The sequence below is a fragment of the Aythya ferina genome, assembly GCF_964211825.1.
Source record: "Aythya ferina genome assembly, chromosome: 11".
Classification (NCBI taxonomy): Eukaryota; Metazoa; Chordata; class Aves; order Anseriformes; family Anatidae; genus Aythya; species Aythya ferina.
The window spans coordinates 18539240-18656516 of NC_140307.1; the positions used below are offsets into that span (position 1 = coordinate 18539240).

Sequence of the window (117277 nt, forward strand, 5' to 3'; positions counted from 1 at the left end):
CTATTTGTGTTTTCCTTTCTGTTTCTTGTTAATTAGTTTGTTGTGGTGCTTGGATTCTTCACATAGGATCTTATCAAATGATTTCCTTTGTATGAGATTCTGCTTTTTGGGTGCAGTTTATTTTAACATCTCCTTTTTTAATGAACCATTTCTTTAAAGGAATCAACATGCAGTTCTTAGGATGTGAACTGAGAGGAGCTCATGTCTTTATCTGCAGTTAGACCACCACTAACAACAACAAAACCATACCTCTGGTGCCACAGAAGCACCTTATTGAAATGTCTGTACATTTAAAGGGCAACCAATACCTACTATCTTCCATTCTTATCAATGAGAATTAAGCATTTAACTAGCTGCTGCGTTGCTCTATGTCATCACAAAATCAGCATGAGAAGCAAGCACAAGCTTTGGTACTCTTATACTAAGTCATTTTGCTTTGAAGTAGAGACTTAATTGCTTTTTCTGTGTGAAACATATATCATTAGCACACTAATCAGAATACAAACAGCTCACAAAGGGGATAATGAGGGAGAACTTCTATGTAATACTTGTTTTACATCCACGTGACTCTGTAGAAAAATGTTTTGTTTTGCTGAGCTGTCCTTAATTTGAGGTTTCTTGCTTAATGAGACTTCAAACAAATTCTGCATTGTAGGTTTCAGGTTTTCGTCCCAGAGAGAGGCTTGGGATTTCGGGGGGAGGGGGGAAGCAAAGTGCCTTGGAAAACCTGAACAAACATTAAGTGAGCATGCCTCTTGAGGAAAGACAGATAAGGCAGCCTTCCTAAATGTGATAGTGTAAAACTTTCAGCTGAAATATACCACAGACTAAAACGTGCATCACAATTTGTGTTTCTTAAGCCCTTTTGAGTGGAAGTTTAACGGAAAATGTTTCTGTAATTGTCTGATAGCTTTTCTGATATTTTCTACAAGTTGAAATATTTCTTACTCAGATTTTTTTTTTTTTCAAGGGCTGCAAAGTATGACCTTTTAGAGGCTGCAAATACGCATGTCTTACTATGCACTGCTGCTTGGGAGTAAGTAAAATGCTAAAGGTTTAAATCAAATTGCCCTGAGGACTGGTTACTGACCTTTTGAATGCAAAGCTGTCAAAACCTTCAACTAGACATCAGCTAGAGAAGAACACTTAAGGCAGATCAATGCAAATAGAAAACAATGTGGTTCTGACTTTTGGTAATTCCTAGTTAGTAAGAAACAGCTACTGTGCTATAAGAGCTGTTGGAAACAAACCTGCATTGCCTAGGAGTTGCTGGGAGTAACAAGTAACAGGGTTGTTTGTTTGTTTGTTTTCAGGGAAAGCCTTCTATAAGCTGCTTAAGAAATTAAAAGTTTTCATTAATTGCCAAATCCTGATATAGTTATCTGAGCAGGATGCTGCACTGACTTCAAAGGGATTTTTGTCTACTTAAGGAATGCAGGGTCAGGCCCTTAACTAGTGATAACTTTCTTCAGTGGGTTGTCAGATATGACAAACTATGCCACTTTAATAGAGGTTACCCTCTCCATGCCATGCCATCCCTTTGTCCTGAAAGCCTGCTTTTTTCCCTTGCTCAGGTAATTGAGTTTCTGGGTGGTTGCTATATAGAAAAGCTTGGAAGTGCCTGAAGCTGCAGTTTCTGTGAATGTATTTTCTTCATGCTGAATAGCTATCGCACATTATTTTCTGGTTATGACATACAATAAATGAAGTTGCGGAAAGTGTTTGATGGATTTATGACTCTTCCCCCCATTCTATGAATTGCTGCCCAACAATTAGTCATCCATCCTTAATAATTTCATTCCTAATTATTTTTCATTTACTATTGCTTGCTAAAATGCAAATTTTTAAATAAATGCCTTACTTTCTCTGTCAGCTTATAGAAATGGACCAAAAAAGAGGGGATGAGGAAACTGTTCATTTGTATGTAGACTCTCAGTCCAATAATTGTGGGCATCCTCCTGTGTTAACAGTATTAAGCAATCATATATATCCTATGCTGAAGATTCACAGACTAATTATTTTACAGGTTAGTAAAAAAAAATAATTCACTATGCTTAATCAGAATCTTACAACTGCTTTTCTGTTAGTGTAATTCAAAGTTAACTATTAAAAAATAAGAGGTGCTGCTTCATCCAAGACAAAAATAATATAGTTGAGCTCAGTTAACATGGAGCTAAAAATTATGCCTTTTTTTCCCAAAGTAATTAATTTTTACTGTTCTCCATGGTGAGAATTCAAAGTTTGTCAAGACTGTGAACACTTCTAAAACCTAATTTTCACTTGAAAAAAATGTAGACATTTATATAAGTGAAATAAAATGAAATTACTTAAGTACATGAAAATTTTCAGAATTAGGAAAGCAAATATGTCAGTTACATTTTGTTTAATATTGAAAAAAGTCTAGTTATGTAATTGATTCGTAAGGTGCAAACAGGCTGGCTCAGCTGGTCTCTCACTGTATGAAGAAACTAATCCTAGTCGTGTTCTATCTAACATGATGACTGAATAGCTGAATCTGTTCACTGGGGGCTGCAGACTGGGCTGCAGCTCAGCAGGGGCGGGAAGAGATGGGGACGGGGAGCTGAGCCACAGGGTGTGACTCAGGGCATCCCACACTGGTGGTGCTAACAGGGATGGGGCTGTAGCTCGCTCAGGGCACCTCAGAAAGAGCATTTGTCCCTTTCCGTCTCTCCTGAAATCGGCAGGAATTTCAATACTCAGGAAGATTCGGATGGCTCTCTGCTTGGTGAGGGTTTTCTCATCTGGTTAGTCTACAGCATGATGGTTTAGCAGCTGCAACAGCATGCTGACATTGAGTGGGATGCTAAGTTTTCCAGGCCATAACTTGCACTGGCCTGCTGCTCAGCTGAGCACATCAGGCCAATTTCGCTCACTTGCCTGGCAGAAAACCATTCCACACACAGTTTTCCTACTTACTTAGGTAGGATGAACATTTGGATGTGCGTAAGGTGTGTATTTTGTACATGCGTTATTTGCCTGATGCAACAAGTTCTGCCATGTGCTAACATTTGGCCACTGTGATCTTCCAGAGATACCAGAACATGAATAACAGCAAAACGTTATTTACTATTTAGGAAACATAATCCCAGGGTAATTATTAGATCCTGGATAGCAGCACGGCTGAAACTACCAGCAGCCTTAACTGCTGGCTGTTCTCCTGGTCTCCGTGCTCTGCAGGCACGTGTGTGTGCCACATGCTAAACTGAACCAGGGACTTAATGCCAGCAAAAAATGCTTGTAGTTTCCCCCCAGTGTTATTTCCATCAGGTTCAGTTGACTGATCCGATTCCTTGCTTGGCCACACAAGCCCTTGTGCCACCCCGGTGCAGGCACAGCATGTTGCAAGGCGCTGAACTGCATCAGATGAACCAAGGTTGCCTGTGGCTGTGCTTGCAGGAGAGCCGCACGGCAGTGCTCCTGCCTCTGATCTCCTCCTGCTGCCCCACAGGGCACCGCGATCCAGCCGTGCCTCCTGCCTTTGGCTCTTCCAGAGCCTCCAGAAAATGAGAAGTCCCCATGGGATCCCAAGTGATTCCAGCAGCCTCGCTGAGATAAAATCCCAGTGACTGTGGGTGATGGGGGTGGTAATTTCAGCATCAAAAGAACCACCCCCTGTGCTGCCCAGCTTTTGGCTCCCCTCAGCTCACCCCCCTCCCCTTGGCTCACTCCTTGCACCTGGGTGTTGCCTTTAGCGGTTCGGCCCGAATTCTTGGTGAAGGCGTGCTGCTGTAAGTCACAGCTTCATGCGGCCCTTCAAACATCTTCGTATCCATCCCCAGAGCCACGTCATGCATGGGGGCACTTGCAGGATGAGCCTGTGTGCGTGTGAGGGGGAGGAGGTGCTGGGAACATGCCTTGAAGGCTTCAAATCTGTTTATCTTCACACTCCTGAGAGGCGATCGCTCTCCCGTGACAGGGCAGCGCGCTGGAGGGAGCTGTGCTGGCAGCGAGGAGATAAACCTACGGGGCACAGGCTGCTTTGGCCAAGTGGCCTCTCCCTGACCAGCAATTCCTTATGTCTCTGTGAGATGAAATGGGACAGGAGCAGCAGGAAGCCTCCTCCAATCCTTCTTTTTAATAGTTCCTCAGGATAAATAGTAGATAAGAGGAAAGGCAGCATTGTTAGTAAGCTGAGAACGCTAAGACAAAGAAAAGAGCTGTGGTCTTTCACAGCAAAAATAAATAGGTATCTGTAGTGGGGTATATTCAGCAATATGTCCAACTGCTAGTTGGCCTCTGACTTGCTTTGTTTTTCATTTATTTTATTTCCAGTAATTGTTTCCTGATTGCAAACATATAGAGGAAAAAAGACAGAAATGATTTGCGTGTTTCCTGTTCTAACAGCAGAATGAAGGTAACTTACACAGGGATGAAAAGAGACCATATTTCATGCCTGTTGCTAAACAAATAGCTGCAGAACAGTGGGTTGTCATGATAAACAAGAAAGACACTGACAAAAAGCTGCCTCTCTCTAGAAGGTTTGAGAGATTCCTTTGTAGATTCAAACAGAAAGTGGTAACCTAGGAGATAATTTCTTTCTGTTCATTTCTTCTCAATCTGAGACTTATTTTATCAATCTGGTGTATTAATGTTTTGATTTATAGATTTTATCAGAGTACAGTTCTGCATTTTCAGGATTTTTACTTTTGTTTTGAGAGAGAAGCCTGTATTGTGCTATTTATTTATTTATTTATTTTAAATATTACGAATGCAGCATATGGGGCAGTTTTCTTCCACCTGCTGGCTGTTCCTCTTCCTCCTTGCAATTCCCACATATGCATAAAACCTTAATGAAGTTATTCCATGTGTTTTGGTGCACAGACACCATAGCTGCTGTTCTGTGCTATTGCTGTACCTTCACCTGTATGGTGCAAACTTTGGTGATTTTCCATTCATTTTATGCTATGATAAGCCAGGTCAGGGAGATAAACCAGGAGGAAAGAAGTCCTATCAGGGGGTGGAAAAAAAAAAAAAAAAGATTTTTCTGGAAGGTTTGGTGTTTGGAGGAGCTGGAGGACCTTACTGCAGGCAGTGGAGCATTGGCTCTGGCACAAGTGCTGGGAAGAGAGAGCTTGGGGTTGCAGCGCACCCAAACCCTACGCTGTTAGAGCTCTGTGCTGAGCGTAAGAGAGGAGTACATCTGGGATCAGGTATGCTCTCAGGTGTGCGCCTTTTCTTTATGCAGCTGTGGCTGTGTGGTTTGTTAAAAGCGCCAAGAGGAGGTCCTCTTTCTCCTGGCAAAGCTCACAGCAGAGCCCATCTTCACCCTGGTGTGGCCAGGACAGGGGTGAATTTCTGGAGGCTGCCTCCAGGGCACAGCGAAACAACGTGGCAGAGGCACACCCACTGATTCAGGCCAGCAGATTGGGATCATGGAGGGTGTCTGGAAGGAGAAAAAAAAAAAAAAAAAGAAAACACGCTAGTGTGGCAAATAATTGTATTTCTTCCACTTTGGTGTTTGTTGGTTTATAACCGTATGAGATCTGTGTTAAAATCCCTTTGTCGAGGAGGTGTGCTTTTCCTGTACAGGAAGGCTCCCTGGAGAGAAAGTTCATTAGCATCCCAAGGACTCAGCCCAAGGTGTGTTTGCCCATCTGCTCAGGGAAGGAGTGAATCTCCTTTGAGAAGGCAACCAAGATGGTAACTGTACACGGGTTCAAAATGAAGCAAGAAACCACTAAGTGACCAAATGTGCTGAAGGTAAACATTTGTATAGTGGATCTTAATGGAGTTAGCTTAACATATTGTAAATCTGTGAATACAGTGGTAATTGGATCAGGAGTTTGGCATGAGCAGCAAGGAAGTGGCTACACATGCCTCTAGTGACACCAGATCAAAAACACTCGGAACAAGAACTAAAGAAGAAAGGGGCTTCCCTGAGCAGAAGGGTTAATGATGCTGCACCAGGAGTGCAGACGCAGCCTGTTAGCTGGATTTTCAGGGATCTGCTGGCTAAAGGCAGAGCTGAACCGGTGCAAATCACCGTAATTCCCCTGCAGTTAATAAGGCTCTGCCAATTACCACTGCTCTCAGCCTGCCCTGAAAAACGATTGCAGCTCCAATACAGCAGCAGCTGTGCTAAAGTGCTCGTGCTGGCTGTCCCCTGCCCTGGGTGCTTGTAGCTACACTTTCCCTTGTACCAGACAGACCCCAGCAGCTCCTGTGGGGACCTGCTGGCAGAGCCAGAGGCTGAGCTAGGAGCTGGCGCTGGGGAAGGGTTGGCTGAGCGGGGCTGGGAGCAATGGGAGCACCAGGAGTGCAGTTTGGATGATTATATACTGGCTCAGAAATAGGTGTGGGCCACGGGGCCGCACTACTGACTCTTACAGATACTATTCTCCACCCAGAGGAGCTCTTCCCTGTCTTTTTCTTTCCTGTAAACAGGGGACTGTCTCCCATGGAGCAAATCTACTTCCCCAGGTGTCTCAGAGCTTCTTGGGTCAGGCAGATGTGGTACTGCAGGTACCCAGCTCAGGCAGTTTGTGTCCAGGCCAATCATATTCTGTCACGGCCTTTCCCAGACAGCCAGGATGAGACAGCTACCACGATGCTATTCCTTCGTCTCTGGTTTCTGAGAAGGAAAAGGTAAACTGAGCTGAAATGCCGAGTACAAAACTGTCCACAGAACAACTGAACTATTTCTGGTTCAAAATGAAAGAAATGTAAGTGGTTTTAAAATAATAATAATAATAAAAATATATATATATATTAAACTGGAAGAAAACCACATTCTCCATCTGTGGCCTGGACCTGGGGCCCGTCGTGGCTACAGAGATCTTATAAATATGGAGTTCACCAAGGGGAAATGCAGTTGCAGGTGAATTTTCAATTTTTCCTTTTCCTGAGGCTGCCATTTGCCATCCCACTGAAGAGTCCTGCCTGTTAGTTTCTGTTCCAGAACTGTTGCCATCACTTCAGGCAAAGTGCATAAACATCATGGTCATGAGACTTCATTCACCTTTGGAAAGTCCCTCTTTCTTCTTGCTGGATCATGATGTGGCCAAAATTTTGGATTTTAGCAACCACACACACAGAAGAGAAGTAGAATCAAGACCTGAGCTAGATTGGTTAATGTCAATCTGATTTTTTAAATTGTTGTTTTCAGGAAACATAAGCTGTGCTTGTTAGGGCTCGAGCTGAGAGCGAAATGCATCATGAGGTCAATCAGGTAATTCACAGACAGCAACCTGGACAGCGTGCTGGCTTTCCAGCTGCTGGTAGCACTTTAAAAGCGGTCTTGCTCAGGTCTTAAGGCATTGAAGTGGTGACTGCTGAAGTCACCACTTCACAAGTCACAAGTTATGCACACATTTCAAAGAAATAATCTCCTTTGCAGACCCCAAAATCTAAGAGAAAGCACAGAAAAGGGTTTACATGGTCTGAAAAGAACCACAAAACTGGGAAGTTTACATAGCTTCCCACATATGCCAAAAGTACAGATTGAGGCAAGTGAAAAAATCTGTGTTGGTGGGAGAAAAATTGCTGCCCTGGAGCAAAGTAGGCATAGATTTGTTTATATTGGCTGGCAATATCTTGGACCCATCCTGAACTGTCGTGGTTTTCTCATGATAATGCTTCTGTGAGACTGTTAGCCAAGTAGATAATTGTGTTTATTGGCTCCGTGCTCACTAACACGGTGCATTTGACAGAGCTCTAGCTGGCAGTGCCGTTAAGCTGTGGCTCAATGGCTTTATCAGCTAGTGGCGAAGTATGAATTTACATATGTTATCACAAGTCTGCCCTATCTCTGATCCCATTAATTACTGGAACACGTGTTAAAATAATGACATCCAACAAATTAAGGAGGGAGAGTTTGTGCTGATCTAGTCACAGCACTGCTTTATTCTAAGGAATTTATTTGTTTTGCTCTACAGAAATATGAAAAAGGAACTACTGGTGTTGTAGATGCCTGGACGCAGGCACAAGGAGTGCTCCAAAGGGACGCGCTTTTCTTTGCTAAGCCATTTAAGACTAACATCGTATTTGATCTCAGGAGTCCAGACCTCCTGCTGGCACAGCATAGTGCAGGGAGATGGTAAAGCAGCTTCACTGCCACAGCTGAGTACAGCAGCCAGCACAGACACAGTTAATGGAAACCAGCCCACACGTGGGACTACGGCTTGGTCTAAGCTCCCCTTCTGAAGGCATATTTGCCGTGTTGCCCACTAGGACCCATGCCTGCCTCAAAAAGGGCTGGTGAATGGGGAGTGGGACAGTGTCCTGTGCTGGGTAGCACTGCAGCACAGCCGCCCACCCGCAGGAAGCAGCGCCCTGCCTGAGGCTGTGCGGAACAAGGGGCTGGGGGGAAGTAACCACATCTAACAAGGGACAGTTTCATCCTACCCAGCGACTAACCAGAGCACATGATGCAGAAATGTTACCGGATAACTCAGAGTTGTGTTAATTTTGCTGTGTTAGTGATGCATGTTAGGTAGGTTAAAGGGGAAAATGTCGGTGCAAAGTGAGCAAAAACATCCCTTTGTAGTGTCAGAAAAAATATTATTTTGCCTCAAACTATGATGCTAAACACCCATGGCACTCCCTTTCTGTGTATTTCCTTCAAATCAGCATCCACTGGGGAGTTCCTGTATCCTGTCTGGAAAAGAAGCCTGTGGTAAGATCTCTGCAACGTGCACAGTGCTGGAGCAGCGCATTTGCCACAGAGTTCTAGGTGGTTTCAGGAGTCACTTGTGAAATGCTGCTCTGGGCAAGCGGAAACTCTGAGTTTTTTAAATAGGATTGCACTGGAGGACTTCAGTGGGTCCTTACCCTACCAAGGTAATCACAGTGTGGGCCTACAAAAAGCACCTCCAGGATTCTGAAACAAAAGTACTGCCAGGAGCGGTGTCCCTTCTCTACCTCACTGCTGTTGGCCATCTGGGAGGTCGCACCCAGCCCGTGTGTGAGCAGTGTCACAGGGACGCCCCAGACACAGGCAAGAAGTCTTCCAAGGGGCCCTGACTCCCACTGCATGGGGGGGCTTTGCTCTGTCACTAGTGAAGGATGTGGAGGGGAAACCCCTGGAAGCAATACGTCAAATCAGAACAGATCAGAAACGTATCTCAGATTACATCTGCAGTAATGGGAAATCCATATGGAAAATCAAGCTAACTGATAAATATTTGTTAGATACTCGTTGAAAATGCCTGCACTGTTTTTGTCACAACATGAAAGTGTGGGTTTCCTGGTCTTATTTAATGGGTGGGAATTGCAGTGCTGACTGAAGGTACATATTTGATCAGATTTGCCTTGGTAAGATGCTGTGGTGAAATGTTTGGCATCTCTCCAAATAGCTTTAACAAGTGGACATGTTTTGTCCAAGCCTTGGAATGCATTTTGAATTGCTGTTTGTTTTGGAAATGTCACTGTATGAAGGTCTCAAAACCATTGATTTTTATCTATTTGTTTACCTTTATGCAACTTTAAATGCCTTAAATATAACCATAATATCGACTTTTCAAATTAAGTAAGGAGAATTGCAGAAATATTAAATACAACTTTCTCATTTTATTAGCATTATTTGGAAGCATTCTGTTTAACACCCAAGTAGTTTTCCACAATTCCTTGGTACGCCTGTTCTGTGAGGTCCAATGCATTCCTGGAGCATCATGCTGTGTGTAACGGTCATTAACCACTGAGGAAAAAAACCAAATCTTTAGATGTGTCCCACACAGTTCAAAGATAATACCTAATTTAGGACATAGCTAGAAGGGGAAATTGCAGATAGAAGTGTATTGATATTTTGTTGTTGGCACTGTCTCCGTGCAGCCAGTGAGAGGGTGACCATGGGACTTTACACCAGACACTTCAGGTGTATTCCCCGTTGGTGTGTTTGTCTTCTAGATGTGCTGGGATCATCTAGCAAATCTTGAATTCTGGTCACTCTGAGCAGCCAGAGTTTAGTAGGAGAGAGTACAGTACTGGGACGAGCTGCAGATGGAGGGTGTGAGTTTGCCACAGGCAAGAATGAACTTTATGAATAAATTCATAAGCAATTTTCTTTGGGTTATTTTTGAGTTCTAATAAATGATACTTTTTTCATAATTCACACTCTTATCTTTAGTGACTGGATAAAGTAAAACAGTGAGGAAATTTCAAGAATACCGTGCTAAGGGGAGCCTGTTGCTGTACGTACCCCTATTCGGACACCAAAATGGTGGATGTTCGGTTCTGCTCTGCAAAGTGATGGTGAAACTGTGTGGATATCTCTTGGGTAACTGTGATTTGCATGCAAAGCTAATCTTTCCTAATTACCTTCCCCGAAAACTTACGCTAAGATCATAGCAATCTGGAATCTTTTGCTCATGTATTTCTGACAAGTGAGAAAGGTGATGTAGGTCAAACTATGGCTTACGTTGCATTTTTATGGCTTTGATTTTCTCCTGAAGGCTTTTAGAGGAGTCAGTAACTGAGGCTGTAGCCAGTCCTGGTGATGATGCAGCAGAAGGGACTGAGGTTAGCTGCTGGCTCCTGGTTCTGTGAACTTTGCAGCGCCGGCAGGAACAAAAAGCAGTAAAAACTTGCCTGTCCCTGAAGTCAGCAGCTATCACAATGAATGCAAACAGGGGGCAAATCTGCTGAGTAAGAAGATGCCTTCCCTAGGTCGTAACTTTAGCGCTCTGAACAGACAAAAAAAGAGCTTAGAAACCACGTTTCCACACTGGCTGCCAGGGTGGTGTAAAATCAGGGTGAAGCTGAAAGCTTAAGTTCTAACAGCAGCTTTTGCTTTGATGCCATCTCCCAAACACATCGCGTGCAGGATGCTGGTACCCTGATTCTCCAGCCCCGTGGTTGCAGTTTCGGCTCCCTTTTGGCGAGCTCCCCCGCTCGTGCCCCTGCTGGCACCCAGCGCTGGGGCTGTGGGCGCCGGGCGGGCATCGCCGGGGGCTCCCGGGGCTGCCCCGCGGCACCTGCGGCGGGCACCGCACGCCTGGCGCAGAGCTGCGGGCGGACCCCCGGCCCCGTTTCCAGGTGCTCCGCTGCCCACCGCCCCTCTCTGGGCGCCGACAGGAGCGAGCTCGGGACCCTCGCCCCGCTCCCCCGACGGCGGGCCCGGCCCCAGCGGCCGAGGCGGCGCCCTCGGGGCACGGACCCGGCCGGGGGGCGGCCGCCCTCGGGTCCCGGCGGGGCAGCTCCGGGGGTCGGCCCGGATGGCGCCGGGCGCCCCTCGCGTGCGGGGCCGGCTCCGGCTCCGGCTCCGGCTCCTGCCCCCGCCCGGCCCGGGGGCATTGTCCGCCGCGGCCCGCCCCGTCCAGCCGCGGCCCTCCCCCGGCCGGCCCCGGCCCTGCCCCTCGCCCCTCGCCTCCCCGAAGGCCAATGGAGACGGGATGCGGAGGGTAGGGCCGGGACGGGCTCGCCGGGGCCGCTCCTTGTCCGCCCCCTGTCTCCTCCCCTCGCCCGCTGACCGGGCTCTCTGGCGGCGGCCGGCGGGGCACGCAAGCCGCGTCCCGCTAAATGGCGCCGCTCCGCCGCCCGCCGCTGCTGCGGGCGCTGCTCCGGGCGCTGCTGCTGCCGCTGCCAGGTGAGTGCGGGCCGGGCCGGGCCGGGTCCGTGCCGCCGCCGCACGTGGCTGCACCGAGCCGGCACCGGCGGCCGCGCGGCTCCGCGCTTTGTTCGCCCCGCGACGGGGCGGGCGGGCAGCGGGGGGGTGCGGGCAGCCCCGCCGGCAGGGGGCGGGAGCGGGCCGCTGGGCACCGGCCCCTGGGCGCCGTTAACCGGCCCTTGGGTGCCGTTAACCGGCCCGGCGCCCCCGAGGGCTGGGCGCTGTGAGGGGCGCTGTGAGGGGCGCCCGGGCAGCGGGGACAGGACGGGAGGAGCGGGGGGGTAAAGGGTAGGCTCCGCTCGCCGGAGTGAGGGGTTTCCTTAACGCTTTCTTGTAAAATTAGCCCTTTACGACGCCCCAGCTCCTGTGACAGGCTTGTAAAATTAGCGAGCGGCTCGGGAGCCCGGCGGGTGCTGGCGAAGCTCCGCCGGCGGACAGGAGTTGGCACCTGCGTGGGGGCACGGCGGGGACCCCAGCACCCCGCTGCCTGCAGCACCCCGCTGCCGAGCCGGGGCTGTGCTGGAGGCACCCGTTCCCACACACATCCCACACCGGGATGCGTCTGGAAGCCGGGAGGCAAGAGGCTGAGCAGCCTGGACCCCGACGACTTTACTCGGCTGGAAGGCAGTGGTGCAGCTTTCCCGGAGCGGGCCGGGGTGCAGCTGGAAGGGCTGGGAGGTCTCGGAGCCTTTAATAGCAGTAACGGGTCTGCCTCGTGTGTGTGGGATTGCTCACAAGTGCTCTGGGTAACAAGCACGGCCATACTTACAGTCAAAATCTTTTTCTCTCCCTTAGGAGTGTGGTGCTTTAGTGAACTGTTTTTTGTGAAGGAGCCTCAAGATGTTACGGTCTCAAGGAAGGATCCGGTGGTTTTAGACTGCCAGGCCCGTGGTGAAGCTCCTATAACTATTACGTGGCTGAAAAATGGAGTCAAAGTATCTGAAAATGAAAGGATCTACACTTTATCCAATGGCTCTTTATACATCAGTGAGGTGGAAGGAAAGAAAGGAGAGCTGTCAGATGAAGGATTTTACCAGTGCTTAGCTCTGAACAAGCATGGAGCCATTCTCAGTCAAAAAAGTCACCTTACTCTAGCAAGTAAGTTCCAGCTCTTGTTTGTTAACCTGCTCCCAAGTCTGTGGCAACAGCTCCTGACCAGCACAAAACAACCTATTGTTCTGATGTTTGTGCGCATGAAAAGACAAATCACAAAAGCAAATAGCGAGGCAATTCTGCAAAACACTTGTTTCTTTTTGTATGTGTAAACATTATGAACAAATCTTGTCATGCCTCCGTTCAAGTCTGTGATGTGGCCGGAGTGGCAGAGCCACCTGTGAGCCCTCGTGATCGGTGGTGCCGTATGTGGTTCGCTCACCAGAGCAAGCTGTGCTGGTAGAGTGGTTGCAGATGATGCAGAGCCATGCTGCTACCAACCTTCTGGGTCTCATTTCAAAAGTCCTGTTCTTGAAACTTTGCAAGGGTTATCTACAAATCTTTTTTTTTTTTTTTTTTTCTTGTTCAATAGCCTGGTGTTGTGATGAGTAGTGTTGGGGATATCTTGGGGCAGAGTACAATAATAATAGAGATGGCTGTCTTTGGGAGAGGAGAGGGGAAAGGTTTTCAGGGCCATCATGAAGATTAAATCAGAGAATCATTTAGGTTAGAAAAGACCTCTAAGATCATCTGGTCCAACCTTTAGCCTAGTACTGCCAAGCCCACCATTAAACCATGTCCCTAAATTACCAAGTCCTTGCTGTTCTGCTGTCTACCCTCAGCCAGGCGGATGGGTACTGTCCCTTTTGGAACTGCTTCAGGGTTCTGGAACCTGCCATAAGGACCTGTTACCTCATGCCACTGCTTTAGGGTTCTGGAACCTGCCATAAGGACCTGTTACACAGTGCCACTGGGGGAGTCACACTTGTAGGGCACTCCAGGCCCTGCTGCTGCCTGAGCGGTGAGGGAAATTGTTGCGTGTAAGTGCCTTTATAGCTTTAATGGTCTGACCCCAAGCGTGTGTTGCCCTTGGTTTTCCTAGCATCTTTAAATGTATTGAGCAAGAGATGTGCGTTGGGAACTGAATGCCATGCCTTCTTCCAGGACAGTGCAGAGTTTTGCCAGTAGGCTGGGGTCATTTCAAAGAGAGTATAACACAGAGTACACAGTTTGTGTAGTCCTCTCATGTTCCCTCTCTAATAGGACTTAACTGATGAACTTAATCTAATAGGAAAAGGCTCCCTTTGACCTCTTCAACCCTGTTCTTCGTGGCAAGTTGCAGTAAACTGTGGCACTGATACCTCTGTGGAAACTAGGCTTTGGCTGTGAATTGCAAGTTTTATCAAATTGAATCTGAAATTAATTAGTTTATTCAGTTAGTACATTAACAGGCATTAAAAAAGTCTGAATGTTAAACTTTTTTTTTTTTTTTCTTTCCCCCCCCGCGTGCTTCTGAACTGAATATAAAAGCTGTCCATAACGTATCTCAGGAAGGTGTGAAATACCTTGTTCAGTGATCTGGAGCTTCAGCAGTTGAAGACCAGCCTGGTGGAAGCAGGTGGCTCCAGGAAAGTTACGAGTTTTCACATGCTGCAAGAGGCTGTGAACTCTCAGTTTCTGAAAACTGGCTATTTATTACTTTGTATCATGGCATCTTACTCACTTTAAGGATTAGAGCCTTGGTAGTTCTTGGATACTTTTGACTAAATGATGAAAAATGAAGTATTAATATTGTTGACATTTACATTCACAACGTTAGGTTTCAGAGTGTCAGCACCATTAATAAACAAACTGAAGAAAGCCTTTCTTAAGAGGATAGGAATCTCATTTGTTATAAACATAAAGCAAAGCAGTAGATGATGGATTCTGGGTATAGGACTGAGGGAAAAATTAGGGCAATATTAAATATGAGACATTGCAGGATGAGCTCTGTGTTCCTCATGTGAGAGAACTTCTGGAATGGTATGGAGCACTGTAGTAGTAGAGCATAGTAATACATTGGTATGATCTTGTTGTGTTTTTTTTTCTTCAGACAGGATTGAACTGCCGTAAATGTTTGTTTCTCACATACACGTCATTTCACCAGAAAGATGGTTTCACTTTGGTTTGTTTTTAAATAATGAAATCTTACCACCAGGGAAGACACACAAGCAAATAGATTGTGTGTTGTGAATGATACTCTTGTTTTGCAGCCTTTTTACCTTTTTTTTTTTTTTTCTCCTTCCCGTAAGACTATGACAAAAGGTTTCTTTTTCTTCTTTGAATGCTTAAAAAGGTTTCTTATGGCTGTTGGAGAAAACTAGAAGAGATAGCGGATCTGTAATGGTCACAGTAGGTGATGTTGACTTAGAGATTAAGTGGTTAACTAGTGACCAGACGTGAAATTATTCCATGCAGCAGTTTATTCCTTTTTGTCGTATTCCAATCTGCTGAGTTTCAGAATGTCATATCTTTACTGTAAAGCTACAAAAAAGGCAATATTTGGTGTCATTACCACTTGTATCACTGACGTCCAGAAAACACATGCAAAATTGCTTTTCTATCTCATTTTCCAGTGGCTCTACTGGCTGTCATGACTTGCAGAGGTTTAAAGGAAATGAAATTTGAAGTTGTGGGGTTTTTTTTAGGCTTGTAAGTTTTGTTTAGAATCAGTTGTGGTTGCTGCAAAAGCAAATTACCTTGTGGTCAGGCTACAGAAAGAACTATACATATTAAACAGGTGGAGAATAGGCATTAAATGGGCATTCTTTCTTGGGAGGAAAAAAGCAAATGCTCTCTTAGGTCTCTGGTAGCAGCAGGGTGCAAGGATGTTCTTTTACTCTGCCCGATCAGAGATTTTGCTGGTAAGCTTATCTTTTGCTTCAGAATTGTAATGTTTAGTGTTGCATTTGGAAACCAAAAACTTTAATCTGTCCAAGAGTTTAAGATTTGAACACACAAGGAGATCAGGTCTTGGTTTCTAAAGTTAGGAACTGGAAGCTGAAGGTTGCACTCTTGGCAAGAATTCCATTATTCATGTGCAAATTAAGAATTCACAGGGTTAAAAGGTTAGAAACTGGCCAGGATGAGGTTTACCCTTGTGATAAAGAGCAGATGACCCTCATTCATTGGCCAAAGCTTTCATGTAGCTCCTCTGCAAAGTTAGTGATTGCCATGAATTGTTCTTGAGGAATGCAGAAATTCAAATGTGAGCAGGCCTTTCCTTAAGTGTCACTATGGAGCCTTATCTCCCGAGCACATCAGAGTAGGTCTGCAGGGACAGGGTTCCTCCCCAGAGGCCCCAAGGCTTTGCTTTCCTGTTGTTCATCCATGCACAAAAGAATTTGACTAATTTAGGGCTTTTTTTTTTTTTTTTTTTTTTTTGTAAGATCCCCCCACTTTTTTAAAGGAAGCTGTGGAGCTGAGGTATTGCTTAGGTAAAACTAAATATTCGTATCGGTACATGCTTATAGTTGCATCCAAAGCTGGCTAGTTGATGTAGGGGGGAGAGAGGGAGGTTCCTGTGCGGGTCTTTGTGAGGCACCATGTAGGGGTAAAATGCTAATAGTGAAGAGTAAACGACTTACACAAAATTCCCCTTATTGCTGCCACTGCTACTAGGAGAGATCTCTCTAAACAGAATATAAAAGTCATGTACAACGTGGAGGAAGTCCAAGCACTTCTGGTACAATTTGAATAATCAGCTAAAAATAAATAAAGTGAGATTTTTGTATTTCTGCAATTTAAATGGTGAATAAAAGTTTAACCACAGTTGACTAAGACTCTGTCCATAAATACAGCTAGACTTGCAGTAAGGTAATGCTAAGAAAAAACGGAGAAAGGGCAATCCTGTTCTGAAGTTAGTAACACAGGCTTTGAGTAGTGATTGGATAGGATGCTCACTGTTTATTTCCTTTTCACAAAAAGTGGAAATTGAAGTCTTAAATGGATGGAAGGGATATATACAGCTGGTAGAAGTATCCCTAGAGAACCCTTTCTCCTCTTGTAACTTGGCTGAATGTCTTACGTGCGAATTACAAGAAACATTAAGCCCATTCTTCGTGAACAGGTTTCTGCATTACACCAGAATGAAAGGTTATTCGAGCAGAGGATTTCTTGGAACATGCTCCTTAAGGAAGCTGTTCGCTTTCGTTACAGTTTGAGAACTGCTGGGCCTAGTCCATGTGGCAGGGAACTGGTAATGTTTTTGTTTTTATATCCTACATCTTTTGCTCTACTTTCAAATATTTGATTACTTAAGAGTGCATCCAGCTGTGCATTATCCTCTGCTATGGCAATCACGCTTTCTTAGTACTAAACCATGCTTGTTCCAGCTGCTTGTTCCCACTTTTGCATTGTGCCCTACTTCCTGTGGGCACAGCTACACGTGTGGCTAACTGAACAGGGAACTGATCAGGGTTAAAATAATAGAATTAAAACAAAAGATGTTTTTTAACCCAAATGAGTTCCCTGATGAGTTTTGTTATGGAGCCCCTTGCACTGATTGTACTGGTGTAACTGAGAGGAGTGTTGTGAAGGTGAAAATCTTGGTGGAGAAATGCTACCAAAGCTTAGATTGCCACAAAAATAAATGTTCTTCAAGTGTGGCCTTTTTGGAATGTGTACAGATGCAGAAACGTTGCCCTTCTGCTATTACTTTTTTAAAAATTAATTTTAGTGCCTTGCCTTAAATGAGGAGGTCAATAGCTGTGGTCTAATGCTTTTCTTTCAGTGTGGAATCTGTCATCTCAGGTATCCTCCAAATGTTTATAGATCTCAAAGGTATGTTTAATTATGTTAAATAGTGATGAAGGGAGAAACAAGTTCTGAGATGGGGGTGGGGAGCAGAAGGGCAGAAGTGTTTTCTGACTGAGATGGAATGAAGTGGCAAATGGCTGCTGTAGACAATAGTCTTGTATTAAAAGAGATAGCAAGGTCTTAATGCTGTAGGACTAGTGTGGTTACAGACAATTTGAGGAAGCGCTTGTTTTAGGTTTTTACAAGTGCTGCCTTATTGCTATTGCTTTGATTTGAGTGCCCTGGGAAGAGAACTGCTTCCTAAGCTGAGTGAATGTGGCTGATCTGCAGTGTATTTCCATTCCAGTATTTAAGGCAGGAGGAAGATTTTTAATGTTTAGTTTTTCTTTGTTTAATGTTTTAGTTTTTTTTTTTCTTTTTTTTTTTTTTTGTCCCATCAATAGGCCCAGCTGTTCAATTGGGAATGCTAGCTGATAACAGTGAAGAAGAGCTGTAGTATTTTTGTACTTTAATTCAGATACACTGAAGAAATAAAAAAAAAAAAAAAAAAAAAAAAGAGAGAGAGAAATTTATCCTTCTTAACTCTTTCTTTTTTAGAAATTTCTTCAAGAACTCCCCCAGACATTTTTTGACCTGGGCTTCTGCAACATATTTACAGAAGAAATTGTCAAGACATAACAAATTGTTACCTTTTTTTTTTTTTTTTTTTTTTTTTTTTATTCTTTTGCACTAGGGCATTCCTTCTTCTTTCAGCAGAAACTGGTCTGCACGTGTAACAGGTCTTCCACAGGCTAAGGAAGGGGCTTTTACATACTTTCCAGGACAAGTATAAGAAACTCTACTTAGCACCTATGAACAGTGTTTGCGTTACCATGTCAGTAGAGAAGAGAGCTTTTCACAGGTTTCCTCAACGTCTCAGTTTCACATTTGTCAAGCATAATGTCAACCTGAGGCATTTTATGTGCTTGCTGTTCTTCCAAAATAGTGAGGCCAAAGTTATGATGGTTTTTACTGTTTTTTATCACCTTATCTTTATAACATATAAAGTTTTTACCAGCTTCTTTTTTTTAAAGGGAAGCTCAGTCTGACTGGCAGTGGGTTCTGTAGCTAATAAAACCCTCACCTGTGTGAGAAATGTCAAAGGGAAACGTGGTGCCGTGCTGCAAGTTGTTCAGAGCCACGACTAGAGGTGTTCTTACCTGATGCAAATTCTCCATGTGAAGCACGTACTAAACTGTTGAGATTTCTCTTCTTGCAGGGCAGCAAAGGATGCTGTTCTGTTCTTGCAGTGTGGTGCTTCCCCCCACCCCTGCCTTTCTTCTCCCTCCCTCTCTGCATTTCTTGGTGTAGACATTGTTGAAAGGGCATTCAGTAAGGCCCCCTTTTGTCAGCCAGCTCTGATTATCCTAAAGAAAAGGATCTCACTCTGAGCAGTTGTTTGCCTGGAGACTTGTTGTCACGTCTTCACAATTTAACAGCTGTGGCTATTGATGGTGTGCAGGACAACTTAAGACATGACAAAAGAGAGTCTTGGAGGAAGAATTTCTAAGTTACTAAGAACTTTCCTACAGATTTGTCCATCGATTGACATATTTGTGTTTCATTTTTGGGTGTTTTGCTCAACGTTTTGTATTTTTCTACATCTCATATCCAAAACTGTGTACATAATCTTTTGTTTAGTTTTTCTTTTTTTTTTTTTTTGTCCCATCAATAGGCCCAGCTGTTAAATTGGGATTGATTACTTCCAGTCTTTATAACTAGTAATCACCACCTAAGTGAAAAAGTAATCAACAACGTCAAACCTTCCCATTTTGTTGAGCAAGTGTGCGTTGTATGGTCAACATTAGTTACCAGGGTCAACCTCTACATTGCTTTTAAGCAGCAGAATTTTAAGCAACATCTACATTTTTAAGTTGATTGTCTTGGCAATTGAGTTAGAGGAGAAAAAATCAAACTAGAAGGTCTGTGCTGGGCACTAAGAAATCCATTGTGGGTAGTGTTCAAAGACCTGCATCTGTATTGAAAACATTTTTTTGTTTGTATGGATAAAATTGCTACTGGATGGAGATAAGCATCAGACATGGGAAGGAGATGGGTATGAAACCAATAGAGTGCGGAGGATTTAACTGTGACTTAAGTGATGAAATCATAACCTTCTCTTCTGTGTTGCTTTTTCTGTATGTAAAGATTTGGAGGGAGATGGCCTTCTTTATATTTTAGAGGAAAATGTAAATAAGTAGTACTAGACAGATTTTCTTTGCTGCCTTTTTTTTTTTTTTTTTTTTTTATCTTGATGCTTCCTAAATTTCAGCAGTTATTTATTTATTTACTTATTTTAATGAAATAGGATTTTATCTTCTCGAGGGAGGAAAAGTTTTGTTCTGTTGTTAACAATGTGAACATTCATGAAGGCAAAAAAAAAACAACAAACCAAAGTGGCATCTGGATAATACAATTATCATCTCAAGGCCCTGCTTCTCAATTGCCTGTCTCTGTTGGGCTTCTGGAAGGAGGTTTCTGACACATCAGTGCATCTGTAACGCAGGGGAATAGCATCTAGGTATCAGTCCCCCCTACTCCCAGGTGCACGTAGGTCTGCCATATGCTTGTGAAGTTCACTTAGTTTCTTCTCCTTATCAACCCCCCCAGAATGACAATGTACAGTCTTTGTGTTTTAGAGGGTAGAAATTTCAGGGTGTCTGAGTCTTTCTGTGCCACTGTTATACTACCAGCTCTTAACATCCTGCTAGAGTCAGGGGATGCCCGAGTTTGGCTGATAGGAAAAATCAGTACGTTTTTCAGTAGTTGTTGAGGAAGTGATGTTCTCTTCTAGCTTGGATGTTTCACTGTAGCAACTGCGATAGCAACTTGTGAGGATCTTCTTGTTCACTACGTGTCAGAGCAGTAGAATGCAACATGAGAAATGAAATACTGAAAACCAACATGTTATAAAAGATGCTGACAAGTTTTATAGCTAAAGCTGTTACTAGAATTTAATCATTACTTTGAGGCAAAAGTTGCAAAGTACCAGGATACTACTTCACCATCTCTGGAAGGGCTGCTAGGAATGAGTGTCTTAAGTACTGGGGGGGGAGAAAGTTGGCCAGGAGTGGAGTTTAGTCTTTTGTAGACTTGGTTCTTGGGTTTACATGTGTATAAACTAATTTATTCTGACTAATGTAACAATATACATATATTCCCATAAGTTATTTGAAAATGATCTTAAAAAGTTGTTTCTGCACATAGAAAATGCTTTGAGGAAAGACAAGACTTCTGGAATATGAAACAAGTGGAATGAGTGATGCACTGATAGAGATGTCCTAGCAAAATTGAAAACGGACAAGAATGTTCATTACAGAAATAGAAAATGAGTAGGAACCTCATTAAGTGGAGTTTCTGGCAGTCATGGGCATGGAGGCTGGTGAGGCTCACAGAATGCGTGATGCACTCGGTCCCAGCCCCACTCCTTTTGGAAACCTGTCCTTGACTATCTAAAAACTCATGAGCGTGTACAGGAAACAACCAGGTCATGTAATTTGACCTTGTATAGCATAAATGAAGGAATTGCTTCTATACACAATGAAAAAGAAAACAAACAAACAAAACCCCCCCACACAAAGCCAAACCAACCAAACAGAACACTGGAAAATTGAAAATCCAAAGACCAGGTGGTAGAGACGAAGGTACTCTTTTTTGAAAAAAAAGTGCAAAAAATGATTAGTAATCTGCAAGTGTGGAAACCCTGTGTTTAGATACCTCAGGAGACGCTGAGGTATGGCCATTTTTAAGGGATGTTGCTGCAGAAGACAATACAGGTGAGCCATCTGCTCAGTCAGATCAGTAGTAAAAAAACAAAACCAAAAGAACTCAGCAGTCATTTCCATAGAAAGCATAGAAAGTAATGATCATCACTTTTCCTCTCAAGACCTTACAGTTCTACTTTGACTTCTATTTTATCATTTTTTTTCAGTAGTAGAATACTACTGAGCAAATTATGTCTCCAGCCTTTGCCAAGTGACTACCATTAGAGCCCCTGTGAAGTTCTCTTGGACAGCAAGAAATAAGATTTCCATTGTTTGTGAATTATGAATGAATTCTGTTGTGAAAAGCACAAATCTAACTGGAGGAGAGGGTCTTGATATACCTTCTCATCTGTAAAATCTTCAGAAGAAAACTTTCTACCTAGAATCAATATAATGGGCCTGGTGGTAGGATGGGTTTTGTCTCAAAACCCTGCAATTCATCAAATCAGTATTTAGACGGGGAATGTCTTTGCCAAGCCTGTGCTTAAGTAGATGTTACCTAGTCCACTAGTCTCAGAACATGCTAAAATTGTGATTTTGAATTTGAAAATAGCAATGTTTTCCTTTATCCTAGAAGTATGTGTAATGGAAATTAGCTGTTGTTCCATTCTGAAGTTATTTGAATGTGAGAGTCAGTTTTGAAAGAAATTATCACCAAGTCGACCAGTGGGAAGGGACTCACAAAAGTTACTACAGGCATTAAACATGTCTTCTGGTGTTCTTTTAATACATAGCTAGGGGCAGTTAAACTAAGTCTTTGCAGCTTGTGATTTGTATCTTGGATCCACTGATGCCTGCATGTTAGAAGCTGGAGGAGATTTTGTGAACAGCAGCAACTCTTTAACTTCAGACTGATTTTTTTGTTTGTTTGTTTAAGCATCTTTAGATATGATTACTGTTCATATTGATTGATTACATTGTCTGTTCTCATTTCATTAGGTCAGAATTTCTTGTGCAAAACCCACCTGTCCTTATGGTATCATAAATTAATAGAATTATAGAAGAAAAAATGCTGGATTCTTAATTGATCTGTAATTTTATGACATGTGTAACAGTTAATCTGGAGAGACCCTGGTAGATATCTACGGCTTACTTCTCAAGTCTTACATTACACTAAATATCTTTCTGAATTTTCTAGGTGAGGGTTTTGAGTTATTTATATAGATACATGTATAACTCCCATTTGAGCCATGTCAGGTTAAAGAGAAAAAAACACAAGAGAATAGGACTGGAAAAAGAATCTGTTCTTTTGTATCCCCTCAACCTCTGCAGTATTAATTTCTCACGTGAAGTAGCGATGATCAGTCGCCTTTTCTTACACCAACATCACCAAGGCCATCTATCCGCCTGTCACAGACTGGCTTGTTGTTTTTTTAAGCTGTATTGTGATGCACTCACTTCTGCACACCTTAACATAACTTGGACAGGAGAAGCATTGAATACAAAAGCTTTTCATTTGTTTGTTGATTGTTCTAATATTCACATTTTTCTCTGCATTTGTGTCCAGTGTTCCCACCCTTTTCTAATTCTCATGTGTCATAGGCAGTTTTTGCTGCATGTATTTTTTTTTTTTTTTTTTTTTTAATATGCTATGTTTTTGCTTTGGACTTGCAAAACTGCTTCTGCTAATCCCCTCCTCCTCCTTATTCCTGTCTGGTGGCTGGAAGGAGGTACTGTTTTCCAATGGAGCTTATTTTCACAGCTGTGGCAAAGGAGGGAAGTGTCATAAGATACTTAAAGGTCAATTTTGACCCCAAATTTAGATGAGGTAAAAATGATTGGACAGAAGCGTAATATCTTGTCTCAAGTGGTCTGGCTGTCATTTCAAAATCAGATAATAAGTATGATTAAGAAAAAGCTGTTTTGATAGCCTTTACAATAGACAATAACAAGGGGACAGTGTTACCTGGTATTGGTTTTTGTTCCACGTTTTGTTACAACTGGAAGTTATCAAATAAGCCATCATGTTTTCAAGGAAACTTTAAAATGAGACTCAACGTCTTTGAACACGCAGAAGAGTTCTAAATAATTTCTTGCTTTCTCTTGCTAGTACAATCTTGAACATATTAATAATTGTTTGGGTAATTTATCAGCAGATTAACTAGTGTAAATTGTTAAATTACCATGTCACTGTCTACACTGAGATTCTAGTAAACCTCTAATAACTCTAACATGTGCCTCAGGCAGAGCTGTGCATTATGTATGCTCTTTGTAACCAGAATTCATTGACTTTATGAAGCCATTGACAGACATTTATCATTTTGTTCATTAAACTTGTCTGTGACATCCGGCAAATTGATGTTAACTGGAAATATTCTCCAGGAGTTCTGGCACGACTCTGTCATTTTGCCTGAGGAAAGAGAAACTTTGCATGTGGTGTGTCCCAAATTACAAGGGTGAAACTTCCTTCCCCTTCACCGTCCCCCAAAAGTGTAAATGAGCACATGACAATCTTTTTTTTTTCCCATCTTCCTTTTAGTGCTCCTTTATGCAAACAGCCCTGTGACCCACAGTTTACAAGCAGATTTATCATTGATCTTCTGTAGAGGTTGAAACTGGATACTGCTTTTATTAGTTCAGCCAGTCCGTGCCATGAGGGCAGCTCAATTTTATCACGACTGAGCTGTATACAGCATATGTGGCGTAATACAAATCTGCAGTGCTCTGTGCACTGTGGCTCATGCAACCAGTACATCTAAGTCTGTAGTCTGGTGAATCACTCTATGTGTTCTCAAAATTAATGTTTTGTTTATTTAAGAAGTGGATATGGTGCAAGGATTTTTGTTTGTTTTTCATTTTTGAAACATGATTTTTGTTGTTCCTTCCAGCTGGTAAACTTTTTTTTCTCCTTGTTTTAAGGCTGTGAACCTTATTTCTAGCAATAATTATTTTCTAGTATTTGGGGTTCTTGGCTATGATAAACACTAGAAGAGGTAAGCATTGATACGGTGTGCAGTGCATGGAATTTTTGGTAATACTGATTGGAGTTTGTGACATTCCCAGCACATGGCATTTAGTACTTGTTTTTAATGGTCATCACCTTCACATGATATTGCTTATTGCTGATTCACATAAAACATATGGTAGATGACCAAATGCTTTGTTGAAAAGCTTCACAATATATGTTGTAGGGTAGTGATTCATTTGGTCTTTTGAAATTACAGTGTTTGGAATGATATCTTATTCGTTCTGCTCTTGAGCACCTGGTGTGAAAAATATGTGCTTTTAACACCTGCCTGTGTTTGATTCCTGTGGATAGCTATCTCCAGCAATGGTAGAGGTTGTTAATAGGATATCTGCCCACCTGCTAGTGTTCCTGTTGTGCTACCTGGATCCAGTTGTATCTGGGATCTTTCAGAGCAGGAATGAATGTGCTAACAATTTGTGGCATATCAGACTAAAATGCTTATTAATGGGTTAAAGACAAGGTTCAGATTGTAAAACCATCCAAAAATTGAACATCCCAAAATCTGTTAGGTAAGATGTTCATCTTTTGAGAGAAAGAGTAGAGCAGTTGGCTCTTTAAAATATATTGTGTCCCACTACATAATAGTTCACTGGATTAAATGAATTTATTGATTTCTGCTTCTTTACTGACACACATTTATGAGCAGTTTCTTTGGCACCATAGCCACATGTCAAAGGTCATAACTTTCCTTCACTGTGGAAGAATAAAAGCTTTCAGATGGTGAATCCCTGAAATCCACACAGTGCTTTATATGTTCATCCATAGCACCTGCATAGAATGATTGTGATTTCATGACTTTATGTAAAATAAATAATAAAAATATGCACGCTAAAAAAATCTATCCTTATGTATCATAAATGAACTGCAGGAAACTATTTCTCTGCACACAAGGCAAGATACCTAATTTGCTAATAGGTATCATTATAAGATACATGGTATTATACTAGGCTTTGTTTAAGGTCATAGGTTATATTGAGAATATTTCGTTTTAAGAATATGATAAGCATTTCTCATGAAGAATTTCATTGGACTTCCGTTTAGAAACAGTGCTTCTTTACTTTTAGAGCTGAGTCAAAGACATATTATACTTTCTGCACCGGAGGTGATACTGGAGGTAGATCCTACCGAGAGAATAAAATGCATTCAAAACCTATGTTCTGTGTTAAGAAAAGCATTTGTAATGTTGATGTTTACTTTAATGTCCTTCATTAGTGGTAGCCTATGGGATTTTAGGTGGATACTGGATATGAAATTCCACTGACAACGTGATCATGAAGCTATTAAAAAAGAAACTGCAATGGAATATAAAGAAGTTCAATCTATCCAAAACAGAAGAATCAATCATGCTTTAAACAAAAGGTGGCTGATACTAGTTTTGAAATTTTGGAAGTGTAGGGATTAGGATGCAGTAAATGCCATGTCTCTTGTTCAGTCTGTGGTGCTCATCTGATTGGTAACATGGCAGAAAAAACACCTTTTTTGGGGATATGTAAATTATTGAACTAATGTAGTTAGCTGTGATGATTTGAACTGGTGTCCTCTGGGATCCTACAAGTACTAGACCTGGCTTGGATATAAGCAAGAAGGAGTAGCTGGGATATGGGACTATCTGGGAAGGGTTGTCTCAACTTTTTGGAGCTATCAACTGGTAGAATAGCTCAGACCATCTCAAGAAACAACTGAGTAAGTCTGAGCTGCAGACTGTTTCTTGTAACTTCGTTCTGATTTGGAGTCATTGAAACGTCTGTGCTAGGTAAGGTGGAAGTTTTGGAATGTTAGCAGGGGTTGGCCCTGTATCTTTTTTTTTTTTTTTTTTCTTTCCCCTTTGGCTTTAATCCCAATAACAGGACTATTTCTGAAGGAATAGCAGAGCCTAGAGTTATGTCAATGGGAAAAACATCATTTTCTGAGAAGACAAATATCCTTCCTATCAAGTATCCCAAAACAGAGAATTGGCTGCTGAGCTTTATTTTTACATAGTACAGATGAAACCTGTGTTGTTTTTTTTTGTTTGTTTGTTTTTCAGTCAGGAATCTTGCTAAAAATACCAGCAGTCACCTTTCCTGGTCTGTTGATCTGTGCAAATGATGGTCTTATTCTGAGCAGACTGGTGGCACTGTCTGCCAGTAAACTTACCAAACAGTAATATCCCAGTAATATTGCAGTAATAATAGTAATAATAATATATAGCGCTATTGCAGGACTGCGGTTACTAAGTTTCTGACATGTTAACCTTTTGAATAGAAATTTGTCATGTCAATATCCATCTCTTTGTTATTAAATATCTGTGTCTTTTTAATAATTATTACTACTATTTCTTTTTATACAGTAGACTTCTGCAGGACTGCTTATCCCATTCACTCACAAATCTCAAGTAAAACTGCTTTTTCTGTATTTTTTTTTTCCACTAGGAAAGCATGGGAATGTCTACTTAGGGAGCAGAGACATAGGATTTGTTGGGAAGTGGTCTGGGAGTAGCTTTTTCAGTTGCTATTAAGATGTTTCCAAAGTTGGTTGTCCTGCAAATTGTGAGGAAAAATCCTGAGTTTGCACGCATTCAGCACGGCCTTACTCGCCTAGAGACACCGAGGGTGTTGTTGGTGCTGAGCATGTTGTTTGGGAAGGCCAAGCTGGGCCTGCCTTCCAAGCAGCTGCAGGCAGCTGTGGACTTGCCTTTTTCTCCTGCTCTGAATTGCTGAGGAGCTGAAGTGTGATCTAACACTGCCTGGAGAAACCAGCTGGCATCGAAAGCTGAAGTCAGCGAAAACAATGGCCTAATTACCTGGGGAGGAAGTTTGGGAGAGCAAGTGGGCGAGGTGGAGGTGTGAGTGGCCTCATGTGTCTAGAGGTCAGGAAGGGGAAGAGAAACGCGTTGGTGGGAAGTGACCAGAACTGGGGAAAGGTCTGCGGAGGGAGGCCTGGGGTTGGCTCCATGTGGAGATCACCATGGGTACAGGGTGGGACTGGGAGAGCACTGGGGGGCTACCAAAGCCTGGCTCCAGAGAAATGGCAGAGAGGAGTGTGCCTGTCGAAGCAACTTGCAGTGAGGACCTGGGAGTCCCGGACTTTTCGCAGGCACTTCAGGAAGGCAAAGAATAACCTCACAGTGAGGGGACCTGCGAAGGATGGAAATTGCATCACTGCTTCAACCAGGAGCTTCTGTGTTCTGTGCCACAACCAGGTTGGCCCTACCGGTCACAGAAAGCCTGTCATGATGTGCTGCTTTTTTCCTCTGTGCTTGATGTGAGGCTCTGTGTTTCGGTCTCTTGGAGCCGCAACAAGTTGGAGCTGTGCTTGCAGCACATGGGGTGCTGTGAAGGATCACTGTCATATCTTGGACTCCTAAAGTTAGTGATGTTTTGGGCCACCATCCGACTGTTTGTACCCAGCGGTAAAATTAAAATAATAATAGAACCTCGCCTTGAGGTGTTGTGTAAGTAAACGCGTTTCCATTTGTGAAGAACTGTAGTTCAGAGCCCTGCAGAAAAGGCCATAGGGAATTTAATAACTCTGTCTTCGCGGCAGGGCTTAGTAGAGTGCAATAAATAAGGAATGAGGCCACACACTGCACAGAGAGGGGAAAACAAAATATTGAATAGTTGCTCATTACATGAACACTATTCATTTGGTGCCATGAATAGTAGGGGAAGTGTGATTGTGCAAAGTTGGATTGTTTGCTAAGGCACGTATATAAACAAAAAATGGACTTCCATGAGCAACTTCTTCATCAGTTTCCTGACTTCTGAGCACTTGAGTTTGCAAATTTTCATCGTGTGTGTATACACACATGTGAGAGGCAGATAAACTGAATGCTACATTAGTTGGAAAGCTTGGTGGTTAGCTTCATTTGTCTAACGTGTATGTAATGCAGCAACAAAAGAAATAAATATACCTGAAAATACAAGTTTTATGTAGTCAGGGTGTCAGGAAAAGCCTTGTGATGGCAGAGTACCTGCCTCCTGCTACAGTTCTGAGACAAGTTAAATATCAGAACTGTCTGATCCAACCAAGGCATGGACTGGTGTGTCAGCGTGTACGTGTATTTAACAATAGCTTTAATTTTAGTTTAAAATATTTTGGTGAACAGTGGGTTGTTATTGCCCTGCTTTACTGACCAGTGAAGATCTGGTAGAAGTCTGTAGCAGGACTTGTAAACCTGCTGGTAGTATTGTTTATCACAAAGTAAGCTGACTTAGGAAGCCTTATAACACAGAACTAACAAACCCCACATTTGATTTATACTTTTGACTACAGTTTAAGCTTGTGTGTAGACAGGACTTGTATGAGCACTGAGCTGTATAATTCTCTAGTGTTTGTCAGGGCAACTTTTATTCTCTCTGTGATCTGATTCGGAGGGGAAATAGTGTTTTTTTGTGTGTGTTTGCTTTGCTTGGTTGGTTGGTTTTCCTCCCCTGGTGTATGGGAGACAAGCTTTTTTTGTGGTGAGTGGTTTTAGGTCGGTGCCAGAGAGAACTGTGAACTGCAGTGCTGCGAAGAAATTAGCACCTGTGGGTCGCACCTCCTCCTCTATCTGGTCTGTCCATTACTTTTTAAATTTTTTCTCCCTCAAATATTTATGCGATGCTCCGGCTTATAGCCTAGAGCACCATGTACTTGCTAGGCTGTAGATCTTATCTGGAGGCACAGGGTGCCTTTCTGAAAATGTAGCTCACAGTGTTCATGACTTTCATGACTAGAGAGCAGCCCATCCTTTTATTTCCCCCCCCCTCTCTTCCCAACACATTTATGCAAAGTATCTCAAAAGCAGTGAAGTAATCAGCACTTTGCACTTTTGGTGCACCTGGATCCTGTTGGGGATCTGGCTCTTTGTGTGCCTTACCTTCTTTCTCTAAGGATGTTTTTCACAGGCATGTTCAGTAGCTGGAATTATGAGGAAATGTTAAGCATTGTTTTTGCTTACTTTAATTGTTCCTTACCCTATTATTTAGTTGTTGCCGTGTTTGCCATTTTCTTGCTTTTACCTAGATAATAGTTGCCCGGCCTTTCACAAACTTGTGAAGAGGAAAGATGGTGACCACCTGAAACAATAATATCTGCAGCAGAATAGCCTGAGAACTTTAAATAACCGAAGGGGACCGTTTCCAAGGCAGCTAAGTGACCTTTGGATCCCAGAAGCGGGCTATTCATAGAGGCAAAGCCTTTGTCCTGCTTTGACCAGTGGTCAGTGAACTCTGGCAGGCCCCTCGGCTCACCATCTTGGCCCTAGACTAGCAGCTGGTGATTGATTCATTTAACTGTCCAGATTCACATTCTTCTGTCAAGGACTTGTCAAGGAAGAAAAAGGTTCTGTGGAGGGCTATTCATTTTGCTAAAAGGAAAGGGATGCATTATATGATTGAGTGGATTACTTTTGGGTCAGAAGAGTTCCTGCTTCGCTCTGTTTTAATTCGGCCTTCAATCAAAGAGAGATTTAGTTTATCAGCACAGTGTGATGCTCATGAAGAGGGACAGATCATTTCAATTCCATCAGTGTGATAGGGCTTTTTTTTTTTCCTCTTCCTTCCTGTGATTTCTTCCTTTCCTCTCAGGTTTTTTGCCAACAAGTAAATAGATTTTTGTGATCAGTTGATGTAACAGGGTCGAGAATAGTAATTTTTATCAACCTTTTACCTAGTTTTAATGTGTAAAATATATGAATATTGTATTTCTAACCCTTCCAATACCTCTCATATAGGTGGTGTTAAGCAATCCAGAAAAGACTAAAGCACGTAAAAGAAGATTAGTGAGTTACCTCCGTTTTAGATACAGAGAAAACTGAGAAGAGGACAAGTTGTACGGGATCTAATTAATAGATTGCTTACCTACAGACACCTCAGGCAGCTGTAAAGATAGTAGAAGATAGTATCTTCTATCTAGTACACATTTTCACCTGAAAAACAAAAGTTTGTTGTACAAACTCAGCATTCTCCAAATGGACAAGAGGGCCACCTCTCCATTTGTCTGATTCTGTTTTTAGAATCCCCGTTGTTAAACAGAGGGAGGTGTTTCGTGCTTTACAAAATTTGAGTCATGTTTTCAGTTTTGTAGTTAATGCACCCAGAAACTAACTTTTGATTTGCACTATGAAAGTATTTTGCCAGGCCCTTCTGTCCATCTTCCCTTCATCTGGGCCAGGTTTCCTTAGCGTTAAGATTTTTCTTTTCTTTTCTTTTCCTGCTGATCCTCTACATAACGTACTGAGGAAAGAGTGTTGTTGCTTAGCTCCTTCCACTGGAAATAGCAGGCATTTAAGAGCAGATCTCGCTAGTTAACCTTCTGCATCTGTTTGAATGAGCACGATGAGCTGCAGCAGATGAAATATGACCTTCAAGTTTCTTTCCCCACTCGTATAAACTATGTATTGTTTTGATTTGGCTTATTGAACGCATTATGAGGGATTTCTGATTGGCTTCAGGCCAAGGTGTTAAACTTCTGCTGATGGAAGAACAAATGCATAATGCACAAGAAAATACAGTGGGACTTCCCCTGTTTACTCTTTTCTCTTCCTCTTTTTGAGGGAAATGGGAGAATTTTGTATTTGTTGAGATAAATGAGTGGCTTACGCTATCTTAAGAGCACAAGAGATGAAGGAACTCTGAGCTAATCTAACCGTGCTTAGCTATTCTCTGTTACACTGCTCTATAGATGTGGCAGAAATCTGGGCTAAGTACAACATCTGTTGAGTAGGCCTCCTTTGCCACTTGCAGATATTATTTCATGGGGGCTTGGCGATACTCTTTTCATGTCTACACTTGCATTTCCCGAGGATCAGTCCCGTTTCTTGGAGCTTGGTTGTTTCAGGCTGGAGTATGATGTTTGGGATGGGGGTACCAGCTTCTCCGTGCTCCAGGTAACATAACCTTGGTGCCTGGGGTAGCTGTGACTCATGGCCCTGAACTGAAGGTAAATAATGAGCCTTTGAAAATCACGGGGATAGAAAATGGCTTGTCAGTGTGTATTAGAGCACATAAGAAATCTAATAAGCAGAGGTATTACCTACTTAGTAGGACATCACTCTTGGCTTGTGCTGGGACCGAGCAAACTGGAAATCCAGCTCTTGCCTCCCACCCCAGAAGTCAACAGCTGTAGCAAGCAGCATAAAATAAGGGGTCACCTTATGAGGTGACTTCCTCTAAAGACATTTTTTTGTTTATTCTGCTTGCTTTTGATATGAGGGCTTTTATGGTAAATCCAGAATAAATTTGCAGATTATTTTCCAGACAGATAAGGGAGTGAAATAAATATACTTAGGGGGAAATACAGGCATTTCCATGGCATTGAAGGCAGTGTGATTTTCATCTGGAAGCTGTACCTCTGATTTGTTACAAGGTCCTGCCCTTCCCCACCTCCAGAAATACTGCAGATAAGCATTTAACTAGAGGAATTAAATAGTTTTCAGCAAACACACAGTACTGAAAATGCTTTTTGTTACTTTTTTGTTGATGTGTGAAGTTTTTTTTCCTGTTTTTCCCTCTGCTGCTCTCAGAGCCGTTCTGAATTTTGCTGTTAGTTACTGTGCTGCACAGAAAGGCTGTTCCTGGGGAGGTCTCTGGGCTGTGTAATGCGGTAGGGGGGCATTTGGTGACAGGAATGAGCTGAAGGCGTTTGGTCCTTGAGAGCGGAGGCATCTCTCCTTCCCTTTCCCCGCGGGAATGCAGCAATGTTGACATTTGGAGAGGGGGCTGAAGGGCTTGAATTCTCAGCATCTCTCCCCAGCGTTTTGCAGTGAAATTTTATGTTTTATTCTAGAACGCTGCTTCTGAACCACTATAAGCGAGACATGCAGAGTGCTCATAACTCTCAGGGGTTGCGTTTCTGACAGCCTGAAGACTTGCAGCACCGCCATATCAGCTTACACTCATTCATATGTGGACGGTGTCAGTTTGCCACTGTAAGAAATGGAACCTCTTCCTCCGCCTCTCCCCAGATGTGAGGGAAGGCGCAGTGGTGGGCGGCAGCAGAGGAATGTGTGGGGCCCCGCTCCTGTCCTGGGATGCGCTCTGCAGTGCTGCCCGTGATTGATGAGCGGGGCAGGGTGAGGGGAAGAGTGGGTATTGCTTTCTACTTAGAGTCTTGTTTTATTTTAGCCAGGAATAGCATTTATTTATTTTTAAAGGTGTGTGACTGATAAATAGAGGTCTTACCCTCCTGCTGGCATCTGCGGTGGCATTCATTGATCAGAACAGGGCAGCTTTAGAACTTGCAGTGTCAGAGGCTTTTGTTGCATAGTGCTGAAATTGGCTTCTCTGTGTTTCACTGAGTAATTATCACATTTTCATTGATCTTTTTGGGGTCTGTTCTTTGAGGAACTTTTGAATCCTAGCAGTCAATCTTTAATTTTCTACTTCTATTCTTCTACCTGTTTTCTTTTTTTGCTGCCAAATGAGGATGGCTGTGAAGGGACATGTCTTTTGTTGCACAATCCTGCTTGTGTTCTGATCCTTCATGTTGTAAAGTGCAAAACTGTGCTGGATGTTCTCCGTGCAACAGTTGGGTTATTAAGCAGAACTAATTCTTCACAGAATGGCAACAACTCCAAAGAAAGGCATCTGTAGGATTAAGCACAGATACTGGAAGGCAATCACTTGGCAAACTGCTGAAGGAAAGCAGTCCTTGCAAGGGAGAAAGTGGTATGTTCTTTCTCCTGAATGCATGCAGCCACACAAGTTGAACGGCTTTGAAGCTGGTTAATGTGGCTTACTGTGTGCCTTTTCTGTACTATTTCCTGCGTTTCTTGTCTGAAGAAAAGCAGAGGGGAATTCCTTGATAAGTGCGTTAGCATTTATTGTGCACTTCTGTGGCCACACACTATTGCCTGGATGATAGATAAATCTGAGAAGGGAAAACCCCAGCTGGGAAGCCTTCGGAAGTGAAAAGATCAAGTCTCATGCTTGTTTACATGATTCAGTAGGGTGTATTAGTTGTACTGTCAATAAACTATTGACTATACAGAACCACCTATTTCTAAACCTCAATCTTTTGTTTCTTTGAAAACAATGCTAGTGCTATAACTCCTGTGGTGATTTGCACGTCTGGCTTCATTCGGAAGGGCAGTAGTGCATATGTATCCTCTGCCATGTATTAAGCGATAGAGGTGGGGTAATGCACTATGTGTAGCCATGTGAATGGCTTATATATAGTTATATATATAGCTTATATATAGTTGTGAGAGCTGGAAAGTGCTGTTGTTGCAACATCATTAACTGCTTTGACAAGGTAAAATAGAAAGACTTGTGCGAATCGTTCCTAGACCACCTTCCTTCAGGTTGGGAGTCTTGATGTTTATTGGTGTGTTGCAGTTCTCCTGGAGCACCATCTCAGCCTGGCTCTAAGAGCACCCGATGGGCAGGATAACCAACTGGAATCTGAGGTGCTCATGAGTTAGTAGGGTGTCAGGTAGGATCCACCTGTTATTTTCTGTAGCATGTTGGTGCTGCCTAGGATCCTGTTTATTGTCACAGTTATGTTAATATGTCATGAATAAAAAGCTCTCTCTGTTCGAATGGTCTGTAGAAGGAGGAAATAGTCTAATAGTCATCCTGTCAGGTTGTACTTTTCTGTTTCTGCCTTTAAAAGAGAGCTTTTAGAAGGATAATTGTCCATTTCTGAGGGGCCAAATTTCTTCACCTGGTTTGATGTTCTTCTTAATATACAACAGACATTAATTATGAGCTCCTAAGTTGAGGCTTTCCAAAATTTATGGTGAGTGTATGCCACCTATGCAGCAAAAGGAAATAGTATATTTCAAAAAGTCGCATATATCCTGAATTCAGATGATTGCTTCCATTCTTGGAAAAATGAATTGTTATCTTAGAGATTCCTGGTCCATTGTGATGCTTATTATAGTAATTGTGAATCCACAGGTTTTCTGTTTGTTTGTTTGTAAAAGGAGAACTTAAACAGCCAGCCACATGTTTAAATGTTGAAAGCCTGGTGTTCCATTTGATGATCTGTTCTGTGCCCAGGAAACAAATATTTAGAAGACTGAATGCTTCTGAGAATAAATGGCAGCAGCAGGGCTTGCTTCTGCCTTCAGACATCCATGTAAGAGTGGGTTGCAATTTCAAAACTTCCTCACCAAAGGGTTCCAGAACCAAATGCATCTTTTTTTTTTTTTTTTTTTTTCTCTTGCTTTTTTTCTCTGGAGCAGCCAAAGATGATGCTGTTTTTGAGGCCGTCTCCAGACCTTCACTTCTATAGAGCTCTTACAGAAGGTTTGTTTTTAATGAGGGAAAACAAACAAACTTGAAACATCAGGAAATTGAAGGAAAAGACTGTTCTCACTTCTTTGTAGGAGGTTAAAAAAAATTTCTTTTCCTTATCTGGTCAAGTTTTTTTCTCCTTTCCTGTCAACTATCTTCTGCATGCATCCATTTGGGTCCTCCTCTTCTCTTGACTTTCTGCAGTGGGATATATCTGCAAACCTGCCCTTAACACAGTTTCCATTCTGTATGTGGAGAAGTCAGCATACTTTGCTATTTTCTGAGGGTACTGTAGGAAAGAAAGAATAAATCATGAATGCATTTCCCTAAAAACCTGTTCCAGAATAGTCCACTTGACTTCAACGCTGTCAGGAAGAGATGATATTACATGTGAAAATTGACGTAATTTGCTTCATTTTGAGAAGCTGATGGTTAAAACTGTGTTGCTGTGTGTGTGGCCAGAAACAGCTTTACAGAATCAGCCCCAGTCCGAGCGGTTGGAGAGCTTAGTTACATTCAGTGGGCATATTCAGACTTGGTTATTCCTGTACAGAGATTTTTAAAGTGATCATTTGTCAGCCACTGAGTTAGGAGCTTTAAAGAAAGGAGCAGGGAGACATGAAAGTGTTAGGGGAAACAAATGAGATCGCAGCTGACATCTCCAAGGGAACTTTTGTTCAAGAGTGCTTAGGCTGTTGACCTCTTTGCTTCTCCATTTCATTGCTTTTAGATTATAGTATTCCTTAGTACCAGAGAAATAGCGGCTAGTTTGTGACTCTGCAAATGCTACCTTTTTTTTTTGGGGGGGTGGAGGGTGACAGGGTTTCCATGGACATTGCTGTGCAAAGGTTTTAATGCACAGAGAAACCAGTTTGCTTCGTGTTTTAAAAAATGTGTTCTTTATATATGAAGTCCATCATTTATTTATTTATTTATTTATTTATTTATTCCCCTCTTACCAGAGGTTGGGGAATAATTCCTAGTGATCTACATCTTAGTTTGGAAATCAGTGTGTAAAATTACACTACTTAGGTACCTGCTAGCAAGTTAGCAAGAGTAAGAGGGAGGAAAGGAAAAACTAAAGCATAACATTGTTTCTATCCTTTTCTGTTCCTTTCTTTATTGCACCTCCCTCCCTTTGTTTAGTTTTGGTGGTAGAGCTAAGTGTATGGTGGCCTAGAAATAAATATTTTTACAATAAGGTGATCATAAGTTTTAGAGGAGCAGACAGTTTCCTAGATGTAATTGACTGGTGGTTTGTTGGCGGTGAAACTGCAGTAAGCTGTGCAGTGGAGCTCACCCATTAGCTTAGGAATTAGGACTTGAAGAAGATTTGACCAGAGCATGAATTGATGATAGCAGAAAGGCAGATGGCCCAAATCCTCACTCATTACCTCATCAGGGGTCTCCTTGGTATTTATCAGTGAAAGCTGTCTCTAATTATCCCTACATGTAGGACAGATTTTGGTCTCTTCAAAACTCAAAATGTGATTTTGAAAGGATCTCACAGACTAATTCATCTGAAAGATTTGCTTCTTGCCTACAACCTGCCAGTATTACTCTAGGAGTTGAAACGTGAGGAGTAAGTGGTGTGAAGGATCAGTTTTGTCTACAGAAAATGTCAGATTTCGTGACCAAACATGGCTCGTTCATTCTCTGTGCTTGGGTCTTTCACACTTTTTCTAATCTTGTTTTTCCAGTATCTGGCTTTTTTTTTTTAGTTGTCTATGCTTGTGTTTTCTGATGAAGATGTGGCATACTTAATGTTCATTTGAAAAAAAAAAGTTAAAAAGATGACTAAAACCAGAACAACCCCCTTTGCTCTCCCTCTGATCCTAATGGAGTAATATGTTCCATAGGTCTGGATTAATACATACGTCACTTAGAGAATTGATCAGAGGTACAGTATGTTCACAATAAAAGGTCTCTTACTTCTAAGACAAGGCCCTGACTTAAAGCCCATTGAAATGGTGTTGCTGTGGGGAGGAATATTTGTCAGCAGTCTTAAACATCCCCTCTTTCTGGATTTGTTAACATATCTTGCATGGATGCTAATACACTATGCCAGTAGCTCCAAAATTTGTCATCCCATTTTGATGAGATCTATTCTTTGACTTACAAAAAAAAAAAAAAAAAAAAAAAAAAAAAAGGTAGGAAGGGAAGAGGAACTCAAGTTGTAGTAAGCTAGTGGCTCCAAAGAAACCAAATGCAACTCTGGATACTTTTGCAAAGCCCCAGAATAATAGTGATCACTGTAGAATATGACTGTATTTTGTACAAGCTGTAATTCCAATCCTCCTCCTTTAAAATGCCTGCTAGGAGATTCAAAATGTCGAATTTCAAAGAAAAAACTTTGGGATAAGCAGATTAATAGGTGTTCCATACAATTACTCATAGTGTCAAATCAATGCAGCAGTTTGTATTATTTAACCTCCCTATTAATTGTACTGCTCTAAGGTAATTGCTTGAGACTGGATTCTTTTTCCAATACATTTCTGAACTGTCTCCTTCAAAACTGCTGCTATGGTGTTCATACTATTGTAATCGTAAGAATTTTTTAATATCAGTAAAGTCAAAAGGGACCATTTTCTTTTCTTCTGTTTTAATTTTAGGAAGAGAAAATTGGTGTATTAGCTTTACCCTGGAAATATGTTTAACTTGAGAAATATCTGAGAAAATACACAGTGTAATCTGTTTAACAAATAGTGTAGTGATAGGCTAAATGTTATCCTGCTTGCTGATATTTCCAGTATACACAGCAGCCTGTAGAGTTTTTGTTCTGCATGTTCCTCAACAATGAAGACAGAACTTATTAAAAAAGGGAACATTATTTGCACTTCTGTGACCACTTTTCATTTCAGTTTGGACTAGAGGAAACATGACTTGTTATCCATGATTCTAGTTTTGTCTCGAGTTCATATTTTTCATGCTAAAGTGTTTACCTTAGGAAGAAGACAAGTTACAGAACTAAGAGTGAGTTCTTAGTGACTGGATTGATAGAATAAAGGAGAGAGAGAAATTAAAGGTGAAGTATGAAAGTGAAAAACAGAACAGAAGGGTAAAGGGAACTCTTTACAGGGTACTCTTTACAGGGATGAGCACATTTCCAGGCAATTCAAGGGAATACTGCTTTAAAGTCATGTCTAACTGTTTGCTGTTAGTATGTCATTAAAATCCAGGGATTAACAGAAGCAGTCTCTTTGTTTCACATTAAAAAGGAATTGGTTTAATTTGGGATTAAAGGGTGCAAAGAGCCGTTCTAGCAAAACTATTCCCAAGGTATCAGTAAGGTAAAGTGGGATGGTTTGAAGACTGTGGCTTCTCTGACTGTCCCAGTCATACTATATATCTGTATGGATATTAAAGTTGTTTTAAACCCATTCAATAATCTCTTATAATATATGTTATCTTTGGAAGTGAAATGATGTGGAAAAGCTTGTATGAAATGCTTGGAAAGGCAATTAGATTTATAAGACAATTGGATTTCTAAGGCCATACTGCCTTTCTCGTACTGGATCTGTGTATGACTTACATTAGGCCAAGTGTATTCAAATTTGTGGATGCTGTTTGGAGGGACTGAACCTGTAAACAAGGCTTTCTTGGGTATCAGATCAGGATAATGTACAAAGCCTCTGCTCTTCTACAAGTCTGCAGGGGTGTGCAGTGTGTGCAAACAGATGGAACAGGGTTGGTCATTATTCCTCCTCCCTTTTGTACTCCAGGTGTTGCTAAATATGTAAGCGAGAAAAACATCTCTAGAGCTCTATAGTATGAGTACAGTGTGATGATTGATTAATGTATTTGAGGAGAGGCACATGATGAGTTTATGGACACTACGTGTGTTTTCGACTGAACAACTTCAAATCTTGAATTCTTACTTAAAATGTAAATAAGCAGGTTGATGTTGGCTTCTAAAAGCCAGTAAGGCTATTCTCCTCTTTCCCATGTAATTGAGCAGCTGTTGAGACATCAAAGAGGCTACCTTCTGTAGCTATTGATTATCTTGTCACATTTTTCTCTGAAATACTTTGACTTGCTTGGCTTGAAAAGAACGTAGATGTGGAAGGATGCTAACAGAGCTGTTCCAATACATTAGCTGTTGAATAGCAAGAGTGTACAAGTTTTTGTCCAACTGCAGGCAGTCCAAGTTATGCTGAACCTGTGGCACACCTCAGCTGTCTCTTACACCTTAGGGAACCTCTGGCTGACACTTGGGTTCTACAGAAGGGTTCTTCAGACACTGACTCTTTCTTACATACCCTTTTGTTTATGTACTAGCTTCATTATCTTATCTCCACAGGTTTTATGGCCTATTGATGTAAAATGTGCTACACTGATAATGCTCTGAAGAGCAAAGAAGAGTGAAAGAGAAGGTGGGAGGAGGTAGAGGGATGGAAAATTTCAAGAGCCTCTTCATACTAGTCTGCTCCGAGTAGTCTTTTTGCCTGGGGAAAACAGCAACATGCTATTAGATTCCAGAGTTTTCTGAGAGAAAAAAAAAAAAAGTGCTTTGGGAAAGGGTGTTTACTGTGAGACCCTTTGGGAAAGGGCATTTAGTGCGAGGGTACAGTACGAGCAGTGTCACTGTCCCCTGGGTGGGTGGGTAGCAGCCCAGCCACCCCTTTTGGTAATTGTTGTATTGCCTCCCTTGCCTGCCTGCACCTCATGAATATCTTTTCCTTTATCAAACTCATCTGAACTTCCTCCACTACAGCTAAAGCCTATTTCTTCTTTTTCTGTTTTTAGTGATTAATGAGAGTCATCGTTCCCTGTCCTCTCTAATACCTCCTTTATATACTTGTAAGGCAGCTGTTTCTCTCTTTGGTTTCCTTTCCCAGGACTAATGAGGTCCTAGCTCTTTTAATCATTCCTTGTGGGTCAGGTTCCATTTTGTCATGAAATCTAACATTTTTATGCATTATAATTGTAGATCAAACAAGACTTGATCAAAATTTTAAGGGTGGATGTAAGAAATCACCGTGCTTGTGGTAGCCCATACAGAATGCTTTTCACATACAGTTACTTATAACTGTACCCACAGTGCTCCATTTGTGTGAAATTCACCTCTGAACTGTACCCACTTACAGTTTATATGCACACACACACTTAACTGTATATACCTAACTACTTCATTTAATTTCCACTGACATCTCCTGGATAATTTGGCAAAGACCCACCCATCAGATCACTTGGTGATAGCCCCAGCTTTGTGTACTCAAACTGCTGCATCAGAAATGGGGAGGACATCTGCATGTGTGTAGGTTTGCCACAGCTGGATCTGTCAGTGTTCATGTGTTATTCCTGATCCAGACTAGAGTGGCCACCTGAGTGACATATCATTTGGAAATATGTGTCCATATAGCCAGCTAACAGGAATGGCAAAACTTTCGTAATCAGTTGTAAGCCTCACTCCTGCAAGGATGGAGGAATCACACTACACTCAAGGCGAATACGTGCAAGTTGGCTACAGTACTAAAATCTAATACACTATGTATTTGTTGCATTTTTTTATCAACTGTTTCAGGGAGAGAGTACAACAAAAATTAGATCAAGAGGAGAAAAACACATTAAATTTATCACATGCTATCCTGAAACACATTGCTCAGGAAATAGACGTAGCTTTTTCTTAACATACAAGCTTATTTTTCCCAAGTGAAACCTCTTCACCTCTTCACCTGAGAATTAAAAAAGAAAAAAAAAAAAAAAGGTTTCATTTGCAGGTTAGGGCTATTGTTTAATTCTCAATACTATTAACACGTAAGTTCTAGAAATGGCATGATGCCATTAGGCACTTTTGTTTCCACCTGAGTAGCTCATCTATCTGAGTGGCCATTATCTCTTGAGAAACACACAAGTGTTTGATTTGAAGAGTTTCACAATATTTGCTGCAGTCTGGTTAGGTGAAACCCAATTCTCTGCTGCTGTTTCAGTTCAGGGGTTTTGTCTTCCATTCTTTCAATTTCTTTATTATACAATTACACTTCAGTCTTGGGCTAGTATCAACTGGTATGTGTGAGAAAATCAGCAAGATTTAGAAGTAATAAATACGTAGGTTGTTGGAATTTCTTTTGCCTTTCAAGAAGGCTCATTCAGAAAAAAACTTAGGGACATAAAGATCACGAGGCAGCCTTGACCTGCCCACAGCATCTGGTTTTAGTACACAGGTAGAAAGTGCAGGATGTAAGGGACCATCCAAAGTCATCTGGATTTGAGTTTGCATGAGCAATCTGCCTTCACTTAATTCCATGATTTCCTTCACTTAGGAGTGAAGGAAATGATTATTATCATTTGGTTACCATTGGTTGGTTGGTGGAGTCCCTTGGGAGGCGGTTCTGAAGGGCAGAGGGGTCCAGGAAGGCTGGGCGCTCTTCAAGAGGGAAGTCTTAATGGCGCAGGAACGGTCTGTTCCCACGTGCCCAAAGACGAGCTGGCGGGGAAGAAGACCGGCCTGGCTCAACAGAGAATTGTGGCTTGATCTTAGGAGGAAAAAGAGGGTTTATAAGCTTTGGAAAAGTGGGCAGGCCACTAAGGAGGACTTTAAAGAAGTAGCGAGGCTGTGCAGGGACAAAATTAGGAAGGCCAAAGCTCATCTGGAGCTCAATCTGGCTACTGCCGTTAAAGATAACAAAAAACGTTTCTATAAATACATCAACACAAGAAGGAGGACTAAGGAGAATCTCCATCCTTTACTGGATGCGGGGGGAAACTTAGTTACAAGAGATGAGGAAAAGGCGGAGGTGCTCAATGCCTTCTTTGCCTCAGTCTTTAGCGGCAATACCGGATGTTCTCTGGATACCCAGTACCCTGAGCTGGTGGAAGGGGATGGGGAGCAGGATGTGGCCCTCATTATCCATGAAGAACTGGTTGGTGACCTACTACGGCACTTAGATGTGCACAAGTCGATGGGGCCAGATGGGATCCACCCAAGGGTACTGAGGGAACTGGCAGAGGAGCTGGCCAAGCCACTGTCCATCATTTATCAACAGTCCTGGCTATCGGGGGAGGTCCCAATCGACTGGCGGCTAGCAAACGTGACGCCCATCTATAAGAAGGGCCGGAGGGCAGACCCAGGAAACTACAGGCCTGTCAGTTTGACCTCAGTGCCAGGAAAGCTCATGGAGCAGATCCTCCTGAGAGTCATCATGCAGCACTTGCAGGGCAAGCAGGCGATCAGGCCCAGTCAGCATGGCTTTATGAAAGGCAGGTCATGCCTGACGAACCTGATCTCCTTCTATGACAGAGTGACGCGCTGGGTGGATGAGGGAAAGGCTGTGGATGTGGTCTACCTTGACTTCAGCAAGGCTTTTGACACCGTCTCCCACAGCATTCTCCTCAAGAAACTGGCTGCTCTTGGCTTGGACTGGTGCACGCTTCGTTGGGTTAGAAACTGGCTGGATAGCCGGGCCCAAAGAGTCGTGGTGAATGGAGCCAAGTCCAGTTGGAGGCCAGTCACTAGTGGCGTCCCCCAGGGCTCGGTGCTGGGGCCGGTCCTCTTTAATATCTTCATCGATGATCTGGACGAGGGCATCGAGTGCACCCTCAGTAAGTTCGCAGATGACACCAAGTTAGGTGCGTGTGTCGATCTGCTTGAGGGTAGGAAAGCTCTGCAGGAGGATCTGGATAGGCTGGACCGATGGGCTGAGGTCAACTGCATGAAGTTTAACAAGGCCAAGTGCCGGGTCCTGCACCTGGGGCGCAATAACCCCAAGCAGAGCTACAGGCTGGGAGAGGAATGGTTGGAAAGCTGCCAGGCAGAGAAGGACCTGGGAGTGATGGTGGACAGTCGGCTGAATATGAGCCAGCAGTGTGCTCAGGTGGCCAAGAAGGCCAACGGCATCCTGGCTTGTATTAGGAACAGCGTGACCAGCAGGGCTAGGGAGGTGATCGTCCCCCTGTACTCAGCTCTGGTGAGGCCGCACCTCGAGTACTGTGTTCAGTTTTGGGCCCCTCGCTACAAGAAGGACATCGAGGTGCTTGAGCGGGTGCAGAGAAGGGCGACGAAGCTGGTGAGGGGCCTGGAGAACAAGTCCTACGAGGAGCGGCTGAGGGAGCTGGGCTTGTTCAGCCTGGAGAAGAGGAGGCTCAGGGGTGACCTTATTGCTCTTTACAGATACCTTAAAGGAGGCTGTAGAGAGGTGGGGGTTGGCCTGTTCTCCCACGTGCGTGGTGACAGGACGAGGGGGAATGGGCTTAAGTTGAGCCAGGGGAGTTTTAGGTTAGATGTTAGAAAGAACTTCTTTACAGAAAGGGTTGTGAGGCATTGGAACAGGCTGCCCAGGGAAGTGGTGGAGTCACCATCCCTGGAAGTCTTCAAAAGACGCTTAGATGTACAGCTTAGGGATATGGTTTAGTGGAGGGCTGTTAGCGTTAGGTTGGAGGTTGGACTCGATGACCTTGAGGTCTCTTCCAACCTAGAAAATTCTGTGATTCTGTGATTCTGTGATTATTGTTAAAAATAATAAAGGACTGCTGTATTTTAGCACAACAAAAAAAAAAAAAAAGAGGGGTGAGCATTTCATTAAGTCTTTGACTTTATTGGAACATAACTGTTAAATCTATCTAAACCTGAATTTAAGTACAGTTTTCTTCTGTGTGTGCAGGATAGTTTTCAATACATGTATGTCATGGAAGACAGAAGCAGTGTTTCTGTAATATTTAATCACCGTGTGTTGAAAAGTCATCATTTGTCATTTGAGCCTGAGGATATTTGCCTCAGTGGTGAATGCGGGAACTCATACCTGAATTGAACTCTGATTCCCTTCTGTGTGGATAACTATATTGGCCAGAACTGGGTGTTTTATGCCATCACAAATATTTGTACTCAAAAGTAACTATACAAACATCTGCTCCCTTTACATAAATTGCAATAATTTTAAAAATTAAATATAGTTTATAGTAATTGAGTTTATAATAATTGTTTTCTTCCTCTGTGTGCAGCATTTGGTACCCTGCAAGTTAAAAAAAAAAAGGTGGGAGCACCAGCTTCTTGGAGTAACATTAATTGTTTTGTGTTTTTTTTCGGCTATAAACCTGGGAACAAAATGATTAAATAGACTGGAGAAGAGGGGGAAACCTCAAATAAAAAGGCACTTACATTTATTATGTTTTGCAGGGTTGTTTTCAGGAACAACGCAAGTCTCTTGAGACTTTGTTTCTTATCCATTTTATAGAGCTCTGGCCTCTTAACAGCACTGCTTTAATGACTTGTTCTTGGGGTTCTGAGTTGGTATCAGCGTTTGCCATGAAAACAAGTCTGTTACAAAGAGGTCAGGTTTCATGAGACAGCAATAGACTTGTAAAAACAGATTTTACTGGCACAAATAAAGTCAGAGTTAAGAAGAAACCACAGCTTTGCGTAAGGAAACAAGATACAGAAGAAGCAAGTATTGAGCTAAACTGATAAACAATTTATAAATTGAGAATGATTGGGAGATGAACAAAAGTGTTTTTTTTTTTTTTTTTTTTTTGTTTCTTAAATGACATTTAGTGATGTTAATGAGTTTTTTTCTGAAGATTTTGTGCCGTTCTCTGCAATTCTGACTTTTGCTGTCATTAAAGATTAAATTTTGGAGGCAATACCTCTGTCCTGCTCAGGTGGAAAAATGTTCTTTAGATATTAGCCTAAAATTTTTTATTGTATTTTCTAAATAACATAGTTGAGTCTGTTCTTACTTGCTATTGTAACATTGTTTTGTTCTTGTATTATTAATTTTCTTGAATTTTGTGGAGTTCTTGAGAAGCTCTCTTCTGTCTTTAATCTTTAGCTGTAATGTACAGGGTGCATTGGAATAAATAATTATATATGTTTATGTGTATATAATATATATTGTAGTATTTATTATATAGGGCACACACACACACACATATATAAATAAAAACCATATATTAGATTTGTATTCTCACACTGTCTTTTTAAATAATCTCAGTGCTATAAGGAAATCTTTGGTGTGATTTTATAGTTCCTCTAGAGACAAAACTTTTAGAAGTCTGTACAAGCTTTGCTTTGCTGAGACCTCTCTGCCTTGTCAGAACAGTCCTTTCTTACCTCACGGGCTGTGTGGTACGTCTGCACTGCACTGCACAGTGGCTCCAAGACTGCTGTTATGTTGATTTGTGCTGTTCTTATTATACCTTTATTACATTCCGAGAGATTTTATTTTGAAAGTTAAGCAGACTTGCTCAGCTTGCTTCATCATGCTTTCAATAAATAGGTAATGGATGCAAAGAACTATGCTACAGGGATTAGAATGGATGAGGAAGGGAGGAAGTAAGACGAGTTTGGATGCTTTTGTTTTGCTCTTCTGTAGTGGAAAGCTACAGTAGCGTTGGACAGCATCAAATTCAGCAGAAAGCAAATCCCCCAAGTTCAGAGTCACAGAAGCAATCTGGTATACATGCAGTTTGCCTTGCACTGAATCTCAGCTCTGTGAAATTGAACTTTGGTCTGTAGAAAAGAACTCTTATGTTTTGTATTCATTCTGATGATTTCTTAGCAACCAAAAGAAAATATCTACTTAGGGAGAAAACTGCTCCAATGTTTCCTCTCCCTGTCCCATCTCCACCCCCATCCACCTGTAAGGCTTCTCTTGCAGCTTTTAATGTATGTTGTGGTATGTTGTGGCTATTTTGATTGTTTGTTTGTTTTTTAATTAAGTGGTTAATTAGGACTTAACTGTGAGGTTTATGAATCTCTTACTGCTCAAAAGTGAAAGGAATAACTGAATGCACAACATAGGGAACTGGGTTAAATTCTGCTGGTGAGTGAGTCTGGTTCTCTCTGTGGTGAAGGTGGGTAAGTAGCCAGCTGTGCTGGGGCTGTGGGGACCTGCTGCCAAAAGCCACAGCCAAGCATGGAGCTGATCTTAAGCACAGATACCAGAGCATCTCTGCATGTGTCCTGGTTCTCAATCACATTTAAGGTGCCAGGCCTGGATTCCAATGGCCGTGGTGGCAAGTGCTTTCAGGTGATTTTGCTGGAAAGGATGGTTTGGTAGTCTTGTTAGCCAGCTTTTTTGGGAGGGCTGCTCACAACACTGCAACACTTGGATTCGGCTGGTATCATTAGGACTGTTCATTCCCATAGTGCTGATGGAACTACCAAAATGCAGTGGGAAAAAAGAAAAGATTTATTCTGACCAGGGGTATGAAATAGCTATCCTAGTAATAGGAATCTTTGACTTACATGGTTAAGTCAGTGTTAGGAGTTAGTTTGTGCATGGAGGGGAAAGCAATCAAGTGATGGCACGTTTCCTTCACACTCCAAAATGTAATTTATTGATGCTATGCAGGAGTATTAAATTGTGGGGTAGTGCTGGTGGGAGGAAGCATTCATTAAGATGCTTGGTGTGCATCAGTGCTGGACATGCACCATATACAGCAGGGCATTATTGGGAACACCTTACAGCTAATATGATATAAACCAAATTCAATTAATAAACAACATAGAGGAATTCTTTCAACACAAAACTTGAAAGTTAAGAGATGGGTAACTTACTAATATTGTCTGCTACATTGTGTTGTTTTAGAATTTACGCAAGAGTAGAAGTTTACTCTAAATCTGATTTTAGAAACAAATTAGTATCATGGAGTTTTTACAGAGATTGTGCCCTGTGCAATTACAGAGAATGTGAATGCATGTGGAATTATTCATGTTGTGAGTTATCCAAAATGAGTTGCCGCTGAATAGATGCTCTTTGTGTTAATTATGTAGTGAGCAGCAGTAAATAGAGCAATTAATTAGAGGCTTTTATATTCCTTTCCCTTCAGCTTTTATTTCCTGATCAATTTCTTAGGTGCCTGTTAGATGGCAGGTATTTATTGATCTGACATTTCAGCTGGCTCAATTTTGCTCCTTTTTGGAGCAAAAAGGAGTTGGCTCAATTTTAATAACATTTAATAAATTTTAATAACATTTTAATATATAAATTTAATTTTTTTTTTTTTTGTAAAATTGAGTTGGTTCAGTTTTACTCCTGAAGTCGTAAGTGCTTGAAATTTTATAGGGAATGTGTGTTCACTTGGACCTTTGGGATGAAAGTGTTGGTTAAAATTTTGAGATTGTTGTAGGGTTTTTCTGTTTTTTTTTTCTTTTTTTTTTTTTCTTCAATCAAGCCAACTTGTCCAACTCTGCAAATGCTTTTACTGAAGTGAGTGTTATTAAATGACTGAAGTATGACTGGGATTCAAGTGTTGTTCCAGAAATTTTCTATTGCAGTCAGATTTTTTTTTTGATGAAGTGTAGTGGGACCCAAGGTTCTTGTATCAATGTGAATTGCAATAGTTTAATAACAGGTATGCTTTCTAGTTGCACACCAGTCAACTTGTTCACCTCATTCTATTTGAGAGATTCATGGTAATTTTGGTTGATATATATATATTTTTAAACCAAATTAAGTTAAAATAAAATTATTTTTAATATACCTGCAACCAATGAAAACAGGTGTTGAGAAAAGTTTATAAGGTAATTAGACCAGTCTTTCTTTCCATGTAGAAAAGAGGACTATTTGAAGTATTTTGGAGTATTCTTTCAAGTTGACCTATGATCTGGAGTTTGGTTTAGCCAATGTTTTTTCCCCACTTGACTCCTTCAACTCATATCTCCTTTTATTTTTAGCCATTTCTGCATTTGAAGTCCAGCCACTTTCAGCTGAGGTTCAGGAAGGTGGAGTAGCTCGATTTGTCTGTAAAATAACAGCAAACCCTCCTGCCGTTGTGACATGGGAAGTGAATCGAACAACTTTACCTGTAGCCATGGACAGGTAAGTAAACTTACACGTTTTAGAATGTCATTTATTCTCTGGGATAATTTTGGGCCTACTACAAGAATAAAATCTGAATACTTGCAATGACAGTACATTAAAAAGGTTCCATCTATGTAGTATGTTCACTACTAATGAGACAGTAATAGTTGTGTGGTTAGAGTCAAGAGCACAGGCCAGTCACTTGCTGTTGTGTGTGCAATAAACATAGAATGAGAGAATGTCCATTGACCTGTGAATTGTTACTCACAAATTTTACATGCAAGTCATTCTTAGGAATGGGAATTGCTGTGGGATACAGAAAAAGAGGACTTTTTCTGTGGGGATAGTTTGAATTAGTGGGATTGTTTTCACAGGTGCAATGTAGAAGAATTGATGCTGAACCTGTGGATGTTTTTTTCTTTCCCTTTTTGTTTTTTTAAGACCCTATGAAGAACGATGTATGTAGAAAACTGAGTTAAAACACTTCATACTAGGGAAATTCTGCTCAGGGAGACTTGTATTTTGAGTTCATTAACTTGAAGCTTATAGCCCGTTCTGTGCTGGGTATTCTCCCTGGCCAGACCACGATCATTGAACCTACTCCCATCCTTCTTGGCATGTAACTTTTGTTGAACATGTTTAAGACACCTAGCATGCAAAGGAAGGTGAAAAGAGAAACATAAAAGTTGAAAGCATAGGTGGGTTTATTGGAAATTTTATGTTTATTAGGCTACAGTAGCAGAAATTGCTGCCAAATAAACCCACCAACTTGAATAATATGGACATGGTAGCTGGCTAAAGAAGGCTGGGATGATTACTTTTGAGGATGAGAAAGATCTTCTGGCTAAAACAGATTCTTCTGCTCTCATGCTGGTGTTAGTCAGGGAATCGCGCCTGTAGTTGAGGAATGGAGAGAGGTGAGTCATGTATAGAGAATGTTTTTTAGTCTCCAGCCTGCTGTTCCAGGTCAGTGTAGCAATGGCTATTTATAAACCAAATACTCCTTTCACTGGTGGAACATTTATCTACATTTCTTTTTTGTTTCTTTGACAGAATAACCGCTCTACCTACAGGAGTTCTTCAAATCTATGGTGTTGAACAGAAGGATGCGGGGAACTACCGATGTGTTGCCACAACAATAGGCAGTAGACGTAAGAGCACTGAGGCAACACTGAGTGTTATTCCAGGTACTCAGCATGTGAGATTTTTCCACAATATTTTAGTTGTCCTAGTACTGTAGCAAAAACACTTAATTGCATTGAAGGGCTGTAACTGCCCTCTGAACCACTCTGCAAAATCATAATTTTACTTATATCTTGTGGCCAAAATATTGTTCGATATATATATATATATATTTTACAGTTACTGAAATATGTATTTGATGTATATTTAACTTTAAGCATCCTTTAAAAATATATATAACTCAGCTTTTGTTTAATTGCCCTCGTTTTCTTTGTTCTTTTTATTTATTATTTTTATTTTTCTCCAAAGCTTCAGATTTGAAGCCTTTTCACAAGCCAGCTATTATAGCTGGTCCTCAAAACATTACGGCATCTCTTCATCAAACTGTCATACTGGAGTGCGTAGCCACAGGGAATCCAAAGCCAATCATCTCATGGAGCCGGTTAGGTAGGTCTTAAAATTACAGCATACAACATTCAGCCTGTGGAGAGGAAGTGAAACTGGAAAGAAAGGATTTCAGCAATTATGTTACTGTTCTGAGGCTTCATGTAGTAAGCAATGATTTGTAGGTTAGGGTAGGATAAGTGAAACGCTTTGTCACGTACTTCCATACTGCTGTAGAGAACCCCTGAGGTTTCCTGAGGCTTGCCTGCTTCTGTTATCAGTCCTGAGTTGCCCCCAGTACATTATGGACAAGGTGCCGGGTGGGGCAGTGACCTCCAGGAACCTGTGAATCGGAATAGAATCACTGGTAAATTAGGGCAGATTGGAGAGACTGCATCCTAGAAAACAATCCTGTAAATGTTTCTCCCCCTGTTCTCCTTAGAAGCGGCATGTGAATGGGATTTGGACTTAGTATTAATGGGCTGTTCAGACCCTGGATTGCCTTAGAGCCCAAGTAATCTGACTGGAAGAGGAAAAGAAGAGAGGGAATGCAATAGGAGTAAGAATGTTCATCACTGGAACCTCTTTTTGCTATGCAAATTGCGTGTTTTCACGTCTCCTTTATACATACCTAAATGGGAAAGTCAAGACTATAAGTTTTCCTACCTTCTGTTTCTAGAAGTGGGAGAAATAACTGTGTTTCCTGGTTGATTCAGCAGCTCTTGTGGACAAACAAGTTTTATTTAAAAAAAAAAAAAAAAGTGTGACAGTTAGCTTAAGGACTTTTTCCTTAGAAAAATAAAATATATGGTTATCAAATATGTTTATTTTATCCCCAGCATAATTCAGATGGAGGTGGATAATCCCCATAAGTAGTGATGAACTGAATCTTAGTGCAAGACAGATGAGGAGTGTAACTGGGAAAATGGCATTAGCTTTTAGCTGTGATGGAGAATATTAGATATATCAGCTTACTAAGTGGAGTAACCTAACTGTCTGAATGGTCAGATAACTAAGAGTTAAGTGCAAAGCCAATACAAAATGGCAATCTCTGAAAACTCATCTGTGATTTTCCTTTGCATTTTTTGACCTTTAAACTCAAATCCATGCCATTACTATTTAGGCAACGTTATTCAGATGGGTTATTTGAGCAACTTCCTAACCATACTTCTCCCACTGTCTCAAATAGACCATAAGTCCATTGATGTCTTCAATACTCGTGTCCTTGGAAATGGGAACCTCATGATCTCTGACGTGAAGGTGCAGCATGCAGGCGTGTATGTCTGTCGAGCCACTATTCCTGGCACACGAAACTTCACAGTAGCAATGGCAACTCTCACTGTGCTGGGTGAGCCTGCTTTGACTTCTGCTTTGTTTCAACATCATGCTTCTGGCTCGAGCAGTGCTTTGCAGGGGGTTGGATTTAGGGAGGTTGCCAAGGTGAAACGGATCACAGATCTGTGGCTGCATTCTTTTGTCTCTTGACTCACGTGAGATGCGCCAGGCACTCAACATTTGAGTTAGAAACTAATAGTTCATTTGCACTTAGAGAGGCAGGTGCAGTGTTTCGTCTGGGAAGGCTGACTTCCAAAACAAAATCTAGTGACAAAGTAAAAATTTGTAATACACCTATGTGAGTCATTAGCAGTTTGTTGTAGACTGGAGTTTGATTTATTGTTTGTATTTATAAATGCAAAATCAAAAATGTGTAGCAGTGTTGCTTTTTTGTGGAGGGAGTATGTGTTTTTAAACATGATTTTTTCACACAAAATGAGCTTTCTGCATGGGTATATTTATGCTTGAGTGGTCTGAGGAGAGGGGCTTGTGTGTGGGAAAGTTCTTTCTTAGTCTGACTGTCCTGGCATTTATGTGGGCTTGATTGTTTTGCTTGTTACTTACCTGTAGCTCCACCTTCATTTGTGGAATGGCCAGAAAGTTTAACAAGGCCTAGAGCTGGTACTGCTCGTTTTGCCTGTCAGGCAGAAGGAATTCCTGCCCCCAAAATTTCATGGCTGAAAAATGGAAGGAGGATACACTCCAATGGCAGAATAAAAATGTACAACAGGTAAGATATCCATTGCTGCATGAGAAGTGTGTATGAGAGATGTGCCTGTGAAGAATACAGTTCTTATGGAAGGATGAGATTCCAGTAACAAAATATAGCCAAACAAGATATAACTCATGTAAACAAAATTAAGTGTAACATTATGGACACTGCACAGGCAGAAGGAATGCATGTTAGCCAATACCTAAAATCCTCAATGAAGATTTTGTGTTCTCTACATTACCAGGGAGGAAACTGAAGTGGTTTCACAATGGAGTTACTCTAGATTTACAGTAGTGTAGTACAGACCAGAATCTTGCAAGTTGTTTGAGGCCTGTTTCACTCCTGTATAGCGAATAGCTCATATTAAAGAGTTGGTTAAGAAATAACAACCCTAAGGTTATGCTATTTGCAGGGAGCAAGAGATTTACAGGCTTATTTTCACTGTGCCTGGCTTTGCAGGCCTAAACACGAATACTGACATGGCAGGTTTTGAGTAACACTATAGGTTGCTAAATTTCACAACAGCACGTTAATTTCTAACTGAAAAGTTTGTGAAGTACAAATCAGCTAAACTCATGAAATAGAGGAAACGTAACTGTTGTTGCATTCCATAGATCTACATTTATTCAAGATGTAAGCTTTTTTTTTTTTTCTTGTTTTCCTTTTTTTCTTCCTTTTGGATTCAGTAAATTGGTGATTAATCAGATCATTCCTGAAGATGATGCCATTTATCAGTGCATGGCTGAGAACAGTCAGGGATCAGTGCTCTCCAGGGCCAGACTTACTGTAGTTATGTCAGAAGACAGACCCAGCGCACCTTACAATGTCCATGCTGAAACGATGTCAAGCTCAGCAATCCTGCTAGCGTGGGAGAGGCCACTGTATAATTCAGACAAAGTGATTGCATACTCTGTGCATTACATGAAAGCGGAAGGTAAGCACTTTAATTTAATGTGTTTCCGTATACTGTTATATACTTACATGTAGTAAGAACTTGAATGTCTGTCCAAGAGGTGTCGAATTTGAATGGCTCATGACCAGGGCTTCATCAGAGCATAACAGCATAAAAATCCATATTGTAACCAACAGAAGTGCATGGGCAAAAATGCTTTAGCCAAATCATCTCGTTTGTGGGACTGATTGGCCTTCCAACTCACCTTTGTTTCATCATTCCAGTGAACAGATTTTGAAGTCAGCAATGGGCTTTAAAAGTTGGGACCTCCCTACTAATGTCTAGGTTTCCCTCAATTTGTCCTCAGGGGGAAATTCTGCCTAGCTCTCTTCCATGTGTTTGCTTGGCTAGGAAGGACAGAACATATACCAGAGTCCTGGAGGCTTACATAGTTGAAATTTTCACTAGATTCAGCTCTTCTGTCTATATCCCCCAGTTCTTGTGACTTTACAGATTTCCATGTGTTTTGGAGGAGAATAATTGACATGTTATTGGCTTTAGCTATTATCTCTTAGAATATTGACTTAGTGAGAAAATTTGCTCTCCTTTCACCCCTTGCTCTCCTACAGTGAGAAATATACAAACTTTCAAAATATGTGGAAATAGCTGTGAACTGTTTACTGTAGCCTCTTAAATATTATATAAATTCCTATGTAACAGGGAATGGATAATTACAAGAAAAATGAATAACTAGACATTTTTAATCACTTATTGTTATGCGATTCCTTTAAGTTAAGGAAATCTTTAGGGTGATAGAAAACAGGCATTGTTCTTAAGTAAGAGAAGTGACTGCCGAAGGACCTGAAATTTTGTTTGGTGTGTGGCTTAAACTAAGCTGTAATGCAGCTCTGTTTTCTAGGAGGACTGATTTCTTTTTTCATTTCTATTCAGTAACTAGTTTATTCAAGGACAGGACTGCAGATGCTCAGCTCTGTGTGGAATACCAGTCTGCCATCTGCTAAGCAGAGGACAGGAAGGACAGCTTAATTACTCTAATACTGATGCAGGAATAGCTGCCTTTGCTTTTGCAAGTGGGATTTTTCAGGACACAAGAGAATTTTGTCTGAAGGAAGGAAGGAAAGAGTTTTAAAAGATAATGAGGACAAGGGGTGCGGGAAATTACCCCCTACACTTTCAGTCACTGAGGTATTGTGCTCACAACCCCCACTCAAAGCTAATATGAATAAAGTCACACTAGATAAGCTATCTGGGTAATTGTATGTCCGGTGCCAGTGTAGAGAGCAGAGACTGGGTAACTTCAAAGAAAACTGGGAAATTGTCCTTAGGGAAGCTTGTATTTGTGCAGGAAATACTCCTTCACAGTAGTGAAAAATCTAAAACTTGTATTCTGCAGAATTGTTCTGCAGTTGCTGCGTCCTGCGTATACAAAGGTTGTGTCTTGTGAAATAAAAACAAAACCAAACCCACCAAATGCTGTATTATTTAAACTTGCTTTCTCAAATACTCATTTTGTTAATCTTTCCAGACAGCCTTGTGAAGTTTATTTCACGTAAGGCTGTTGTGTATCCTTTCACATTAAAAACTCCCCAGTGGGGAGTGGGAGGGGCTACGTTATGCAGAATAATTTCAGTGCTGGGAGTCAAAATGTGGGTGATTTGTGTGCCTTTTTAATTGGTACCAGAAGTTCTGCATCAGGGCATTAAAACATTTTTGGCTTGTTTTGTATTGTAGAAAATATATTTGTGTTCAAAGGCTAGTGGACAGCACTCCTGTAAAAATAGTTACTTTCTAAGAGGTAGTCTCAACCTTTCAGAGGATGTTGCCCACGTCAGAGGCATTATTAAAAATCTAGGAAGCATGCCTTTGCGAGGAAGTATCGCATCAGTTAGTTCTGTAATCTATTTTAGGGCAACTATATTTGAAGAAATGTAAATTAAAGGATAATCTTTTGATTCAGTGAGATGACATTCACACAATACCTGGGCTCAGAGTTGCTAAAATTCACTGACATTGCCGTGTCTGGCTTACTTTGTAAGAATTCTGGGTACTTTGTGTAAGTGGTTTGGATCAAGGTATTGCTGTCGTCATTTTCTTCAGCCTGTCTTCCCTCAGTCCACCCTCACAATTTCAGACCCTAATTAATATTAAAAAGAACCTCAGATGTCTCCAACTTAACTGGAGCATATCTGACTTGCTTAAAGCTTCTTATGTGTGTAACTTTTTTCTTTATGTATTGCTCTGTGGTTTATTTAGGAACCGTATTTGTCAGTGTGAGTGGGTAAGGTTTTATTACAAAAAATAACAAAATGCTGGCTAAGTCTCCTACTGATGCTTATGATTCCATAAGTCTGAAACATAAAGGAAACCTGGACAATACAGTAATCATATGCAGTTCCTGAGAATTTTCTGTAGAGTTCACAATGTGGTAGGTGCTTTGAATACAAAAGATAGCATCACTCATCGTTTAATTTCACAACTTGAGCATTCTGCTGCTTCCCTATAAAAAGACGTTCAGGTCCTCTTCCTTATTTAAATTAAAAAAAAAAAAAAAGGTGTTAATGAAGTTAGTTGAATAAACTAACAGGTGGTGTGGCGTTTTTTGGTTTGTCGTGTTTTTTGCTTTTTTGTTTTTTCTTTTTTTGTTTCTTTTAAGCAGAATATTTTGCATTCAAATCGGGGTCATAGTAGCAAGAAGAATAAGGGTCTGATGAGCGTGCATGTTGGAGTGTGTTAATTCCTTGTTAGGGATTCAGAAAAGGCACAAAGGGAACACTGATTGTGGTGGAAGGCAAGCCTTGTTCTCTATTATGGCTGTTTCATTAGGGCCTCTGCATGAGGCCTAGCAATCCATTCAATGAGAGAACAAGTCCTTTTAATTTGAGCTCAAGGATCTTGTTTGGCAGGTCAGAAATCGTGCCTTGCAATTCGTAATTAACAAGCCATTAACTAGTCTGTTGTGAGATGCTCGTAATCTTGTCTAATTAAAATGCTATCAAGTTAATTCATAAATGTGGGAAAACTTAATGGTGGAATTTGCCTTTCGTTTTGTTTATAAATTCAGTTGTGAAGAGGAGGAGCTGGCTCTTACAGCGTTTTGATTAAGTTGACGTGCATTTGGTGAATTGTTCGTTAGCACAGCAGCCTTCACCACACGTATTCCACTTTATAGCCTTCGTCTATAGGAATAAAGCCCCACAAAGACAAGACTGCTGCTTGCATTGCTATGCATATTTTAATGGGAATTGCTGAGATTTTTTTTTCCTGTCTCTTTTTTTCTCTCCTTTTTTTAACGACTCATTAAAGAGAAAAACACTTTTGAAGTTCATTCTAGGCTATTCCTATTGGCCTTTTTCCAAATAAAAGAAAAAAAAATGTCAATCAAATGTACTAGAATTTTCAGGGCTAAAATAAGATCCTTTCACTGAATAATTTCTTTCTGTTTGTTTGGTTTTGTTTGGGGGGGGTGGGGCGGGGTTTTTTGTTATTTTTTTTGTTTGTTTTGTTTTGATGGAGTGAAGGCTTTGCATTCCTCCCAATCTGCTATAGTCAAAGCTCTGTAAATAGGTTTTGAAAAAACCTCCCTGACTCTAAACAAATAGATTTGGAAGTTTGCTATGAACGATAAGGCTATTAGAGCTCGTGTGTTGTGTTACTGTACATTGGGCACAGTTTGTTGTGACTGATTCTAAAAAGGGGTTTAGAGTTGCATTCAGTGTCCCTTATTCATGAAAATCCTGAAACACCATAATCTACACCACAGCAAGGCACAGTTACTCCTGTGCATAAAAGAACTCTACTTAGTAGGTTGAAAAAATAGACGTAGGCTGGGGAAGATCATGAAATAACTTGGTAAAATCTCAAATCCAAGTACCGTGATGTTTAGAGATTGTCAGAAATTTTTGTTTCTTTAACCCTTGTTTTATGGCAGGTTTAAACAATGAAGAGTACCAAGTGGTCATTGGAAATGATACAACCCATTACATTATTGATGATTTGGATCCAGCAAGCAACTATACCTTCTATATTGTGGCATATATGCCTCTGGGAGCCAGTCAGATGTCAGATCATGTGACTCAGCACACCCTCGAAGATGGTAAGACAAATACCACTCATTTTAAGCGAGCATTTTTATTTGCACTGAATAGAAATGTGCAATCAAGTGCTAACATCCCCTGAGGATCCAGTGACATCAGTGAGACTTCTGGATACATGCAGTCTTAGACTGAGCTAGCTAATGAAAGGAATGAGAATAAGGTAACATTCTGACAGAAGAGCATTATATATTACGTAGTGTCTTTTTTTACACTGAAAGATGTTTCATTAAATCAAGTAAGTAATTGTTCTAGATCTTTGAGAACTTCCTCAGTGCTGAGAATGTGTTGGAAGCCTAGGATTTTGAACTGCACACCCAGTGTGTCTTCTGGAAATTTTGAAGGAAAATTTGGAATAACAATTTGACATACCAAAAAAAATGATAAGGTGGTAGTTTTTGATGTGTGTGGGGGGGTGGTGTCTGTGCTTGTTAGTGGAATCTGAGTTTCATAAAAAACATACTGAGTTATTTCTGCGCAGTGGTCTAACTATCCAGAACATCATGTCAACAACAAATTGTTTACTACATCCCATTGGAACTGATTAACAAATTCTGCCGGTGTTAAGCTTTGGCAGTGCCCACATTGCCCATTCCAGTTATCTGCCTGTCGCTGTGCCAGGAGTTACTATACTACCCTTACACCATGGTTGGTGGAAGGGAATATGCACAGAGTCTTCAGCACTGCAGGGGATTGTCTAGATTCCTAGTTTAAGCTTCTCCATCTAACCTTGACAGTCAGTTTGGCAAAGCAGTAAGGTGCCAATTGCCATCAATTCCTGTTGGCAGCATAAGAGATGAAAATGTTGAGGGCTTTACAGAAAGGACTATACTGTATGAAGTCGACACTGTATACTAAGTCTATGCTGTATGCAGGTGAGAAGTACGAGCAGTGTCAAGCTATTCTTAAAATAAACAAGACTCTACAAAACTTTTTAGATTATTTACTCTTTTTATTACAAGTACCTCATCATAGGTTAAGGTGTTGGATGAGAATTTTACATCTTTTTCCTGCGCTCAATAGCTTTTGTCCTTTACTTTTATAGTTCCCTTGAGAGCTCCTGAAATTAGTTTGACGAGCCGGAGTCCTACAGATATTCTCATCTCTTGGTTGCCCATTCCTGCAAAATACAGGAGAGGTCAGGTGGTCCTGTACCGTCTGTCTTTCCGCCTCAGCACAGAGAGCAAAATCCAAGTTTTGGAGCTTCCAGGGTCTACAGATGAATATCTCCTAGAAGGCCTGAGACCTGACAGTGTCTACTTGGTTCGTATCACTGCTGCAACAAGGATTGGCTGGGGAGAGGCATCTTTGTGGACTTCCCACCGGACTCCAAAAGCTACAAGTGTGAAAGGTAATTGTTATGTTACTGGCACCTTGGAGGTGGGGTCAGTTGCAGGCTTCATCTGAGGGCTACACATTTTTCTGACACGTAGCACAAGAATGTGAAATAGGTTTTCCCATTACATGTTCTTATTCTAATGATCTAGAAAATAGTGCTCTATGTATGATTTTGTGCGTAGTCTGCACAAACTTCTGACTCCTAGAATAATAAATTAAACACAGTTAATAGTTTTAGGATCAAATATTGGTGAGGAGCTAATCTGTTTTGTGCTTTACATGCGACAGTAGGAAGAAAAGCTGTTATTTTTGTGTTGATCTTTGATTCTTGTTGCATGATGGTATTAACATATTTGACACAGTGGCAGGAAACTTTAAATCAAATGTTTTAGCTTGTAGCCTTGTTTCCAATGATAACACAGTTTTCTCCTGTTCTACATGAGTTTAATAAAAAATAAAAAATGAAAATCAAAAAGCATAGTTCTTCAGCGTCAAACCCTTTTCTTCATTTTGGACATTACACAGTGGAGAGGCTGAATTCAAAAATGTCTTTTTCCTGATTTATCATAAATTATGCTTTTAGATTAGCTATAGGGAATCAAACATCCTAATAAAGAAGAATGAACTAGAAAGAAAATCTTGAGTGAACTTAGGAGTGAGGGACGACCACATTTTTGCATAGATTTTTTTTCTCAAATACCATATTAATAATGATAAGTATATTTCTCTAAAACCAGCACCAAAGTCGCCTGAGCTGCGCTTGGAGCCAATGAACTGTACAACCATTACAGTACAGTGGCAGCAGGACTCTGAGGACACTGCAGCTATCCAAGGGTACAAGCTGTATTATAAGGAGGAGGGCCAACAGGAAAACGGACCAATTCTCTTGGATGCCAGTGATCTGGAGTATACTGTCAGTGGTTTAGGTGAGTGTATAAAATACTCCTTAACTGTTCTGGAAGACAACAAAACCAAGGGATGTCCTAGGGATCTTAAATGTTCAGACATGTAAGGCAACAGTGTTAGGTATGGCCGTGTATTTTCCCAGCAGTAAGGTTTGCAAGCTTGGGTTATGCTGCTGGTGGAATAATCCTATCCCTAAATATATGCTGCACAGTGCTTGGATATCGAGGTCTTGTAAATCTTGTATAAGTTGGAAGAAAAAATACCAAAGATTTTTGTCTGGTGTTCCTAGCCTATGTCTCTGTTATTTGTAGCCTTTTTCACACCTACACTGCTCTACAGGCACTGTTTGTCATTGCAGAATTGCTGTAGGACGCACTACTGTACATCCTTGAAAATTTTACTGGGATACTGCAGTAAAAATGAACTACAATTATCTTAAAATATTAATGGGATAGTAACATGCATGGTGTGGTAGTTAGTAGTCCCTCTGAATGTTACTTCTTTTATATATATTTTTAAGTGGTACTAGTAAATATTTGCAGGACTGAACACAAAGATTAGAGTACAGAGCTTTCTGAGTCCCACTGGAGTCTTTCCATCGATCATCAGGCTCTGTTTCCTTCTGTAGCTCTTGCCAAGTGTATCAGTACAGATGTCTTGATACCACCCTTAGTTAGAAGGTGCTTCTGTTTGTATATAAAAAAAAAAAGAGACTTTTTAAAATAAAATATATGATCTATAATATAATCAGGAAATGTATTATAGGACTTGACACTTAGTATTTGAAATGTGTTGAGATAGTTTATTAGGGGTAGTGTGGAGAATTAATCTTTACTAAATTATCAGAATTGACCTGCAGTCTTAACTAGGTCAAATGGCCTCTTGACCATGCTTAGATAATTCTCATCTGCTGCATACAGTCGAGATACTATTTTAGGGGAGAGCATTCTGGTCTGTTAACTGGACAACTGACCATCTGTGACCATTCCTAGCCAGAGCATCTGTCAGCAGCTGACTGTTTAACCGAGCTGTGAGACAAAAGAGCAGTGGGTTGGAAGGATGTGGTGTCTGTGTCCTAGGACATAAATGCATTTTTTGGTCTTCTTGTTATGCAGTTACTAAACAATAATTTCACACAGGCAAACTCATTAACTGTGTGGCACCCTTCCCCCCCCCCCAAAAAAAAAAAAAAAAAAAAGTGAATTTTATCAGTATACTAATTTTCCTCAGATTACAATATAGTTTTAAAGAATTCTGTATGTTTTTATTGGGTTTCCCTTCTAAGCACATAGAGGAGAAAACAAAAGCAAAGTGAGTTTGGGAAACAATGACATTCGCATTGGTGATTGGTAGCATTGATGATGTAACTACTGTAAATGACTTTCAAATGGTTACAGGACTCCTGATGGAAACATAAGGATGATAAATCAGAATCAGCAATGTCACTGAAACCTATTTTACACTGCCTGAACATAAAATACGTCAATAAGAATATTATGCCACATTTTAATCTCTTGTTGGTTCCTACCGTATGTTTTTGAAAAGTGATCACTTAACTCCAATGTTATGTCTCCCCAGTTATTTCTGTGTATTTTTTAACTGGGTTATTTAGCATGATAGTCACCATGTAAATAGAATTAAATGATCTGATCAGTGTCAGGGCTGCCTTTCTCAAAATAAGTATTCACAGTTTCACGTATACATTTGTTTGTGTTAAAGGTCTTGGCATTTATTTTTCAATAGCAGGCCATTTCCCAGACAAGTGTAAAATTCCATTATCACTTGAATTTGCCACAGGAGCAGACTCCTGAGTGCATACCATGCATTTTTGCCTCTATTTTTAATTCTTCCTTTGCTTCTTCCTGCTCTAGAAAGTTCTGACTCTTTACTTAGCAGCAAGTCTTTCGTTACGAGACTTGATGAATCTGCTGTTACAGGTTCTGTTTTGATAATGTTTCAGAATGTGTGTTCAGAAGTTGAAGTGAATTTGGTTGGTGGAAGGGTTTGTTTGGGAAACTTCTTTCCGTGGCTTCAAAAGTCAAAGGGAGTGTCCAGAGAAGGTCATTTCCCACTTTTCAATGTCTTCAGATCAATTTTTCTTAAGGAATTTTAAGCATGTGCATATATATCCCTGCCTCAGGATCACCAGTAATCACTGTTGCACTAGATATTTATTTGCCTGCCACAGCTCACTGCACAGCCAAATATATGTCCATTAGGAGGGTAGAGCCTATACAAGACGAGCAGTGGCTCTGAAGAACCCATTTTAGGCTTATTTGGTTTATTGGAGCCAGGAACTCTTTATAACTATGTGGCACGACTGATGGGAACCTCCTTCTGCAACCTGCATCTAGAGAGATGAAAATCATGCAGCTTCTTGCTTATCAGACTCAAGAAAATGTGATCCATGATGATGCTGCAACACAAGAACACAGTTCTTAAAGCTGCCTGGAATTAATTATAATTAAAGAAAAATAATAGTTCTTATGCTAGTAGCAGCAATAGTTTTACTAATTAAATGGATGCCTCTGGTGATGGGGGAATGCAACGTGTTCTTGTGCCATTAGTGCCTTTTACACTTGGAGTGAGGGAGGGAAGGAAGAATTCACTCTGCAAATTCATTCTTCTTTAGTTGCTCACTGAGAGCTCTACCACCTTGTGTGATGTAGTTACAGTGAGGGTTTCAGAAAGTTGCTCTTAGGTGACAAAGCCAACGCAGGGTCTCACTGAATGCATGCAGACCAGGAGGCAAGCAGGTTGTGGCAGAAATGTGTACACCTGAGGTGCTCTCTTGTTTCTGTTGCATACAAGATATCACGCAAAATAACCGTTTTCAGACAGAAACACCTTAGGGGATGGAAAAACTGGTCTGTTAGCTTTGAAAACGCCTTGAGCATGGGAGCACACATACCTGGGCCTTGCCCTGGCGCAGGGCCGTCCCCGGGAGAGCCTGTGGAGCGGAGCATCCATGCTGGGCACCGCAGCCCCCCAGGAGCTCCCCGGGCGGGGGCACTTGCAGGCTGCAGGGGCTGGCCAGGGCTTGCCAGGTGATTGGAGGACCATGAAATGGAGCCCAGCTGTTTCTTTTATATATATGTGTGGGTATGTTTTATATATACACATATACACACACACACACACACATACATATGTGTACGTATAAATATAATAATAATAATTGTTTGGTGGTTTCTGTGAGGCTTGGAGAGCCTGCAAGTCTTCTGTCTGCGAAAGCTGCTTCTATGCTGACCAGGGTTACCTGAAGGTGTGTGGCATGAGGGATGTCACAATCCCTTGCTGCTTCTCCTGGTACTCCAGTTTTACATAATCTACTGGCGTCCTCCTACTCAGTCCAGTTCCTCTGGAAAAATACTTATGTAGTGACAGACTCATTTATGCAATATACTCCGTGTTATCAAAAAGTTGAGTAGTGATCAGCAGAACTTCCTTGCTTCCCTGAAACTCCTCTTTGTCCTACCCTTTTCTAGTTACAGAGAGGAGAGATGAGGAAAAGTGTATTTCACCCCTCACTTGGACAAAATATCTAAGTGCTTTTGTGAAGAATTTGTCAAAGTCTGTATGATGCAAAGACATGTTTTGTGACCCTGCATAACACTCTGCTCTAAACACAGGGGGCTTGTGCAGAAGAATTAACAAGTTCCCTACTACATTTACCATTCCCCCAGAGATTTGGCCTTCAGTTGTTTAATTTCCCCTGGATCTATTTATATTGCTTTATAACCATGATTGTAGCTAAGTTTTAATCAAGAGCAGCAAAAACAAGGTCAATCTACAATCTATAGAAATGGAATAAAGATATAAAAGAAGAGTCAGCACAAAGAATTACTCCAACTGAACTGTCAGATGCATGTCACCCAAGTGCCTTTTGAAGTAATTTCACAGAAGTGCTTATGAAGTTTCATAAAGCAGTTGATATAATGGTCTGATATGACATAGTGCTTTGATTTTTTTTCTCTCCCAAACATATTGCGGGTGTATGCATGAGGAAGTGTACATCTTAAAATCTTTAGCTTTAATGCCATCTTTCTCATTAAGAGCTGCAAATGTTGTAATATGGAGAAGGAATATTCTAAGAGCATTGTCTATTTTTTCATTTCAGATCATGACTATTGGTGTGTCAAGATAGCTATTTCTGGTAGCTAGGGCTGTGTAATTTCAGTTTGATCCCAGGTTTTGTTTGTGTCAAAACGTAGCCTTGCATATTTGTATCTGAAAATTTTGGGATATCCAAAATTGCATATGTGGGAATTGATATTACTGTATGGTTATAAGTTACTGTGAAAATTTAGCTTGGGATTCACATACAAATTTCAAGCAACCAAGCATTTGAATGGTTTACTGAAATGATGTGGAAAAAACCTACAACTTCAGCATTTTTTTTTTAATTCAGTTAATTATGCTCAAATTCAAATTGATAAAGTATTTTCTAGTATTGCAGGTCTTTATTTTTGCTTGAGATACTCTATGTCAAGTCAGACATTCACATTGCACAAGTTGCAGCAGTCTTTTAAAATAAATAAAAATCAGAAATGATGTCAGTTCTTAATAAAGAACAACTAAAAGCTCGTTTTTTGTTTTGCTTACAATAGCAGACGAGAGTCCTGTGTGCTGTGTATGCTGTAGCCATTATACCTACATGGTTGCGTAGTGAAAAGTGTCTAATAGCTCAGTAGGTGACCAGGACAAATATTATCATTTATTACCACTGTTTACAGCTGGGTCAGTCCAGTGTTTACTCACACTGATTACATCCTTAAACTAAACCTCTTATCTGTCAATTCTCCTGATTGTGTGTAACAGGCTTGCTACTACAACTTATCAGCTAAAACATGAGGGATTTGCTGAGCAAGGGGAGGAGGAATTGGTTGAACTGCATAGTAATAAACCCCCAAAGTAGGTTGGGTGTGCTTAAAGCAGCCTTTTCCTTGGCTGTGGCCTCTTACTCTTTTGCAGACGTGGCAGTTTGTGTATTTGTATTTAACAGTCCCAAACTCTTGGGCTAGTCCTGGTATGATATGTTTCTACTACACGTCAATAAACAAGAGGCACATTCCTTGCTTCATAGTCATGAAAGGCAGACCTGTCACCACTTTAAATGAGCCTGCCTTCCAAAGGCAGACATGGCATATCTGCATATCATTTTTTCCTTGTTTCTTTTTTCTGGATTTAGAAGGGGCAGGGGAGAAACCCTTATGATTAAAAGACGCAAAGATGGGCGGGGGGCTTTGCTACACTGGAAGCCGTTTTCACCTGTAAAGTATCAGAGCCAGTGCTGCTTTGATTAGCTTTTGTACCTTTTATGTACAGAGCTATATTGCGTTTACGGGCTGTAAGTGTAAATAGTGATTATTTATTTATTTATTTATTTTTCCTGTTCTGTGGTTGGTATTTACAAACTGGTGCATTATGTTTTGTTTCAAATGTCAGTCAGTGCTAGCAGTTTCTCTAGCTAGATTTGTAGCAGGGAGTTCCTTTTGATTCAGGTTTATTCTTGGATGTGTGAAAACTAGGCTGGGTGCCAGGGGCAGGCAAGGAGTGAAACCTTTGTCTTGTGCAGCATTTTTGACTAAGTAATTGTTGGTCTGTGCGCAGCGTGGTGTGTGCCAGGACAAGGCGGTTTGGGAGCAGCAGGAGGCTGCTTTAGAGCAAATTCACTGAGATGAGGTGCCCAGACAAACAGATTCACAGACTGACCCGCTTCCTTAAATTCCTGCCTCTCTTATGGAAGAAAAATAAACTGCTCTGTTCAGATGAAAAATCGATTCACTCGGGTTATAAATTGAATTTTTACCAAGCAAAACTGAAGCTCGCTTTTACTGTATGTCCCTTTGTTGGAGCTTATTGGCATGGCATCCATTACAACAACTGTGTGTCTGGCTCCACTTTATTTAAGCACTCCTAGAGATGACGGAGTGGGAATCCTGGATAAATATCAGCTTGTTTTTGAGCAGATTTGCTCAAGAGAGGCCAGTTAACTATCAGCTGCTAATGCTGCATACTTATTGTGCAGTTCAAGTGCCACATCTATAAAAATGTAGTGCCTGCCTTCCTGTGCAGTTCTGTGGTTATATTCCTCTTGCACTGCGCTCTGTCACGTTTGTCTCATAATTACATACTTTCAGCTTAATTTTTGTTCTCAGAAAAAGAGATTACTTCTGACACTACAACCTTTATTAAATAAATTTGATTTATTGGCTCTTTTTTTTTTTTAGATTACTTCATAAGAACATCTGCCTGCGTTGTTTTTGAAAATAAATGTTATTTCCACACAGTTGATTTGTAATGGAAAGCTTTCATTAATGTTTAGTGTATTTGACAATATGAAATTACACCACCAAGTCTCTCAATAGTTTACTGATTTAGACAGCAGTCAAACTTAATGGGTGCTGAAATACTGAAATCTGTAAAATCTACATTAGCAGCATAACTGTTTAGGTGTCGATTAAAGTGTTACATACGACAAAACAGGGCAAACACTCATTAAGAGAAATCTCTGGGCTTCTGTGAGTTAAATGTAGTCATGAAATAGTTTTAAAACTGATGGAGAATTATTTGTCTACATGGTAAGATTGATTTGGGGTCAGAAAGATGTACTCTTGCTCTCTTAGATGGTTAAGATCTTTCAGAAACTGGTAGATTCTGCGTTGGAAGGATTTCCTAGCATTTTTTTAATGTAACCTTCTCAAATGTGCTCCCTGAACTACTCTGTTTGAATCCATTTATCTGGGAAAATAGTCCTGACATCCTCATTTGAACATGCCTTGACTTTTGCAGTGATTCATTTTTAATTTCCTAAGTTAGTCGCACTTTAAAGGGGAGGGACAGGGTGAGGGAAGAAATAGCCAAGTGAAGATTGAAGAGTGAATGTACTGTACTTCAAAAAACAAAAGAGAGTGTTAAGACCAGTTAAGCCTGGCTCTCTAAAGAGATAGTGGGAGCTGTCAGGGTGAAGGAAGTTTCATTATTGCATGGGACGATGCCTTGCAACAATTTTATAGATTAAAAACATCAAGGCTTTACTAAGACAACATCAGAGATTATCTTCCATGGGCCCGCTCCAGTAGCTTGGAAGGTTATTGGCTGTATTTTGGGAAGACTCTCCCTTTATCAGCTGTCCCTGACACTGAGTTGGGTGCAGTTGTTTTCACTCGGGACATCAGACTAATTATTTTGCACATCACACTAATTGTGTTGCAACTCTAAGAACTGGAATCAAGGGGGCTGGGCAAAGCACTGAAAATTGGAGGGGATGTGATTTGCAATCAGGCAAGAGAATGTGCCAGCTTCTAGTACAGCAACTGTATGTCTTCTTCAAAGTATTTCAAAGGAAAGTTTTCTGTGGTGGTAAAGGAAAATGCTTGCAGGAAATGCTCTCTGCTGCTCTGTGCTCTTGGGCTAGAAATTCCACCATTTAAAGCTAACCCTGTGTGGGAATTCAGTTGGGAAATTGTGTCACGTTGATTGAGTAACAGTTAGGATGTATGCAAATAGTGTTTCATTGTTCATTTGCTGGAGCTGAAGGTTAAAATTTGCTTGATGAAAAGGACACGCTGATCACTATTTGAAGTAATTTACAATTTTCTTGATGTAAAGAAAAACTCCCAAATTTGCTTTTGAAATGTTTTAACTATTACAACCAATATGTAATAACATATTTTTAATAGATATATTTTTAAATGTTACCAATAAATAAAGAGTAATTTATTGGAATTGGAAAATACAGTTTTAAAGGAAAAGAGCAAGCAGGTAAAATGGCAGGCATGATCTGATAATTGCTTATGTTTCTTAAAAAAACAAACAAACAAACCACCACCAACAAAAAACCCACCCAACTATGTCCATTATGTTATACAACCTATCTTTTTAGATCTAAACGGAACTTTAAATACGGTAGTTTTTCTTTTTCTTAAGTGGGAGGATTTGTCTCTGGGAGACAGCATTATTTAATTTGCTATTTATTGGACTTCATTAGTAAAATACTTAAGTCCTGGATTGCAAAGAAACTGCTCCTTGGAGAAGGCTTAGAGAAAACTCCTGTTATAGGAAATTAAATCAACATTGTCCATTAATCATACTGCATGTCAACCCCCAGACCTTGCTTGATTGTTCTTGGTGAATGTGAGGAACCATTAGATGTGTGAGGTCCTTAAAGGTCTGAGTAAGTCAAAGGGGAAGAGTTTAAAAAAATGCCACCATTAGCACATGAAAGAGACTTCAGAGTGGACAGAAGAAAACATTTGCTGTACAGGGCTAGTTACATTTCTTAATTTTTTTTTCCTCTGTTTTTTTTTTTTTTTTTTGATTATTATTATTGTTATTTTATTCCTTTGTTTAGCAAAAATTCAGATGTTGTGCTTGAAATGTTAACTTTATTTTCTCCTGATTTTTTTTTTCTTTAACTTCTTTTTGGGATTATGTCACTGCTTTTGATAAAGTTGTATGGGAAAGTTAACAGTGGGGTTTCTTTATGAAATCTGTGTTAGTGATAAATAAGTGCACTTCTAAAGCTGAGCTAATGTGCTTTCTGGTAACTTTCCTGCCCAGAGTAACACCTTGGTTAGAGTGTATTTGCCATGGCATTACTGCTAATAGAAGCGTTTTTCTATTTTGGGAAATGATGCAGTTGTGGAAAAGCCAATGTTTTTTCAGGCTGTCTGGAGTCACGCTTTTGTGGCAAATGAAGAGCGGGTATGTGGGAAGTGGGGGGAAAAAAGCAATCTTGTGTTGGAAGATGAAGCTTTTGCTCTGAAGCTTTTCTTCCAGACCTCTTCTCCTACATAAAAAAAAAAAAAGTTTAGTAGAAATAAGTTTTGCATTAGAAAGCATATTTCAGCATTTATACCCGCTTCCACATTATTATTGCCATTCTTGTAGCTGAATGTTGTACCTTGACTCAAGCTGGTTATAATTACAAAATCAAGACATTTGCTACTGCACGTTTTTGTAGAAGCTATGACAGGGGAATATTTTTTTCATCCAGTTTGGTAGATCAATTGAAGACTTGGATTTTCTGTCTGTTCCGTGCAACCACTTATGCATGTAGTGGGTCTTTGTGCAACTGCCATATTATATATTCAGACAAGGGAGCAGACGTAAAATATTGTTTAGAAATACATCTCAAAAATGTGGTCTGCACACCAGATACCAGAGCTTTCTAGAAAGGCGGTGGAATTGGAAATGCTGAGGAGCAGCGGGGCCGATGGTAGGAGGATGTGTAAGGGGGAAGAGAGGCAGATAGGTGAGTGTCGTGCTTTGACTCATGCCTGTTTGCCCATCAGTTCCCACCTTATCCTTCCCATGTTTAAGACATGGGAAGAAGTGTGCTCGCACCCTGTTGCCTGGCTCTGTATCTATGTGTCTATATTTGCAAGTTTGTGTACAAGATGCTAGGGGGAAAATGGGATATCTACTGGCTGCCTGACCTGGCTCCGTGTCTTGGTCTAGCCCAGCACTTGTTCATCAAAAATACACGTCCTACTGTATCGGTCTTTTCGTATTACTTTTCATTTTCATGGTACTTGCTAATGTTGGCCTAACCTAGGCTTTGCCTTCCTTCGTGTCTTCTAGTCTTCACCTTGCTGCTCATGCCCTGCCTTTATCTAACTTTTCTCCCATCAGCCCTAGCACCTTAGTAGCAACAACCACATGCTTTGGAAAACCCATAGCTGTAGTGCTCCCTGTCAGTTATTTGTGCTGAAACACAAGGAAGAGAAAGGCTGTTTTGGTGGAGTTGGAGAAGGTACTGATGCTTTAAACTGAATGTGGCACGATATTCCTCAAAGCAGTGCCAGAACTGACCCGTACGTTTCCAGATTGCTGGCTTTGCATTCAGTCTATTGTATAACAGCTCCCCCTTGAGGGAAATGTCTTTTACTAATAAATCCATGACATAGCTGTTCCATCCATCAGGGTTTTGTGTGGATGGGTTTGGGGTTCACGCTTTCTCCGAACTGTATAAAATGAAGGAGATTCCCAGGGACCACGCTGCATCCCACCTAGCTGGCCACAGCTGGCAGTACCAAGGGGGTTCTGCCTGCTATGCCGCCTGGGCAGTCACTTCGTTCTCTGAGCTCATCAGAACGCAGTTTGGAGCCCGACAAAGTAGCAAAAACTCTTTTGGAAGAAAATACCCCGTGTTCCTCATGTACCTGTCTGTGCTGCCACCCTCTGCTTGCACTAACATTTGCGTGGTTGCACAAGGACAGGAAGGGAAGTTGTCCCGCGTGAAAACTTGGCAAGGGGAGGTTGTGGCAGGAGTGAGTGCCCGAAGGGTGAGGGGAAGCAGGCTGGCTCCTTTCAGCAGCATCGTTGGCTAATGTTGCTTTAAAATGCTCATCAAACTGCAGGCTCAATTTAGCTTTTATAAAACTGAATTAATGATGGGAAAACCTTTTAATTGTGCAAAGGAGGATAGCTAGCTAAGAGTTAAGTAGCTTTGTGTTTATTTTACTGAAGTAATCAATCAGCCAGACTGCTTTCTATTTTCCAAGTATTGTATAAACCTCATATGCAGAGGAATTACGTCAAGATTGTTTTGTTCTCCCCTTTTCAATCAAGAAAGCAATATAGCTTGGATTTAAATTTTGAACGGGTTAAGAAAGATAACAAAAGTAACCTTGTTTATGAGCAGTCTCCCAGTCTTTCATTTACTACTTTTCAGCTTGTTAATGCAGTGTTTGACATGTATTCAATACTTGTTCCTCACAAAACTAACTAATTAAAAAATATAGCAGGTATGGTGAAAGATTTAAATTACAGCTGGTTTGTGGTCAAACATTTTGACAATTACTTTGCTTCCAATGAGAAGTGATTTTGTTTGGAAAAAAAATCAAGAAAGAAAAACATTTTTAAGGCCAAATTCCTGTATATATAATTACAGAAAATACCTAAAATGTATAAAAGCATCCTTGGAAAAAGGGACACAATCTGTGGAAATTCTGTTCCAGGTCCTGTGAGGATGCAATTTACTTTTCCATGTTGTTATTGCTATTCTGAGCATCCTTTAAAGTACAGTAACACTTACCTATAGTAAGTAGTATTTACATTCAAACATTTTATAATCCATTTCCAAGTGGGAAAAATACATGTACTTTTTTTTTCCTTCACAAAACATCACAATGTATAAAGAAATAGTAGGGCTATGTTTTCAGCCAGAAGAGCAAAAAAAAAATTTCAGAAGTTGTAGGAAGCCTGAAAATTTTCAGGCTACTCTTCTTGTTCAAACATTTCTTTGCACAGACAGCAAACAACATTTTGTAGGAGGGTAGTAGTACTCAGAACACAGTTCAGAAAATTACTCTTTACTAAAGCATTTGAGCTTTTGAGAATATTAGGGTGAAATTCACAATATGCATGAGCAGGTAGACCCTTTCTTTCTACACCACCTGCAAGGGCAGTCTGTGGTGCTCTCAGGAAGACTGATCCAGAGGTTTGGTCTTAATTAAGTAGTCTTCAAATAAACCGTTAACATCTATTTAACTAAAAGCAGCATTAACCGGCACAACTGCTGCCACTAATATAGATTTAGTAATCCTGCTGGTGAATTATCTTACAAGTACGGAGTCCTGGCCTGGGAAGACATGAAAACAAGATGAGGATTTGTACCAAATTTATGCTCACTGAAATCATACAGGAAGCAATAGAAATGTGTAGTGTATTGGGCTTCATTGCCTGGAGATGAGCTGTCACTTACTGTATTCTTTTAATAAACTTTTCTGCAAATTCCCACTGCAAAACTGCTGATGAATAGCTCATGCCGTTGTGCCAATGAATATAACAGCAGTGCATGTTAGAGCCAAGGACATCGTAGGGTCTTGGATACTTCTCTGATCATTACAAATGGAAATTTTCTTTAGGGCATGTTTTACAAGTCCAGGATGTCGCTGTATGAAAATGTGAAAGCTAAAAATAACCCCGCTGTGCCAAACCACTAGGGAGGTTGTTCAGCATAATCTAAATGTAATTAAAATGAATACCCTTGTTAAATGTCAAAGGCGTGCAACCAGTGAGACTAGAAAATGAGGCAGCTAAGAAGATAGCGAGGGGAAAGTAACAGACACGTTCATATGTGGAGAGAGATACCACAATGCATCTCGTGGCCGAGGAAGCAGAGACATGTGTCCTCCTTACTTAAGGTGAAATTACCTGCTGAGCTAAGGCACGTGAGGAGGACTCTTTACAAGTGCTATTAGCTGTCTTCCTGAAGGCAGCCTGATGCCAGCCTTTTTTTTCTTTAGCCATTCTTAATACATCTGGATATAACTTCAGCAAAGTAAATAAGAGAGCTGCTATATTAGAACCAATAAATGCATATCAGACTCTTAGTCTAGGACAAATGCATCCGTTTAGCAAATTTGCTCTAAAACTTGTTAGTCTTCAAGGTTAACTTGCCCTTCCACTTTGTATATAGCAAATGTTCAGTTCTCAAATAACTGTGCATGCCACATATCCTGTGCACAAGAAGTGGAGATGAGCTCTTCTCTGTCTTCATACTGCATCACCGTATTGGTGTGTGACAAATGCAGGGGATTGCTCTGAGAGCGGGAGCATGTGTGGCCCTCAACGCCTGCAAAAGCACAACTTCCCACTGAAGGTTGGACTCCAATTACGTATATGTGTAGCTGGTAGGGGCTGTGTAGCTAATATTTGCCGTAATAAAATGGTTTCACTTTTACATACTTTATGCTTAATCATTGCTTGTTTTCCTTTTAGGACTGACTTGCTTTCCATATAGCAATTTGCAACTGTTTTAGTGTAGTTCCTCCTTGCCCTGGTAAGGAAGAGCTCCAGGCTGATGGTTATTTGCCCTACCTGAAAATTCTGCATGCTGTAGTCATGCTTCCACAGCACAACTCCTAAAGCTTGAGATCCAAGATGAGTCACCAGAACACAGATGTTTTTGCAATGAAACTGTGCACCTCCTAGAAAGTCGCTGTGGTGCAAGTAATGATAGATAGTGTTTTCATTTTGCTGCTCAGAAGGGTCAAAATGGCATGGGGAGTCCATGACAGATCAGTAGAAAATGTTGGTTCTGTAAGAAAATTTATTTCATGGCTTCAGGGGAAAGTGTGGGTGCTGTGAATAGATTTCCTTTGTCATTGTGTAAAAATGTGTCGTTTGTAAGGTGATGCTGGATGTCAGGCAGTCAGTGCGTACATATTATAGTGCTTGGTATCTAAACAGTTGTTAAGCCAAACTTGCCAGACTGCTCACTGCACTGTGCTTAGATGCATTTTCAGGAAGCATTCCTCTTGGTGTGAAGGTCAGACACGCTGTCCACGCTTCCTTTCCTGCTGCAACACAGAAAGGCCAGTCTTCGCGGGGGGAGACCATCTTTTCAGTCTCTGTCTTATGGAAAAAAACTATTTGTAGCCCACCCCTTTCTTCAGGGTGCTTGTATCAGGATTATAATTATTATTAAATCAGCCTCTCTTGCGTCTGTCTCCAATTAACTGTTCTCTCTCGTGTACAGGTCTTACATACAGCTGTACGTAAGGGTCCTGTTGTATGGGGTAGCACGTCCTATTTGCAGCAGTGTACGAATTCTCGGTGAACATATCTGGGTTAGTAACTGGGCATATTGGAGGCTCTGCTGGCTCTTTCGGACGCTCCTTCCCTCCCCCTCTCCTTCCCTTTCTTCTTCCAGCGATGGCCTCTCTACATAATTCCATTAAAGTGATTGTGCTCCGAGGGGTGGACTGAGGGGCAGTGCTCTCATCTTTCAAAGCAGGACCAATGAGCTATGTGCTTTCCACTGGGCAGTAACAAAAGAAAAGGTCTCTTAGAAGAAAAGACGAGCACAAAAGATCAAAATTAGGTGTTTGTCCAGGCCTCTGGTATTGCTTTCAAGTTAGCTTTTGAGGGCTCACTTTGAAAATGGTGAGCCAGGCTAGTTAACATAAGGATGTCTGCTAGTTTTAGAGTGTGTTGTTAGAATAATATTGGAAGAGAGCTTTTTGCTGGTGTAATTTAACAGTTCCCTAAAGCATGAGAGAAGCCCAGAGACTGATCAAAACCTGTGCAGGCACAGCAGTAATGTGACACGGCCCGTACAAAAATGGAGCCAATTTGAAGTCCTTAAGATTTGCTTAATTTCTTTTAAAAAGATTAGGGACATTTAAATCTTTCTGTCACTTCTGTGGTCTCTAAAAGGCCCAAATGCTGGATGTTGGGAATTTATCCTCTGGCCCTCCCCTCACTTCTTTGTATAACGCTGCCATTGCTGACTGTGGGCAGTAGGAGAGGTGATGTTTTTACTGCAAGGGGGTGTGAGGTGTTATTTGTCCTGGGGCCCTCGAAGGGGATAGCGCGGAGCTACAAAAGGGATACAGACCCTTTTCACATTTAGACAAATAAGCGAGAGCCATCCAAAGCCGTGGAAAGCCAGACCGTTTAGCTGAATCAATTCATATATGTCATATGTTCTGGTTTCTACCAAAATAAACCTTCACAATGTTGTAAAAAGAACAAATTGCTTAGTTTCCTCTTCAGTTATTTGGTTTGCAAAGGAAAACATCAGTATCACAGACAGGCTTTGTTTTAACTGTTTAAAGTTACCTTTAAGTTGAAGAACAAGCCATATAGATGTAAAATGTTGGCGATTTGTAACTTTTCAGAAACTACTTCAATCTGCTATTAAAAAGTTATTATTTAAAATGTGTGATCAAATTAAATTCCAACTCCTTTAAAGAAAAAAGGCATTAAATATCATTATCTGAAACTTGTAAGAATGCTTGGAAATTACATATCCAGAGCCTGGACGAGATTTTAAAAGCCATAATATAACAGGATTGCTAAATTTGTTTATTTGCTTAATCATATGTACCTGAGCCATGTAAAAAGGCATTTTTTGAGGGGGAAAAAAAATAATTAAATCCAGTCCTGAAAATCTGAGAGGGAATACCTGTTTTTCTTGAGGGGAAAAGACCTGAATTTGTGTCATCCTTCTACTTCCCAGCTTTATGTTACTGTTTGGCTTGATGTGCCTTTCTCTGGCCCTTTTGTCTAGTATATTTGAAATGTATTTGCTTATTTTCTTAATAAGTTTCTGCTGTATTTACATTACTTTGCTTCAAAAGTACATTTTTAAGGATAGTATTTCTCAGTGCTCTTCCTTTCCCACCCTTCCCCCTTAATAATTCCCCTGGACCTCTGTTGCTTGGAGCAGACTTCGGCTAGCCCCAGATTCGATGTCAAAGGCCATGACCCGATGTCAGAGCAGCCCATGCTGCTGGCCTCTTCTTTGAATAATTATCTGGAGTTTATTGTGTTGAAGGGATGGGCTTGGGGGCAGTGCAGTCACCCTGGAAAGCCAGACCAATGAGCTATCCAGCCGGACCACTACCCAACAATGGACCTGTGGGTTACACAAAAAATCCAGTGGCACAAAAGATTAAATTAAAAATGGACATTTGGCCGCAGAAGTTTTGTCCTTAGGACAACCGTTTTGTCAGCCTTCTTGGTACAGTACTGTTTTGATCATTTAAATTGAAAGGAAAAAGGTAGTATTTACAATTTGTACCTATGATGGACTGAAAGAGAAATACTTTGTTTATCTCCTTCCCACCTGTCAGAACCACCAGGTTAAATGCGGCTGAAAAAGTTGTTTCTATCCACTGTGCTCAACTCAGGACATGAAGACGCTCAACTCTTGTTTCCTAGAAATTCTGTTCAGTCCTAATTCTTTTAGAAACCAGAACAAAGCCCCAAATACTTTTATTTCTGTCAATATTTTGCTTTTAAAGTGCTGAGAGTGGGGATGTTCAAAACAAGTATGAAAGTATGCTCAGTATCCAGACTTAACGAGTCAACAGTAAAGGGTAGTAAAATGTCCATTTTCTTTGGGCTTCCTTATCTTTTCCTCTCCCCAGAAAGGACTTAAAAAGTCTGAAATCCAGGTTGAGGATTGCTGTCTCTTCTTATCAGGACAAATGAAAGGCTGCTAGAGGTGGACTCACTGTTCTGGAGGGTTGAAAAGGGGGTGGAGGTGGGGGGGGTTCTTTCATGGTCTGACCTCGGATTCTTTCTTAATTTTATCTAGCCCTGACCTGTTGGCTCTGCTCTGCCTCCTTTCAAGGCCTTCAGAGCTTCACAAACATGCAGCAGCTGAAGGAAACAATGACGGGGCTTTTAGGGGTTGCAATATTACACTCTCTTGTAACCTTGACTAAGTAGCCTGTAAACAGATGCTTTCTATGAAGCCTTTACCAGAAAGCCAAAATTTTGGCTGTTTGTACACACCAGACACGTTTTGGGTAACTGTTCATTCAGCTGAAGCTTATATGGAATCCAAACTTGTAGTTCTAAATCAAAGGTGTTACAGAGCTGTATTTGCTGATACAATATGGTGATGGAACCTGCTGGTACATGTTTTATGGCTATCTTTAATGCCGTAGATTTACTTGGAATACAAGAATTGTGCGAAGACAAAGGATCAAAATCTCAGTGGGATAAACATTGTTTGGTCTTCTGCAGAAACTGATTTGAAGATAGTGTTAAAATGTAATCAGGACATATGCATTTCTGTTTTGTTTTGGTTTTTTGAGGAGGGAGGATGGAATTATATATTGATTAAGATTTTTGATTGGTGTCCTTCAAGCTGAGAGAGTTTTAATTATGTAACAGAACGTCTCAAGAATGGATTTTTTGTTCCATCTTGAATATGGAAGTGACTTTGTTCTTAGTAACTTTTAGTAAAAGTTCAGTCTGTGCAATCTTGATAATTTAAGAATGAGATAGTTGCATTAAAAAGTACTTCACCAGCTGCTAAGCGATTAGAAGCACATTTTTTTTTCTTCTTTTAGATGTTTAATTGCTAATACAGGCATTTCATCTTTGATGCCTCTAGTTTTTCCAGCTGCGTTCATTGGAGGTGCATGAGGACACCATCTGGCAGTAATGAGGTATAACTCTACCAGATGGAACCAAAACACATCGGTGGGAGAGAGATGTTCCTTCCTCTCTGCATGTCACCTTTGTCATTAGGGAAATGTCTTCCAAACAGAGAACCTTTTTTTCCCTTTCCTCCAAATAATGATAGCTGCTATAGCAGTCAACCCAGAAAACCTCGATTTTCAGTGGATATATTTCAGAGGCCATTAAGGGTCATCAGGAGCATCATTTATTTTGTTGTGGAACAATCCCAGCTTGTTTTATGTTTGTGTGTGTGTGTATTTGTCTAAGCTCTTCATTTCTTCTAAAATACTAAGTTTGAGACACTGACTTAATGGAATTCCATGGAATTAATACACCCACCCACACTAAAACTTTGCCTGCCACTGTCTATTTACTAGACCATTTATATTTTTCCAAGCTTTGGAAACTAGTCTCTGTGCATTTAAAACCTGCCTAACTAAGAAATATACATGTATATAACTTGAACTTTTTACAATTTTAAGTTTTGGAGATAAACTGAGAAAAAATGCATGAGGACTTCTGAATGCTGCTTATCTGCACAATAAAAGAAATGGGAGAATTGCACAGAAGCAAAGCTGATGGCAATAGTAACTGAGCTGATGCAATAAAATATAGCAGTTCCAAAGAACAGCCGTTCTCTACATCTGTTGCTGTTGAGCAATAGAACTGGTAAGAAATTAAGTGTCAGTTCTTCATGATGTTTTTGCAGTTTCTGTCAGTATCTTGCATCCAGATAAATAAGCGGATCTGATTCTCCCTCCATCCTGAGAAATGAAATGATTTGTCATAAAATCAGGATTGGAACATCTGAGTTCACTATAGCTTTTCTTGCTGAATCTGTTTTTACAGCACTAGCCTCAGTAACTGCTCTGAGCTTTCTATCTGCCAAGAAGCTAAACATAATCTCTAAAATTACACCTTAATGATGCAGTAAGACAATAAAATAGAGAAGTGTTCTCATTTGAACTCTTACCAAGCTTTGGCCACTGAAATGTTAAATGTGTTTTCCAAGTTATAATCTATGTTTTAAATAATAGTTCAATGTATTTTTAGCTCATACTTACAGTATTTAGCTTTGCCATAGTCCTACCGTGAAGTTTCTAAACCTATTGACTTGTAAAAGAAGGAGAAGGCTCCCCCAAGTGTCTTTCTGCTGAAAGACATATCAGGGTTGAACCTGCAGGGCTCACTGCAGATTTTTATGGGAGAGTGAATTACAGCATATGGGATGCCAGAGGAGTATCACTAGGGAGCTGTGACCTACCTACAAAAACTGTCATAAGAAAATGAGGCTAATCCTACTTTTTTTTTTTTTTTTTTAAAGCAAAACAGCGATGTTTGGAACAGTATTTCTGATCGTTTTAAATTATTTATATTGATCATTATAAAGCATACTTAGCTTCTTTCAAAGTGTATTTTATAGGAATATTATTACTAGAGGTGATATTTATGACCCTGGTTGAACCTACTATTCATGTGTTTTAAATATTGCCAGGCTTTGGTTATATAAAATGGTTGTAAGAGGCAGATCCACTGTGCTGTGTGAAGCTGTGCCAGCTTATCACATCCAGTCTCTAATGTCTTCTAAAAGACAGTCTATATACTCCAGAGGCACTCCTGTAATAAAACCTATGTATTAGCTCTGTCATGTCTATATTGACATCAGTGCTGGCCTCTTGCTTTGTATGAACAGTGTAGTTTTGTGTCCTTTCCACCAGCTGATTTAAGTAATGACAATAAAAATGCCCATAAAAAGGCTGTGGGTGCTGTGATGCTTAATTTTATAACAGTCTAACATAGCCAGTAGCATTAAAACAAAACGGAACAAACAAGTGAGCAAAAAAAAACAAACAAGCAAACAACACGTTCAACAGGCACAAAATAACCTTAACAAAATGAATCTGGTTGGTATATACATGTAGGCTAGAAAATTGCTCCTGTTCACCCCTTGTCTGGGAACAAACCTTCAACCACTACACAAATGCTAACAATTGGAATCGCAGGAGAATTAAATGAAATGATTACCAGGCTGTTCATGAAGATTTTGAAAATGCAGAGGTGAAATCTTGATGTGAGGTGCTGTTTGTTTGTTTATTTGACTTAAATTGATTTTTTTTGTTTGTTTGTTTAGTGTTTGAGTGAATCACCATGCCCGTTTTGTTTCTGAATAGCAGCGATTGTCTGTGGAAAGATGTGTGTTACTTCTGGGTCTTTTATGGGTTTGAATGATGGCCTCAGTGCTCACTCCCCTGATTTCTGAGCCTCTCAGCCTCCTGTTGCTGTATAATGTGCATGGATGGTGTACACTAAATTTGAGACTGGCAGCCCCTAGGTGGCCATGCCATCCACAATCTTTTATCAGTGATATATGTGTAAACTATTCAGGACACCTATGCAGGCTAAAGATGAGAAAGCTCCTGAAGTTCGTTTTCTAAGGATATGTCTGGCTTTGAATGTTTGATCCAGTTGATGAATTGCTAGATAAAAGTGTTTACGCCACATTTGTGTTGGGATTGCCATTGTGGAGTAAATCATACCATAAGCCTGTGGACAAAACCAATAGTTGTTAATAATGCACAGAAGAGAGGCTTCTATAGACAAAAAATATTTTCCAATATTTTCCAAGCAAATTTTATATAATTTTTTATTTTTTTATTTTTTTAGCTGCTTAATACACTGTCCTCTTAAAATTCTTTTGTATTCTCCATTTTGGATTTCTATAGTATTTAGTCTTTTCCAGGCCAGTACATAATGCAGCCCTGCTCAGATACTGTTTCAGTTACAGATACCACCAGCAGATTCTGTTTCAGCCATAGAAGCTGTACGGTATGACAGCTCAAAAACTGTGACACCCCATTTAGATTAAACCAGTCTTGCTGCCAACTGAACAGTGATGTCCTGTGTATGAAGTGGAAATAACCTTGGTTTTTAGATGGTAGAGGCTAGTTGAAAGGCTTTATTTTTAAACAGGTTCTTCTATATGAAGATAATTTTTTGAAACTTCTTGCAAGAATTTTTGAAACTTCTTACAAGAGTAAGATGAATGGTATTCAATGTTGTGCAGAATTAAGTAAAATACATTGGATCAAAAAAGTGCTTTCCTTAGACGTGAATTATTATTATTTTTTTCCTGTGGGAGTTAGATTTGCCTCTTCCACATCACATTCTTTTTCTCCCCAATCAAGCATTAATGAGGAATTCAAGTTAAAAAAAAAAAAAAAAAAAAAAAGCAATGAGGATAAACAGACCTCACAGGCTCCTCATTCAGCTCAGCAGGGCACTAGACCTTAGCTATTATTTATTTCACAGTGAAGATGATCAGTTCTGGGTGACCACTTTCAAAGGGCATGGAGTTTTTGAAGGTGCTCAGCAGGATGATAAATTGTTGTGTTTGTCATCATGTGTCTTGTGGAAATGCAGCAGGGGCCTCTTCTGCAGGAACTTGTAAAGAAAAAGATGCAGACTGTGACACTGGGCTGGTTGGGTGCCACCTGTTTGTGTGGAATTAGGTCAAAGGTCTGCTAAATAGTACTTGAATTCAAGTTTACTTTAAGAATGGATGAGAAAATCAAGTATAACAATCTCCAAAACATACTACTAAAGAGATCTTGAAGATCACACACACAAGATGTTTTGATGGCCTCAGTTTTTAATCTTGCCTTTGTTTTCAAAGATTGCAGTTCTGTATTAAATACACGTATTCCTACCACAGGTTAAGTAGGAAGTCCGGGGAGGTGGATCCTTTTGCTTTTCTGAGACACGCATTGTAATTCACATCAGAAAGTCATCGTAACTTGATTTGGATGTGTGAAAGTCGCTTGGTACTTCTGAAGTGTAGTAGTTATCTTTTTGGTTGGGCTCAGTGTTTTGAAATGTCCCTTCCCTTCAGATGAGTTGTTTTTCTTTGTTTTTTTTTTTTTTGTTTGTTTGTTTTTTGTTTTTGTTTTTTTTTTGTTTTTTTGTTTTTTTTTTTGTTTGTTTGTTTGACTTCTAAGAGATTGTAATGATTTATATATATAATATCGTGCTATCCTTCTGAATTTTCCATGTTAAAGTTACGTATTTCCACTAACGTTGTGCTTAACATTACTCTTGGTGTTTGCATCTATCTCCTTTTGTCTGATTGTGATTTTGCTGACTAGTAACAACTGACTTCATCTGTTGTTAAAGTAACATTGTAAAGTGAAAAAATGTTTAAAAACTCATTTTCCAACATTTTACAATTTATATTGTTTTCTCACGACACTGAGGTCTGCCTGGAAAACGGGAATGGGCTTTTCTTGCCTATTCTAACATTAATGCTAAATATGTCAAAGAAATAACTGAAATCCAATTTTAAGAGCTCATTTTGCTCTACACCTAGATGTAGATTTTGGTAAAATAATCTTAAAAATAAACCTAGATGTAAACTGTATCTAGTGGTATTGCATTAAGGCTGATGTTAGTAACTAAATCACAAAATTTCAAAATAAGCATGAAAACATTTTTACAAAATGCATTTTTATGAAGCAACTGTGCCTTATCTATGGAAGAACAAAATCCAGCTTTGTTGAGTTTGTATTGCTTATGCAGAGACTGCAGAGGGCGCTAAGGATCTGATATAAGCCAAAGTCCAGTTTGTGGGTAGGAAATGTCAGGGAAATGGGTTCCTGCTTATTTCAGGAGAAAGGCCATGTCAAATCTTGGCTAAAATGAGAAAGAGGAGAGCTTATTTTGAAAAGAGATAACACGGTATTTAGTGCAAGGAAAAAATCAAGTATAACACAGCCATATGACATCGGCCTAGACCTTCTTAAAACATTAATAGAAAGTAGTAGATTCATTAGCTGTTGCAGTGGAAGAGGAAAATTATGCGTACATCAGTGCTGCTATGTAGTTTAGCTGTGCCCGTAAGAGCTCATATATGCTACTGCTTTGCAAATCATCCATTGTATGGGTGGGATTTGTTACAAATATCAAGAGAGAAGGCTGCAGAGAAGCTTGCTTTAGCACTGCAGCCATCCTGGTGGTTTGTACTCCATGCCATCTTCATTTCTGAAATGCTTAAGGACCCCCTTTTTTTTTTTTTTTTTTAACTTATTTCCCAGTAGTAATTTTTTCACTTGGACCAAGGCCAGTGTATCACTAACAAAACTGAGGGAAGCAGCAAACTGCAATATGAGAACCCACAGGCATGGCCAGAGTAGCAGCAAGACATTTAGATGTAGAGCTTAGGGATATGGTTTAGTGGGGACTGGTAGCGTTAGGTCAGAGGTTGGACTCGATGATCTTGAGGTCTCTTCCAACCTAGAAATTCTGTGATTCTGTGATTCTGTGAAACTGTAATATGAGGACCCAAAGACATGGCCAGAGAAAGGGAAGCAGGGAGACCCTTCAAGCTAGGAGCAGTGACCCTCTAAGAATGCCAGAATCAGCTTTCAGGAAAACATATGGAAGCGGTAGTTTTAAGTCAAAGGTGTTATTAACAATGACTGTTGTTTCACGGTATTATATATCCTCTAGGAAGCTTGAACCAAAACATTTCCCATTTCTGTGCTGGATCCTGTCTTTCTGCATTTGCCTTACTTGCCCTGCTTCATTCCAGCCTGTTTATCCAGAAAAAAATGTTGATTTCTATGGATCTCATGCTGTTTTTTCAACAGATCTCTGTTACAGACTGAAAGCACTTTTACTTATGCTGAATGAAACTATTAAAAAAATCTAGCTCTATAGCTGTGAATGTGTGAGTTTGTTTCAAATAGAAATGTGATATTTATCCCACTCCCCTCCCACTGATATCTGTTCCAAAAAAAATTATTTCAGTCTACTGGAAGCAAGACTGGGAGATGTAACTGATTCCAGTGCAGCCTAGGCAAAGATTCACAGAAGTTCATAGGACTGGAGGAAAAAAGGCAGTCTTCCAAATATCTAACCCTTTTATTGGTCTGCTGACAATAGCAGACAAGTTTTGAATTGAATTTGCAGAACACTCAAGTTATCTCGCTGCCTGTAGAAGTCTGAAAATCCTTATTTTTTTTGTCTTGATTCTAATTATTCATTTTCTCTTTGTGCAGATCCTAGAAGAAAGTACCACGTAAGGCTGCTGGCATATAACAATATGGAAGAAGGTTATCAGGCAGACCAAACAGTCAGCACTCCAGGATGTGTCTGTAAGTGTTGTAGATGTATTAAGAGTTTAGTTCCAGGATTCCAGCAGCTCTTTTTAATCTATAAATAAACACTTAATTCAATGTAAAATAGAGAACCAGAAAGGTTGTATGTGTGACAAATACTGTTCTAGTCAGAGACAGTCTCTTGTTTTAATAAGTTGCAGCTGAGGAAACAAGATAGCTACCAAACACATTTTCCTTCCCTGTTGGATTGTCTGTGTCATCTAACCAGTGACGTGTCATATATCTTATCAGTTCAATGTCTTGAACCAGATTCCTGGGTCTGAATGCCAGGTAATATTGAGTGGGAGCAGATATGAACCTAAACCTATGGGTTCAGACCTGTCTCTTAACCTTAGCAGTATCTGTGTATGCTTCATTAAATAATGTATGCTGCTGTTTTTTGTTTTTTGTTTTTTTTAAAGCTGTCCGTGATCGCATGGTGCCACCACCCCCGCCCCCTCACCATCTCTATGCCAAAGCTAACACTTCATCTTCTATCTACCTTCACTGGGGAAAGCCTGCCTTCACATCTGCACAGGTCATTAATTACACCATCCGTTGCAACCCAGTGGGACTGCAGAATGCATCTCTGGTTCTCTACCTTCAAACGTAAGTGCAGTGCTCTTGCATCTTCATTTCCCATTTCTAGATCCAGTTTCCAATTTTTCTGTCCTCTTTTAATTCACTTTAAGAGGGATAAAAGTTGTTGCAGTCAAAAAGCTGTGTGTTTTATCCAGTGGCTGCTAGTTGGCTGCTTTTTCTTTGGTTGTATAAGATGTGTTTGTAGAACACCTGAGTTCTCTTCCTGACGTCCTGGTGTTTGATCTCTGGACAAGCTCTTGAATTTTTAACAGGTTTATTAGCTAAGCTGAATTTAATGTTAAACTCATTCTTTGGTTCTTCAACCAAGCAAAAACTATAAACTATTTTGTAGTTAGCTTCTCTGGTCAAAAATGGGACTTGGTACAGTGTCTGATTTTAACATTGGAGGCAAAAAATCTTGAGTTTTGAGGGGTTGAGTGTGTCCTTGTGGGAATGCCATGTTCCTATGTGGCATCCTGCCAGGAGAAAGCTAAGTAGACCTATAGCTTGCTATTCAGAGAAGCAACATGTGAGCCACAGAACAGTAGGACAAGGAAGAAATCCTGCCTGAGCTCAACGTTCAACTCTGTGCCCTGGTCATATGAAAGCAGAAGACTTTGCTCTATTGTGACTGTGTACAGTGGGGGCCATGGTGCTGTTGAGGGAATCCATATGTGTGTAGCTCTCTCAATATTTGGGCTTACTCAGGTCTTCTAAAGAGAAGAAACGCTGTGTTAAAAGATAGTTTCCATCCTGACATTGATTGTTTTCTCTTCAAAGAACACATCACCTGCTGTAGGAGTCAACACGTAGACCCAGTACAATCACCATGTACAATCCCTGGCATATATTATGGAGCATAGCAGTGAATACTGCTTTTTGTGATAAGATGAAAGTATTGCACGTATTGGTGACTGACTGCACTATGGAAAATGAAAACACTAAATGAGACTTAAGTATGGAAGATTTGTATTCCACAGAGATCCCCTAAACGTGGGGGTGATAGAAGGCCATAAATGGAAGGAGGAGTTTCATGCATAGCCTGTATATTGTGAACTGAGAACAGAACCAAGAATAACTGATGGAGCCAACAGCAAGTGCCTTTTCAGCAGTGGCTGTAATTTGTGTTACTCCAGTTTAAAGCATAGTGTCGTATGGATGAACATGGGAAGAGCTGAGTTTGGGATACCCGCTGGCAGTCTGGGCCATGATGTTCTTGGACTTGCTTATGCATCAGCTGTCCAACTAAGCTCTGTAAAAACCTGAGCTCAAATCAACTGATATCAAACATAGTGTGCTCCAGGGAGCTCCAGGGTTAGTAGAATTACCATTTTAGGTAGACAGTGCAGATGGCTCACGTGTCTGGACTTGAACTGGTTTGTTCTGTGTTGAACTGACAGCAGCAATCTACTCACCATGGCTAAGAGATATAATTTGAGTTCTGGATCTTCAAGTCAACATCTGCTGTTATGTTTCCTTTTTCTTCATCTGTACAGGTCAGAGACTCACATGTTAGTTCAAGGTCTTGAACCAAAAACCATGTATGAATTTGCAGTTCGTTTGCATGTGGACCAGCTATCTAGTCCCTGGAGTCCAGTTGTCTATCATACTACCCTTCCGGAAGGTAAGGGCACTAGGCGAAGACTACAGTGTTCTGAAAAAAAACTTGTAAGCCAAATAACCTGAGAAATTGCTTATTAATTTGGAGCTGTCTGCAGGAGAGATAAAGACTTTCCTCTAATGTACAGATAATGCTCTTCTCAGTGGAAGACAGAAAAACGCTCTAAAGAAAATGCGTTTTTTGGAACTGTGAAATTTTTTTTCAAAATCTACATAAAACCATCAACCATTTTAAAATAAAATGTGATACTAGCAACCACTGAAATAACTTGAATAAAAAAGAATGTTTATAGGAGAGGCACAGTTAATTCACAGGTATTATGAAAATGTATTTTAAAATCCAACAGTTTTAGAAACTGTAAGACAATTACGTATATACCTTCCTTTCTACTACCCTAGCTGCTGGTTTGTTTCTCTGTCAGCTTGGTCAGTGAAAAATCAAAAGCTTCAGTTTCACATTCTTAGCATAGCAATATTTGATGTTTGGGATGTACCTCTTCACAGGGAATATTTATTTATTTATTTATTAAAATTTTGGCTTTGAAGGAAAAAATACAGAACTTGCTTTTACAAAATCTGAGCTATTAACCAGATCAGAGTTAACACAAGAGTTTCTGTTGAAGAGCAGTGAATATGATTTGTTTATGTTACCTGGGATGTAGCAATAGCCATTGGTTCTAGACAGCAGTTTGTTTTTGAGCAGTTTAATTACATGCAAATTAGGTTAGCCTAATAGTATTGTGTTACTGTTCTCACAGCACCATCTGGCCCTCCAGTAGGAGTGAAGGTGACTTTGATAGAGGATGATACTGCTTTGGTTTCCTGGAAGCCACCTGATGGTCCTGAAACAGTTGTTACACGATATACTATCCTCTATGCATCCAGGAAGTCTTGGATTGCTGGGGAATGGCAAGTGTTGCACAGAGAAGGTAAACTAAAATCATAAATGTATGAACTGGACAAACAGTGATGCTACTTGTAAGATGCTTCATTATTTTCAGCTCCCTTGAACTACAGCAAGAAAGAAATTCATATAAATGTTCACATGAAAGTCACAATTAGTTTAGAATTACTCCCATCTGATGAAAACATATTAAAAACCAATTAATACTTCAGAAGGTGAGGGGAGAGGGGTTGTCTATGTTGCTTTGGAGCTCAGAGTGTGCATGTGAACCAAAATGTCTCATAAATGCAATTACATCCATCATAGTTCTGGATAACAATGATTGTGATGGTTTTATTTTGTGAATGTGCGCTTTCAAATCTGAAGTCTCCAAGATGCCTTGCTCTTCAGAAATAAATTTACAAATGTGGCTGTGTGTTTCTATGTTTCTTTTGATCACTGCCAGTCCAGTTAGCTCAGTTTGACTTGAAGAACTTTACCCTACTCCCAGTAAATAGCTGTGCAAATTGATTTTAACTCTCTGGCTGTCTTTGACGGCTGAATCCCAGCTAGCTAATCTAACAGTATGTCAGGTATGGTAATGTGAACTGCAGTCATATCTTTGGGGTTACACGTAGACATAGTCTACGTTTTCATAGGTGCTTTCCAGAATAATACTATGATTTAGAGAGCTGCATTATGAATAGATTTATATTATAGCCAGGAAAACAAAGCAAAATACATTTATTCTTATGTTGGTATTCAAAATAGACAGAGGCAGTTCAGAATAGATAATGTTCCAATAATGTATTGTACTAAAGCAAGAACCTCAGTGTTACAGAGTAAAGTCGTGCTGAGCAGCTTAATTAAGAAGATTGCCTAGGAAGACTTATATTTCATCGTTCTGTTGTTGTTTTGTGGCTGAAAGCTTATTTGCCAGCAGAGAGTGATGCCTTAAATCTTCTCTATAGGAAAATACACAATACATAATGGCTTTAGAAGTGCACTCAAAGAGGACGATTCTTTTTTTCCAATTTCAGTGAGACAGAACTGTCTGTTAAAAATTGGTGGTTGACCCTTGTGCTGCTCCTACAGAGAAGATAAAGGACTGATAGCCACTTGGAAAGGTGTCAGTCCCACTTTGTCTTTGCTGAAGCAGAATAGTATTTTTTTTAAGGCTGACCTCTGACAGAAATTGTCAGCAGAAGAACACACAGCAGAAGAACAGCAGTGAAATGACTCTCAATCTTAAGCAAAATTTATGAAAAATATCTGGTCTTTGAAATATCCAAGAGCTGTAACTATAGGGGATTGAGTCCTTTCCCCCACCAAAAAAAAAAAAGTTTCAAAGAAACAGTAATATAGAGTTGTTACAAACTGTTCAAGGAAACAGAAAAGTTTTCATATTAAAGGACCAATCCAATATTAATTTTAATTTACTAAAATGCAGCAGATTTAATTTTAAATTCACAGAGAGCTTTTATTTGAAGAATAAATGTAATTTTAGGGATAATATACTGCATATGTTATGTGCAGCAAAGCAGTTGAGTTGCTGTTCCAGGTATATCCTTCAGCTCAGCCATGACTGTGCAACTGAACAGCATCTCAGAATTTTTTTTTACCATAGCTAGTTGAAATTAGGGGATGGCAGTAACAATAAACACAGGCACGTATTCCTGTACTGGAAGTGTTGGATGGGATGAGCAAATGGAAAGCTATAAATCTGTGTTACTGTGTCCATCAATGTTAGTCACGAATTTCGTAGTTGGATAGATATATTTGGGTTTGAGGTGTGGCAGGGAATTCAGGACAATCTGTAATACTCCTACTTAAAGTACAGATGAGAAAATGTGAAAGAAAATGAGTATGTAGAAGAAAGATTGGGCAAATACTGGGCCAGTCCCTTGCCAGTCCTTTCATAGGTAATTTCAGGCAGGAGCAAGGTTAGACTTTTTTTTTTTTTAATGCATTTATTCTGACAAGATCAGCTAACCCTGTACAATAAAGAGGATTCTTTTGTTTTGACACCAAGCTTCTACAGAAGATTTATGAAATAAACCTATAAAAGTCCTAACATTGGTTTTAGTTTATGCATGAAAACATCTGCCAACCCACCAAGTTAAAAAACAAAAACCCAACACTTTAATTTGCCTGAGTTTGCGTTAGCTGTGGCAGATTTAGGATGTAACTGCAGTCTGTTGCTGGTTTGTGGTGTGAGCTAGCAACCAGCCACCTCCCCCCTCTTCTCTAGCTCCCTTCAAGTGGCTCAGAAGCTCCAGCCCTTCCACACTTGCGGTGCAGTAAATCAGTACAAAGTGCTTACTTGCTTTAGCTTTGCAACAGATTTGCAAGGGGCTGGTGGGAAAGAGCCTCTAATATCGAAACCTGACCTTCCGCCCTTGCTGGTGCTAAATATTACAGCTCCTTTGGTTACAGATACCTCACATTTTACTTCAAATGCTTTCAGCTAATGGGTGTTTTTTATGGAAGAGCTGAAATAGCTTTTGAAGTAGCTTCTCTTTTGCCAGATGTATAATCTTTTCTGTCAACAAAACAACCTTATATTTCATACGCTCCCATGATGCTATAAATTCTGACTTCTGAAACTGATTTGAAAGGCTGAAATTTAGACTTACGCCTGAGAAAGTGAATGGAATTTGTGACAGAGAGCAGGGGATAGATTTGGTCCTGTAACTGCCATTATTTTGGGAAAGGAAAGCAATGTATTTCTATGGTAGGAAGAAATGGGCATTTTAGAAAGCAATTCGAATTTTAAGCAGCAGTCTGCAGTTCCCGGACCTGCAAAACTGTCATTGATTTTGATAGGAGTTTTGCCTGTCTAAGGATGATGCAAGTGAATCCTATTTATGTTCTTAATGTATTTCTCCTGCCTTCAGGGATTTTAGGAAAAGAATCCTTAACATGTGAGAGATGCTTTATGTAATATTTTTGTAGCACAGCTTAGATGAACAGTAATCAAGGAAGCCTCCACATCTCTAAATAAGGTTTAATTTTATTTTAAAAGCATCATATAATGTACATTTCAAATCTGTCCTGTTCGTTTTACCAAATAGACCTGAAATGCGATAAGCCAAACCTGAATGATGTTGTTATGACATTTTTAATTCACATTCATGATACGGTGCCATTCCCACAGAGCGTCTAGGAGGCACGCAAATACTAGGGATGTCTCATGTTCTGCTTTCTGCGGCTGAAAGTCTGGGTAACAATTGGAGCATTGCTCACAGATAGAATCACAACGTTAACACGGTCAGGCACCGAAATGAAGCTAGTGCTAGACTGAGGATTAGTGTGCTCTGTATTGTAGCCAATACTTGACTCTTGTTTTTGAACTGTATTGGCACTTCACACTGTGCTGTGTTCAAGCAGTACGGAGAGAAAGACAGGAGTGTTCTACACCCTGTATATGCAGGCTGGAACATGTAAAAGTGATCACAGTCCTCGGACCAGACTGGGAGGTGGCACTGGAAAGAAAGCACACGTGCCAGTGTCTAAATCTCAGTCTGTTTCCAGAGACTTTGTCTAACTGCAACTGTATATTCATCTTTTCCTAGGAGCAATGACTATGGCTTTGCTGGAAAACCTCGTGGCAGGGAACGTCTACTTGGTGAAAATAGCAGCCTCCAATGAAGTGGGAGAAGGACCCTTCTCAAATGTGGTGGAACTTGCTGTACTGCCAAAGGAGACATCAGAGTCTAATCAGAGGCCTAAACGCTTGGATTCAGGAGATTCCACAAGTCAGTAGCAGTATTTTGATTAGTGCTGTCACAAGTACCAGAAAAAAAAAGATCCCTATTTGTTTTAACTGGTAACTGCTTTCTGGATAAACCATTCTGTTCACATGAGGCAGTCCTAACAGTATCGCTTCTTTTTTTTTTTTTTTTTTTTAGTGCAACCGTTTTGGAATTTCTGTCTCAGTGCAACTCAGAACTAGTTTAATTCTTTTGCTCAGAAGTTGGAAGTTTGCTTTTCAACTGGGAATACATGACTATTGTGAATTGTACTATCTTGGCAGCCCCTCTGCTAAGACATTTCCTATTAGTCCTTTATTTGGCTTAAGATACCAGTAGCACTGGGTCAGTTAGAACCAGACAGCCCAGCAGAGATGAGATGGCATCTCAAATAAATCTGTTGAAATTTGGTGGCTCCTAGAATTCCAGCAACCCAAATCAACCTGTTAGTCAGTGATATATCACTGTATGTTTTCACCAAAGAATTCAGCCCCACCTGCAGCTCTTTAGGGAAAAATATGCTTTACCTTGGGGAAACCAAGGTGACTTCAGTGTTTTTTCCATGTAAGAATGGAAGAACAAATTGTCTGTCACAGAAAGGGATTTATCTTGGTGACTTCTCACAGATTTTAAAGTCGTTTGGGGACACCAGAGATATAGTAATTATTCAGGTGTATGAACCTTTTAACCTTTCCCTGCTGCTGCACGCTGAATTGTGATTCATGCAGGGATTTATCTTGTTCAGGTTTTCTCCGCTCCTGGACTCCAGCTGTATTTCAGGCCAAATAACTGAAGTTGTGCCCTCAGGATTAGGTTAACAGGCATTTGATGTAACGAAGAAAAACTCTCCTAGGAGACAGCAGCTGGAATTCTCCAAGCCTTTTCCCTTTGTTATTTAGTAGCACCCTGTAAGGAGTGGGTTAGAGCAGGCTCCTCTGCTCTATGTTGTGTGTCACTGAAAAGGCTGTAGTGTGGGGCTGTCCCTTTTTCCCCTCCCATGCTATGGCTGCATATGGTCCTCCATTTGTGCTAGAAGTTTTATTTTCAAAAGTGTCAAAATGTATGACAGAGAAGGTCCAGAAATCTCATTAAAAGGAAGCATTTGTCTGTGTGATTGTGACTGTAACCCTATTCAGGTAACTCTTCTTATTTTCTGAGCCTTTAATTGTTCTTTTTTGCTATAGCTTATTCTGACTATTACCATCTGGACCAGAAATCAATGACTGGCATTGTTGTTGGAGTTTGCATAGCCTTGACCTGCATCCTTATCTGCATCCTGATCTTAATTTATCGCAGTAAAGCCAGGTATGTTTTTGTTCACCAAGAGTGAGATCTTTCCCAACACTGTTTCTGTATGAGCACAAGTCACCTGGGACATGTGTTCTTCTCTGATAGTGCTAAGTTCTTTGAAGTGCTTTGTCTCTTCACCTGTTTCAGCCAGAAATGGAAGCAAAGTTCCTAGTTTTGTTGGCTCTTCCTACTCTACCTGAACCCCTTCTACAATGAAAAGAGGAAAGAACCTACAGAGGGGGTCAGCAGTGCTTTGACAACTAAGCATGAGGCATGTTTCCAAACAAAAAAGCCCTTTGAGTCAGATAAACATGCTGCTTTATATCATCTCTTCCTCCTGCTTAGCCCTGCAGTCTGCCCAGCCCTGGTTTACAAGGCTTTAAACCTTTGATGTTGCTGGACAAGAGGAACTCTGACATGAAGCAGTTCTATGATACAATTTCTTTGCACTAGTGCAAGCCACTGTCTGTCTTCCTTGTCATCAGCTGCTATGAGGCCCAGCCTGGCCCTAGTGACTCTGCCCATAACTTTGGGATCTGAACAAATATAAGTTACTAAAAATAAATACATTTTTAAAGCTGTCTGGAAGTATATTTTAGTAACAGGCTTTTTTAGCACACTTGCAGGAGAAAATATGGATTGGGAGACAGTCTCTGTGTAGCATAGTAGAAAGGTCCTAATATCATTAGCGGTTACTTCCTTCAAGTATTATTAGTAATCATGAGGAATTCTTGCCTGCACATATGCTTGTAGCCTACTGCACATGATTAACTGGAAGCGGATGTTATTTTTATGACAAGCAATAATACACGTTTCATGAGAATTATATAATAAAATATAGATGCTAAAAATATACTAATATTACTTGATTAATAATAGCCTTGAAGTTTATACTTGATTCAATGTATTTTCTTCCTGTGGGTCAATTTTATTTCTGCTTAACATTGTGTAGAAAAACATCTGCCCCTAAACCTGTGCAGCAAAGTACTGACCAGCTGTCACATACCAGCATCTCATTAGCCAGCGCTAATGAGGCAGAGAAGAGTATTGAAGGAATCGCAGAGAATGCAGAATCCTTGTTGCCAATGATAGTGGGAAACAGCTTCATCGATGCTAAGGTACTGTGAGCTTTACTCACTCCCAAAACAGAAATCTTTCTTTAGAATTCATTGTTACAACATCTGAATCCCTATCAAAATTAAAATATGTACAATGCAAATTCACAGCAGTTTTGTTTAATGGACAAACACAAGTGTGGCAATCCAGGAACAAATTTTCAAGACTCATTTTTAAAGTTCAGCTAGAGATTTGATTTAATACACACTACTCTGTAGATTGCCAATTTTGGCAATTCTATTCTAAGAGCAGGAGATAGCCAAGAGAGTCCTTGTCAAGCACCTAGTTTAGTCAGTGCAATGCACAGTCTAGTCAAGTGTGGCACTAGAGCAAGTAATAAAGAAAATATCTTTCTTTATCTTTACTGGTAAGACAATGTTACATTTTAAAAACTCATATTTAGTCAAATTATAGATCAATCTAGATGGCAGGATGTGTCAGTAGATGCGTAGAACCTTTTAGTATGACAAAAACACATTGGACATATTTTCACAGATAGACATCCTGATTTAAGGCATGTTCTGTACATACTGCAAACTTGCATTGTACTATTCCTTCAGGACATATGGAAGAGCTGGAAAAATATGGAAATGGACCTCAGTACAGGCACTATGTCACATTCCAAAGGGTGGAACAGGAGCAGTGATTGGAACTGTTTGCTCTAGGTTTGTGGTATTGCACCTGTTAGGTCTGGCCTGTGGGCTTGCCAGATTTCGTGGAAATGGTCTTGACTAGTCTCAAGCAGTAGATGAATACCTGACCATAAAAAACTAACTGAGCGCTAAACCTCATTTGTCTTTCTTTTCAGTATGGAGCCAATGGTTGGAATAGAAAAAAATATTTTCAAATATCTTGGAAATGTAGTGTGTTAAAATCTCTCTCTCTCTCTTTCTATTGTAGGGGGGGTCTGATCTAATTATTAACAGCTATGGGCCTGTCACAAAAGCCAACTGCAAGAAGAGGTGGCTGTTCTTCCAGGATACTAAGAAGGTGAAGGCTGAGGAGGTAATTGGCATAGTGGGCAGAGGTGCACAATCTCTGCTGTAATACCATGTTTGCAAAGGAAGATATTTAGTTTTCTATGTATGGGAAAATGTAATTAGTAGCTTAAGTTTTAATGGAATAATATCAGTTTTGTTAGGGTTGATAGTATTCTACATTGTAGCATAGTCATATGGAATTTTAATTTTCTGTCCCAAGTTGTCAAATATTTTAACTCTTTACAATTAACTGATAACTTTCTTGCCTGTGCCCTTTATCTGTGAGCAAACAGATTTCTGTATAGTCTGTGCATACCGTCTACAGTACATTTGCAGAGACATTGTGTACATATAAACACAAATTAAATATAAACATCTAAGAATCCCTTGCTACCCTGATAGCTAACACCTTATGTTTGCTGAAGAGAAACCAAAAGAGGGAAGTGAAATGATTTATCCAAAGTATTGAAGAAATTTAGTTTCTGAGCTAAGACTGTCATGCTTTTGAAATTGTTGCTCTGCCTGTAATTTCTGTTTGGATTCAATCCAAAACTGAAACGTTAAACCGAATCCTGAACCCTGTAGTACAAATTCACATCTATGGGGCATCTGACTGGTGTTTATTGAACACTAACTTATATTGTGCTCTTGGTATGTTTAAGGAATAGGAAAGCTTGAGCAGCTGTTTATTTTTGATGCCTTTATGGGAAAAATACTTGCTACCACCCAAGGAGTAATGCTTAAAGAATATGCATGAAGAGATGGGAGACAGCTCTATCAAGTATATTGTTAAAATACCATTAAGGTCTCTTTAGTGAAATCATTATTGATTAGCCATGCTTGGCAAGAGGGGATTGCTTCGTCTAGTATGGAAGAGAAAAGTATGCACAAGGCTTGAGATTGATTCTTCTTAACCTGCTGTAGGAAAGCCCAGGCTGTTACTCTAAGCCAATGCTGTTGTAAGCACTCTGGCGGAATAGGAGATTGGAAGTGCAGTAAAAAATTCAAACTATAGCTCAGCTTTTCAGAGGCTGAACAACCTTTTCCTCTCTGCTTTTTATATAGCCTCAGAGAAGATTTGTCCAGGCAGTGTGTCTGTATCAGCCAAGTACCACTGTGCTGATCAGTGAGGATGACTCCCCCAGCTCTCCTGGCCAGCAGTCTAATTTCCAGGTGCCATTCAGTATTGCTGCCGACACAGAGCATTCAGCCAACAGCGAAGGAAGTCACGAGACTGGTGACTCTGGAAGATTTTCTCATGAGTCCAATGATGAGATACACCTCTCCTCCGTGGCAAGTGCCACCCCTCCTGCTACCAGTCATTTTGTAAGCAGTGACTTGGGTACGAACATGATGAGCCCTGCCATCAGCAACTGCAAAGAATCTCCTCTGCCGTTCACTACTGACCAGACTGCTACCTCACCTCTTCAGATACACTCTGCAGTGCAAAACTGACATCCTTAGGACCACACCAGACATTCTTGCAGTGTATGTCTGTTCGAAGGACAATGAACAGGAAGCCAAAGTTTTATTGTGGAAAGCCTGACAAACCCAGCAGGTGATCCCAAGTTTCTGTTGAATGTTTTATATTTGTTTATTTTAACTCACTCATTTTGAATGTTCAGTGGTCAACAAATGTGAAAGGACAGTGAAGATTTCTGACTAAAGTTAAGAATATGTCACTGGAGCAAAGGGAAGGCTTTAGGCCCTTTTGCTGACTATCTACCTCAGTTTGCCGAGAGGTGAACTCTGAATGACAACTGCTTTACCTCGTTTGTGTTCTAGTTGGTCTCAGCTATGGAACTGACGATACTTCCTAGTAGTGTTGTTTTATTTTGGGTTTCTTTTTTTTTTCAGTTGTGTGTAGAATGAGTGTGTGTGTGTGTGCGTGTGCGCTCAGTGATCAGGGAGTTGTATAGGTAGATGAACAAGATTGTTTAGCTGAAGCTCTGTCTTTGAAAAGAAGGAAATCTCAGAGTATAAAGTGTAATGATTTAATGTGGTTGACCTAAAGGATGTTGAAAACTGAGAAAACTGGAGTTGGTGCTTCCACATGAAACAGCCACATGAAATCTTTTGTACCTCTTGATTTCTCATAGCCCCAGTAAGCCTAGGACAGTGCCTTTCCCCTAGAAACTTGTGTCAGCAACCGCTGACCGGATGAATGCTATATCCTTAGGGCTCTGGGGCATGTTGGGTTCCCTACAGAGACAAATACTGACCATTTATTGACAGTTGGTGCTAAAAAGCATGGCAAGATGAGGAAGTATTCAGCATTAACAAACAGTTTGATTCTGCCTGAGAGACGTGGAATAGATAATAATGCTGAGTATTCTGGTGTTGCAGTACTTCTTAGCAATGGTGCCTTGCATTATGTATAATGAAATTACTGATTTGCCTTATGCCTTTTTAGTATTCATAAAATTGCTTTGGAGTACAGAAGGATGCCTTAAATGCTTCTTGGATGTTATAAAGGAAACTGTATCATGAGTTAATTTTTTACCCAGCTTTGAGTGCTGATAAGCACTGCTAGCTTCATGGTATGTCTCAGAGCTGTTGTTGGGATGCAGCCCTGCTCCTTGCCTTTGCCTAGTATGCTGTTAGCCAGGAATTTTAGCTCAGGGAGTGACTTTACCCACAAGCCAATCTAAAACTCTCATTAGGCTACCATGAGAAATAGAAAGCCAGAGCTTTAGTTGAAGAGTCTGTTGAAGGAGGAGAGTACTGCTACTGCCTTGAACCGATACAATTCCTGTTTTATACTACCTCCTTTAAGAGTTATTCTAGTGTGTTTTTTTTGTTTGTTTGTTTGTTTTTCCTGTACTCAGGGAACAGTTTGTTACTTTTGAGCTGCCTCACAAAAATGTGGAGCAAACTGACAGGGTATCATGTTTTATTTCTTAATGGGGTAGGGGGTGTGAGGGAGAGAGAGAGGAGAGGTTGGATTCATCCAATGTTCTAAACTTGCCTATATATCCAGTCCTCTGCTCTGTTTTCCCCATTTTACTTAAAAAAAAAAAAAAAAAAAAAAAAGGCATTTTTTTACTTTAAAAAATGTTTAAAACCTAATGTGAGAAAGCAACCATGGAAACTCCTGGCTCTATTTAAGTCTGTTGGAACTCCCTCTGAATTTAAGGTAGGCCAGGCTGGCTTTTGTATTGTTCTGTAAGTATCAAAAGGTGGTCAGAAGTCATCGACAAGCCCTACCCTTCTGTCTGTTCCATTTTGATGAATCGGCCTGTAGCTATGGTAGTTCTTTAGCTTGTAACCGTTTGCTAGTTCAGAACCAGACAGTACGTGTTCACTTTTTCATCACAGTGTTGATTTAAAGGCTTTTAAAATAATCTTGTACCAAAGACTAATCTGTAGAAGAGAAGGAAGCCGCATATTTTCCAAAAATAATTGAACTAGTTAAAAGGTACAGGTTTGAACAGCTGAATACATTTTACTGTATAAGTAGTCACTAACAAAACCAATAGGGCTTCTATTGATTGTAGTACTTGATTGCATAGACGAGTTGTATGCTTCTACAATTTTAACTACCTTGTTACAAGAGCCTTTAAAGAAAGTTATAATGATACCAGCAGATATCTCCAAAGACTTCCAAGTGTAATTTTTTTTTCTTCAGCATGTAGCTGGATCAACAGTACAGTATTAAAAATATTTTTGAACATTTTTTTCTACTTGCTGAAGAAAAAGAAAACATTTTCACCAAAGATTTATTTTTGATCTCATCAGGCAGAATGTTTAGTGTACAGCAGAGTACTGTTTCTAATTAGGTAAAGCGTGAATTAACTGAACCTAGATTAAGAATGTGTAACTGTAGCATGAAGTTTCACACTTCATCTTTCAGAGTAGCCTCTTTTCTTAGTTTCATTCAGAAAGAGCTGATATGCAGGTGGTAACTATTTGCTTCTCCAAAGACTTGTTTGCTGTGAGTACTGATAATCTGATGTCATTTTATGACCTTCTTTACAAGTAAATACTTTAAATCCTAAACTTTTTCATCCAAAGACCCACTCTGTAGTTTAACCCATGGCGAATTTGAGAGAAAAAGGCTTAATACACAATTTGTCAGTCTAGTATAGGAGTTCTAACTTCAATAGCCAAAGAGATCAAAATATTCAATTTACTAGAGAACAGTGTATCCAGAATTCTATTAATCATTCAATGCTTTTTAAATTAAGGTACTTCTTATCAGCAAATAAAGAAAACCAAAGATATTTAAGGTTACCTCAGCATATAGGCAAGCTTAGTTAGACGTTAATTATTCTGTCTTTTCCTTTATTTTTATGTTAACCAAATATAATATGTTTCTCCAGAACCCAGTCTACATTCATATGCTTCCCTTTATTGTGTCACATAGTTAATTCTAGTTCTATTTACACGTTTACTGCAGAACAAACAATGCAATCTCCTCAGAAATACGTGTTTTATTATTAATATATAACCATATTTTTTGTGAGGGAATAGTTGTTTGATGATTAAAAACTCCACCAATGTAGGCAGAGGAATCTCTGGAAAAAAATCTGTAGAAATCGATGCCTTCTTTACTGAACTGAATAGCAGAATTCTTTGTGATTCTAACAGTGCAAAATCAGGCTCAACATTTAAATGCTTCATATCCTTGAAGCCAAAGCTTCAAATTATAGATGTGGTATTAGAGACATCAACTTTCTTAAAAGTTCATACTCCTTACAATATAAGGAAGTCAGTTTCTCATAAATGAACTTTATTCATTTCATTTGCCTAGAAAGAGCTGGAATACAGAACAGGTTACAGGTTTTCCAGTATTTATTCTTGATCTTGTCTGTAAAACTGGGTCCTGGAGAAAACACTATCAATTTTTTAATTATGAATTAAGTATGTTCTGGAAGATGAACGTAAATGTGGAATTTAGTGTTACACTATGTGAATTGATTTTGTTTAAGTGTATTAAAAAGTGAAGAGCCATGGCTGGTGTAATGAATGTATATGCAACCTTTGTACTTTAAAAGCAAAACAAAAATGTTGTAGGTTGATGTGACTTGAAGAGCATCACAGATTTGCAGACAAAATCTTGACACTGGTTTACCAGGGTAACTGTTTCCAAGCAAGGACTGTGATTGCCCTCCTGCTGGAAAAGCAGTTCCTGCTCTGTGGGCCCTGAATCCAAACCCAAGTGCTCAGTCTGCCCACAGTTATGCTTGTGTACTTTCTTCATGTTTTACAAAGAACTCCTGGAAGACGAGAATACTTTCTATCTCAGAAAATTGGGAATGTGTATGCTGTGCAGAACTGTGCCTGTCAGTAGATTTCTTTTATAGCTCTGCTTTTTAAAGAGAGACTTGAAAAATCCATATATCAATATTTTCCTATATTAGCTGCGCATTTTTGGTGTAATTTATTGGATTTTAACAGAAAAGAGTTTTAAGACATTTGTCTACCTGTTTTTAATTATATTTAATACTTCATTCCCTCTTTGGTTTCATTACCTTGTTTTAGTCTACGAGCTGAATCTTGTTTGCTTTATCCACACCAGGGTCCTTATCCTGTTTCTTTTTAAGTCAATGGGAGAATTAATTTTAATTTCAGTTTTCGTGGTCTTGACAGACAAAATGAGCTGCTGCATCTTGTTGTATTTATTTTGTTTTTTTAGATCTTCACAGTATTATTACTTCTAAAGGACAGGATTCTTAGTTGGTTAAAACTCCCATTGGCAATTTATTTTTTTTAGTAGGACAAAAAGTTGCCATATACCAGAGGTTCACTGTAACTCTCCATGCATGTAATCTTAGCCTGTAGTGAATACTGAGTATTTTAAGTCAATTTAACTCTTTTTCACTGTGATCTAAGTCAACTTGAACGACTTAATGTTTGCTGCAACCTGTGCATACCAGTTACCATACCATGAGTAGTTACCATAGACCACTGGGTCTTAGTAACATGTTACTCTGACATGTAAGCTGTAAGACCAGGAGTTCTCACCCATTTTATCTGTTATAGAAGGAAGTGCAGGCAGGGAAAAGTCCATCCCCTAACATGGGGAATGATGTTCAGTTCTGTAGGGCACTCCATGTCTAGCCCAAAATTGCATTCACACCTAGTGAAAAGACAGCTGCACAGGTGTAACTGGTGATATTCCAGAGAAATCAATTTACTGGAATCAGTCTGTTTAAATTGGAAGCAGAATTACACCTAATAATTGTTAAAGAGGTACTTCTTAGTTTGAACAATTGTTACATGCTTCTTAGTTGCTGGAAATGCAGCTTTGCTAATATCAAGTAATTTCTAAAGCAGATAAGTTTGTCTGCAGGAATACTGAGCACCTTTCTAAGAAGTTAATAATAAATTATTTTTGTAACTGCATCTTTTGGAACCTGTGTTTACAAAAAAAAAAATAAATAAAACCACACACACACACAAAAAAAACCACAAATATTTTCTTCAAAATGAGTCTAAAACCAAGTCGTTTGCTGTTACTAGAAGCCAATCTGAAAAGAACACGCATTCAATTTGGCTCAAAGTTTCTCTCAATTCTGCTGATAAAAATGCAGAGTAAGTTTGCTTCCTTGGAATTTCTCTAGATTTACACTGAGGCTGGTCCTAAGTGACTCAAAGGGGATAAAAACACATGGTTAAAGTTCTGCCATGTTGGTCCCTCTGGAGTGCCATTGCAAGCTGAGCTCCTTGCAGAGGTTTTCAGCTGTCCACGGTTACATATACCTACATTGCATCTGCCTGCTGCATTTTCAGTGAAGACTGACTGTATATGAAAAACTTAAACAAAATGTTGCTTTTTGATTGTTTGGCTTTTTTGTTGTTATTATTTTGCTTTTTTTCCAAGTTGTGAATGAATTGCCAGTGTAGGAGCCAGGTATGTATCTCATTGTGGTGTTCTGGATCCTTTCACTCCGTGTGCCATTTTCTTCTAAGGGCGGCAATGGCTAACTGGCTAATGGAGGACGGAGCTGAATTGTATTAATTTTATACTTGTCTCAGGGGATCAGCTCTGTGAACTCCATTGCATGAGGGAAGCTAATGTTTGCCCTGATTTGAATGTAACTTTTTAATGTCTTTTTAAAAATATTTTGTTAAATAATGTGGATTTGTTTTTCTTTTTCTAGCATCCTAGTAAATGTTACCTAGTGTGTTGGTTCTTTTTTCCTCTCCAGGGTTGTTTATATACTACCCCAAGGTCATGCCAAAAATTAATAGAAGTTTAAATGCCAAATGTTTATGAAACTGCTGTCTAAATACTGATTGATTGCACAGTTTAAATAAAAAATTTCCTTAGTAAAATGCTGCTTGAAAAATATTTTGTTTTCATTGTCTCTGACTAGTGGCTCAAAACAAGGATGATATAAATACAGTTTTATTTGAGGCTGAGGATATGTGGCAATTTTGGTACTTAAAATCATGGAATGAGTTAGCAAGTAACCGGCACGTTCCTTATCACTGAAATTCATAGAAATTTCCCAAGCCTGTGCTCATATGCCATTTGTGTACCTGGAATAATTTCCTACCTAAAATCTCCATCTCTACTCCACTACTGTCAAGCAGCTGTGTGAGATCTCTGTTGTAGTTCACTTGCAGTAGATGTAGAAGATGTGGTTCTAAGCACATTCTCATAAAAGTTTGGAAAGCTACTGACAAAGCTGAACTACTGCGTTTTTGTCATCACTTCTACACCCACTGACTGATGAATCCAGTATTTCAACAAATAACAGGAATATTGAACATGCATTTGTGGTTGGTCAAAAGACAAATTACTATTTTTACAAATGATGATATTAAAGATAAGGGTCAAGTTAAGTTGGCAAGGAAATTAATCCCTATCGAACCTAGAAGTTTTCTATTGCTAGCAGGTTGGTTACTGATTGTCACATGAAAGCAACTGAAAAATTGGCCAGGTAGTTCAGTGAATTAGGTACAGCGTGGGAATTAGAGTAGTGCCCATACAAATCTTCCACTACTGGAAATGAAACCACAGTAATTACTACTGTACGCACACACCCCATAAACATAAGCTGTGCTCTGTGTGTCCTCCAGTCACAAGACATGGGCAGCCCTAAGACAGAAGGCATGCTGTGTAGCCTAAGAGACAGCAGCCACAGAATTAAGAGGGCCTCCGAGTTCTGGTCTTTTTAACACTGATTTTTCCTGTATCACGCAAACACTGTACCCACCCCAGTGTCACTGCAAATGGGATTTGTGTCCACCTGAGGATTCCAGCAGAGAGGGCTGTGGGAGGTGGTGTCAGCACCCAAGAGAGTGTCCCTAGGAACCTGATGCCTCTTAGAAGTGCCAGTGAGCAGATGTTTACTACAGAGTAGCAAGTTACCAGTGATGACTGTTTCCCAGTGGGGCAGCTGCTAACAGCTGCCTGCCGCCAGGGGCTGAGCCTTTCTGTGCTGGCAGCATCTTGTGCTGATGAGCTGGGCACCCTGGATTCTACAGTAAAGCCATGGTGTCTGTCTGTCTTTCCTTTTGACTTCTCTGATGAGAAAGGAAATCTGAAAAGCCTCATACTGCTTCTTTATGAATCACAGCTGTTCTTACCTGCAGAGTCTGCTGATAGAACCGTTCTGCCTAGTTGGGTAGCTTTTATGACATTTATCCCTGGGAGTATTAGAGCACCAGCTGTAGTGTCTATTTATAAAACAAACTCTAATCCAAAATTCATTATTCCTTATGTTTGAATGTAGAAACACTGAAATATTGTTCTTCAATGGTAATTAGGCCCATGCTGAAAAGATAATAAAAGTTCAATAGAATATTTGTTAAAATGAATAGATGTCAATTACTAATGTAAATGTAATGTAAATATGTAACATTTAAAAACACAAGAAAGAATTTTTAACAGCTAGGGAGCAGTCGGTTCTGGACTGTCCAGTGGTATGAAAGCTCTACCAACACAGTCCATCAAAGACATAATTCTTTCTCTAAGTGAAAACAGAAACCATCTGCAGAACCTTATTAAGTTACTGCTGGTTAGTACAGGTACATTTTACAACCCAGAACCTTCATTTTTCATTACCAATAAAAAAAATAAATAAAGCCCTCTGTTTCAAGGAGTTTGGAAAGGAAATCTTCAAAGTGAACCACTGGTCTGTGACCTGATGCAATGTCACCTGCCTGCTGTCTGCCACCAACCAGAACGTCTTGAGCTTCAGTCAGGTGAGCATGATGGGTCACTTACACTGATTTGAAATTACAACATTGCTGTTTCTTTGTGTAGCTTATCAGAGATATCAATTTATCGGCTTTGCTTATCTGTTTGTTGGATAAAAGGACTGATACTTTAGAATACAAAACCCAACTTTCTGCCATGCTTTCCAGGTTGCTCAGCCCCCACTAAGTTGGAAAGCAGAGAGTAGGGAGGGAACGGATGTTATTTGCAGCTGTGGCAACACCCAGGATTGAGGTACCTTGCACTGCAACCGTGAACAGTTCTTTATGGATGAACTCTTCTCCCTGTCCTGCTCCTTTCAGTCAGCAGGTAAAGGCGATGTCTCTGTTAAGAAGCAGGCTCTGGCTGTATTTGGCTGCATTATGGCTGTATTTTTCCTTCTGCCTGCATGCCAGAGCCCAGGTAAACAAAGCACAGATCTGACAGAAAGCTACCGTACTGTTGCTTCCTGAAAGTGAAGGGTAATGCTTTATTTAAACCCCATGATTTGAAACCTATTTACATAGGAGTGCACCACTAAGACATCCAGAAAATGCAAATAATTAAGAACCTAGCTGTGCCTCACTAAAATATACTATGCATGGCTGTCCCTAGTCTGTAGGACTGCTTCTGGCTGGCAATAGAAGTCCAGGGGGCTGGCAAAAGTTTGGGTGCTAATTGCTCTCTGGCAGATGTGTGTGCTCAGTGTCCTGGCAGCAACCAGTTTTGGACACTTGCTCCTGGAACAGCCTGAATCAAGCTGCCAATAGAGCATTTCAGTGGTGTGGGGTGAATTTTTGTCCGGCCAACAGGAACCAGCTGAGATGGTTTTCAGCAGCACTACGAGGTTGTCCAGGATCCTCAGGGTTTCTCTGAACAGATGGCTTGAGCATCGCTGGAAGCTGACACCAGTTCCAGGGGGGTGCAGGGGATGTTACATTTACAATTCTGAAGGATGAAAATGAATTTTTGTGGGTGACCGAGGATGCGTTTCCTATTACACTGCTCTGTGGGAAGTGTGAAATCAGTGCCCAAACACTGGATTCTCCTTTAGTTGGAAAACAAGACATAAAAGAGTGGGAACTTCGCAGAGGTCTTGCTAATAGAAGGGGTTTGAATTTCCTTTTATCTGCATAGCAATATACTTAGAGAAAAGGATTTTCATGAGTAAAGCAGCAGATTTCTGGCTAGGCTGTGAGGTCATTGCACCACATGAAAGCAGAAAAAGTGTTGCTCGCACTGCAGTTCACTACAGTCTTTAACAATTTGGATTTTGGTGTGCTGGTCTAGGAAATTAACCCCTATGGTTTGCTGAAAGCTATCGTCGAGGGATGAGTAGCAGAGCTTAATATATGCTGGCTCCTTACTTTTGCAGTTTACAGTCATATTAGCTTAAAATAATCCCACTGGACTGCTTCCACACAGACTTCCTTATATTAGGTGATGCAATTTAAGTTGCAAGTAAGACAGGTTACAGAACAGAGTGTAAAATAAAAATAATTTCCATTAAAAATTATATCATTTATGTTAGCGACCATCATGCTTTTGAATAGATCCTGGATATCTGAAAGTCAGTAACAGCTTCCTCAGTCTCTACCAAATAAAGCACAAGGCCTACAAAGTCAAGGCAGAATGAATCACCTGAGATCAAGATTTCCGACTTCAAGGGGTAAGTTAACTCTAAGCCTGAGGTTAGAATGATCTCAATTAAAATGTATCTACACAATGTAAAGCAAGACTACCTTTCATTTGTAAGAGGAAAGAATGCTGATACCAGCTTGTACAATACTTAACAGAAAAATAGCTACATTAAAGAGGAAAGCAACTTGTTTGCTTTGTTGTTGTTGTTTGTTTGTTTTATTTGTTTGTTTGTTTTTAATACTGCATCTCAAGCTTTGTGATCTACATATGATAAAATCGGTGAGGAGGGTGTGCACATTGAAAGCCACTGCAGTACAGCCAACACCCAGGAGCCCACTTCTGGCATTGTAGAGGCTCAGAGGTTCACAAGAGCATAGCCTGCCCCTGCGATTAGCTTCTCAGCGCCGGCTGCAAATGGTACAAACACAGCGGAGTGGGGTGGTTGCATCATGTCCTGTGATTTAGAAATCTCGGCTCAGGTGACGAGGTTGCCATTTGCAGTTGACTAGAAACAGCCTTCTAATGTGAGCACTCCAGAACTTGGTTTAACATTCAACAAGGTCTTAAGGGTTTGCCATGGTGTTTCTCTGTCATAGCACAGCTAGGTCAAAATGTGAAGCCCAGCCCTGCAGGTGCAGATAACCAAATGACAGAATTCCTGCAGGAACTGATGTACAGCTCCCTGAAATGGCTGGCTGTAAATTTCAGATTTCAAAACGCACTCAGTAGGCATAATACATGTCAAGCAGTTTAATCCAGTCTGGTGTTTGCAGACAGATAGTGCATATATTTTAAATAATTAGTTCCACATTCTTTTCTCAAAATCCTGGATTTCCTGTGAATTTTAGCCTGGGGATTAGGAAAGCTGCTCTCAGATGTAATGGGTGCGTACAGCATCTATGTAACTAGGTCACATCATTCTTAGGCATATTTAGTTATCTTTTCTTGTGTTCATCCTTACTTTGGTGCACAATAACCAAAAGCAGTAACTAAGTTTTGTTCATGTTCTCCTCCTAAAGGGTAGCATAAATCTGAGATTTCTTGTTTGTTTGTTTTTTAACTACATTTTCGGACAATGGTATGTTTGTCATATGTTCCCTTTCACTTTGATTTTTCTTGCTTTAGCTGCATTTTCCTTTCATAGCCTACAGACCTGCAAATTCAGACACTAGCTGGTTTCTGCTTCTTCACAGCAGATCTGCAACTACTCAGATGTTGTTGCTTGTTCAAAATTGATTTCAGAGTTTTTGCTACTGTATCCCAGTAAATATTTTGCTTAAAATTTAAGACTAAATGGTAGTTGCCAATGTGAATGGCATAGCACATGCTGTCACGCAGGGCTCCTCTCGGCTGTCTTCCAGCTATCCTCCTGCTCTTAATTTCTAAGAACCATAACTGTAATTGAAAAACTCAATAATGATCTGGATGGAGGGAAAGGCAAGTGATATAATTTGTCTGAGGTGGCTGCTGTCGTCTGTAGGGTTTCAATCAGCAAGGTTTAATGAGTTGGAGCCACCTCAGAGACAGCACCAGTGAGGGGTTGTCCTGTGAACTGCACTCTCCAAAGCCATGAAAAGCAGAACAGCAAAACAAATGTGTTTCTGCGTGGAACCTTTTGTAGGAGATGTATCTTATCAAATGAATATGGCTTCATATAACAAAGCTGGTAGCACTGTATAAGAGAAAAGTGACAGCATAGGCATGAAGATTCCCTCCAGTGCAAGCAGACAGACAAGGGCCAGGAAGCACCATGCCTCCCGGGGCTCTTGCTGCAGCCAGCTCTCAGCTAACACTGAGGCCTGGGGCTGAGCTGAGCGAATACCCACACGGCTAAGCTAAGACTGGAGAGCTTTTTCTGCAAGATGCTCTGCTAGCGCTGGAGTTAGCATTACTCCTCCTTTAGCTTTATGGCAAAAATTTCACTTGGGCAATTCTACAATGGAAATCCCAGAGGAGTCATTGCCTAAATTTAATTACTGCAGCCAGGGATAAGGCTTTCTCATGTTTATACAGCATACAAGCTTCATAACTCCCAGCAAAGTTATTGACAGTCTGGCTCCAAGAACGGGTTCATATCCAATTAGTGCAAAGATCAGCGTGGCCTTTGCAGAAAACCAGGAGGGCTCTTGAGAGTGCTGTGTAAGTTCAGGAATTAAATGCTTGCCTTTATTTTCATCAAATCATGATAAACAGGAAAATTCAAAGGGTTCAAGATGATAATCCAGAAAAAAAAAAAATTGCATTTCTTTCACTTCCCCACAGAGTGTCCCCATTTCACCATTCACTGACCAAGAGGAGAACACTTTGAGTAGAGAAATAATCCATTTTGTAGAGAAACTCACAGAGGTTTGTTAAACATGTATTTATCTTTGTTTAAAATTTATTACCTTGATAACCTTAATATGGTAAACAAAATTCCATTTTACATATCCTAGAGGAAAAGGTGAAAGAAATCCTATATTCCTTGACAGCATGCAGGGCAAATAAGGTTCTATGCATATATGCATTTGTATCTCCAATGAATTTATTGACAGACTTTGGTAAATTAATACAATAATGAAACCTAGGTTCCTAAATAATCAGATGTTGTTCTTTGTATTTCAGATGTTTCTGTTCTGTATTTATTAACTTACATGTATGAGTTATAAAATCTTACAGTTTATAAAACTACAGAATAAATTGTAGCTTTTAATTTTTTAAGTCACATGTTGTTGGCAAGAGTATCTGAAAGCACTGGAGATTTTGTTCCTGAAATGCTTGAACATGGCTATCTATATTCCAACTGTAAGCTGAAAAGGTAAGTGTGCACTCAAAAACAAACAAACAACAACTTTTAGTCCTACTGAGTTTATGAACATTCCAAGAGTTTATTTTGATTGTTAAAATTTTTGTTCCAGTATAGATGAGACAGTAGACTACCCTTTGCACATATTCGACATTTTTGATCAGTCCTCTAATAAATTGTCTTGGAAAGTTTAGGAAAATGTACTTTATCAGCCAGGGAGTTGCTACGTGATGAGACAAATTCACGATCTTTCTCAGGCTTTTTACTTGACTTCAAGATACATCATGCATTGTATGGAAGAAAGCTAATGCAATGGCTCAGAGAAAAAATCTTATATTCTTTCAGTGAGTAAATCGTAAAGCAATCTTCTTTTTTCCTGACATTTTTCTATTAATTTCAGATTAAAGTTGAAACATGAACAGACAATTAATTAGATTTTGATTTGTACTTTATATTATGTGGATGAATGGTTAATACAGAAGTTTAGACATTCCTAGTTTTTGTTCATTAAAAGCAGAAATTAAAAAGAAATGGGCTTATGCGACCTGGTTTACATCACCTTAATGAATGAAGCATTCACCAGTAGGCCAGCAGTTTACACTTAAATGGCTTCAATGACTTATGATCAAACTGTTTCAGTTGCAGATGCAATCCCTGCGCCTGGCAGAGAGATGCTCTACATCTTACATACCCAGAAGGGACCCAGTTAGCACATCTTTCCAGTGCAATACCGGATGTATATCCAGCTAGACTAAAAAAGCATGAAAAGCGCATCTTTGTATAAATATGCATGTGTTCAGTTGTACTTCCCTGAACAAGGGAGATGAGGACAAATGATTCTGGAGGATGAGGTGTAACACTAGTATAACAAAAATAGATTTTTGGGCCTGGCAGAAACTCCCTCAGCCTTGATAAATAGTCCTATTTACCACAGCAGTACTGTGAAACAAGTGTAAGAACTCCTTGCAGAACTAACACTTAAATTTGTGTAACATGGAAATGGGCATCTTAGAAAAATGAGTTATTCCCTCCCACACACCTCTGACATCATAGGTGAGGGAATCAAGTCTGCTGAAGCTGGAAGACTGTGACTAGCGCAAGTTATCCATGTCCAAGTTTCCCTAAATGTGTTCCCCTTCTCCATATCAGCATTTTTGTCCAGGTGGAAGAGAGACTACTGTCAGTTTGCCTGATGCTTCCACATGCCAGAATCCCCACACAGTGTGCTGCTGGGTCTTGCCATGCTCATGCCAACCCCTGATGCCATCCACACAGGCTGGACGATCTGCCTGAGCCTGCCTGACTTCAGGTGCATGAGCTGATGAATTAGGGTAACTGGACAGAAAGCTCTATCTGTTTTGTTTTATAACTTGCATGAGAGGAAAAGTTTTGTATTTGACCCTTGTACTGGAAGTGGTAGAGTTTCACAATTCAGCCAGCTTCCAGCTTTTTGTTTTTCCTTCTGATATCATGCTCTTTTTTTTTTTTTTTCTTTCTAATTTTATTACTCTGGGATGAAGTCTTGGCCCCCATAAAGTCAAACAGAACGTTTCTTTCACTTTTTTTTTTTTTTTTTTGCATTTCCTTAAGTGTCAGTAAACTTCTCTTTGGTGTTATTTTTTTTTTCCATTAGCACACTTGTATACCTTCATATGTTGTCAAAATGGGCTTCTACTCAACTCTATTTGTCCTGAGGTACACAGTACATACACGTGAAGGATGTAGTAAAAAGCATTTAGACATTAACCCTGTTGTGGATCCATGTCTCACTGAGATATTTCTCTCCTGATAGTGCAGTGCAGCATTCATATGACATGCCAATGATTAGCAAAAGAACATTCTTTACCTACTGGTAGTTTGTACAGAAGGACTATTTTAGTACCCTTCTTTTTGAAGTCAATTCTGAAGGAAAGGGACTTAGATGTTACCAAAATGAGCTCCTCTATTTATATTCAGTAATGCTTTTAGGCTTGATGTCTCGTGATTGAAGCTACTGCTACTTCACCAAAGCTACCCTTCTCAACCGCTGGGGTGAGTTGTAAAGTATTAAATAGTATTTGTTCACACACGAGTACTCTGGCAGTAGACAAGACCTTTTTGTTTGGTTTATTATTGTTAAACAGAATAACATAAATTCAGAATAACAGAATCATTCAGGCTGGAAGGGACCTGGGGAGGTCTTGACCTTGACCCCAACCTCCTGCGCAAAGCAAAGTTAACACTGAACTCAGACCAAGCTGCTCTGGGCTTTGCCCAATTGGGTCTTGAAAACAATTCTACAAGTTATTTTGTTTTTAGTCCCTATGCCTGCTTAGCCTAATAATAGCATTTGCCCCCTTCACATCCTGTTGGAACCTCCCCTGTTTCTGTTTATTTTTTTATAAACTCAGCAGAATTGAATTTCTCATTCTGCTGTTACGCACTTCAACAGAGAACTCATCTCTCTTTTCTTGGAAACCTCTACCTGAGTATTGGAGGTTACCTATTAGGTGCCTCTGAGTTTTATTAATTAATGACAGTCTTTGGGTGGATGAAATGGTGGAGTAATTTTAAAGATAACTAATGAGCAGCAAGGCACTTAGCTGGTCAACAGTGTGTGACCAGAGTTTTCAGACTTCTGGAATGGCTGAGATGCTGGTGCAGGTCCCTGAACCTGTGAATTAATTCCTTTTCAGACACTGTCTCAGCCATTTTGCATGAAGGTTTAGAAGTGTACAGTTGGTCCAATAGGATTCTTACAGATTGCTCACTAAAATCCTGAGCACAAGTTAAAGCTGAATTTGGATGAACAGCAAAACAGACCATTTTTTTGCAATTAGAGCACTGGGTTAAAATCTGAATTCCCTGCTCACATTTCTGATGCAGACAATCATCCCCTAGGAACCTTTATAGACTCAGTGACATCAATCTGCGCATCCGTAATTACAGTCTACATGCTATTACAAGGCAGCCTTGCACAAAAGCTCATGCAGTCCTGGGAGAATCATCCAGGCCTACAGCGAGCTCCATCACAGAAAATGCAAATCTCTTCACAGATAAGACATTTTCCTCCAAATATAGAGTAGCTCACACCCACCTTGCTAATAACAAGCCATCCTTCTCTTCAGCAAGATTACACAAAATTAACCAGAGGATCCCATGAGGACGGTGGCAATGTGCTGTACCTCAAGGTACGTGCATTCCGGGATCGCTGCAAAGCAAAGACTGTGGACAGATAAAAACGATGTCTAGGGAAGGACAGAAACTGATGTAAAAACTGAATAACTTTATTTAGTTAGAAACACAAAATGTAAGAACAGAGACATCGCAAGAGTAGCAGCACCGACACGTTATCCTTTACACAAACATCGCTCCTTCCTGCGCTCCCCAAACGTGTTCCAAATACCGTGAAGTACAAACTGCGCGTCTGACAAGAAGCTGTGTAAACGAAGAGCACTGCTAGGTGCTGTGAAGTGTCATGAATGTATTCAGCTATGTCAGCAAAACCCCTACTGACCTGCTGGTGTCCTTACCCTAATTAAGGGAAGATAAACCATCACTCAGGATTTATTTAGTGCAGTTACTCGGTAGTTTTGCTCACGGACGAGGGCTCCAGCTCCAGCAGCCCTGTCCCCCAGCCATTTTGGCGGCGCGGTGGCAGAGGCAGGGCGCACACACGGTTCCCCCAGCACTCACCTGGCAGCTCGCCCTTCCCAGGGGGTCGGAGGCGCTGCTGGAGGGGCCCCGCACGGAGCGGGACGGGGGTGGCGCTGAGGGGGAGTCAGGGCAGGAGCCCCCCGCTGTGCCCCCCCCACCCCGGCCCTAACGGTCCCAACGGTCCCAACGGTCCCAACGGTCCCAACGGCCGCGCGCCGGCTTCGCCGCCCCTCCCGTTGGCGCGGAGCCCGTCCCGGCGGCGGCTGCCCCGGGGGGGGGGGGTGGCCGCAGCCCCGCTGCTCGCCGCGGCGGAGCCCCCCCCGCTGCCAAACTTTGCAAAGTCCGGCGGCTCCGCCGAGCGGGCGGCGGTTACGGCAGCGCCGGGCGGGGGCGGCGGCGGCGGCGGCGGAGGAGGAGGCGGAGGCGGAGGGGGCGGGGTGCGGGCCGGCGGCGGCGGCGGAGGCAGCATCAAAGAGCTCCGATTCCTGCCGCCTGGGAGCCATGCGCCGCTGTCTGTAATGTCAGCGGAACAGGAGAAGGACCCCATCGCGCTGAAGAGATCCCGAGGTACGGCGGGGGGCGCCCAGCGGGGCCTAACTCCCGTCGGGGGGGGGACCGGGATGCGCGCCCCGGCCCCGGCCCCGGCCCCGACCGCCCGGCCCCCAGCCCCGGGCCGCGCCGCGCCGCCCGCGGCTCCCTCACGGCGCCGGGGCCGGGGCTGAGGCCGGGGCCGGGCGGGAGCCGCGCTAAGTTTGCACGGCGGGGCCCGGCCCTGCCCCGCGGGCTCCCGCAGCCTCCGGGCCTGGCGAGGCGCCGGCAGCCCCGAGCAGCGCCGCGCTGCCCCGCGGCGGGAGGCGGGCGGGCTGGCGGCCGTGCGGTGCCGCTGCCCATTAGTATGCAGCCCGCGTCCCCGTGCCGCGAGGGGAGGCGGCGGCGGTGCCACACGTCCGGGCGAGAGCCCGTGAATCGCCCTCGGGTCTGCGCTCCCCTGCCCCGACCTTGCCGGCGCGGTCGGTGTTAGCCGGGGTTTTGTTTTCGGCTCGCTGGGGAGCGGAGCGAGCCCCCTCCGGGCTCTGCCCCCGTTAGCAGTCCCGGTGTGCGGCTCTCGGCGAGGTTTGAGGACGCGTTTCTTTGAAATGCGCCAGGAGAAGGGTGGAAACGCGATATCCCCTCCGAGTTGGGCTGCGCGACTGACTTCAGGGCAGCGGCACATCTCCTGGCGGAGCGGCGCTTGGATCCTGGGAGCCCTGAAAAGCAGGAATGCGGCTCGCAGTGAAATCACGGGAGGTGGTGGAGTCGCGGAGTTGGGGGAAAAGCATGGCAAAATGATTCTGGATGGCATTTCTTGCTTCTCTTTTCTTCCCCTCCTGCGTTGCCCCTGGAATTCTATTGTTCCTGGCGTTTTAGGCTTTATGCGGGTGAGTAAGTGGGGAAAGGTGGGATTCTGCTCTCCACGTTGTCGCCGATTTACAGGTCACTTCTCTGAAACTGCCGTAGTAACAGCTGGGTTGCAACCTTGAGAATGGGAGATTGAAAATATGCAGCAGTGCTACAAAGGGGACTGGGATTCATTAGGCTCCGCTCTCAAGCCCTGATTCTGCAAATATTTAAGCCTGAACAGTTTCATGTGCCGGAGTTACCCGCTGAGCTCCACGCGATTACTGCTTAATATCACAACTGTTCACGGGATCAGGGCCACAGAATAGGCTCACCAAATCTGGTTGAAATTCGACTCTTTTCAATTTTCTGTCCATAACGGAAACTATATTCAGTCATTTCTAATACTTGGGAAAACCTTCTTACTTCGAGCGCTGTTTAAAGACTGTAGCATCTATCCTGTGAAAAGCTAGGCAGAGGCTTGTCAGTGACCGTGGAACTACTCCATAGTGTATTTGCAGTATGTTAAGTATGGCATAAATTATACATAAAAATCATAATCTCTGAAGGTGCAGACAAAACTGCAAGTTGCGGTTCTCCTGATTAACATTGAAAGCGTCTGTCTTGTGTGTGAAGTCAATGGGAATGTGGGATTTACTACTTCTGCGCTGCTCAAATGCAGATATGTTGCTGAATACATGCTGAAATACATTTCATCTATAATGTAAGAGGGAAATAGTTATCAGATGTGTATTTATCTCTCTAAATCCATCCACGTATGTGGTGTCCCAGTCAAAAGGATTGTAATTTTTCCTGCAAAATTAGTCTCAGAAGGTGAAATGATTTTTTTTCACCCTTAGTGCAAATATCACAATGTCCAAGATGCTCAGTACGCGTTTTAATGAAAAGCCTGTGTGGTAGGTACCAGAAGTGACTTTCAGCAAAGTTTATTTTGGCTGCATGAAAATGACCCTTATTCACTCTTTTTTTGGAGGTATGCTAGGACTAACATTCAGTTTCCTTTCATGGATAAATTAAATCATTATGAAATCCACAGGGAAAATGTAAAGTTGTGGGGCTAAATTAAATCATTGGCCTCACATAGCGAGAACTGAAAATGCAAAAGCTTTGTACGCTTCCAGCCGTAGGACTCAGTCCTGCAGATCTAGGCAAATGACTGGCTTTACCCATGTGAGTAACCCCCGTGGAAATTGGTGGAGCTTACTCACCAATTTCTCTTATTAGAATTCTAAGGCTTATATGCGTAAGTTGTTGAAAAACGAGGTCCCAGAGAGGGAACTTGTATGCAGTTTTATATAGTTGTAGCTTCTCTAAAACAAAGCCTCACTCTTGTATGGTCCACAGTTATCTACTTGATTGTAGACTCTAGTAATTGCTGTGCTGCTACTTGTTGAAGTTAGTTAAAAGATATCTGGATGTTTGTAACATTTTGCTATCAGCAGTTAACACTGTTTATATATTGAGAGTGTGGGACCATGAAGAGGAGTTTATCTTATGCAGTTAGGAGGAAGGGTGGCCACAGTACAGTCTCCCACTGAAATGTATGCTAAGCGTGTAAGAATGCAGGAGAAGAAGATGCTGATGGGAAATGCAGAGACAGTTTTGAGCAAGTAGTTTATCAAGAAGATGACTTACAGGGTTGGAATTTCAAGGACATTTGTCAACTTTATATAAACTTTATGCTGTGATCATTTAGTATCCACAAGTAATGCGGTTGCAGTGCTTCATAGCTTGCCAAGTGTATGCAGGATTTTATATTCTAAACCAAGGCAGTAAGGATTTTTTTTTTCCAGAGTAATCCCCAGTTGTTCTGATGATTGGTTGTACCAGCATGTGTTCTGCTCAAGCATGAGTGTATTTTGGGAACATGATCATGACTTCATGCCCTAGTCTCTGAAATTCAGACTTAAAATTTGCCAGTAATGATAGGTGTAGGTTTGGGATGCCCAATTTCATACCGTATGAATGATGAAATGTTTTGGGAATTACGTATATGAAAAAATGAGATGAAATTTCTGCAGTCACAGCCAAAGCCAAAAAGAACTTATTAGAGCCCAAGCAGGATTCGGTTTTTATTTGAGGTAGGACTGGTAGTTTCCTGAAACCTCTTAGGTCAAAAAAAGTGCTGGGGGTGGAGGGAAGGCAGGGTGTAGGAGAAAAAGAAAGGAAGTGCTCCATGTGAAAAGTTATTGCAGAGGATGGTTACAGGCCTCCTTTGACTAGAGGTATTGAAATAACTACTGGATATTTTTGTTTGTGTACAGTAGATCTAATTCTTTCCTATGTGGGAGATTTTGTGTTATGTTACTGAACAGTCCTAAAGCTGGTGTAGCTGTCTGCCGGGAATACTTGCCTAATGCGGGGCTGGTGTAATGTCACACATTATGCTGCTTTGCATAATGCTATTCATAATTCGCAGTTATCTTCAGGTTGCCTTTGGTGATGAAGACAAACCCATGTGTTCAGCTATATGCCTGCATCTTGATTAAGTTTGACTTGTGTTCTGAATTTGAGTTTTAAACAAATAACAGCAATTTTTTCATCCTGGATTGCCCCGGTCTTACTGTTCCATACTGTTGTTATCTTTTTATTGTATTTTTATTTAAGTAAACAATCTTAACGAGTCTGGGAAAAAATGAAGTAGCGTAGAGCTTCTTAATGTAAAAATATTAAAATGTGTTGCTTTTGTGTCACCTGAAAGCAATTACTATACTTAGGCTCGTGGTCACCTTTGCGTTCCCAAATGCTGGCAGATCCATTGAACCCCAGGAAGGCAAACCTACTGGGGTAATAAGGAATCTGCTAGAATCTTTTCTTTTTTGTCTACAGTCTTAGTAGAGTTTTAAAAATGAAAGCCATAATTTATACAGCTTTGAGAGCTTGTCCCACTCTTGAGGCAGAGATGAGTGCCAGGTGAAGTACAGATATCTCTTTGTATTGCTCGGAGTGGAATCAGGTGATCAATGACATGAACAGTCTTTACTTCTATTTGTGCCAGAGCAGCCGTGCTCAATTATACTATGAGATTTCTGCAGAATAAGGCAGTTTCACCTAGAGCCTGTCTCGTTTTTGGCAGGTGTCTTTTTGATTAAGTCTTGCATTTAGAGAAATTCAGATCTGAAAAACTGGAGATCTGTCTAAACAATATGGCACGTTTCCAGTGGCTTTCATTCACACATCTACTGCTGTTTGCTTTTTCCTTCATGGCATATTGTAAGGTACTGTTGTGTGGCAATACAGTGAGTTTGATAAATGCCGTGTCTGCGTAAGTTAAATAGGATGTGAATATTAGCATGGCTTTAAGCAGTTCTTGAAGAAGTTTTATGCTTTATGCAAACAAATACTTCTGACTGGTGAAGCAGAGATATGAAGAACCAAGGGACTGATAAATATAAAATAAATGGAAAGCTTTATTCAAACTGTAAGGAGCATGAATGGGATATTCGAGTAGTAATAGAGTCAGGTAGTGCGAGGTATGCTAACTTTTACCTCCAGGTATTTGCTTCCAGAGGATTTACAATGTAGGGCACCAGAATTAATGCAAGTTCATGATTTGTGACAGATATCTCTTGCTATGGCAGGCAGAGGCATATGTCTAAGAAAACTAATGCAGAATTGCCCTGATTGAAATTTTGTAGGTGGTGACAGTGGATTGGATGGGTTAGGAGGACCAGGAGTACAACTCGGAAGCCCTGATAAGAAAAAGCGCAAAGCAAATACACAGGTAAATTCCCTTTTGATTCTTTTGATTTGTTAATACTCAGATGTTGTTTGCTGGAACAACTGTCTTGCTCTGTTCAGAATATCAGTCTATTCCCACAAATAGCGTTCACATACAAAATATTCTAGTTGTACTGTGAAGCAGGAATCTTCATTCCTTTGCTACCTTCACGGAACTTCATCATACTGGTTACTCTCACTGAAGTTACCTTAGGTCTCTGCAGGTTACTGAGGTCCTACAAAGGAAGGAGCGCAGTGAGACTGCAACGACTTGTATTTTGCCATATGTATTTGATTCTGAAACAGGCTTTCTCTTAATGACTTTGTAGCCATTGGTAGAATCTGCACAGCACAAGTAGTTGTGATGAGACTAATTGTCTTCTTCCTCTTATTCCTATATATGTAGGTTTGTGGGCCAGTGTATCAGTGCAGTTTGTTAATGCTTTGACCAAATTCTTGGCATATTCCCCAAGTGGTTTTCAAGCAAAAGTTATCAGGCAGGTTTGGCTCCTTTTCAGTGAATCCTTGCAAACTGGCATTTCTATATAGTTTCTCTTACCAGAAAAGGAAGCCTGAATACAAAACATCTAAAGCAATTAGGTATCTGTAGTGCAGAATTTTTCTTTGTGTGTTTATTCAGCGTGGAGTGAGAGTATCTGTTACATTTTTACCGTCCAATGAGAGTAATTGTATTTATACAGGTCAAAAAATCACTTCTTGTTTGGCCTATCCAGAATCCGTTGAGATGGGGCTTTGTTTTTCTTAATTCCTGTTTTCTTTTCAAGTAGCCATGGCTGAACCTACTCTGAGAAATATCCAGTTCATTTCAGGGTTTCAGATCTCTCTACTGTTGGAGTTTTTTCTTGTGTTCTGGAGTGGCAATAACTGCAGAGGGGGGGGCAGATTAGTTTCTTTTTTCTTACCAGGCTCAAAACTTGATGGACAGCAGAAATTTGGACTGGGACATATTAAGACTGATATGTTCAGTCTTAGTTTATGAGTATGAGGCTGTGCTTTCTGAAAGCAGCTAGCACAAAGAGTTGAGGTGAGGGTGAACTAGCTAGGTGTTCTCACAGGCTGGTCTAGAATGAAATTCAATATTCGATGACACTTGAGCAGCCCCTGGGCTCTATTAGATGCTTGATTTTTGCTTTGTAACCAGGAATCCTTGTATTTTTTACTTACTGACAATACTTGAGATAGACCACAATCACTGGATGCTCTTAAGGGACTCCACTGATACATAGGAGTCTGTGTATAGGAATTTTCTATATTCTGTGTTCTCTACAGTTGTTTTATTTATTCATTTTTTTAGGATTATAGTAACATTGGTATTTTAGGTTTGTATACTCTCCTAAAAGTGGGGTGTCTTAAAAGATGTGTATTCAGTAAACTGTACCCAAAATGAAACTAAGAAAATACTCTAAATCTGTTCTTCAGCACTTGGAAAAAGTTGTGCATGTGTTTGAATGCAACATGTCTTTCTGTATTGTTGCTTTTCTTAAGTAGAAGGTGAGGGGGGGGGGGGGAAGTCACGCATTAAGTAGTGTTTTCAGAAGCATGGTTGTGCAACTGCACAGTTCCTGAAACAACACTGAGATTACTTTAAACCACTTTGTCATTTGGAGCCCTAAATCTTCTCTCCTCTCCCCCACTGAAATTTCAGCTAGCCTGGCAGGGTACAGTGGGTGAGCTGTACACAACAGCTGAACTGTTCTTTTAGCAGTAGTGCTGCTAATCCGGGACCTTGTGGTTGGTCTCCCTTGCAGGGACATAGTAAAACTAATTTAAATGTTGTATTTAAAATATTTTTAGGGATCATCATTTCCACCTCCATCTGAATATGCTCCACCGCCGAATCCAAGCTCTGACCACCTTGTAGCTGCAAATCCATTTGATGACAACTATAATTCTGTGTCTTATAAACCACTTCCTTCAGGAAATCCGTATTTTAGTAATCCCGGTTATCCTGGCTTTGGAGGCTATAACACTTTCAGAATGCCACCTCACATGCTGCCCAGAGTGTCCTCGCCATATGGTGGTTCTTACTCCCTCAGAAACCAACCACACCCCCTTCCTCAAAACCCTGTGGGAATGGGTTTTAGCCGACCCCACTCTTTCAGCTTTGGCCCACACGATAACCCAGGTTTTGGGAATCAACCACCGTATAGCAGTGGTCAGATAAATCAAAATGTCAGTATGCCTGGTCAGCATTTCAGACCAAATCCTGGTGAGAACTTTGGCCATTCTGGACAGATACCTCACCCTGATGTGCCATCTAACTTTGGTCCTGGAAACAATCCAAATTTCCCAAATTCTCAGCTAGAATCAAACCATTCTTTTGTTCCTCCGCCAAACACTTACAACCAGGCAAAATCATCAGCACAAAAGCAAGACTTTAATCAAGGTGCAAGCAAAGCATCCAGCCAGAACACTGCTGCTCATCAGCATCATCACAGGACAGAGGACATTGTGAGTCAAGGTAACAGTGACCTAAAGAATGTCACGCGAAACAATGTGGTAAATCAGGATAATAGCCATTCCAATAGCGCTGATAACACCAATGCTGGCCATTCAAATGGGACGCAGAGTAAGTCCCGCCAGCCTCGAGGTACCGCTGAAGGATGCAATTCTGAAAAGAGCAGCAAAACTCCCCTTCATCCCAGTCGTCATGGTCACTCGTCCTCTGAGCCCGTCTATCCATGTGGAATCTGTACACATGAAGTTAACGATGACCAGGATGCCATCCTGTGTGAAGCCTCTTGTCAAAAATGGTTTCATCGAATCTGTACAGGCATGACTGAGTCAGCGTATGGCCTTCTTACAGCAGAAGCATCAGCAGTGTGGGGCTGTGATACATGTATGGCTGACAAAGACGTCCAGCTAATGCGCACAAGAGAGACTGCAGGACCACCCGCACTGAATACGGATGGCTAACAACATAAATTGGTCGTGGTTGAAATACTTGCTCCGAAGATTTGGTTGCAAATTGGGTACTTCACTTTCTGCAGACAATCAGTTGTGTTTGATTGCTATCATCTTTTTTTCCCCCCAATCTGTTTTCGCTCATAAAGTTCCATCTCAGCTTTTGTACTCCTAGTTTTATGTGTGCAAATATTTTACAGGGTGGAATACTTCTTGTTTCTGATTAAACTGTAAAACATAACTGACAACTGATCAGAAGTAGAATGTGCATTGACAACTTTATTGAAGGCAAAAATGTGCCTGTATGAAGAGCCTCTCATTTGCTAGCATTAACATGTTACCGAACACTAGCATGTAATACTTGGTTTTAATGGTACGATGTGTGCAAGTACCCATTGCATTTTGTTTATTTTTTTGGTGAATGTCCATTACTGATATTCTTGCTATCTTTTCTTTGGTTATAGTGGAGATGGCATGGAGGAATGTGCAGTGCTAAAAGTTTTTAATTTTAGAATAAATACAGGGGATTTCATATGTGCTTTTTCTTATTTTTGCAGTAGAGCATTAACATGATTCTAAAATCAATGATTTCATGCGTAGTAACACAGTGAAACCCACGAAGTCTTACGTGGTATTTTCTTCAAAAGGCAATGATCTCTTCTCAGCAAATACTTGCTTGCTGTAGGCTCTTACTAGGTCTTGCAGTATTGGAGATGGTTACAAACTATGATTACATTGGAACAAGTTAGATCGAGTTTACAAAGTCCAGTGCTTTAAATCTAGAGAATACCAAAACTAGGGTTGCATATGTAACCTTACTTAGTTTATCTTAAGCACATATATT

General features: G+C 40.7%; 2 protein-coding genes and 1 long non-coding RNA gene across 4 annotated transcripts; 2 read left to right on the forward strand and 1 right to left on the reverse strand.

Annotated features, from left to right (window-relative positions):
- The first annotated feature begins 11453 nt into the window (after positions 1 to 11453).
- PRTG (protogenin) lies at positions 11454 to 98458 on the forward strand. Of its 2 annotated transcripts, XM_084532577.1 has the most exons (20): positions 11454 to 11542; positions 12359 to 12661; positions 46880 to 47024; positions 48060 to 48193; positions 48498 to 48635; positions 49762 to 49920; positions 50478 to 50637; positions 51306 to 51553; positions 55461 to 55625; positions 56669 to 56974; positions 57699 to 57887; positions 80856 to 80951; positions 81377 to 81563; positions 83033 to 83160; positions 83915 to 84085; positions 87615 to 87797; positions 88976 to 89096; positions 90034 to 90199; positions 91098 to 91202; positions 92243 to 98458. In XM_084532577.1, exons 1-20 carry the CDS (start codon positions 11476 to 11478, stop codon positions 92630 to 92632), a joined length of 3561 nt encoding a protein of 1186 aa, XP_084388703.1. In that variant the 5' UTR covers positions 11454 to 11475; the 3' UTR covers positions 92633 to 98458. The 2 variants fall into 2 exon arrangements, with proteins under 2 accessions (XP_084388703.1, XP_084388704.1); XM_084532578.1 differs by lacking the exons at positions 11454 to 11542; positions 12359 to 12661 and adding an exon at positions 35727 to 35848.
- A 9546-nt stretch (positions 98459 to 108004) lies between these two features.
- LOC311442881 lies at positions 108005 to 108567 on the reverse strand. The gene is made up of 2 exons (XR_014696935.1): positions 108430 to 108567; positions 108005 to 108267 (listed from the first exon to the last, which is right to left on the reverse strand). It is a non-coding gene; the product is annotated as an uncharacterized lncRNA (long non-coding RNA).
- A 263-nt stretch (positions 108568 to 108830) lies between these two features.
- On the forward strand, positions 108831 to 116967 carry PYGO1 (pygopus family PHD finger 1). The gene is made up of 3 exons (XM_084532269.1): positions 108831 to 108957; positions 113427 to 113512; positions 115324 to 116967. Exons 1-3 carry the CDS (start codon positions 108909 to 108911, stop codon positions 116443 to 116445), a joined length of 1257 nt encoding a protein of 418 aa, XP_084388395.1. The 5' UTR covers positions 108831 to 108908; the 3' UTR covers positions 116446 to 116967.
- The last annotated feature ends 310 nt before the right edge of the window (positions 116968 to 117277 follow it).

Coding starts and splice junctions, on each gene's coding strand:
- PRTG (XM_084532577.1), top strand. CDS start 11,476: ATGGCGCCGCTCCGCCGCCCGCCGCTGCTGCGGGCGCTGCTCCGGGCG. Junction 11,543..12,358: donor GCTGCTGCTGCCGCTGCCAG/GTGAGTGCGGGC, acceptor TCTCTCCCTTAG/GAGTGTGGTGCTTTAGTGAA. Junction 48,636..49,761: donor CATCTCATGGAGCCGGTTAG/GTAGGTCTTAAA, acceptor TGTCTCAAATAG/ACCATAAGTCCATTGATGTC.
- PYGO1 (XM_084532269.1), top strand. CDS start 108,909: ATGTCAGCGGAACAGGAGAAGGACCCCATCGCGCTGAAGAGATCCCGA. Junction 108,958..113,426: donor CGCGCTGAAGAGATCCCGAG/GTACGGCGGGGG, acceptor GAAATTTTGTAG/GTGGTGACAGTGGATTGGAT. Junction 113,513..115,323: donor AGCGCAAAGCAAATACACAG/GTAAATTCCCTT, acceptor AAATATTTTTAG/GGATCATCATTTCCACCTCC.